We start from the raw sequence: 121,896 nt of genomic DNA, 5'->3' as shown, positions 1-121,896 counted from the left end.
TATTGTTTCCAGTCTCCTTTGGACATGTAGAGCATTATTTGCTGCAGGGGAAACTGTGGTTCTCCATATGTTGTTAGACAACATTTCCCAGGAAAAAAAGGTGCATTAGTTAGAGATAATGAGAATTTCAGTTCAAAACAGTTTGGCCATCCCTGATCTATTGGCTCAAATCTGATTGCAAACAGCAGACACAATTCTGGAATGCATGAAGGTTCAGCACAAACATTGGACTAGAAACTGTAATAAATTATATACTGAATACACATAAATGTGGAAAACAATGACATTATGTACCATACCATTTAAAAAAATGGTTGGCATCCTATTCAATATTTATGAGGTCAGACTTATGATCACATGAGTTTTGAGATTCATGAATTCTAAGGGCCCCCCAAAAGCCTACCTCATAAGTCAAGCAGAAGGACTGAAGGATTTCCAACGTGCTGAAGATTGGGGAGCTGGGAAATAATAACTGCAGTGCTCTTTTGACTGTAGAGTGCATTGAGACAAGGACCTAAGGTGTGTGTGTCTCAGCCTGTCTTAACAAGTCACTCTACTGGGGTGGTGGTTATAATTCCCCAGTTCCCCAATATGCAGAGCATCAGAAACCCTTTGGTCAAGGTGCTGTGTGGCTTGAGACATAGGTTTTTGACGGGGCAATATCAGCAACCGTAGCATGATGAAGAAACTTGATCATCATGACTCCATCTGACAATGCAGGATATTGGCTACTGTCCTTTACTGTCTTGTAATGTATGTTTGTTACATGAAAGTAATTGCAAACAATAAGTGGGGTTGCACTTGGCTGAAATGCAGACACATTTCCCCCTATAGAGTCCATAATTTCTTCTATTCAGTGGGAGGTGAAAGCACCCAGCTGCAGCTTTATTTGTTGTTTCCTACTCATCACCTGTGTCTTCAACCTTTCCTCAATGATCACCATGGCTCTTCCCCTTTGTTTCAACTCACATAAATTCTGTTTTCTAGGTTAATTTGAAGTATCTTGATTGTCCCATATTCACCCTTCCTAATTACCATGGACCTGAACATGGATTTTGCCAGCCATGGTCTACTGCTCTAACTACACATGGTAACTCTTTCAGCCTTGGTTAGAGATTTTTGAAAAAAAAAAAAAACAGTCAGATGTCCAAGCTGCTGTTGTCCTTGACTGGAGGAGATTTTTGTTATTTTGGTATTATATCATCTGGTGGATACTGTGTTTTGCAGGTGTGTGGGTTCCACAGTGATAGCAGGTGTTTTTTCCTTAATATAAAGCTACACCCATCTTCTGATCTGGATGATCATTCAGAGACAAAGGAAAAATGGGGAAGGTGCTACTATGGACTGGTGAGCAATTTTGGCATCTTTAGTCTTCTTGACTATTTATTTACGGAAGGCAGATTGAAACATCCCTCAAAAATGAAATATAGATTGCATTTTCCCTAATGAATTTTGCAATAATACATGATACTAATAACAGTATTACTGAACATTTCTGTTATGGGCAACTCAGGTTGATAGCCATTTCCATTATGATCAGGCCACATTTGATAGCTACATTTGGAATCAGAAAAGTATTGTTACTAGTTACATATTTTCCAAGTGGTAGCAAGTCTGGGGGGAAAAGATTCCATTTGCTTTGAATGAGAAAACACTTTTAAAAAATAATCTTTATTTTGTTTACAAATATATGTGCAGAGCATGATGGAAGCAAACTGACATTTTTACCAGGCAGTGCTGCATCAGAAATCCAGAAAGACCAGCTGTACCTCAGGGATTCTTCCAGCAACAGGAAGTAGACTTAAGTCTATGAAAGCTCACGCTGCTAACTTCTTTCTTTAGTTAGTCCCAAAGGTGCTACAAGATCTCTACATACTGATTCTACAGATTAACATGGCTATATCTTTGAATATCTTCAAACAATTTAGCTACCTCTTTAGTTCAAGGATAAGGAACCTGCCATCCTCCAGGTCATCAGCTTCACTCAGCCTCATTTCTAGTTAGAGATGTTTTCTGCGTTGTTTCTTTGTTTTCTGCTTCTGTAGTGTGCATTAAACATTAAGAGATCTATTAGTAGAAAGCTTATTCAGGGGTATCAGCTTAGACAGGATGCCCTGTTTGGTATATGCTTGTTATCTATTACTATGGCATAATTATACACAGAGATAGCTGTGGTGGCCATAGAGTGAAGTACAGTACCATGCCAAATCCACAAAACAGTGATACCTTTATTAGACCAACCAAAATGAACAAAATACATGTCACAAATTTTCAAAGCTCCACTGGCTCATCATCAGCCAAAGGTGTTCAAAATCATATAAGGAAAAGAAAATTATGACAGTGTTAGAGTCACAGGCCTACATTTTGTCAAAATGTTGTTCTCAGTTAAGATGGTAATGGGAGGGATATTCATGTAGCAAGGACACTCCTCCATCTGGCCACTTGGGTTCTGGGAGACAAAGAGTTGTAAAGTCCAAGAAATAAAATTTAAGCTCCATTTAAACTCTGAAGAAAGTACTAATCTTTGAAGAAATGTTTGTTATGGTTCCAAGATATGCTTTTTTAATTATTCTAAGTCTGTTCTTTTCTTGCTAGGTCTGGCAATTTTGCTGCACTTGCAGCTGGGTAAGTATCTTTCTTGTGCCTTGGAGACAGGAGAAAGAAAATGTTTTATTAATTTTAAAAATAATTTTAGTTGTAATTTTAATAATTTTAATATTTTAATTTTAATGTTGAATTGTAATTTTAATGTTTTGTTTTTAAAAAGCCCATCTGTAATGAGGTTTTTGTTTTTTCGTACTGCCTTCAATTTTCCTCAACATTATTTTATTTTCCAGTGGCTCATGCTTCTCAAGATATTGCTGAAAAATGGTAGCCTTCAGTTAGTCTCTCTCTTTTTACTTCTAAAGAGTGTCTAAAATATGATTGTCTGGATTTAGTCATCTTTGATTCTAGTGAGAATTCAGGTTTGATTTGTTCTAGGACCCATTTATTTGCCTTTTTTTCAGTTCATGGTACCCATAAAATTATTCTTCAATATCATATTTCAAAAAAGTTGATTCCCCACCCGACCCCTGGCTTGGCTTCTTTATTAGCCAGCTTTCACATCTATACACAGAAATTGGAAATATCATGGTGGATGATCCTGACTTTGGTGTTTAGTGATGCATCTTTACACTTGGAGATATTGTCTAGTTCTTTCATTAGTGCCATTCCAACTCTTAACCAGAATTCTTGATTGCAGTTTCCATTTTGATTGATGACTGAGCCAAGGTGTAGCAAATCTTTAATTTTAATGTCTTTATCACCAATCAACTCACAGTAATGATAAATGTGCATGGATTGTTACATGCACTCTTGCTCAAGACAGGTGAGCTTATACTCTGTGTAACTAGTATTAGCAATTTTGGAGACAGGCACAAAAAGAGCCAGGATTCTTAAATTTCTTAAGTTAAATTAACTTTGGTTTTCTCTTCCATCCAGGCTCTGCTTATAAACTTCTGTGCTATTTCACTAACTGGTCTCAATATAGGCCACCTCCTGCCCAGTATTTTCCAGAAAATATTGATCCACATCTTTGCACACATTTGGCTTATGCCTTTGTTACTATGAAAAACAATCAGATAGCACCTTATGAATGGAATGATGAAGAGCTCTTTGTTCCATTCCAAGCACTGAAAAAGAGGTAAGAATTATTAAATTGTGTAAGTGGAACTTATTCAAAGTCCACTTATAAAAGTGCTCTGTGTCTAGTAGCATTTTGCCTCTATTAACCATTGAATGAACTTTTTATGTCTGTCTGTCTGTCAGTATGAAAATGTAAGATGAGTCCAGCTGGATCAGGCAAAGAATAGATGTCTGACACTATCTAGTCCAGTATCCTGTTTCCACAGTGGAACCTGGAAAAATTGCTGTCTTGGACTACAGATCCCAAAATCCCTCAGCTTGCATTTCTTATCCTAATTCGTCCACTGTGCAGCTTCATTTGGTGACCCCAGTTTCTAATATTATGTAAGGTCCAATGCTAGATCTCATACAAATCTCATTTGCACTTTATATGTCAAAAAGGCAGACACATTGTTTCAAGAAACAATATTGATTGATAATTGCATTTATTTTTCAGCTCTCTGCAAACAATAGCATCCATGTTGCCTAACAATATCACTAAAAATAAACTGAAAATTGCGATCATTAGTTTTGTTTGTGTGAAAATGCTGAGGATGGAGGAAAAGGACAAGGGAGAGAGTGGGGTTGGGAGATTGACAGCTCCATCCTCTAACAATAGGGAACATTTTCCCCAAAGGACATCAATCACTGTTCTTGATACCAGGCAAACCTACAGTAGCTTCCACATTCCTTTATCTGCTTCATATATATCTCATTCGGTGGGCTTCACTATCACACGATCCACTACACCTATAGTTCTAAAGCTTTGTAGATTTGTAATGTAAATCTACCATTATCTGGAACCATAAGCCACAAGGAACATGGGTTGGTGGTGGGAAGAATAAGCACATCCTTTAAAAAAAAAATCCTCCAAATGGAAAATGCTACTTTCTACAAAAATCTATGAAAGTACTAATCTGTAATCTGATGTTTCTGTTCCCTTAGAAGCGGAAACTACGCTATATTTGCAGAATTCTTCCAATCTTGAGTAAAATATAAAAATGACTGGCAGTTCCCTTTTTAAATAATTTAAGGAGTTATAAATTAGTTTAATATTTTATAGAAACAAATCTATTTCAAGGGACTATGGTATCTCCTAATGTCCTCCATAAGTGCTCTTGTCAGACTGCCATGTGTACATCTTATAAAATCCTGGGCTTTGGTGAGAAATTAGAGCTCTCTGGTTGAGAATTTGAAATGTCTGTCTCTCAACTGCATGTCCTTGATTCCATAGTGTAGCAATGGCAGCTGAAGTGGGATCATAGCACTATATAATCATGGAGAGTGAAAAAGCTTAAGGAGCTTGGAAAAGTTATTTTGTTTTCTAGTGATATTCAGTGGGGGATAGACAGGCTATGAATTTTAGCTCAAATTGAGAATCCATGTCAAATTGAAGATTCCTCAAATCAGCCTGAGCTGAATTTGTCTGCTTTCTGAAATGTCAGATTGGGACTGGTCCAGATCTTGTGGTTGGTGCACACCTCTACTTTCAGGGAATTGTAATTGTGCTGTTTGTCCTGTTTTCTCACAGCAATCCCAAACTGGTTACATTGCTGTCAATTGGTGGATGGAACTTTGGCACTGAATTGTGAGTTTGCCCCTTATTCGTTTTATGCTAGTTTCATTGATGGTGAGAATAATTTGGTAACTAGATTGGGTTTGGATTCAGAGGACCATATCACACATGATGGGTGGGGGGGGTTGCAGCTCAGATCCGCAGTCACTCCTGTTCTAGCAATGCAAAGCATGATGTTTTTCCACACCAGATCCAGAGTCACTCCTCTCTAGCAATGCGAATTCACGTTAAAACGTGATGTTTTACCACACCTTGTTACCTTGCTGTTGTACTTCCGAAGTGAGGGAGAAGAGAAGTCAGTTTGATTCCAAGCAAGTCACGTGATGCGGATTCAAGCAAAGGGGAGTGAGTGAACATTGTATTACCACACCAGAGCATACTTTGATGGGTCATCGATTCAAATTGGCCCCCTTGCACATGCTCAGTGGGGCTCTGGACGCTGTCCTCCTTCCCTGCCCCCTCCTTAGCTGTCATCCTTCATCGGGGTGAAGAAGCAGTCAGGGCATGATGGGATAGCTCGCTGGGGGTCCCTAGGGCCAGGATCAGGATGCAGGAGCAGCAGGGATGCTGGGTTAGGTGGCAGAGGGGGCGAGATGGGGATGCAGGAGCAGTCAGGGGATGATGGGTTAGGTGGAGAGGGGGCGAGATGGGGATGCAGGAGCAGTCAGAGGATGATGGGTTAGGTGGAGAGGGGGCGAGTTGGGGATGCAGGAGCAGTCGGGATGATGGGTTAGGTGGAGAGGGGGTGAGATAGGGATGCAGGAGCAGTCAGGGGATGATGGGTTAGGTGGAGAGGGGATGAGATGGGGATGCAGGAACAGTCAAGGGATGATGGGTTAGGTGGAGAGGGGGTGAGATGGGGATGCAGGAGCAGTCAGGGGATGATGGGTTAGATGTCAGGGTGAAGGAGTGGAGCAGATCAGGGTCTAAGAGGACGCAGGGGACGCAGGGGATGATGGGATCAGCTAGTTGGCAGAGAGGAGATGGCATGAAGGAGGAGGAGGGGGATGATGGAGCAGGACGCAGGGACCAAGGGGGGTGGCATCGGAGTGCTTTTCCACACCAGACCAATTCGCAATGCAATCGAAGGGAGCCTGGAAGCGAATTCTCTGAAGTCACTTCTTTCCCGTTTTTACCAAAATGAGGGGTGACTTCAGAAACACTGCTGAAGCACTTCACAAGGGGCTCCCATAGAAATCAATGGCGTCTGATAAAACAGTCTCTTTATGATGTGAAACCACATCGTTGGAAGTGCAATCACTTCGGAAGTGAGCAGAGTAATTGGATTTGGTAACTATGACAGACAGAATCATAAAGTTGGAAAAGACAAAACATGCTGTATAGTCCAATCCCCTGCCATGCAGGAATGTACAAATAAATCACCCCCCCCCCCCCCAAGCACTAAAGCTGTAAAGTAGTACCTATAATTGTAACAGTTTGCATGAATGGGTCTTGAAGACTTCTTAACACTGACAGTAGTTAATGCATTAGTGTAATTAATACAACGGTGGAATAACTGGGAGATACTCAACCTTACAGAATTTATATGGTAACATTATTTATTGTAGCCAAGGACTGGCTGACTGTACATATCTTGTGGGTGATTTTAAAAATTCTCAGTTGTTAATTTTTAATTCCCTTTGGATTAATATGGATTATTTTTTACAGCAAATCCTAAAATGTAACCACTTTTGGCTAAATGCAGTAAAAATAGGCTAATACAATATAACACCAAAAACCAGGGATGATGTAAAAAAAAAAGAAAGGATTTTTGGAAAGGACCTCACTTACGTAGAATGTGAACATACAGCATTATTAAGCATTTAAAGCAAACAATCTCAAAAGGTATGGTCCAGGCAAAATGAAGCACTTTCTAGTCCAAATTATTTTAAAATGTTCCGTTCTCCCACTAAAGTATGAGATTTAGTCTTGGCTTGAATGTGTCCTAAAGTGTGCAGCTGTGTATACTGGCAGTAGAAACATATTTAAGAGTGAATTTCTCCATAGGTTCACCATTATGGTCTCCACACCCCAAAACCGTGAGACCTTCATCAATTCAGTGATTGCGTACCTCCGTAAATTTAAATTTGATGGGATTGACCTAGACTTTGAGTACCCAGGCTCTAGAGGAAGTCCCCCTGAGGACAAAGCTCGATTTACTACATTGATTCAGGTAATAACTGAGTACACAATCTACTTTATGTAAGCTATTTATCTTATCCACTTTTACCATCTGCAGATATTTTTATGGCTATTTTACCAGTTTATGTTTCTATATATATTTTTTTGCATGAATACAGAGGAGCAGGAAAAAGTGCTTTTATCCATGTATCCTATTACAGTGGCATCACTAAAGTTGATGTCACTCATGGTGTCACCCTACCATTGACCTCCTTGCATACCACACCATACAGAATCCTTAGTAATGTTTTTTGTACTAATGTTACTTGCAATGTAATTCCCATTGATCACTGAATGTAATGCTAATAATTGTGACACAAACAACTAGCAAAATTAAAATTATACTTTCAAATTACAATATCATATGCGCAACCTAAATGTATTTATATATACATAGTGAAGATTTAATAATAATAATAATAATAATAATAATAATAATAATAAGTTTATTTGTATTTTCCTGCTTCTCCCAACAGATCAAAGTGGGATTACAACCAAAAATCTCCATACAGGCAATCGTGTGTAAAATACATATCATAAAAACAGCACAAAGTATAAAAATTTCAATTTCAGTAATCACAGGGCAGCGGGCAGTTATGCTGTTATGACTGGAAGTGGGGTTTCCTAAAGTTCTTTATAGAAGGTCAGGTGGTTATGCCCGCTGGAAGAGATCCGTCTTTAGTGCCTTCTTAAAGGCATCTAGGGTCGTGATGAGACGGATCTCCTCCGGCAGATTGTTCCATAACCTGGGGGCCATAGCAGTATATGCTCTTTTGGAAGTAACTGTTAGTCTGACCTTTGGGTAGTCTAACAGATTCTTCCCTGTTGTCCTGAGGGTGCGAGGTGGATTTTGTAGGGAGAGGCGTTCCCTCAAGTAACTTGAGCCCAAGCCACGTAGGCCTTTAAAGGTAATAACCAACACTTTAAAAACATTCACATTGGTAAAATGTGATGTTTTTAAAGAAAACTTTAAAAGAATTTTAAAAAAATAAATTAAATATATATATTTTAAAAAATTACAAATTTTGAAATGTGAAATTTTAATTAAAGAAAATACTGGAGTCTCTCCTTCCTCCTCCCACTGATCTAACCCCACTCCCACCATTTCTTAAAACATTTTAAAGGGAAGCAGGCAAATGCCACAGCCTGTTTCTGCCCAAAGGCTGATGTTTGAGGAGCAGTGGTGTCACCCCCCCCCCCCTTAGGGTGTCACATGGTGCGGTCCACACACCCCGCACCCCCTAGTGATGCCACTGCCCCATTATGTAAGAAGGCTGAAGAAATGTGCATTTTGCTGTCCATCTACCCAGGAACTGAAATGAACTATGGGGTGGAACAGACAGCCCTAAAGGGACGGCATGACACTGCCCCTTTGATCATCAGATCAGGGCTGTGGCAATGATATGCCGTGGCCCCTTATAAACTGTTGCTGTTTTATGAATCATTTGTTGGTTAATTTTTCTTTGGCTTGTTATGTTAACGTTGTTCTTCTATAGTTATTGTTTTTGCAAACACTGTTTGATATCATGAGTTTACATATCTGCATATATTTATGATTTACTAAGAACATGTAGCCCACCTTGAATTCAGTTTTTTGGAACAAAGGGGGTGTGCTTATGAAAAATAAATAAATTAAATATTTTAAATTAACAATTAGTAATTGACCAGTTGGCATATTGATTAATCCATTTAATATTTGAAAGAGTGTTATTCACCATTTTTATTTTACTTTGTAGGAAATGAGAGATGCCTTTATAAAAGAAGGTGGACAGCCCAGACTACTGGTCACAGCTGCAGTGTCTGCTGGCATAGAAACTATTAATGCTGGATATGAAATTGCTAAGATAGGGCAGTAAGTAGAATTCTCCATCACTATTGGTCAAATTTACTGTGACTTTTAACAATAATTGTATAGAGAATGCATGGCCTCTCTCTGGTTCAGCAAAATTCTGAGACATTTATATCCTTATGAATACAGAAAGTATTTAAAATAATAATTTGCTAAACATGAAAAAGTTATTTACTTGAAAAAGTATTTAAAACCACCCTTTGTCTCTAAAAAAGACCCTTGGAGTAAGGGATTTCCAGGTACGCATTTTTATGAATTTGATGCTTGGAATCAAATAGCCCCTTACAGTCCTAAACATTTTGTTCTGGGATGGATATTTCGATGGGGAAAAGGCATCAGAGAAATTCAATATTTCCTAATTTTATTCAATACATTGTAGGAATGTGCATTGGAAATTGGTAGATTTTCAAATAAAAAGAATAATAATAATAATAATAATAATAATAATAATTTTATTTATATTTTCCCGCCTCTCCCAGATGGATCAAGGTGGCATTACAAACCAATAAAAACACATAGAAAACACATCAATAAAATACAATAACAATAATAATACCATTGAAAATTAACTCATTGTCAAATAACAATAGGAATAAAATTATGCAATGGTCAGAGTAGTGGAGCGATATCTTCTACACAAGGTCAGGTGGGTAAGCTCGCCGGAAGAGATCTGTCTTAAGTGCCTTCTTAAATGCCTCCAAGGAAGTAATAAGGCGGATCTCTTCTGGAAGACTTGGAGCAGCTACAGTAAAAGCTCTTTGAGAAGTCAATACAAGTCTGGTTGATTGATATTCTAGCAGATTCTTCCCAGTTGTTCTGAGAGTGTGGGGCAGATTATGTAGGGAGAGGCGTTCGCGCAAGTAACTCAGGCCCAAGCCATGTAGGGCTTTAAAGGTAATAACCAACAACTTGTACTGCACCCAGAAGCTAATAGGCAGCCAGTGGAGAGACTTCAAAACTGGGGTTATGTGGTCAGACCTGGAAGAACCAGTGACCAATCTAGCTGCCACATTTTGAACCAATTGGAGCTTCCAAACTTGATACAAGGCTAGCCCCATGTAGAGCTCATTACAGAAATCAAGACAAGAGATTACCAGTGCATGCACCACTGCTTTAAGGTCCCTTTGGTCCAGGTAGAGGTGCAGCTGGTGTATCAACCGAAGTTGGTACAAAGGACTCCTGGCCGTTGCATCCACTAGAGATGATAACAGTAGGGACGAGTCCAGGAGTACTCCCAAGCTGCAAACTCCATCCTTTAGGGGAAGTGTGACCCCATCCAGGACTGATTGACAAATCTTCTTCCCCGGACTTAAGGTACCTATTGTAAGTACCTCCATTTTCTCTGGATTCAATTTGAGTTTGTTTTCCCTCATCCAGCCCATTACCGACCCAAGGCAGGCATCCAGAGGAGAGATGCCATCCTTAGTCACTGCAACAGTCAGAGAGAGAGAGAACCATGTTGGGTGTCATCAGCGTATTGATAACACCACGCTCCATGTCTCCGGATGATCTCTCCCAGCGGCTTCATGTAAATGTTAAACAGCATGCGGGACAGAATGGCACCCTGAAAGATGCCAGATGTCAGCTCTCTTTTAGAAGAGCAGCTGTCCCCCAGCATCACTATCTGGACTTTGCCTGAGAGGTAGGAATGGAGCCACTGGAGTGCGGTGCCTCCAATTTCCAACTCCCCGAGGGGTTCCAGAAGGATACCGTGGTCAATGGTATCGAAAGCTGCTGAGATGTTCAAGAGCACCAACAGGGTCACACTTTCCCTGTTGATGCCCAGATGGAGATCATCAGCTAAGACAACCAAGGCAATCTCAACTTTGTATCCTGCCGTAAAGCCAGTTTGAAATGGGTCCAGATAATCGGCTTCCTCCAAGACAACACTAGAATGGGTTGGCATGCTGCAGTCCTATGCATACTTACATCTGATGCTAGTGTTGAACTGCATCTTTCAGCCAGGAGTGGGCAACATTTGGTTCTTCAGACATTTTTGGACTCTAGGTCCCATGATCCTCCAACACTGCCTATACTGACTGGGATGAATATAAGTTGAAGTCTGACAGAGCCTGAAGACCCATGTGTTTTCACATCCTCATTGTAAAATCTACAAAGTCAGAGGCCAGTCAGCATGTTAAGATTCAGGGGATATCTTCACTAACTGGAAAATCCAGTTTACCTTTGGGTTACTCCAATCCTCAGTGACCATGTGCTTATCTTCCTGATTATCCCACACTGAGGCAAGTTCAGGAGCATTGAACACACACAGTTCTCACTTTCAAACTTACTCTGGTCCAATAAATCACAGTATGTGAGGCCACACAGCCATAGCTGCTATGGGTTTTTCCCCTTCACTCCATGCATTCAAATGTATGTATTTCTGAACTTCCCTTTTGGCCCCATACTGATGTCTTTATGGACTGCAGTCTACACCACACACAACGATCCAGATTTTCCACTCAAAACCAAGATAAATCCCCACATTGTTTCCTCTGGATTTAAGCCCAGATGTAATTAAAAGGCCCAGATTTGGGCCCAATCATCCCATACGTCATTTGGACAGCTTGCAGTGAAAACTAAGTGAAACTGGTTTTTTGGGGTTTTTTTGGCTTGTGTAGATATGCCCTCAGATGGAGTAAGTATAAAGTGAAACCATATCTCATTGGTAGCAATTTAGTTTACTTTTCTACAATCAGACAATAAATGAGGTAGTTGGATTCAGTGTCTGATGAGCCATTGCTTCCTAACTGATTTTTCGTGATTTGCATCAGACTGTTGGATTTCATCAGTGTAATGACATATGACTTCCATGGTGACTGGGACTCTACCACCGGATGCAATAGTCCACTATATGCAGGCCCTGAGTGGTGTGATGTTGACATTTTCAACTGTGTGAGTAAAGAGTCTAATAGCCCTCCTTTTCCTTATTTTCCTTACACTTTTTAAAAGGCTGAGAATATATTTCAAACATCTTCTGCTGTGTTTTGACAGAAATATGCTATGGAGTACTGGAGGGACCAAGGCACTCCTGCTGAGAAACTGCTCATGGGGTTCCCCACCTATGGGCGCTCCTTTGGGCTTTGGAGTAGTGGTGAGGCAGGACTCTGTACTTCAGTCTCTGGGGCTGGCCCAGCTGGCCCATATACAGAAGAGGCTGGATACTGGGCTTACTTTGAGGTATGACTATATGAAGTCTATGAACCAGTGTGGCATAGCAATTTGAGTGTTAGACTAGGACTCCAGGAGACCATGGTTCAAATTCTTGCTTAGCCATGGAAACCACTAGATGATCTTGGGCAACTCATAATCTCTCAGCCTAAATAGAGAGGAAATGTCAAACCTCCCCTGAATAAATATTTCCAAGAAAGCCTTATGGAAGGGCCACAATAAACTGGAGATGACTTAAAAACACATGAAAGCCTGAAAGTTGAGAATATGATGTGTTAAATGGAAAATATCATATGTCCATCAGAGAGCTTGGAAAGTTTTAAAAGTAAATAGTTACAGTTATTGGTCAAAGTTTAGTTACAGTTGTTATACCATGGTTCAAAAGTAAAATGCTTGGGACTCCCACTCCCCCCCCCCCCCCAACAATATAATGCTACAAAGTGCTGGCTTGTGATAGAAAACATATCCTTCTGTGCATCTCATGATGATGAGTCAGAATTTGAACCATATTATATTCCTTCTCTGCTATTGCAACAATATTCAAAGTTGTGTAATATCTTTGTCAGGGCCAAAAAAGTGACACAGAGGTGTGTGAACTTTTGAACTTTGTGGAAAATTTCATCTGCCTGGATAGTGCAAAAATTAGGGGATGGGATTAGTTGTCATGGTCTTTAATAAATTCATAAACTGAGAAACATAAGATTAGTGCTCATTTGTTTCAAGCTACATCTTGACTCTAGTAGTCATGTCTTTTTTGATAGGTTTGCGATTTCATAAAGGATGCGGAAGTGCGATGGCTGGATGCCCAGAAAGTTCCATATGCCTTTAAAGATAATGTTTGGGTTACTTATGATGACATTTGTAGCTTCAGACACAAAGTAAGACTCTTGTAGTTTTAAAGCTTACCTTTTTATTTCTATCATTAATACTCTTATTTCCACTACTGTGTAGCATCTGATATGGGTTTGCTTGGATCACATGTCTCTGGAGATTATCATACAGGGGATGGGATGTCATTGTCCTGTTCCCATCCCGTGCTTCCCACATGATTGCGGGAAGGACTTTCTGACGACATTGCACTTATCTGGACATTATCACATGCAGAAAGTGTGAATGACAGCAATTATGTGAAAGCCTTTCATATGATGTTGCGCTGATCCTGTCATTGTCCCATCACTGGAAGTGGCATTGCCAGGCATTTTGCATTAATGGGAGTTCATGTTAAGGCAATGCCACTTCAATGGCATGATAATGACAGGATCAGCGCTACGTTATGAAAAGCTTTCATGTGATCACTGTCACGGACAGGATAAAGACACAGGAGCAATCTCATCCTCACCCCGTCTGTGTATGATCTGCAAACCCTTTGTCCATTTCTAGGAAATAAGGCCCTCTGGAGCAGGAATTGATGGCAAACAATCTACTTAAATATGCCCTAGGAACCAATCCCAGCTCTGTTTCACTTCACAACAGGTTATTCTCTGGGTGGTAGAGCTGGTCCAGAAACTAGTATTGTTCTGAATATACAGGAATATAACATGAGTAATTTGGGGTTGATGTCTGGGTGACAGAAGTATTCTTGTAAGATACTCAGGATCAATAGAGACAAGATCCAAAATGGAGGTAAATATAACAGTATGGAAGGTGAACAATTAACAGTTGAAGGCTGTCCAAGAGAGAGAAAAGGCTCTGCCAAACAGGTGATTTGTACCATTTGTGCTGTACCATTTCATATTATTTCTTGACAGTTGATGCTTTTTGTCACTTGCCACCCTGTTCAATGTGACAGTCACTTTCTAGGGTGCTTTGTGGGTCTGCTTATTGTGTGGGTGTGACAGTGGAAGTGGGTGTGCCTAATTTCCCCACCCCTCTCCTTTGCTATCTCAGCCACCATTCCCTGCAATGGCCCCTTACATTTTTAAATATTTAGTACCTCCTCCACATCACTTTCAGATAGGCTGAAGGTGGGACTATGTTGGCTGTGATATTCTCAAATACATCAAATAATCTTTTGCTCTTACCATATGGATAGCCCAGATGAGATACCGTGAGGTCTACAGCAAGTAAATAGCCGATTCCATGCTACTGGACAGCTAGCCATGTATTCCAGAAACTATGCTATATTGTATGCATTTACATTTGACAAATCAGGGGAAGATCTCAACTAAAATACCTTTAAAATTGTATTTTTAAGGCAAAGTACGTGAAAGAGAACAAGTTTGGAGGTGCGATGGTTTGGGCCATTGATTTGGATGACTTCCTAGGGACATTTTGTAATCAAGGAAAATACCCTTTGGTAAATGAACTGAAGAGATTGCTTGAAACAAATGGTAAGAGAGCACAGCAGAAAGCTGTATTTTAAATAATTTAGGAAAATGAAGGGACCATCCAATATTGATTTTACTTGGACTGTCTTCAGCTGAATTCAGTGCCCCCCCTCCCTTAATAGACAGCCACTCAACAGAATGACACTGTTTCAATGCAGCAGACTTTTGGTGCCACGAAAAGTTAGCAAATTGTTGGTGGATTTGTTCTCTTATTGGCACATACTTGGGGCAGAGCCACTGAAACCAAAATAACTAAAGTTACTCATAGTAGACCTATTGTCAGGGAAATACATGTGGTATATTTCCAGAGAGATACACCTGCTATAGTTCAGCCTCAGCTTGACAGGATGTGATATATAGACTCTAATCATTCCATCCTTACCTTTGTTTTGTTTTGTTTTGCTTTGTTAGGTGTTCCAAGAGAAGCAAGGAAACATAGTAGGCTGGGGGTGGAGGGAGAATGAAGTCATAGATGTTTGACCTCTCTGCTCTGCCATGCCTTCTGTGTCCCTAGACCAGTAAGGATGCACACAATAAGGTGCTAGACAGCTCGAAAGCAATATAGCCCAACTCTTGTAATATGGCATGGTACATACCGCTCCAAAACGGTGGGCTGGAGGCATCTGTTTTAACTCTGGAGGTACGCCGCAGCAGGCAAACTGTGTGGCGTCCCTCCACAGTAAAAAGAACCTGGAAAAAAAACAGGCTCTTTTTAAGGCACCAGACACACGTCACGAATGCACCATTGGCGCACTGGTGACGTAAGCGACATACAGCAACTTCTGTACACTACACTTCACTTATGTCATCATGGCGGCACCCATGTGGATGGACTGCCGCCATGATGCCACTGTCGTTACACACTAGGGTTCGGAAGCATGCAGTTACTGCACGCTCCTGAACTATAGGATCGGCAGTGGCACGCTGCTTTTGACCCATCTGTCCCGGGCCTATGATACATTTCACCTTTTCAAAAATTCTTTGATGATGGTATTTTCTGGTTGTTGTTTGGCAGAACTGTCATTTCATTATGGGAAATCAATACTACAGTACAAACAACTTTGTATTAGAGGCTTTAGGTTGAAAATACACTGCAGAAATAATCCAGTTTGAGACTGTTTGAACTGTCCTGGCTCAATGCTAGGGAATCCTGAGAACTGTAGTTTTGTGAGACATTTAGTCTTCTCTGTCAGAGAGCTCTGTTCTAGTAATAAGTGTTGGAAGTGTTCCAAAGAAAAAGGAACATTATTCCACATTTGGTGGACCTGTGACAAACAAAAAAAATTGGGCTGAGATATCAGATCATGAAGGAAATTTTGCAGATAAATATGCCTCTTAAGCCTGAAGTTTATATTAAATATGATAGACAATCAACTGGAACAAAAGCATGGCAGAGTAATATTTTATATGCTTTTGGCAGCAAAAATGGTCTATGCTAGATATTGGAAACAACAAAATGCACCCCCCAATAGAAGAAAGGTTACTGAAAATTATAAAGTTAATTGAAAAGGATAGGTTGATTAGAAATCTTCAAAATAAATTACCAGACCAATATTTAGAGGACTGGCAAATTGTACTAGATGACTCATTTCAGAATTGGGTAAAACTGGACGTTACAGTTAAAAATATAGAGTAAATGTGTAGATTGAGTTTATCAATCTGATGGAATTGATGGAACCTGAGAGGTTCCAAGAAGCCTTAGAGGGGCTCACGGTTGGGAATGACGGCGACTCTGTTGATGCCCTTACCGGTATCTGGAATACCGGTCTTTCGGGGGCTATACACAGAATCGCTCCCAAGCGCCCTCTCAGGCCCGCTTCCAAACGTAAGCCCTGGTATACGGAAGATCTCCGGGCCAGGAAGCGGGTCCTGCGACGGCTAGAGTACCGTTGGCGGAAACACCTTTGCTTCGACGACAAGACTCTCCTAGACCGACTATTAAAGGACTATGGAGAGGCAATACGAGCAACAAAGAATTCATTCTATGGTGCTCGTATTGCGTCCGCGGAGTCGCGTCCGGCAGAGTTGTTCAGGGTGGTCAGGGAGCTAACTCAGCTCCCTCCCACCCTGAACCAGATCCTTGAACCTTCTAAGGCCTGCTGTGACTTGTTTAACGACTTTTTCGTGGATAAAACTTCTCGTATAAGCGAAGGTCTGAACGCCGACGTTTTGGCAGAACCTAGGGTAGAAGTGTCCAGAGCCTCTGTGGACTATCTTACACTGGATCAGTTTGAGTTGGTGAGTACCGAGGATGTGGACAAGATCCTCGGAAGTGTCCGGAAGACGACCTGCTCCCTCGATCCCTGTCCCTCATGGTTAGCGGCCCAAGGGGGACCGGCGGTAACGTCCTTGCTACGCCGGATAATTAATACATCTCTCAGGGATGGGCGATTTCCATCGGATCTTAAATTGGCCATAGTAAGACCGATCCTAAAAAAGCCCTCCCTTGACCCCCTGGTTCATAATAATTATCGGCCTGTTTCGCTGCTACCATTTTTGGGAAAGGTGATCGAGAGGGCGGTTGCGATCCAGCTTCAGGCGGTCTTGGATGAAACGGATTATCTGGACCCATTTCAAACTGGCTTCCGGGCGGGTCACGGGGTTGAGACGGCCATGGTCGCCTTGGTCGATGATCTCCGTCTGAGCATTGACGGGGGAAGCGTGTCCCTGTTGGTGCTCTTGGACATCTCAGCGGCTTTCGATACCATAGACCATGGTATCCTTCTGGGGCGCCTGGCTGAGGTGGGAATCGGGGGCACTGCGCTCCAGTGGTTCCGCTCCTACCTCTCTGGGAGGTCCCAGATGGTGCAGCTGGGAGACGTGTGCTCCAGCGAGCGGGCCCTTAAAACCGGGGTCCCTCAAGGAGCCATTCTGTCTCCCATGCTATTTAACATTTACATGAAACCGCTGGGAGAGATCATCCGGAGACATGGGGCGCGGGGTTATCAGTACGCTGATGACACCCAAATTATTTTCTCTATGTCTCCGACTGATGCAGTGACCGGGGATGGAGTCTCTCCTCTCGTGGCCTGTCTAGAGTCAGTAATGGGCTGGATGAGGGAAAACCGACTCAAACTTAATCCAGAGAAAACGGAGGTACTGGTGATAGGTTCCCCTGGTCCAGGAATGGCGGTGGTTCCACCTGTCCTGAACGGGGTCACGCTCCCCGCGAAGGACTCCGTGCGCAGTCTGGGGGTGCTTCTTGACTCGTCCCTTCACCTGACTGCTCAGGTGAATGCGACGGTCAGGAGTACCTGTTATCAGCTCCGGCTGATTCGCCAGCTGCGCCCATACCTGGCCCAGAGGGACCTTGAAACTATCGTACATGCTCTGGTAACTTCGAGACTGGATTTCTGCAATGTACTCTACATGGGGCAACCCTTATACCAAACTCGGAAGCTGCAAATGGTGCAGAACATGGCAGCGCGGCTGGTCACTGGTGTCCCCAGGACCAGCCATATAACACCTGTGCTTAAAGATCTCCATTGGCTGCCCGTCCGCTTCCGAGCTCAATATAAGGCGTTGGTTATTACCTATAAAGCCCTAAATGGCTTGGGCCCAGGTTTCCTGAAGGACCGCCTCTCCCCGTACATTCCGCCTCGCACCCTCAGAACATCTGGGCAGCAACTCCTGAAGGTGCCTGGGGCCAGGTTGGCTGTTACTGCCAGAAGATCCTTTTCCACAGCTGCCCCAGCCCTCTGGAATACGCTGCCCATCGAGCTCCGCTCATCTACCACCCTGGCCCAATTCAGGAAGGGTCTTAAAACCTTCCTATTTAATCAGGCATTCCCCGACTAAATATCCTATGGGCCTCCCTCCTCTCTCGTGGCCGTGAGGTTGGGCTAAGGGGCTTTTTATTGTTTTTAAGGATTGTTATTATGTTTATGGTTTTGTCTGTTTTTAACCTTGTATGATGTTTGCACCTTGGTGCTCTTGTAAGCCGCCTTGATCGTTTGGAAGGGCGGGGTATAAATAAAATTTTTTTTTTTTTTATTTTATCTTCCAATTTAAATGCTTAAACATGATCCAAATGGTTTAAGAATTGTATTAAGAAAAACTTAAATAGATTCTAAGCAAAATGGTTAATAAAGGTAAACTTCAGTGCTTATGTGTGAGTTCAGACAAAGTATACTTATTCTATATGAGATTAAACGATGGTCATAAACATGTAATCTATAATCCTTTATGGAAATGATCAAGGAAATGATGATGTTATGTGTATGTCTCTTAGTGAAACTGGAAAATGGAAGGTAATGAGTGGAAGCATGATTCAGTGGAATGTATGTAAGATGTTATGTAAAAATATGTGTCTTTCATTTCTTTTTGTCTGTCAGAATATGTATTTGTTATTTGTTATTTAGAACATGTATTTTATAAATATGTTTTGTTGGCATTCAAATAAAAAAGAGTAAAAGAAGAGAGCTCTGTTGCCACAATAAATCTCTCTAAAGCATCACTTGGAATACCATTGTGCATTTAAATACCCCCAGTACCTCTCATATTATTTAATTAGTAAAAAAAAACCGGGATGAAAACTAAATGTGTAAGTAAAAACTGGAAGTGATACATTTAGCCTGCTATGTGCCTGTTTGTGTGCATGCATGTGTTCCTACTCCATTTGCTCACCCTGCCTTAAGAGAACAGAGAAAAATAATTACACATCTGTTAGCACAAGTTTGCATTTTAAAGCATTGCTTGATTTTGTTTCAGATACTATTGTGCCAGACTGCCCTCCAGTTAAACCTCCAGTTGATCCTCCAGTTACACCATCAGTTGATCCTCCAGTTGAACCTCCAGTTGATCCTCCAGTTACCCCTCCAGTTGAACCTCCAGTTGATCCTCCAGTTACCCCTCCAGTTGAACCTCCAGTTGATCCTCCAGTTACTCCTCCAGTTGAACCTCCAATTGATCCTCCAGTTACCCCTCCAGTTGAACCTCCAGTTGATCCTCCAGTTACTCCTCCAGTGGATTCAGGAGATCCAGCATTTTGTGTTGGGAAAGTCGACGGAATCCATCCAGATCCCAAAGACAAGACAAAATTCTACATATGTGTAGGAGACCGCACATTTCAGTTCAGTTGTGCAGCTGGCTTAGTGTTCAATGATAGCTGCAAGTGCTGCGACTACCCACATACCATTTAAAATGAAACATTACAATGAAACAGTGCTGAGGAATTCCCTTCTTTTCCTCCACAAAGCAATCATAGTGTTGGGTTTAGAAGGAAAACAAATGATTGCTCAGTATTCAGCCATTGTATAGAACCCAACTTTTGAGATGCTTTAAAAATAATAAAGATCATGAAATATTATTATAAACGTGCAATGTGCTTTTAAGCTGAATGTAAGATTTCATAATGCAGTGCACACAGAATTAGATTTTTTGTAGCTTTTGAAACATTGGGAGCACTGTATCTGCATAATTCATACAAGCATAGTTAACACATTTGTCTCTGCCACAGAGGAGGCACTAGGTGGGTTTTCACTTACTGTCTCTTTTTTATGAGCATTCAGTGTACTGTCAGATTTATTGTGGCATACAAGCAAATATCTAGGTACAGTCTACAAGACTGGGGACCTCTTATTCATGTTTTCCTCTGTTTGTGTGGACACATCTTTGGGATTTCTGAAGTTACACCAAATGTGCATAGGGAGTAGGTTCAGTACACTGAATGAGTGCTGTCCTGCTCTTCTAACGTTAGCACATATTTGGTTATTTAACCAGTATTACATAATAAATTGATGGTCATTTGCCAAAAAACAGAACAACAACAAAAAAAAGGCTGTCTAGATTTAGTAGTTGAAATGAAGTTTATGCCATTGCCAAGCAAAATCTGGCAGTTATTGACTAAGCTGGCAATGTTTCCTTTTTTTTAATCCTATATATTCCATTTCCATGGAAACAATGGCACAAGAAATAATAAGCAATAACTTGTATTATATTAAAGACCACCCCCAGCAAAATGAAGCAGTTAAGAACCATACAGACAAATGATATGTACAAATGCATGGAATTTATTGCACTACACTGGATGAGGATTTTCTATCCATTTTTTCAGGGCCAGTGGATATAGGTGACAGTGCATGTAGGTGGTGCTTTAATATTCACAAATTCCAGGCAGGAGGGGGCTAAAAAGGCTTCACTGTCACAACCTGAGCTCTCTCTCTCTCTCTTTAAATGACTTACCTGTTAGTAGAGTGTTAAATCATCTACTACTTACATGTACATTGGTTCTGACCTTCATAAAGGCCTCATATGGGTACAGAAGAGTAAAACAGAAAATGATCTTAAGCTACATATTATGTACTTAATGTTTGTTGCTTCAAGTTGTCTCTGATTTATGGCAATCCTATCATAAGCTTTTCTTGACCAGATTTATTCAGAGGAGCTTTGTCATTGTTTTACTTTTAGGCTGAGAGTGTGTGATGTGCCCCAATGCTGCGCAGTGGATTTCATGACTGTGTGGGGTTTTGGACCCTGGTTTCATGGAGTTGGTCCAGCACTCAAACCATTACATCACATTGGGTCACATGCATTTAATGTACTATGTCAGTTAGCCCCCTGGCAGAAGTTTTCTGAACTGTGGTAGTTTTATTGGCTTTCAAGTCATTTCACACTTAGGTTAACCTATCACAGGTAAGTTTCTTCAGAGGGGGTTTGCCATTGCCATTCTTTGAGGCTGAGAGACTGTGACTTGCCCAATGTCACCCAATGGGTTTCCATGGCCAAGCAGGGATTTGAATCATGGACCTGGTGCCTTACCCCTTTTTAAACTGGAAATCTACCCCATAGGTATACAAACCCTCATGCTTAACCACAGAACTATGCCCTTTCACAGCATCTAGGTCATTGCTCTTATTATATAATATGTTTATTAAAATTGTCTTCAGTCACCTGAAGATTGTCTTCAGTCTGGGAATAACATATTGGGAAGGACATCTTCCTTTGGTGTTTCACAACACAGAAGACAATAAATACCAGAATCATATCAGTTCCCAGAGATTGAATCCAGTCTTGAATACAATAGGTCATTTTGTGCTTTGCAGTAAGTCAAGCAAAATGAAGATGGGGAAAGAAGTTGTTCTACCTGCCACCTTTCATTTAGGGAGCCAGAAAGCTGAAAGGTCATCTTGACTGAGGCACTGAAGTGTGAACTTTCAGATACGTGTGATATGATTAGTTCACTACCAAGAATGATTTTTTGAGCACTCATTGCAAAGGGGATGCATATAGAATCTGCTTTATGAATAAGCTGGCTGCAACTGTTATTGCTGATGAAATGCATAATAAGCAAAAGATGTTTGCAGTGTTTAAACCCTTCCCTAAAAAGCTATTATTTACATCAGTGGTCCCCAAATATTTTTTGGTTACTGCCCCCTTTCCTTTTGGGTGACAACCCTAGCAGCCCCAACACCTATTTCTTGGTTACTATGTCTACCTTTGTGCAGCAGTCTGCTGGCCAGTGGCATCTACCTCAGTTGTGCCCAGGTCACCACTGCCGCAATCTCCTCGGTCTTTTAAGTGTGAATATAGAAGCAGTAGCAGCAGTGGGTCAGACCTGCTTCTCCCTCTCACCTACACAAATCTTACAGCAAAAGGAAGGCTGGCTGGCCAGCTGCTCAGTTGCTGCTCCTAGAGTGACTGGGAGCCAGTCAAGGAACCAGTCAAGCAGCAATTGGGCAGCCAGTTACCTTGGGAGCAGCAACCAAGCAGCTGGCTGAACAGTGGCAAAGAAGCCTCTTGCCCATGCTGGTCTGATAGCAAAGGCTGGTGCAGTTGAAAGGCTTTTCAGTTGCTGCTGGACTGACTGGTTGGTTGCTGCCCTCAAGATGACCAGTTGCAAAGGGAGAAACTTCTCCCCATCAAGGAAGGACTCTCAATCTGAGAGAAGTGAAGGACTCTTAAGAAGAGTCAATCCCAGATAGCCCACACTTTCCTTCCCCCAGAAGGGGGAGATGTGTGACTTCCCCACACAGCTTCATGTCACCCCCCCCAAAAAACCCATTACTTCCTCTTCTCTCAGTCTGTCTGACAAAAGAAAGCAGGAGCAGCAGTACAGTGCCAACCTACCAACCAAGCCCTGTTAATAATAAAAAAACATTAAGCAAATATGAACAATCCTTTTTGCAGCTTCCCCCTCCCCCCATTAAGCCAGTTGCTGTGGTCAAGTCTGTTGTTTGTTTAGGTTTAAACACAAACAGAAAATTCAAAGATGTCTTATACTTTAAATATATACACAAAAGAGGCAATTTCCAGCATGTATGGCTCTGCTGTCATGACAAACTGTATTAATCAAAATTCCCTCTTCTATCCAGGAACATGTATGGTTTCCAAATTAAAAGTGAATCCCATCTTTAAGATATGAAAGTTAAGGATGAGGCTAGAGCCCCTGATAGCTACTACTAGACTAGATAATGCTAGAATTTATTTGAAGAGCATTATCACATTGAACAATGTCACACCTTCACAGCTGAAGCTTAGCGTATTTTGCAAAAAACAAAAAACAAAAATTGTGGGGAAATGTCCAGATCTCTTCTGGACTGAAAGGAAGAGGTGTTTGCTAGATCTCGGGTTTGGCCTCTTTTCTAGTTCTGTGGGTGAGACAGAGGCAGGCATGTCACTAGGCAGGTGTGATCTGTGTGTGTGCAGGCCACAGAAGGTGACACCCTAAGGGTGTTTGTGACACCACTGCTTCCCAGACATCTGCCTTTTGGCATAAATGGGCTGTGTGGCATTCACCTGTTTCCCTTTAAAATGCTGGAACTGAGTCACAACTATTGCTATTACATTCAGTGATATATCAAAATTGCGATTGACAAGTAGCATTTGTACAGAAAACATTACTAAGGATTCTATATGGTGTGGTATGGGAGGAGATCAATGGTGACTTGTGACATGAGTTACTGCATTGGGTGGTGCCAACCCATGACACCACTGGACAGAGGAAACTGGACAGGGTGAAATATGTGTGAATACAGTTAGCTCTCCTTATCCACAGATTTTTTATCCATGGATTCAAGCATCTATGGCTTGACAATATTTTTTAAAACGTATACATTCCAAATAGCAAACCTTGATTTTCCATTTTATATAAGGGACATTATCCCTTAGGTTTTGGATTTGTGCCCCAAAATCTCAGGGCCCTGGGATAGTCCTGACCTGGCAACCCTAGCACATCAAGCTGTCTGCTGACAGGTCTTTCATAATCAGTTTCATCCCATACTTCCTGTCTTAACCTGCTCTTTCTTTCTTTTGTTGTCAGGCATTGCCACAGGATATAAACAGTTCCTTCTTGGAAGAGGAAAGTGCAGGGCGTGGACTGTGAGGAAGCACAATTTATACAGAGGTGGGGATGGACAAAGGCATTCTGGTTCATGTGAGAGAGGAACAGCACTTCAGAGAGAGCCTTGCTGTTTGAACTGTAGGATTTTGGCAGGTCTGTGATGACATTAAGAACTGTAGAAAAATAGTTTGATTTGAGTGTTTGAGTTTCGTTTTCTTTGGGTGAAAGTGGTGTTGATGAGAGTTCACAGATGATGTAGAATGGAACTAGAAACAGAATCTGCTGCCTAGAATGGGGATGGAATTGGTTATGAATCTTAGAAACATCAGATAAGATATTAACCTTTCTTCATGCAAACAAGTCAAAGACAAAGACACACACACACACACACACACACACACACACACACACACACACACACACACAAGATGGGATTCATAAGGAATATAAAACCAGAATCAGAATAAACAGACTATTCAGAGAAAGTTCCCTGCAGATTCATGTAGACATATTTAAATATATGAGTCATTCCACAAGAATCCTCCTTTTAATTTGCTAGGATGTTGTCTTCTAATGCAGGTGAAAACATGTTTCTATGGTGCAAACAGAACTAAACATGAATATTTACTCAATTCCTCCATCATTTGGGAATGCATTATTAATTTAGGAGGTTTGCACATGTTTTGTATCCACTGATATGTTTTCTCATCCTCCGCCCCATTTTGTCTAGGTGTAACTATGAGGAAGATACTGTGGGCAGGTGAGTAACCTGAATTATTATTTGAATTTCAGTATAATTAATACTAGTAGCATAGTGGTTTGAGTATTGGACTACAACAATGGAGACCAGGGTTCGATTCCCAGCTTAGCTATGAAACCCACTGGGTCAGATTCGGCAAGTCAAACTCTCTCAGCCTCAGAGGAAGGCAATGGCAAACCTCCTCTAAAATATCCCCAAGGAAACCCCATGATAGGTTCACTTTAGGGTCACCATAAGTCAGAAACAACTTGAAGGCACACAACAAGAAGAAAAAATAATTAATAAGCAAATAAAAACTGATGTTAAATTTATCATTAAAAAGAAAATTACATCAGCTGGGTGGCTGATAGTTAACAAGCTCAGAGCAGACATAATGAAACAATTTCATTTCCTGTTGCAGTCCTGAGGAAAACTCCTCTTTTCTATGTCAATGGAGGAGTTCCATTTCAGAGGGTAATAGCTTCACTACTGTTTGTTGTTGCTCTGTGCCTTCAAGTTGCTTCCATTTTATGTCAACCTTAAGTCAACTCTACTATGGGGTTTTCTTGACAAGATTTGTTCAGAGGAGTTTTTGCTTTGGCTTCTTCTGAAGCTGAGAGAGTGTGACTTGCCCATGACCATCCAGTGGCTTTCCATGGCTGAGTGAGGATTCAAACCCTGCTCTCCAGAGTCATAGTCCAACACTCAAATCACTACACCACACTGGTTCTCATTCACCATTGGTAGAGGAGAGGAAAGCATTACCTTTTCTTCCATAACTCACAAGTACTTTTTATAGCCTCACAGTCCTTCAGGCAGGGTGTCATCTCTCAGCATTTTAGATAGAACAGAAAATAGTTTAAACCCATCCTCTACTGAATATTTCTTTTCTTTTTTCTTTCCAGGGCTCACCATTTTGCTGAATCTGCAGCTTGGTATGAACATTTTCATTTCTATGGACAAGCCAGGAACTATCAGCTCAGTGTATAGGTTGGGTTTTGGTCATTTCTTCAAGCCCAGTTGAAACACATGTCCACTGTGGCTCTTTGGCACAATTCTGCTGTCACACAAATATAAGTCCACTGTTTTCCAGTAAGTTACGGCTAGAGAAGGCAGAAGTTGTAAGGAGGATTTCAAGAGTTTATCCATACTAAATGACCAAATGCGTCCCTACCTCAGGAGGAACCTGTCATTCTTAGCTCACAGTTGACATTTGATTGTGGTGTATGAGCATTGTTTTTGGTAATGTTGATTTTTTTTTAGGTATCCTTATTTTTATCTGTTTATATTTAAAGCATTAAATAGGACCAATGTTGGAAAGAAATGCTGTAATGACATCATAGCTCCAAATGTTATAACAATACAGGAACACTTTAATTTGGCATTACCACATATAACAGGAAGAGCAAATTCATGTTCATCATGTTCTTAGGTTGTTCTTTTTTAAAAAAATATAGCCTTTCAAAGGTTTTGGGCAATTTGTGTTATGTCATTTATATCACGTATTTTCCCAGTGCTCAAAATATGGCACTGCTATTTGTTGTCTCTGCACCCCTTACTCTGTATAAAGATGGTGTATCTGCCAGGGATGACAGCAACTCTAGTGATGAGGGTTGAAACAAAGCCAGTTTTGTCCTCTTGCATCTGCTTTCTCTTTCCAGTTTCTGCCTACAAAATTGTGTGTTATGTCACTAACTGGGATCAGTACAGGGAAAAACCAGCCAAATTCACACCAGAAAATATCGACCCATTCCTGTGTACCCATGTGATCTTTGCTTTTGCTGGGATGGACAACAACCAAATTATCACTAAAGAGTGGAATGATGAAACACTCTACAGACAGCTTAATGCTTTAAAGCACAGGCAAGTAACAATCTAAATAAGAATATTCTTATAATACTGACCCTGCCTACTTGAGTGACAATTGCATCAAATGCAGGAGCATTGCATATTTTAGCTATGCCATGAAGATTTCAAAATGTACACCTATAAATGCTTAATTGTGAATGTGGCAATCAGAAATTTGAAGACATGTGTTTTGTAGAGTACCTATCAGAACATTAGGTTTGGCTGTGGCTCCTAGGATTCTTTCAGATAGGTCCCAGTGGTGCTACCAGTTAAGAGGCACTGTACTCTGCTTTCTCTTCTTTAATGGATTTTTATAGTTAGAAAAATTTACAATGGGAAAACATATTATCAACTGGGCATCCCTTTTAAATGTCCATAAATAAGTTAGGACAATCGTACAATAAATGCCTTTCCTGAATGTACTTGTGGTGGCAAATATATACTTGTTGCTGCCCAAAGTGAGAGCTTGGTTAGACCAGACCAAAGTGAAAAAATCACATTGACCATAGACCAAAGTGGTTAGACCAGCCATGGCTGGTTTGGACTTAAGGTGCTACACTCCTGTGCCGATTACCACTAATGCATTGGCAATATGTATGGGCTCTGGTGGAGGTCTAAATATCCTGAGAACATCAGATCTGACTTGATCTTGGAAACTAAGCAAGGTCAGGCGCTTAGTATTCAGGTGCGGAACTGCCAAGCAATATTTTATAGGAAGGCAATAGCAAAACACCTCTGAGTATTCCTTGCCAAAGAAAACTCTATCAAAGTCATGGGGCTGCCATTAGTCAACAGGTGACACAACACATTCACACAAGCTATGGCAGGATCTTTAGATGTTGTCAGATTTTGGTCCCCTTTAGCTTCAGTTAGAATGGCAAATGGTCAGAAATGATGTGTGTTTTAGACCAACAACACTGAGGGCCATGTATGGGTTACATTTTTCCAGTGACTTGAAAGTGACATGCTACACATATTCTCCCTGCCCCCTTTTCTACTACAGTTCCTAGCCCTAAAGCTTTTGGAGGGCTTTGAAGCACTGTGAAAACCTTTGAATAATGCAAGAATTGTGCCCTAACATCCCAAAGTTTGATCAGTTATCCTTTGAAGACTATTGCATCCACAATCCCTTAGCATGGTCAGTAACAATGCAAGTCAGAGCTGTTCAACAGTGGAACACATTGCCTTGGAGTGTGGTGGACTCTCCTTCTTTGGAGATATTTAAACAGAGGCTGGGTGGCCATCTGTCAGGAGTGCTTTAATCCTGTGTTCCTGAGTGGCAGGGATTTGGACTGGATGGCCCTTGTGGTCTCTTCCAATTCTATGATTCTATGATTCTAAGTGGTTTGAGAAATGATTTCTTAATTTATACTTTCTTGGGTATTAGGCTTGATCCTGGAAAGAAATTATCAGATTAGAAAAAAGCAGCTATATGGTGTTAGAGAATGTCACGCAGTACAGTACTTTCATGACCTAAACCTTGTGCAGTGTTCGCCTTAGTTTAAAATAAGGGGTCGTGTTAATTTTTAGGCTATAAAAGGAATAGAAAATGCAATTCTGTTGGGAACATATGTATGTTTGTTTGTTCTCTTCTGAAGTTATCTGCGGTGGGTTACAGACTGCCGAAAAGCGGCGCTCTGCCGCCACCACCGTTTGCTGCATCCGGGAACCGCAGCAGCCAAACCGCGCGGTTCCTGGAAGCAGCAAAGAAGAAGTGCCAAAATGGCGCTTCTTCTTGAGCCCCGGATGGGACGCCGTGAGGCGCTACTCACGCACTTGCGGCGTCACATCCAGGGCACAACGTGTGGACGCTAAGCATCCAGCACATAAAGATGGCGGCGCCCGTGTGTTTGGGCGCCGCCATCTTTACGCCCTCGTCACGTGCTAGGGGCGAGGCCGGTGTGGACGCTAGGTCCTCGGCCAACCCCTAGCATGTGATGGGGGCGCCGGAAGGGCCCGTCTGTAACGGGCCTGCAAGACCAGCCTGTACAGGTAACTCTTTGCAGTGAAACATCTGTATAACCTTTACAAATATTGTTTGTACATGCTTTAAGATAACCTTTCCCCAATCTGGAGCCCTCCAGATGTTTTGGATCATGCCTTGCCAGCATTCCCAGCCACCATAGTTATTGACCTTGGTAGTTGGAGATGCTGGCAGTTGTCATCTAATACAGTGCTTCTCAAAGTGGTAGTTCCTGGATCAGTTCCAGTCCCTGGTGGGTTTTGATGAAAGAAATAATTGTAGCCAATAGGTACAAATGCAGTACTGACCCTTGGCATTCTGCAGAAAAAATAGTTGCCACTCACAATTCCCCACATCAGATAGTCTCACAAGACTCACATATTTAGTCTAACATATCAGAAGGTTAACTTATCTAACATATCTAGAGGGAACCAGATTGAGGAAAGCTTTCTTCTTCTTTAGTTTATATTCAGTAGCTCTCCCAGTGTGGGACCCAAGATAGTTTATAATGTAGAATAGATTAACAGAGAATATATCTTAAACCAGCCATAGTAGTAAAAAGAAACAAAATAAAATACAAATCAGTTATGTAAACCATCATACCAAAAAGCACTGCCTGAAGGTATGGGCTTTCAGATGCCTAGGCACAAACTAGTTACACAGGATAGTATGTGGACGTTATCAGACAAGGGAAATTGGAAGTATAATCCAATGGCAATCCAAACACAATCATGGGGTTTAATGTTATTGTGTGATAGACTACTACACGCAAATTTGGGCAATGGCATGCTATTTTTGGGCAATGGGAAGCCAGTTCGAATGCAATTCGCATTCACGTAAATTCGCTGAACTAGCAAATTCACGTAAATGCGCTCTGGCCCCACTTTCTTTTCATTCAAAATTAAGAGAAATTCCTCCTGTGTGATAAAGTCCTGTGAGAAATGAGAAAGGGAAGGATCCTTCTTTGTTCCAGTGTTGAAGAACTAGGAGGCCCAAGAACAGGGAAAAACCTTTTTGTTTCTGAATGCTGTGATTCCAGGCTAAATGCCTACTGCTTGAGTATTTCCCAAAGGCTGTTTGGTTCTGATAGCTGCAATGAATATTTACAAAGAGAAAGTGGTCATAGGATGGGTTTGTATGTCTTGTTTTTTAGGTATAGAAAATTTAATTCTGTTTTTATTTTCACAAGATATATATTTATATATATTAATTCCAATTCTCCCCCTCTTTTCTCATTTTCTAGAAACAGCAAGCTGTTGACATTGCTGGCTATTGGAGGGGGAACCTTTGAGAATCAGAAGTGAGAAATTTATCACTATTCTTTGAATAGAAAGAGTCTGTGTAAGGGCTATCTTTTTCTAAGTAGTTATAGAATAGTGCTAACCAGAGCTGGCCCTATGATTGGGTGAATGAGAAGAGCACCTGAGCCAGCAAAATTGGGGTATCACAGACAGTTAGTAAATTGTAGTTATTGTTTCTTCACTGCCAAAGATCAGAAGAGACACTTGTGATATTTTTTGCTTCATATGCCAAAATAAGTGAGAAACTATATGGGAAACAACTCACCTCGTAGTTAGAAGGTGGTAGCACAATTTCTCTTCAGCAATGTGAGTTTTTCAGAGCTTCATGCCTGAGCAATCACACTTGCAAATGAAACCTGTGTTCATGTTTCAATGATCACCAAATAAAGCAAGCTAAATTGCAAAACATGGAGGAGAACACTCATGCTAGAACTGACTGCCTTATGTAGTTTGATCTTAACATCCCTGGCTGATATTATTTTGTGCTTTGATGAATGAATGGGTATCTAGGTGTCTGCCATTTATTGCTCTTCTTCTAGCAGCAATACAGCATAATGGTCTAAGGCACACTGCAGAAATAATGCAGTTTCACACTGCTTTAACTGCCATGGCCCAATGCTATGGAATTCTGGGATTTGTAGTTGGTTGTGGCACCAGAACTCTCTGGTGGCTAAATATCTCAGCCACAAATCCCAGAATTCCATAGCACTGAGTCATGGCAGTTAAAGCAATGTGAAACTGCATTATTTCTGCAGTGCATACTAGACCAATGTCTCAGATAAGCCTGATTCTGAGTGTATTAGACAGCTACTAAACACGGACTCAGGCGCTTTTGTGGCATGCTTGCTCTCTAGCGGCCCATTTATACATAACAAAAACTTTTCAGGTATAGATTTTGTATTTTTTGGTGGTAGAAGGCCCCAGAATGGGGTTTTTTGGAAGTGGGGCAGAACTTACTCACTTCACTGTGGTCTTAATAGAAACCTATTTGGACTGCTCAACTATGCCAATTTAGAGCTGGCATAATTAATTTGCCTACCTTTGCCAGAGTGGGAGGCAGAAAGAAAGGTGCAGCTGAAATGCTTGGAAATAGTCCCCCTTCATCTCAAAAGCCCACAGGCCTTCACAAATACAACAGATCTGCTGCTTCACTCCCCACAGACGCTCATTACAGTTGCTGTGTTAGAAATTTCAAAGGTCCAGGTTAAGGCACTTGGGAGAAGCATAAGTTTGGTGTGGGGGATATGTCTCATTTCTAGAATGTAGTGCTACAAAGTGCTGCAAAGATTAATCATTTATGCTATGCTTCTTTTCAAAAATTATATTGTTTCTCAGTAGTAGCTTGTGTTCTTCCTAGGAGCACTCTGGACAGGATGCATGGTGTGGCCACCAGCCAAAACTCAGCTGCTGCTGCTGCAAGAGCTGAAACCTTTGGAAAAGTGGTGCATTTAGCAAGAAATTTTACAATGGGAGGGGGAAGTTAAGCAAATTAAAAGAAAGAAAGAAAAGTAGGGGTGAAGCCCCAAAGCAATAGCAAGTCTTCCTGTCCCCTCCCCAAACATTGCACTTCTTTCTTTTCATTTTAGCCTCCACTTTGTCTGAACCAGTAATAAATGTAATATTTATTTTATTTTTATTTTTATTAATTCTTAATAAGCAGAAGGATTGGGAGAGTACTGTGATACAAGTTGGCATCACCTCACTGATATCAGAGCTTTGCTGTTTCTGATGATCTCTAAAACTAAGAACAAAATGTGTGCTGATGAATTTTCCCCCATTTTAAAAAAATCTCAGTTCTGCCCTGAAGAATGTATTTCTTCTAGGTTCACCACCATGGTGTCATCTCCGACAAATCGCCAGGCATTCACCACATCAGCAATAACCTTCCTCCGCAAGCATGACTTTGATGGTCTAGATCTTGATTGGGAATATCCAGGTTCCAAAGGTAGCCCTCCAGAGGATAAGCATCACTTCACAATCTTGACTGAGGTGAGAAACTGGCAGCTGGCCAGTTTTCATCAAAGCTTCTGCAGTGGATTTTGAAATCCATGGATTTTGGAATTCCTGAATTGTTATTGTAGCAGAATGACTTTACTGAAAAATGAGGTGTTAGTCCTGCTGGAAGCAAATGGCATCTTTGTTCTCCCCACTCCTAATGTTCATTTGACACTTCAGGCAGAATATCTCACAAGCACCTCTCCCTGTCTTCCTGACAGTAAAAATACAATGCCTTTCTTTTCAAATGTGTTTTTTTCTTACACTACTTGATACTGCATAGAAGTAGGAATTTCAGCAGGTGTTGCTTGCATGACAAAAGCCCACTCCTGCAAAGATGTCCTTTTCTAATGATAACGGTCCAGGTGTTCTATCTTCCTTTGGCATCTGCCAACCTTGACTGGAGATGAAAACAGGACTGATATTTCTGCTCTTTCCCTCTGAAGGAATTGTCAGCAGCTTTTAAGGAAGAGGGGGAAAGAACCAGTCGTCCACGGCTGCTGCTTTCTGCAGCAGTATCTTCCAGCAAACACACCATGGATGCTGGATATGAAGTTGCAGCCCTTGGGAAGTAAGTTTGTCATGATTTCTAGCTGTGACCCATCATGCAGTAATTTCTCTGTTGAATTTGTTGTTGTCGTTGTTCTTAAGTGCCCTCATGTTGACCTGTGGATGAGACATCTCCAAGCACCCCTATTCTCCACTTCTCTGCTTAAGGGGTTGTTCCCACTTAAGATTTGAAACGATTTAAAATACAACGTTTTTAATAAAATCGATTCAAAATAACACTGTTCTTATCCCGCTATCCGAATCGCTTTGTTCATCGTTCCCATCTGGTTATTTAAATCGAAGTTTTTACCTGCAAGCGTTCCTACTTGGCATGAAATCGGTGTTTAAATAAAGCGATTCTTCTCCTCCATACCTTATTTGGAGCTGTCAATCAATAGTACGTCAGAATGACGTAACGTTAATCCGGAATATTTGGAAGCGATTTATCTTTTGGCATTGTTTCCATTTCATTGACAGCCAGGGAGAATCCCTTCAGAGAGCACAGAGATCAATGGGAGAGGCTTCTGGCAAAAAGCGAAGCTCTTTCCAGAGGAACTATGGGATAGGTTTTGGAGGGCAGCATCCTTTCTCCCAAGACAGCCAGGGAGAATCCCTTCAGAGAGCACAGAGATCAATGAAGAAGGAGGCTTCTGGCAAAAAGCGAAGCTCTTTCCAGAGGAACTATGGGATAGGTTTTGGAGGGCAGCATCCTTTCTCCCAAGACAGCCAGGGAGAATCCCTTCAGAGAGCACAGAGATCAATGAAGGAGGCTGCTGGAAAAGCAGGGAGGGAGCACTCTTCCCAAAGATTCTCTTTCCAGGGTTGGAGGAGAAGGCAGATTCCGTTTGAGAAATGGAGGGAGAAAGGCTCTATTCCCCCCCCCCCATTGATCAGAGCCCTTCCTTGCCTGGGCGAGATCAGTGCCCAAGTGGGCAGGGAATGCCTCTTTGAGAGGAGCCTTCCCTTTCTGCCTCTCCTCCGTTAGAAATGGGCTCTCCCCACACAGAGGGGAGGTTGCAATCCACTGGGGGAAGCCTTGAGCAGCCGGGACTTCAGGCGCTTAAAGCGCTGAAGAGATTAAGCGCCTGTAAACCATTAAAATAAAAAATAAAAATAATCCTTATCTCTTATTGAAAGACCACAGCGGACAAAGGGGTGAGGGAAGCAAAAATGGCGACAGCCAGACGGATGGGGACAGAAAGGGCAACTCCCCCAAGGACAGCCCCATCGCACTCCGCTCTTCCCATTCATCTAACGCAATTTCAAAGGCTGTCGTTCCTATTTAAATGCTCTGGTTCCTAAATCGAATAAATGGAAAAACGTAGGTCAGGCCCTAGTGTTTTTTTAACACGTGTTAAATGAGGAAAACTCGAATCAAAATTTTATTCCGCTCTACAATTCGATTTGTAGTGGAGACGATTGCGGGTTGCTCTAGAACCGTTCTAGGTTTAAATCGGATCCTAATAGGAACGCCACTCCTTGGATTCGATTCAGAACGCGGGGTTTCACCTAGTGAGAACAACCCCTAAGTCCTGTAGATTCAGGCCTGTGACCTCCCTAATGGAGTCTAGCCATCTTCCTCTCTTTCTACTGCCTTCCTCCTTTCCAAAAAACCTGACTGGAGGTACTGTAGGGTGTTAATATTACATTAGAAAAACCTTTGATATTTTTGACACTTGAGTAGCTTTAAGTGCAGACTCTTAAACGATAGTCAGTGTCTTCGGCTCCTACATGTCTTTATTATACCAAAAAGGGTTATATTCCAAGGCTGATACTAAACATTTAGTATTCATCATTCAGTAGAGACTGTTATAGCTTTAGCTACATATGAATGTGTACTTTATATCCCCAATGGATTTCAAGCTGTTTTTCCCCCCTGGATTCATGGTGATTGAATATTAGTACACATACTTAGTGATTATATCTTAAGAATCTTGTGTATTTTTCCACTTTCTCTATTTTTTCTTTTTTTCTATTTATAATTTTTTAAAAATCATTTTTTTTAAAATGCCAAATGTATGAAGAATTTTGCAGATTTATGAAAGTTCTTACAACCCCCCAACAACCAGGCAGTTCAAAAGATCCTTCAAGTGGTTATGTGCTGATAATGTGTTTGGTTTTCAGAGACGTACTGTGCTAAAGAGGTCTGAAGATTCTAAACTGCTTTGCTAATTTTGAAGAGGAATCCAGTGAGGCTTTAATACTTTTTTTTTGGTAGCTCCTCCCAGGTGTGTAATTTTATGGTAGCATTTGTTTACCATTATGCCTATGGACCTGCACTGCACTAAAAGCCTTAATTAGATAATTCCATTTAAACTAAATTTAAACTACGGTATTTTAAAGTGGAACAGCAATTACAGTGAAAATAATTCTCAAACATGTCTATAACAAAAATTAAGAACAATAAAAAGGACTTTTTTGGGTATGTTTACAGCAAAAGGAGGAAGAAGGAAATGATAGGACCACTGCACAGAGAAGATGGCAAAATGCTAACAGGGGACAGAGAAAAGGCAGAATTACTCAACACTTTCTTTGCTTCAGTCTTCTCAGAAAAGGAAAAGGGTGCTCAGCCTGAGGAAAAAGGAGCAGAGGACAGAATAGGGGAAATTCAGCACAGAATGAGTAAAGTGATAGTATACCTAGTTAATCTAAACAAATATAAGTCTCCAGGACCAGATGAACTACATCCAAGGGTATTAAAAGAACTGGCAAATGTAATATCGGAGCCATTGGCAATAATCTTTGAGAACTCCCAAAGAACAGGAGAAATCCCAGCAGACTGGAGGAGGGCAAACGTTGTCCCCATCAACAATTATCGTCCAGTTAGTCTGACATTAATACCAGGAAAGATTCTGGAGCAGATCATTAAACAGAGAGTCTGTGAACATCTAGAAGGCAATGCCATAATCACAAAAAGTCAACATGGGTTTCAGAGAAACAAGTCATGCCAGACAAATCTAATCTCCTTTTTTTTTTTTTTGATAAAATTACCAGCTTGGTAGATGAAGGGAATGCTGTGGATATATTATATCTTGATTTCAGTAAGGCCTTTGACAAAGTTTCCCATGACATTCTTGCAAACAAGCTAGTAAAATGTGGGCTAGACAAGGTAACTGTTACATGGATTTGTAATTGGTTGACCGGCCGAAACCAAAGGGTGCTCAACAATGGCTTCTTTTCACCCTGGAGAGAAGTGACCAGTGGAGTCCTACAGGGGTCTGTCCTGGGCCCAGTGCTATTCAACATCTTTATGAATGACTTGGATGACAGAATTGGGGGCATACTTATGAAATTTGCAGATGACATCAAATTAGGAGGAGTAGATAATACCCTAGAGGACAGGATCAAGATTCAAAATGACCCGAATAGACTAGATAGTTGGGCCAAAGCTAACAAAATGAAATTGAACACGGAGAAATGTAAGGTAATGCACTTAGGGCCGAAAAATGAAATACACAGATATAGGAAGGAGGACACCTGGCTTAACAAGACTACGTGTGAAAGGGATCTTGGAGTCCAAGTAGACCACAAGTTGAACATGACTCAACAGTGTGATGCGACAGCTAAAAAGGCAAATGCGATTTTAGGCTGCATCAATAGAAGTATAGTGTCTAGGGAGCTTATCCCATGGCTTACTAAACTGATTTATCTTTATCCATTGTAAAGCTTAATTTGGGTGGCATCCCAATGTTATCAGAAGGTTTTTGCCACCAAATTTACCACTTGAATACAGCCTGGATCCATTCCTGCTTCCAAGAGAGCTCTTTGCAGCTCTTTTTGGATCCAGGAGTTTTCCGAGTTAAGAAAATGGCTGCCAGAGTGCTCCTGGAAGCTGGAATGCACCCAGGCTGTATTCGGGTGGCAAATTCGATGGCAAAAACCTTCTGATAACTGAAGCTACAGGAAAAGAGATTCCACATCAACATTAGGAGGAACTTCCTGACAGTAAGGGCTGTTTGACAGTGGAACTTACTACTTCGGAGTGTGGTGGAGTCTCTTTCCTTGGAGATCTTTTAACAAAAGTTGGATGGCCATCTGTCAAGGATGCACTTTGACTGAGAGTTCGTGCATGGCAGAGGGCTGGACTGGATGGCCCTTGTGGTATCTTCCAACTCTATGATTCTATGGCCCTGTACAGATGGGCCCTTTAGCACGTCCTGGTAACGTGCTAGGGTTGCTTCGGGGCGCTGTTTCCAGACGCCCCACAACCCTAGGACGTCACCAGGATGTCATCGATGGGCGTGTGCAGCAGTGACATGCTCACAGCGCCGCAGGCAGTTTGTGGCAGCGCTAAAAGGAGCCGCTTTTCAGCGCTCCTTTGCTTTTCGTGTAGCCGTGCCATGCAATTTGGTTGCTGCGGCGCAGCTACGCGGAAAAGAGAGGCAGCTTCCAGTCGCCTCTTTCTGGCGGTCTGTGCCCCGCCTATGAGTCTATGTCTATGAACCAACATAATTCTTATTATTACCAATGTGTCTGCTAGATTATAGGATTCATAATGTTAGAAGAAATTGTTTCTTGCTCATGCCATTTATTTATTTTTTTCATTTAGGAGTCTTGATTTTATCAATGTGATGACCTATGATTTCCATGGAAGTTGGGCACCTGTAACGGGACACAACAGCCCCCTCCATAAGGGCTCCCAAAGCTATGACCCAGTTCCTTTCTACAACTGTGTAAGAAGAAATAACAACATGAAATCATATCCTAAAGTCATATGTAAATTATAGTGTTAACTTTTCTATAGGATTAAGTGTAAACCAGATTAAGCCCAACCATGGGAAGGACACAAAACGTCTTATTGTAGACTTTCATTAATCTATCTTCCGTATTTTTAATAGTGAAACCAGCCTGAGTGGGCAGTGCCCACTTTATGGGTAGGGATGCTATGTTCCCATCTCCAAAATGTTTTAGCCACAATTCCCATTAATCTCACTCAATATGGCCAGTGGTAAAGGATTGTCAGAGCTGTAGTCCTGTGAGAGGCCAAACTTTCTCTGTTCCTAGTCTAAGTGGAAGAAGAGAGGGTATTTAGGGGCTGTTGTGCTCTTTTCACACCAGCCCAATTGCAGTAGAAAAATCTACCAATCCGCTTTTCTTTGCCCACAGGTCCAAAGAGTTGTGAAAGATGTAGAGATCCCATAGCACCCTACCAATCAGAAAAGAGTTAAGAAGCCAGCTTCCTTCTACCTGACTTTCTTCTGCTTTCATTTACAGCTTGCCCAGGCGATATTAAGTTTAACACTTCCCCTAACACACATGCCGCAAAGAGGAAAGATGCATAATAAAAATAATGTCTATTTTTCTGTGCTGCAGGAATATGCCATGAAATATTGGAAGGACAATGGAGCCCCACCTGAAAAACTCATGATGGGATTTCCAACATATGGCCGAACTTTCAAACTATCTGGTTCAAATACTGGAATTGGTGCTCCAGCCTCTGGTGGGGGCTCTCCTGGTGTCTACACTAAAGAATCTGGTATCTTGGCATATTATGAGGTAAACGTTTCTACAGAAAATTATGGCAAATATTTAGTAAAATACTGGAGTCAAAGAGCTAGTAGAAAAAATGTGTAGCTGTGGGTTGGGCGAGACAGTGGTTCATATTCCAACAGTTACGGAGATTGGGAAAATATTTTTGTTGTTGTTGTGTACCTTCAGGTCATTTCCAATTTATGGCTACCCTCAGGCAAACCTGTAATGGGGTTTTTATGGGCCTGAGAGTGTGTGACTCACCTAAGGTCATTCAGTGGATTTCCATCACTGAATGGGGAACAGAACTCTGATCTCCAAAAGCATAGTCCAACACACAATCCACTACACCATGCTGGCTCTCAAATCATCTTTACTCAACCAAATTATAATCTGGGACCAGATTATACAGTTGCAATCCTGAGCACTATAATTTTGGGAGCATCATTGAACTCAGTAGGATTTACTTCTGAGGAAACATTGGCTCACACTGTTCACAACAACCCAGGGAGCTGCCATTATGACTATAAAAGGCAGAGGAAGATATACTGCAGGGAGACATGGTGTTATCATGGTTAGAAGGGAAAGCCTGGTTACCTCTAAAATGTCTCCAACTAAATAGCCTCGGCAACAGACCTTGAGCTGAAAATGCTGCTGCTCAATGTCAGGTTGGCGAATAGAACAACATCCTTGATCCAAGCCTTGATCCTGGGTGAGCATGCTGACCTGGCCTGTATTACATGGACTTGGCTAGATGAAATGGGGGATGCGGGGGAGAGATTTAACCTCTCCCAGCTTTGTTCACTTCAGTTCTTTGTGTAGTTGTAGGCAAAGTCTGGGGGATAGAGAGGTAGAGCTGCAGTGGTCTTTTGGGATTCCATCTCCCTCACCAGGTCCCACTGTTTACCAGGTTTTAGTGTCTGTTTCTGACTGCGGGTGGCTGGGATACAATAGAGGTTGTTGATGTTCCACCCACCCCATTGCAAAACAGTCTCCTTTTCTGAGCTGGCTGAGCTGGTCTCAGAGGTGGCGTTGGAGTCCTCTCAGTTTGTTGTACTGGAGGACTTCAACATCTGTGCAGAGACTGCTTGGTCAGGAGCAGCTCAGGACTTCATGTCTACCATTACAACCATGGGTCTGTCCCTCCCAGGTAGTATCTGACACCACCTGAACTGCAAGACATATGCTAGGCAGGATGAAAATGATCTGGGAATGGAGGAATTTTCTGTAGTTCAATTGTCATGGACTGATCATTACTTGATGGGGTTTAGACTCACTGGGACTTAGAACATCTGTAGGAGTTGGGGGACAATTAAGATTGTCCACCCCAGGAGGCTTATGGATCCAAATGGCTTCCTGATGGCTCCTGGAGAGTTCCCTGTTGCCTTGGCAGGCGATCCTATCAGAATATTGGTTGATCTCTGGAAAGGGGAAATGGCCAGGGCAGTGGGCACAATTGCACCTAAGCACCCCCCCGATGCTAATGATGGAACAAGTGAGATAGAACCTAGAATGATGATGGCAAAACATTGGAATGAATCTGACTGAACATGAGCTAGCTATTAAAGTTGGGAAACTTTGAATGAAATATTTTTTGTTTTTGTTCTCCAGTTTCTGTTTTGTTCTCCAATCATTTTGACAGGTGTGTACATTTTTATCAGGAGCTACCAAAGGGTGGATTGAAGAACAGAAAGTTCCTTATGCTTTCAAAAATGGAGAATGGGCTGGATATGATGATGAAAAGAGCTTTCAGTTAAAAGTATGTTCTCATCATTTTCATGCTATGGTTTTTGGACTGGGTCCAGTCAATGGGAATTAAGTTACACATGTCTAAAAGTGACTACATCTGGATCCAAATTTCATATTCTGTGAGTTAGAAAATCACTTAGATTTTAAGTCTTAGAAGAAAAGATGGATGTATCGACTAAGGCTGATGGAAGCTTCCAGCCCAAAAACATTTGGACAGTCACAGTTGCCTACTCTGCTTTAGTACTTAGATGCTTCTGGCTACTAACTAAACCTACTGAATCAATTATTTTTGACCCTTGATCCTCCAGATGTTTCAGACTTCAGCTTCTAGACTGCCTTATCCTGTATAGCCAAAGGTAAAGGATTCTGGGAGGTGAAGTCAAAAGCATCTGGAGCACCAAAAGCTGAGAACTGCAGTACTAAATTATGCTTTTCAGATGCATATATGGATGCAGCAAGCCAGATGTATCACCTGTGGCTCAAAACACTTACTTTTGCAAGCTGCCTGTTCAGAAATAGAAGCACTGGGACTTGCAGCAAAATGCTGCATTGAGGAGTGCCTCCTCTTCAGAATTCAGAATTATCACACTCTAGAATTGTATCACTGTTAATACTATGTTTATATCCTATGGAATCTTGGGATTTGTAGTTTAGAGAAGAGCATTTAGAATTCTCAGCCAGAAAGCTTCTCTTCTGCCTCCCCAAACTACAAACCTCAAGGGCCAATTAGGTTATAACCATAGCAGTTAATGTGAAAGAACCTCAGTCAACTAATCATGCTGTCTTCCAGGATTTTCTATTTCCTTTTCCAATTCCCATCTCAGCTTTCTTGTTGTCATTTCAGTAAAGTCTGTATTTTTGTTTTTTCTGTACTTCTACAAAAGTTGGGAGTTCCCTGGAGTGTGTCAGTACCTCCCCATTGTTTCTCACTGGCCTTGTTTTGAGTACAGGCTTGTTGGCATTCACCAGCTGAATTGACTAAGAAAGAGTGCTCCTCATACAGTACAGAAGACTAAAAGAGAATTGCTTATTTTATTTCATCTGGAGTAGGACAAAGTGGAAAGAAAGATTAAGTTGTTTCAATATAATATTATGCAGTTAGCAGTTTTGAGTGACCTTTGATCAGCCATTGAGGTCCCCAAGCAGGAAAGAGAGAGGATCTTATTTACTGTACTAGGAAGTAGTGCATTGTAGATACACAGAAAATACATTAATGAAGGAGTGTACAGTGATCAGTTTCTTTACATTTTATTCTTAAGTTTATGGCTATTGTGAATGTGCTGCATAACAGTCAGTGTCTGCAAGAAATATGTAATTTATTTTCACTAGCAAAAGGAAGAAAACAAACAACCCACTCTCCCAAACAAGAGACATATTATACAAGAACCGTTAGGTAAATGTTGGCTTATTGACTGCTTAGAGTTTTTTCTTTTTTTCTCTCTTTTTTCTTTTAAAAAACCTGCTTGCAGGCTGAATTCTTGAAACGGGAACATTATGGAGGTGCTATGGTTTGGACTCTTGGCATGGATGATTTCTCAGGCACTTTCTGTGGTCAAGGAGCCAATGTCCTTGTTAATAAACTAAAGGAAGTCCTAGGAAACTGAGGTACTAACAAATTAGGGTTGCAAATAAGTCATGTGTACCATGAAGTCATCAATCCAATGTCTAGTGAAAGACTAACTGCATTAAAGTTTAATCTCCTGCCGTAGTTAAGAATGTTGAACAAGATCTTGTAAACTGAGTTCAAGTCCCCATTGAGCCTAGGTGTTCCTGGGCTAGTCTTACTCATCAAGGTTGCTGTAAGAAGAAAGCAGAGAGGAGGATAGCCATGGATGCTCCCTTGAATTCGCTGGAAGAAAGATGAAATATAACAAAGGACATGCCCAAACTGATTGAAACATACCTAATTTTGTTTGTGTTCTTTCAGATTTTATACTGGCTTAAAATAAGACAACATGGGTAGCAGGGATAAAAATTTTTTGATCGTACTGTGGCTGAAAGAAAATGTTCTGTGATAAACAAAATATCTCCAAAATAAAATCAGAAAGAACAGGAACAAAATCAGGGACTTTCTAGCCTTTTTAATCAGTATGGATGCAAAGAAAGAAAGAAAGATCTCTTTTAATCTCTGGGATTAGTATCAGGTGTATTTATATAACAAACTAAGTAAGACAAAAGCATTTAAAGTGCTTTTTAAAATATCTGCATCCTGTCTCTTAGTTACGGTTACCAAAATTGGCTCTCAACCCAAATAATAATAATAATAATAATAATATGAGTAAATGCTGAAATAAAATTGAAACTGAAGTAAGATTGCAGCAGAAACTAGTTTAAAATGGCAACAATAAAATAATGCAAAAATACCAACTTATTTGTAAGTACAGTGAGCGCTTGATATCTGTTGGGGTTTGGTTCCAATCCATGGGTGTTCAAGGCCCATTAAATACAATAGTGTAGTAAAATGGTGTCCTTTATATAAAATAACAAAATCGAGATTTGCTTTTTGGAATACACACACACATACACACACACACACACACAAATATTTTCAAGTTGTGGATGCTTGAATCCATGGATAAAGAATCCATGGATATGAAGAGATGACTGTACCATGTCCAGCCAATGTTTAATCAGGATTGATCTCAGTATGGCCTCCTTCCAGTCACTTTGGGTTCTAGATTTTAAATAAATGGGACTGTTTTTACTTTTTTGTCCGTCAAAAAATATATTTTCACCCAAATTTATTTGACAAATCAATGTAGGCCAGAAAACTAATTGCTAATCCTAACTAGTATAGAGCTACTGAATCAATAGGATTTACATAAATATTGGACTTTATCGCACTGCCGCTGGTGCCCAACTTACCTCTTCTGAATTGGGCTCAAATTCGGAAGTTACGCTGATTTTATTGCATGGACATTTACCTCAAAATCGAAAGCTTCAGAATTGGAAAAAATGGCTGCTGAAGTGACTTACGAGGCCCAAATTCAACACTGGAGGGAACGAGAAGCCATTTTGAGAAAAATGTCAGTGCAATAAAATCAGCGTAATTTCTGAATTTGAGCCCAATTGGGAAGAGGTAAGCCTGGCACCGGAGGCAGTGCAATAAAGTCCTATTTGCTCTCCAGCAAATGTTTCAGGATTAATTTAGTTGAGGGTAGCAATTGGATTTAGGTCATAACATTTTTTTTAACTGACCATTAGCCAGGCTCCCAAGCTTATGAAACAGAACATTAAAATGTTAAAGAAAGAGATAAAGAAGTGGAAAAGGGAGAAACAAAGAACAACAGTGATTAGCTCAGTTGTCCTGATTTGGGATGAAGGGACAAAGAGCAGATGTATAAGGAGAAGCAAGTCCAGTGGTAGTGGCAAAAGATGAAATCCCATACTGTGACCAAATCCAGATCACATTCTTGCTCATATAGATGATGTATATGTGGTGTGGAGTGGGGTGAGGCATTCATGGGCCAATAACATCCAACAAGTCATATTTGATGGATCATTTGAGGAAGTGTAATACATAGTTGAATTAATTAATAAAGACCATGTTGTTTTGTTGTAGTGTCAAGTAGTCCATAAAAATCTAACTCAAAATGAATTTGCTGATCTTGAAGTTGTCACAGGACTTTCTTGGGCTAAATGATTGTTTAGTAGTTTTTGTCATTGTTTTGGTTGCTTGCTGTATAATCTATAAACATGAAGTCTAGACCAGCACATACCTGACATGTACTTGATCTGCTTGTTCTCCACTCACAGTTCATGAAGAATCCTGACAAGCAACCTGACGAACTGAGTGAATCTTGAGCTGATTCAAACATCTAGCATTTGGGGATTTTGCATGCATTTTAAGTACTATAAAATCTGAAACCAAGACCCGTTCATCTCTGTTGCACCACATATTACCTGTTACTATCAAGGAATGGCTAGATGAGGACACTAGCATGGCCTATGGGGATATAGTAATTTAGGTCTGAGGTCTCCAGCATATGACCTTCTCTACATACAATGTTCCTCTGCTTGAGTTAGCTGCATATTCTGTTTTTATTCTTTTACTTCTAGTCAGATTATCAAGACTATGAGTCTGTAGAACTTGAAAAGTACATGGTTTCATGTGACTGTTTTGATTATGAACTTTGCTCTGAAAAATATAAAGGAATCTATTTTAATGGACTGGATTTATCAATACTGTATTCATTTCCACAATAAATTATTTTCAAATATTAGCACAAAAATATTGCTAGTTATTTCTTTTCTGCATCTAATATTTTTGACTTGAACAAAAGACTGACAAAACATAAACAGCAAAAACAGCTGTTTTGACCAGGGAGAAATTATGAAATCCATGTTAGGGCAATACTTTTATTAGGCCAACCCAAGATCACAAAAATGTGCAAACCTTTGAGATCACTAGATCTCTTCAGACAGTAATATGTTATAAATTATGGGTATTTCCATGTGATATAGGGTGAGTTAATGTGATGCTAAAGTCTGCAGTTTCAAAATCTTGTGATGTTATGGGGAATTAACATTAAAATTAGTTTCTATCAAATAATATGATTAATTCAGTTTACATCTGGAACTTGCTCGAGGAATGCAGAAAAACAATGCTTGACCTTCTATTTATAAACATGTAAAATTCAATTGCTGCTTGGAATTGATAGATTTCTTATTTTGAAAATATAATCCTGCCCAACAATATGTCATGAAAGGGAAATGTTTGACTAGGAACATCTCATGCTTTCTGGATAGGATCAATCCTATGATGACAGCATGGGCATAAAACCATCACACTTTAGCATCATATGAACTGCCTATCAAAATCCTGCTATTTGAGTGACGCATCTTATTGTTTTTGTTCTGTGTCTTCAAGTCAAATCTGACTTCTAGTGGTCCTAAAATGAATTTATCATGGGATTTTCAGGGCAAGATTGAGAGTGAGAGACTTACCCATTGTCACACAGTGGGTTTCCATGGTGGAGTAGGGATTTGGACTCTGGTCCCTAGAGTCAAACCACTATATCACACTGACTTTCTGATATTTATTATAGTTTGAAAATGAAAACAATGAGAGGCTGGTGACAGAATCACCTTTATTATATTTTAGTGAAGCAAGACAAAGAAATTGGTCATTAACAGTTAATGAATAATTACAATAATAAGAAGGGACGTGAATGAATAAAATAGGGAGACATAGGCTTTATGCTGTAAAGTCTGAAATTATTTGACTTTAAGGTTGTTGTTTTTTGCTAACTGACAAAATATGTTTACTTTCTTGAGGCAGATGATTCTATGGGCTGTCTAATCTGAATCCACTGTTTTGCAAGATGTACAAGGCAACATATAAGAAAAATGGGAATGTGGCCCCTCTGGAATAACAAAGCCTTTGTGAGAAATGTTTCAAGTGAAAACCAATTATTTCAAAGCATCAAGAATATTTAAGGAAACCTGTAAGAGCCATTTATAGGGTGGTTTTGGAGAGATTCTTTAATGTGGAAGTATTTCTAGCTAACATACTGAAGTATTCTAAGCATCAAACAGTGTGGTATGATGATAGTGTATTAGCACAAGGTACAAATTGTATGGGTAGGTTTGCAGGTGTTCATATTACAATCCTCTTATGCTGTATAGTTTCTGGGGCAAGAGGGGGGATTGCAAACTTATGCTCCTAGTACCGTACTTTTGGCTCAAGTCAGGTATAACATAAACCATGTGTTCCTCATGTGAAAACAAGCCATGGAGAGTCTTGGCCTTTTATGCTCAATCATATACTTTCCAATTCCCCTTTCCCCCTCTGTTGTGTTACAAGAAGACTGAAAGCTCTGTTTTTGACTTTAAATGAATTGTGATGTCACAGTTGGGGTAACTATGCTTTCTTTGAACTGTGGCTAATCACAGTAAGGTAGGATCAAACCATGGTTTCCTGGCTTGTTTGTAATTTATGTTTTGACATCATCAGAAACTGATTACTTTCAAGTCAAAAGAGCCTCTTCATGAGTGGGAAAGGAGAAGGAGGAAACAGCAGCAGCCCTCTTGCAGTGGGAAACAATGGTTTATTTTTTAGATATGAAACCATCCCATGTCATTTTGGCAACAAAGGAAGAAACAATCTCTCTGTGTGTGTTTGTGAGTGTAACTGATATTATATTGCCAGAAAATAACTGAACACAATGGAACTAGGCTTTAGTTCTGCCCTCAGCCACATTGAGGACAGACAAGGTAGACTACTTCTCTGTGCTCAAAGGAGCATTGGGAGGTGCAGCAGGAGAGTAGTGAAAGAGATTCTGGATCCTGGTATTTTACCAGGTTGTGTTGTTTCAGTAAGAACTCTGTCACATAATTTATGGGCACTGTGACCTCAATTTCTAGCTTCAAAGTGTTGGCAAGGTATTTTAAAACTGGCACACAGAGTAAGAACGAGAAAGTGCATACAGTATCTGAGTATTGATTAGTGTTTATGTACCCTGACTGCAAATAGGAGGATTGACTCATGTGGCTTGGGGAAGAGAAACTGAAGGTCTGGCATGGCAACTGCAAATCACCAGTACCCTGGCTTTTGAAGCCTCTTTACAAGCTTCACAGCTGTGAATATTTTGTATAAAATCAATTACAGTTAGCTCTTTCTATCAATGAGGGGTTCTGTTCTGGAGCCCCAGCAGATAGCAATATTCATAGATCCTAAAGTCCTGTTTATTTCAACGGCATGTGCTGTGCACACAACCATGTTGGTGTGGCAGTGTGCACGCACCACCATTGGGAACAACCAGGCGGTGCCATCCATAGATGCTTCAATCTGTGGAAGAGGAGAGCTGACGTAATACTTTTTACCAGATAATCAAATTAGGAAGATATGAAGCATTTAGAAGAGTAACAAACCAGCTGTTTATGAAGCAGCCTAGTTATTAAATGAAATTAAGAACAAAAGTAGTCATTGCTCCAGATTTGTCTAACAGTATACAGAACAGGAAAGACTCCAGTCAGAAGAATCAGTCACTGTAATATATGCTCAGGTATGCCACTAGGTTCCGATGCTTCTTGAATTCTTTGTCTGTAAGCAGCTAAAATAAATACAAACATTAATGTATTTAGTATTTAAAAACCTACTTCCTATTAAGGAAACAAATATTTTGGGGCTAGGTTTGACATTTTTAACCCAAGCAAAGTCACAACAATGGCCATTAGGCACTGTACTTGAATTTCTTACCTCAGCTTTGAAGGTTCTTTTTTCTGGCATTGGTACTAAATCCCAGTCTGGAGACCCAAATCTCCCTGGCCAAGTGACATGCCTGTGTGGCATCTTGTTTGGATCATAAGTTCCAGGTCTATAGAGAGAGGGAGGGAGGTCCTTCAAATTATTTATCACATTGACAATGAAGTAATATAAATGCAGTCATTTGGGATCTGATATACTGGGTAGAGTACTGGACTAGGATCAGAATTTAACTATTTAACAAATGACTTCAGGCACATCAAACTCTTGCCTACTAAGAGGAAGGCAAACCTCCTCTGAATAAATCTTGCCAAGAAAACCTAGGATAGTCTTGCTATAAGTTGGAGTTGATTTAAAGGCACAAGTTGGAGACGTCTCATTCACAGGGTTAAATCGAGATTGACTTGAAGGCAGCTAACAAGAAGGAGGAGGAGGAGAACAGTCTCTTAAGATACATTTGTTTATAAAAGCCTGAAACCAGTGTCACATTAATATCTGACTCCTAGCCTGAGGCACTTCACCCTCTATTCCACTGACCTCCAAGTCAGGGTTTTGTTAATGTGGAAGCCAGAAAAAGTTACTTGGGGTGCATGCTAATGATGAGTATGGCTCCACACAGCCTTGACTATAAGTTGAGAAATTTATGCCCCAAAAGTTGCCCCTAAAATGTTGGGTAGACTTATATAAGGGTCAATACACCAGTAGTGCTTAGAAGGGTCCTATAGCCAGCAAGCCTGACACCCCAATCGCCATTGAACACCAATTATTTCCCCCTCCAGTCCATTTTGCAAGCCTTTGCTTCCTATCAGAAAAACTCCCCATTTAAAAACACTTGCTTCTTTCTCAATCTGATGTTAAAACCTCTCCTTCAGCATCTGGGAATCGGTTGGGAGAGGTCCAGAGAAGGAGAGACGGAAGTGGCATTTCCCCCTTTCTATCCTTCCTAATAGTCCCCTAAGTTTTACCCTAGACTTATCCACAGGTCATTTCAAAATCCAGGGTTTTGACCCTGAAACCTTCCCTCGACTTATACGAGGTCAACTTTGTACACGAGTATATACAGTAAGCCCTCTTGTTCCCCTCACCCTGCATAGGCCCTAAATTATGTCAGTGCTATTATTATTATTATCATTATGCTTTATTTATATAGCGCTGTAGATTTGCACAGCGCTGTACATACAGTGCTATACCTGGTGTTGTTATTTCCCCATTGATTTCAATGGGAAAGAAGAAAGAAACACCAACTTCACAACCTCTTGTCTTGACCATGGAGAGCAAGACTTTAAAATGTGACTGTTGTCCTGTCAACACATCTCCCAACCACTCCATAGCATTTACCTTCATGCTCAGTAATATTAGAATTGTGTAAAGACCTCTGTGTATTTTTTAGGTTCCTAGTCCTAGTGGGCAACTTTCTAATTGAATATATGAAAAATGATACCCGGGGAAAAAGTCTTTATCCAGAAGCTTATCTGAAAATCGTGGTGAGTGGCTGCTAAATGGAGCAAATGCAGGCCTGTGCTTGTGCTGTTTGATCCATGCTGCCTGGTACTCTGCAGGGTCAGGAACCACAGGCTACAAATTGAGCATATAAAATGAAATGACGAGATAAATCATTTATAGAAATCATTAAATCCCACAACAACCCTATAATTTTAACATAAGCAAGCAAATCCCTGTCTCTTACTAAACATTATCAGTTATTGATATTCTTGAAGTAACTAGCAATGATGCTGCCAAAAGCCACTGATCAGAGATGGTGGCCACTGCATTTCAATTATCTTTGAAAGACCATAGATTCCTCATCCCTGCCCTAGTTAGCAGCCTTAATTTTCTTTGCTGAACTAAAGAAGCATGTTGGGATAATATTAAATTTAAAGGGTTAGAACTAAAAGCAGAGGATATGATGAACACATGAAACTGCCTTATCTTCAGACAGGGAAGAGATTCTCTATGCTAACTGGCAGTAAGTCTCTAAGGTCTGAGCTAGGGATCTGTTACCACTCCTAGTATATGCTCTACTTATCTATCTAAAAACCCCTTTATAGATTCTGAAGGACTGCACCTCTACCCATATAAGATTATGCATGCAGGTGTCATAGGAAGCATTGCCTTAGCAATAAATGTTCATTCATAACTTTTTGATGCATGTGTGGAGAATTCTGCATTAATATAGATTAATGCTATGTATTAGATTGTCTGTATTACAGTCCATTTTTATAATCTGTGAGATAAGTACAGTACATGTAAAAGAGAAGAAAACTGCTTTTACCTTTTTAATGAGTCCAAAACGTGGGGCTGTTCTTGCTCCCATGGTGTAACCTTTAGTACTCTCTGGTTTGTTAACCAGATGATATAGAAGGGTGTTTCTCTGTGTTAAAAACACCACACAGATTATTTCAACATACAGTAATAGATTTTTTAAAAATACTCCTACAGGTTCTAGGGGTCAAATCAATCTACATGGCACATTCTCAGGCTGTATGTTCCATGATTAAAGCAAGAAGTGCGTGGTCTCACTGTAGTTGGTTCTAACAAAGGCAAAAGGTAATCTGAGCATGCACAAAGCAACTGCCTTTGGGGCTTTTCTGGAGTTACAAAACAGCCACAACTGAATGCAATGAATAATGTTTACTTGTTAAATTCTAAATTTGTTGCTTCTGAGAAGTCATTTGGATCAATTTAATTTTTCTTACAATAATCACAGAAAAGGGGAAGTACTGTATTAATAACATGCCATTAGTCCATTACTTGACAAATAAAAAGTAACAATTTAGCTTCTTACAAAGAGAAGTGTCTAATGCTAACATGTTTTTTTTAAAAATTGCAGTTGCAGGGTTGCAGTTTGAACTTTGGTCTCTCGGGTCCTCGTCTAGCATTCCCTACACCAATACCACACCAGCTATTTTAAAACAAAAGCAGGGCCAATCGCTTTTAATTAGAGTACATGAAATGCAACTGGGGATGGAAGAGATCATTTTTGGAATGCTTCCAACTGATAATATGAATACCCAGTTCTCTTCCCTTATTTCAAAAAGAAAGCTCCAGAGAGAAAATACAGCTATGGTAGATCAAAGAAAGTATAACTCACCTCTGCATGGTTATAAGCTCCAGGTCCACGATCAGGATCACCTTTAATTGGTACATACTCATTGCCTAAGCGGTCTGCAGCATGAAAACAGGGGAATATTTTCTTTTCTTGACATGATCCAAATGAGTTTCGTATCTGTGCAGCTGCAAAGCCCAAAGAATACCAATTAGTATTAAACAGACATTAAAGGAGAGGGAAGAGATATTGGGGGGGGATATGTTCCTTTCACCATTTTAAAACGTCTTCCAATTCCCAGAATTTTCATTCCCATGTAGAAGAGAGAAACCGGAAGATTATCTGACTCTAGGTAAAGTGACTCAAGTCTGTTAACCACATCCTTGGACTTGTACACAGTTATAGCGCTCCGATTCCATTTTAATTGCCATGGCAACATCCTATGGAAGTCTGGGATTTGCTCAGTAGAGAGGCTTTGGAAATCTCAGTCAGAATTAAGCCCTGGTGTCTCACTAAACTGCAAACCTCAGGACTCCACAGGATACAGCTATGGTAGTTAAAGTGGGATCATCGTGCTATAATTGTGCAGATAGGTGCTATCTGGGGTAACCCAAAAAGTGAAGGAAAAGGAATCTGTGTAGGCCCAGAGGTAGCCATTACTTTATGTCAGTTGTGACAACCATGCAGTCCTCCAGATGTTGCTGGTCTGTGACTCCCAGCAGCAATAGCCAGCATAGCTAATGGAAAGAATGCTAGGAGTTGTAGTTCAATATCTGGAGGGGTCCTACCCCTGCTCAATGCTTTTTTAAAAAAAATCATGTTATTACTGATCCTAAAAACAGTAAAAAAAAGGACAAACACAAGCAAAGGCTAAATCACATATACACTCATTTCAATTTCAATTTAACTAAATTAACATTCACCCAAAAACCAAAATATTGTTTTGAGATGTATAAACATTCATATGACTTTAAATTTTTTGTATTATAACTATCATTCATAATAAAACACATCCTTAACTTTCTCATTTACAACCTCCTGGTGTTACCCTGAATTTAAGTATTTTGTGCTATCTGTCACTGAAAAAAAAAATTGCAATTCTTTTGTTTTAATACAGTTTATTGAATTAAAAACATGCATACACATTAAAACGTACATACAAAAAAACCCCAGACATCAGCTAATCAAACATACAGTGCTGAAACATTACTTCAAGAATAATATCCCATTTCTTATTTCTATATCATTCTTGACTTCATTCTTCTTCCCATCTACCTATCTTTAACCTTCCTTGTCAATATCTTCTTCCTACCTTATTCCTTCAACCACTCAATTGTTCTCTTCCTCCTTCCTTCTCTATACTTCTATCTTCCCTCTCCATTCTATAATATACCACCTTCTATCCTTCACACATAATCAAACTTTCTTCCACTTACTCTAACCATCTGCAACATTCTTAAAGTTCCTTACATTCACCCAAGCAACTTCCACCTCCTTTAAGCACTGATTGCTTTGCTTCTTTTTAGATCTGACTTTCTTCCACTAGTTCTACCTACCTTCATTTACGTTTCTGCATTCTTTGACTATGTATAATTATCCCAGTTCTTGACGGTGAAACTTAATTAAATCAACTTTTCCTTTAACGCTTCCGGATATATGTTCAATCCATTATATATTTACATTCATTTCTCCTTATATTGTATTATGTGCACCAGATCTTTTCTAAATAATCTGTCACTTTTTTCCATGTTTGGTTAACCTCATTTGTTGTATCTCCCCTTAGTATTAATGTTAACTTATCCATCTCTATAGCCTTGTATAATTTTATTAATCATTATTTCTTGTCGGGAATGTCTCCTGTTTTCCAATTTTACACTAAGGTTATTCTTGCCAAAGTGGTCGCATAAAAAAGGGTTTTACCGTATTCTTTCTCAAACGCATCATTAAACATATTCAGTAAATACATCTCAGGTGGTTTCTGCAATGTAATGCCTAGCATTTCTGAAAAACATTTGCTATTCTATGCATTTTCTATTCAGACTGAGCCCTGATGTTAAACCACTCTGTAGCCATATCCTAAAAAGCCCTGGTTGTGTGTGTCCTTTGCTTTATATATTGTTCTGAAATAATGCCTTATTTTCCATTAATGAAAATAGTTTCCATGTGTTGAAAGAGGCCTCATAAAATTATATAAAGCTCCATAGAGCTATAAGGGATTTTCTTGGCCAGATTTGTGTTGTGTGTGTTAGTTGGTCCATTAAAGGCAGCACTGTTTGTGGATTTTGGATTCTATTCAGAGGATGTTTCCCATCGCCATCCTCTGAGGTTGAGAGAGTATGACTTGCCCAGTGAGTTTCCATGGTCAAGGTGGGATTCAAACCTTGCTTTCTTAGGCTGCATCCACACGAGAAAAACAATCCGGTTTGACACTACTTTGACAACCATGGCTCAGTGCTATGGAATCCTGGGAAGTGTTGTTTGTTGTGGCACCAGAGCGAAGCTTGTGACACCAGAGCAAACAATCCGGTTTGACACCATTTTAACTGTCATGGCTCCAGGCTATGGAATTCTGGGAAGTGTAGTTTGTTGTGGCACCTCTGGTGCCACAACAAACTACACATCCCAGAATCCCATAGCCTGGAGCCATGACAGTTAAAATGGTGTCAAATTACTGCTGCGATGTGCATGCAGCCAGAAAGGGTTAAAGGGCCACACTCACTACTCTCTATCCCCCTCAGAGCAAGGCCTTACCAGTGAGCTCCCAGGCCAGCTGGCGCTGGGCGGAAATCATGGCGCTCTTCATGGGAGTTGTTGGGTCTTGGAGTTGCCATGGAAACACAGCGCCCAAGGCCTGGTGGCTAGTCTCCTGGGGCCTGGGCAGAGAAGGATGCCCATGGGAGCTGCTTGAGAGATGGCGCCCTGCGGAAGGGAGAGAGAAAAGCAGACCCTGATTTAATCCTCAGAAAGGAACGGGGGCTTCCCCTGCCTCCTCCTCCTCCTCCTCCTCCTCGCCCTGATTTCCAGCACAGACTGTTGTTATTCTTGTGGTGGTGGTGTGCCTTCCTTCAAGTCATTTGTAACATATGGCCACCTAAGGCAAACCTATCATAGGGTTTTCTTGGCAAGATTTGTTCAGAGGAGGTTTGCCATGGCTTGAGGCTGAGAGAGTGTGGCTTGCCCCAGCTGGGCTTACATGGCCTAGCAGGGACTCAAACCCTGGCCTCTAGAATCTTAGATCTGAAACACACTGCAGAAATAATCCAGTGCTTTAACTGCCCTGCCTCAATGCTAGGGAATTCTGAGAACTAGTTTAATTGTGTGACATTTAGCCTTCTCTGGGAGAGAGAGCTCTGGTGCCACAATGAACTACAATTCCCAGGATTCCCCAGCACTGAGCCAGGGCAGTTAAAGCGGTCTCAGACTGGATGGTTGTTGCAGTGTGTTTTGGACCTTAGTCTAACACGCAAACTACTACACCCAACACCTTTGAAACTGCTTGTCGTTAAATACATCAAGCCCCTGCAGCCTGCAGATACATGACTACAGGTGGTGCGTTTACACTTGTAGAAAGAATGCCTTTTGACACCCCTTTAGTTTGTTTTTCGATGGATGGATTCCATTGCTCCCAGAAAGGGACCCACAAATAAAACCATTTAAAAAATGTAATGATTAAAAAAATAACAAGTAAACAGCAATTAAGCGATGCAGCTCCATCATAGGGAATCTTGGGATTTCTAGTTTTGTGAGAGGCCACATGCCACCTCTGCCTTGGCCCCGCCCTACGTAATCCTGGGATTTGTGGTTGTGTCAAGCACTGGCACACTTTGGCAGAGAAGGCTAACAACTGTGTGAAACTACAAATCCCAAGGTTCCATTGGTTGGAGCGACAGCACTTAAAGTACTGTCAAACTATTATTTTTACAATGTAGATGCTGCACCATAGACTGTGGTAAACAGCCTCCCTGTATTTGTTGTGTGTCTTCAAGTACACATTTGGCCCTAGTGTACTTATCACAAGGTGAACTTGGCAAGATTTGTTCAGAGGAGGTTTGCCATTGCCTTCCTCTGAGGCTGAGAGAGTGTGACTTGCCCAAGGCCACCCAGTGGGTTTGCATGGCTTAGCTGGGAACTGAACCCTGATCTCCAGAGTTGCGGTCTAATACCGAAACCACACTGGCTCTCAGACACATCTGTCCATTTTTCTCTTGTACTTGAATAAGGGTGAATCTGAAGTGTTTTGTTTCTTTATTTATCTAATTTATATCTGCCAAGGGATCCACCAAGGCAGCCTATGAGAATTTAAAATAGGTGTAGGTGGAAATGTTATATTACAAATCAAAACACAAACACAATTAAGTACTAATAATATCAAAAGCAGATGGTTAAAAGGGAGTTTTTATTTCCCTTATTTTCTAGTATTGAGGGTTTATTTGTAGTTGTAGTGTTACCTCACTCAGTGCTGTTTGTATTACCCGTCAAAGTGGCTAATAAGAATTTAAAATAGGAGTTGGTGAAAATGTTATATTAGAAGCAAACAACCCAAACCCCACACAAATAGCAATAATGTTAAAAGACCGCTTTAACTTCCTTGACTCAGTGCTAGGGAATCCTGGGAACTGTAGTTTTGTGAGACATGTATCGTTCTCTATCAGAGAGCTCTGATGCCACAAGTTCAAACTACAGTACCCAGGATTCCTTAGCACTGAGCCAGGGCAATTAAAGAAGTCTCAGACTGGATTATTTCTGCAGTGTGTTTTAGACCAAAGTCTACAGGCTTACCTGGTTTTTGGCGATTTGTCATAGTAGAAAATGTGTTTCAGATTATCTGCAGCTGAACACTATTTAAGGACAGATCAGAATAGTGACCGCTCCAATCCTCTTTCTGCCTCAAATAGTCATTCTCCAGAAGATGATCTTACAGCCTCTTGACATCATAGAAGTTGTAGAGCTGTCATTCTGGGATTGCTTTGGTCTGATTGTGACACACAGTTGACATCATATTTATAAAACAGCACAGCCTTTGTTAAACTCTTTTATCAGTTTTCAAAACTCACTCATCAATTTTATATTATGTTTATGGTGGGCTGTCCTAAGAATTATGCTGTCTGATGGCAGAACAGCAAATATTGCTTCCTTTGTCAAGGTGCATAGTATTCAAAGCCATTCTTCTTCTTCTTATTAATCATATTCCTTTGCCATCGGAGGCAGAAAATCTCAGATTCAGTGGGCTCTTACTGACCACTAGAATTTGGTTCCAGGAACCCCCGTGGATACAGTGGATTTTCAAGTCCCATGAAATACAGTGGCATAGTAAAATGGTGTCCCTTATATAAAATGGTAAAATGAAAGTTTGCTTTTAGGAATACAGCATATGTTTTTTAAAAATCTTTTCAAGCTACGGATGGTTAAATCTAGGGATGCCGAATGTGTGGCTATGGAGGGCTGACTGCATATACTGGCAGTAAAATACAATGGAAAGAAAGTAAACAAGCAACATTTCTTGCTACTTTTTGCTACATTTTAGGACAAGCCAACCCAATTTGCTCTTTTGACTGCCCACACCTAATGTTTGGTCTGGCTTTTTGACTGCCCACCCTATATAGCAATAAGATTTAGCTGTCAGGATAAATGGCTGCTATATACAGAAGATTAGATTCCATCGTGTCCTTGCTTTAAGGTGTCAAAACACCTTTGACTGGTTCTGCTACCTACCTCCATTTATCTACTACAAGATGAGTGGTATATATGTTGTTATTGTGTGCTTCAAGTTATACTCCCTGGGCATCTGCCAGCAAAGGTGGCTACCTCACACTGCCCAATGGTAGGACCAGCCTAATCATCCATCTTGAACCTGGAACAATGAGTCTCAAGGTGTGAGGTGAGCTCCCTTGGGTGGCACAGGGAATCCGGAGGGAGAGCTTGGAGGTCCCAGGAAAAGATAAGATTCTGGGGCTGGATGATCCCATAACAAGAGGATCCAAGGGAACTCAGATGGAGCTGCTGTCTTCATTTTGTTATTATAATTTTGGTTCCCACATTTTCTCTTATGAGGTGGCACACACAGCTCCCCATTTCATTCTCACAACAGTCTTTGGAAAAGGTCTGGAAAATAGAAGATGAGTGGACCAAGGTCATCCAATGAATTTCTTGGCTCAGTATACACCTGATTTTAGATCTCCTAAATCCCAGTACAACATCACACAAAAGGCTCCATCTAAGGAAGGTATCTTCAAAAAAGAAAACTGGAAATTACTTTTTCATCATTGCTTTATCTGTTTTTTCAACCAAAATTATTCTCCCAAGTGGGAGGTGCACCATTCCTAGAGGCACTGCAATGCCAGGCTGATGCAGGGAGTGGATAGAGCAAGCTCTTGTTCCATCTCCTATTTCCAAAAATCCACTTAATATAGAGTTCTCAACTAGAGAACATATCAGATATTAAACTGATAAGAACAGATACTACACTTGATCTTAGCCGAAAGGCCGAGAAGCGATACCAAATGCATTTGAAGACATGCTAGGGAGATTCTCCAGTGACATCTGAGGCGACCATGAGTAAAACTGGTGTTTCAAAGTGCTCAGTGCCACATCAGAATCAGCCGTTTGTAATTCCACAAGATGTACTCTGAAAATGTTGATGTTTGAACCGTGTGGGAAAACAGTCTCTGACAGACACTAATCTGGAAAAAAAAAAAACCCTGTGGGTTCCCTCAGTCTTGCTTATTTCTCAGTTGTCACTCTGATTGTTCAGAGGGCTATTGGTGGGATATTTGCATAAGCTTACCTAGTCTCCACCCCCATCATGTGCTATGTGCAGCAACTGTTAATTCACTGCCCACCAGCAGAGGTCTCTGACATTTCATTTCCTATGGGAAAAAACATCTCTACAAATCTTTTCTGGGACTTCCAAGATCTCCCTCCAGAAGTCCAGTTCATGGGGACCTGGAATGTGATTCCATATTGCTGACATTCACCTTCCTGCTAAACCAACCCTCAGGTAGCAATTTTATGTTTGTAAGGGATATAATGCAATAGATAACATACTGCTGTCTGCTATCTAGATTCTACATAGTTGTCAAATTGAAAATATGAGCAGATGACAACTGTGTATACCTCCATTGCTCCTGAAGTAATATATTATTAATAATTAAATGTATTTTTCATCAAAACATTGTTTGAAATGAATTGCAATATATACCAGTGACTAGAATCCAGTTGGGAGTGTGTGTTGCATTGACATGACTTCTAGTTACACCAGAATTGTTCCATTTAGACATTTGCGTGAGAAGATATACAGTACCAGTGCTTCAAGTTATTCTCCTTTCACCCACAGTGTAACAGCATACGGGCACAGTTCCATCCCTCCATAATTGAATATCTACCAGAACATCCCTGGGATATTCTCCAGAATGGGTAGGATGCACCCGGCCACACCATCTCCCCTCCCATTGCTGTTACCATCATTGCTCCCTTCCACAAAGAGGGTCTTAGCCTATGTAATGCTGAACTATTGTAATGAAGTAGACCAACACATTAGAGGTTATTTTGCATACTTTCTTTAATACTTGCTGTCATGGGTTTGGCCTGAAAAAAGAATTTTCATTGGGACTGTACACAAGTAACATATGATTTTAGGCCCAGTTGCAACAGCTGCAGCTTGTGTCAAAGACTAGGCCAGACTGGCAATACTGCTCATAAGTGGTTCCATCCAGGCAGTGCCAGAAAGCATTCTTGTTGCTGGCCACAGGGTATAGACCATTGGCTTTGCCAGCACAGAAACCACTGCCACCACTGGAGCTGCCACCACCGCCAGAACTGCCACTTCCACTTCCTCCACTACTGGGAGCAGCTGTGATTGGAGGGTTGGGCTGGGCAGGAGCAGTGCAGCCTGAAACAGAAAAGAGCATCACACATCTAGATCAGTCTATGTCCCAATATGATCAGCATGTGTTCATTCTTTGAGCCTAACTCTTTGTTCCTTATTTAGGTCACAACCCTATGAAACTATAAAAACCTGCCCATCATTAAATGTTAAATTCTAAAAACCAAAATTCTCACTAAAATCTCACTAAATAAACCAAAAAGTATAGGTCAGAATCCTGTGTTAGCTTACACTTGACTTCATATGGTTCAACCTCTGTATCCATGGATTCAACCACTCATGACTTGAATATATATATATATATATATATATATATATATATAATCCAAAAGGCAAAACTTGATTTTGCCATTTTATATATGGGACACTATTTTATTATGCCCTTGTATATAATGGAAATTGAGCTTCCATGGATTTTGGTATCCATGGGTTCCTGGAATCAAGCTTTAGCAGATTTAGCCTACTATGCTTACAGAGACATAGCTATGTGATATAAGCCCATCTCCTGATGCAGGATTCCAGCCAGAGTGTTTTAATATTTCTTGGTACTTTTATCTCTTCATTAATTAGGTATGAAAAATTATATAGGGAAATACTTACTATCCCAAATCAATCGGTAACTTTTATAACTAAGCATAGGCTTCTGTACAGAGTTTGAAGAAGTTACTTTTTTGCATTACTGATCCCAGACCTTCCCTCCATCCAGTCTGGGGGATTTGGGGAATTTAAAGCCAAACTTAAATTTTCTGCATCTATAGCCAGACTCAACATTCAAGCTACTGTGATTCAGAGGATGTCAGCAATGTACTGATAAATGAGAAAATGCCACGGGAAGAATGCAACCCATGATGTATTTGACACTGTTTGCATGCTTGAGTTATTTGTACATGATCAAGTTTTGAAATGTTCATGCTGTACTGTCATAGCATATACACATGTTAAACTACAATTGGATGATGGCAGTTTGCTTAAGCAAACTCTTTGTTGTTGCTACTTACTGGTACTTTCTAGTCCAAGAGCATTCTTGAGGGTGGTGATCAAGGGGTATTTGCCTTGGTTGCAGAATGTTCCAGTGAAGTCATCCAAGTCAAGGGCCCAGACCATAGCACCTCCAAAGTTGTTCTGTTTCAGCCATTCAGCCTTTGAAGGAAGAAACAATAATATCAGTCTCCAAGAAACAGGAAAAGAATTTCTGGTGCACCAAAATTAATCGTTGTATATATACAGTAGCCCCTCCCAATTTGCAGGGGATCTGTTCCAGCCCCCTCCCCCTCCCCCTGCAAAAACGGTGACCCGCAGATATCTAAGTCCCATTGAAAATAATGGGGTGCACCCTTGTGGTGTGCACCCCATTTTATCCTCTTTTGTTTGCCGTCCACAAATGGGTGTGGGACGCAGACTCCAAGTCCGCAAAAACAGAGGCAAGCATACTTGAGTTTGTATCTATGTTCTTCATACCTTGATCTGGAAGCTCTTGATGTTGTCATAGCCAAGCCACTCATTCCCTTGGTAAGCATAAGGGACATCTTGAGGACCATCCCAAGCCTGGGTGGCTCCATTCTTCAGGAAGGTGCAGATCTAGAATAGGAAGGGCATACAGTTATTCTTATGGTAACTAAGATACATCATGTGGCTAGGCAAGCCGACACAGAGATAGGGCAAAAATGGCATGAAATTGCATTCTTTTGAATTTATATATTCATCTTAAACCTTTAAATGTGAAAACTGCTCAGTTTTCAGTTAAACTGCTCACATCTATCAAAAGATTCCAGTAATGTTCCATGATTTGTTGTTTGAACCTGTAATTGGCTATGCAGAAATGACTGCATCAGAAATATGTAGTGAGATTGGTTTTATTTTACAGGGAGGAATTTTAAAACTTTTCACTATGGATTTAGATTTCATATGATGCCTCTAAATAGAAAAAATATGGACTTTTCTAAGATTTATACGGTCCACAGTTCTTACACCTAATACTGCACCATAGTAAAAGTTAATAATAGTTAACCTATTACAATGTACACTATAAGCCAGAGACAGATAATAATTGTTGCAATTCCTTATTTTGTTTATAATTTTTCTAATTTAGTACACATTATGATAATATCTATATAACACATACCTCATAATAAGCCCAGAATCCAGACTGTCTTGTGTAAGGTCCAGCAGGCCCAGGGCCAGATGTTGGAGCACCAACAGCAGTATTGGATGGGTTACTGAGAATGAAAGTGTGTCCATATGTTGGGAATCCAACAATGAGTTTTTCAGCTGGAGCGCCATTATTTTTCCAGTAGTTCATGGCATAGTCCTATAAGGAAAATGAAAGAGTGTGACAAGGATTTTTCCAAGGACCTATGGATGGAAGATATCTGGTTGACCACTTGGGAAACTGGATGCTGGACTGGAGAGATATTTGGTCTAATCCAGCAAGACTCTTATGTTCTTACACTTTTCTGAGGCATGTTCATTCATCTATAAGTGATCAAGTATCAAAAATATACTTACAACATTGAAGTAGATGTTGCCACCAGTGTCAGCAGGACCCTTGTATAGGGGGCTGTTCTCTCCTGTGTATCCCTCCCAAGAACCATGGAAATCATAGGTCATCACATGGAAATAGTCCAGATACCTGTGGATAATAGGGGGATACCATGGGATTTAGTGTTTGCTTCATATATGCCAGGTTTGCTAATTTGACAAGCACACAGTTTTGAACAAGAGTTTCTGTTGTAATCTCTGAAGCAGTTCTTTTAAATACAATGGTGAAATGAGATACTGACCCCCTCCCCATTCTTTGCTTACTCATTACATACATATAATATGTTCTTTTTTCATATTTATTGATAAACAGTTGTGAATGAAATAATATATTTAGCAAGGTATTCAGAGGAGTATCACATGTTAAGGAACAGTGCAATCAACTGGTAATGTTATTGGCATGTTTGTTCCAACCCTACATAAAGAATTGCACAATAAAGGAGTCTGTACTTGCTTTAAAGAAGGGATGATCAATTGCATAGTTTATGCAATTTTAAAACAGCTTGTCAAGCCCTGGTGAAGATTTCCTTTTTTATTTTGTCAATATATCTGTGCAATTCAGAAGGCAATAGGCCTTCTATTAGTGTCATGTCTCCTAGGGAAAGATTAAGTAGAACTCTTCAGTGCTCCTGGGAACAGTTGCCCTCCACTTCTACAGGGAATAGTTTTAAATGTCTCTTCTCCCTCTGTCTCATACTTCTGAGCAATTTGTTCTCTGAAATGCCTGGAACACTGAGGGTCTAGTACAGCATTTCTCCAATCTGGCACCCTTCAGATATGTTGGATGACAGTTCACATCACCATGTGGCCACACTGTCTAGGTTGATGGTTGTCAAACTCCAACTCAAATCAAGAATGTCAGTCTGGAAAAGGCTGGTCTTGCTGACTGGACGGATATTTCCAGAAGGACAGCTCCTGCCAGTTCAGAATACATTATGCAGATATCCTATCTTTCCATCCTTAATGAATTTTTTTGGAGCAAGACCCCCCCCCCCCCTTACCCACAAAGCAGTGCTAAGAAGAGAGAGTTATCATTAGAACAAAGTAAATTTCTGGGCCACTAGTAAAATTCTGTGTTGTGCAATATAGCCTGTCAGGAAGTGTTTTGGAAGGGTCGTAATAGCAACGATAAAAATAATAGCACATCTTAGAACTCCTTTTCATCTTAGTTCTGTGGATATGTTGGCTATAGCTGTTTTAGGACTGTCCTCATGCCAAATTCTGTCTCATAGGTCATCTCTCCTATGCTACGCTTGGGGAAAAAAACTTTTTTGGATTACAACTCTCAAAAGTGGTGATCATGGCTATGGTTTCTGGGAGTTTTAGCAACACTGTTATGGAGACCTCCTAGGAAGTTAGAAAACCACAAAAACATAAGTAGGCAGAAAGGCAGAAGTAAAGCCTGCTATTATAGCACCTCCTTCCTTCTCAGTAAACACTATTTTCAGATCTCCTTCAAAGTGGTTTGTTTCTTTCTGACCAGCAGCGGTGTAGGCAAGAAAGGCAGTCCCATTTCATTTTTGTTACAGCAAAACCATTTCCCCCTATGATGCAGGGGAAAGGAGCTCTAAGCAACTGATAAAAACCAAGTCTGTCTGATGTCACAGTACTCACTGGCCAAGCTGTGGAATCTGATAGCCTGATTCAATGTTGGACAGTCCAGCAGCCACAGCAGCAGTGACCATCAACCTGGGTCTGTTAGTTTGTTGGGCTTCCTGTTCAAAGGCTTCCCGCATTTCCTATGAAAGAGAAGTAGTGAAGGATAAAATATCTCAGTACCACCATATACCATCTTCCTGCTCTCAGTTTAGAGAGTGGAAACCCCTGTTTATGTATGATACAGCAAATCTCATAGCAGCAGAACAGATGAAGATTGTGTATTACCTGAATACACATTCAATCGTGAATGTTGGTAGGGGTTTACATTTTATGATTTTATATGTTAAGATCATGGGGACCATGAAAGTTGCAGTACAAATTCTGGAGGGCCACATATTCTTCATCCTTACTATTCTGCCTGAGAAGAACTGAGTCTTTCCAGGAAAACTTGGAATCCATTGATCTAAATATCTGTTGATGCATTTTGTCATATGTATGCATTGTACTTAATAATGCTGCTGGAAGTAAATTAATGTGGTGCAAGTAACAAGCATTTATTTGCACTTGGTTAGTCTAAAACCTTTCTGCTATTAAGTTTATGGTAATGCTATATAAAATTATGATGTCAGATTAACCAGTTTACCTTAACGAGAACAGTAAAGAGATCCCTATCCTGAGCAGTGCTGCCTCGAGAACCAGGATACTCCCAGTCAAAATCCAGACCATCAAATTCATACTCGCGAAGGAATTTGATGACTGAGGTGATAAAAGTCTGGCGGGTTGCAGAAGTGGCAACCATTGCGTTGAATCTAGGCAAAACAACAGAGAGAATTGGAAAATTAGAAGAAACAGTTATAAACAGCATTCATGCCACTCTGCTCTGCAACAGTAAAATATCACACCAAGAAAAAATGATGCATCACTCAATAGGTTGCAAAGGACCATCAGATTCAGCCCCCCTGTCCCAAAGTGAGACTTCACTATCTTAAAAATGGTAATTATGCATACAAGTTTCCACATGCATATAATAATAATAATAATAATAATAATAATTTGTTTTATTTATATACCGCTATTCCAAAGATCATAGCGGTGAACAGCAAGTAAGCTAATTAGCAAGTAAGCTAATTTGCCCCCAACAGTCTGGGTACTCATTTTAGCGACCTTGGAAGGATGCAAGCCTGAGTCGAGCTTGGGCCCTTTTGCTGGTCTTGATCAAAGAGCTAATAGCTCTACAAGTTTCAAGGAAGTGAGCCAAACCACAAATTCAGGACCTGAAAACCATCCTTTTCTATGATTGAACTGGCTTTTGAGAACATTCCTTTCAAATCCCAAACATCAGTGATGATTATTCAGATCCAGAGTTTGAGTCAAAGCCCTCTATGATGGCTTCCCAAGAAAAATGTTATGAGGCTTACGGTGCTGTTCCAAAATTCCATCCTCCGATAGCCAGGAGAGTCTTTAGTTGTCCATTCCTGTGAATATTAAATTACAAGAGATTCAGTTCAGTTTTGAATTCTTGATTTAGCATCCTCATAATGATGTCTCCTTGATTTGGAAGGAAAAAAGGTTCTTAAATGTTGATTCTGCCATTTTTCACACACTGGCCAATTATCTCATTGATACTGGCAGAGCATAAAGCTCTACCAGTGTACTTATGCTGATCGTCTTGGTCTGGACAGTAATGGTCTGGAAGGGCAAGAGCTACCAGGAGGATGACAAATGTGGAGGGAGTTTTTCCAATGCCACAAAGTGTCTGTTTGAGGCAGAAGGGTGAGAGGCACACTTGAGCCATCAGGCTTCTGTTGTGTAATTGGAAACAACCCACTGTTGCAAGGAGGTACTGTATACCTTCTTGTGCAGTGGTACAAAAAGGACTTAGATATATAACCCCTGTAACACAAACATTTGCCACCCCATATGCAATTACTGATTAGGCAAACTTAAGTCATCAAGAGAATTGCAGCACATATATTCTATAAGGATATCTCTAGCAAGGTTTTATTCACAGTGACCTATCCATCACCTCCATTTTGAATTTCTTAATAAGAAATTCAAAGCATTTCTATCTCAGGCACTGGCAATTTACAATGTATTTTGTCCCCCCCCCTTTTGGGGTCAGTTTAAACATAGGTACAACAGCAAGGATAGTTGGGAATTGCAGTCCAAAATGTTTCAAGGCGCAATGCCTCTTCAGTCTTGGCGTATATGAACAACCTTTTTTGCTCCCTCATGCATTCCAGATTTGTTTGTATAGTTGCCTGCCTTGCTATATAATCTACAGTCCTTAGTTACTAACTGTAAAGGAGTTTTAAAAGACTCTGGTTAGCTGACCTGCAGATATTGCTGTAAGAATTCTAAACCAGAAACTAATTGTCATTAAACATCATATGCATCTGAGGAAGTAGACTTAAGTCTATGAAAGCTCATGCTGCCAACTTCTTTCTTTAGGTAGTCTCAAAGGTGCTACAAGATCTCTCTACATACTATTCTACAGACTAACATGGCTAATTCAATGTCACCAAAGTACTTACTGATTTTTCAGTCCATTGAAAGATTGGTAAAGGGTCACATCATTCCATTCAATGGTGGCAATCTGATTATTCTTCATGCCAGCAAATGCATAGATTAGTTGTGTACACAGGCATGGGTCAATATTATCAGGCTTGAAGCGTCCAAGGCCTGGTCTATATTGGGCCCAGTTGGTAAAGTAGCATGTCAGCTGATAGGCAGAGCCTATGATCAACAGAAAAGTGAAGATAATAGTAAGATTCTAGTTTCTACAGTGAACCAGAGTGATTAAGCAAAATGGCTTCAGATACATAGGACATGGCCATGCTCAGTAAGTAAAATGTGGGTGCCGAAATGTGGATCTATGGATTCTCTGGATCTATAGAAAGGAGTAGTAATTATCATGCATTCGATTCTCAATCAAGTTCATATTTTCATTACTTCTGCAAAACTATCAAAAGCATATTAACAAAAGCTTCTTCCATCAAAGTTGATTGAATTGTGTAGTGAAGCAATCACACAACTACTTTAGCATTATATGTGAAATCACTGAGCTGTTGTCAATTATCCTCAGACTGGAGATTGTATGATTGGATGACTAAATTCTATAATAATATAATCTAGCTATAGAAGACCAAGCTTTGTTAATGAAACAATATATTTTGATATAGCTTTTATTCAGACAGAAAGAGCTAACTGAATTTAGTACATGATACAACTAACTAGTCAGTAGTCTCATAAGGAACAGCAGGATTGTTGTTGTGTGCATTCAAATCATTTCTGATTTATGGTGACCCTTAGGTGAACCTATCATAGGGTGTGTTGGCAAGTTTCTTTGGGGGGGGGGGGGGTTTGTCATTGCCATCTTCTGAGGCTGAGAGAGTGTGACTTACTCAAGGTCATCCAGTTGGTTTCCATGGCTGAGCTGACATAATCTATGTACTATATTTCTAGTAATCAGTACAGAATTATTTTACCAATTATCATCATTTTTTGGGGGGGGGGGGTGAGGACTTCTGGTTTACTTCCCAGCAACAAAGCTCTATTAAAGTTATGAGGGCCTGATACAGACAGGCCAAAATAAAGCTGCTTCGGGTCTCTTTGGAGGTATGCTGTTTAAGTGATGCATGGGTCCTAAGAGTCCGGAAGCTGCGCCAAAGCTGCGCTCCAGAGCTTAGGATTGGAGTGTGGCTTTGGCGCGACTTCCGGACTCTTAGGACCCATGCATCATTTAAACAGCATACCTCCAAAGAGACCCGAAGCAGCTTTATTTTGGCCTGTCTGTATTGGGCCATAGAAGCTTTAAAGTTATATAGGAGGGGCTCAACCCTCCCTTATCAGCCAGTTGCTTTGCTTATAATCTATCCAATCATTACTTACCCAGCTGAGCATTCAGCAAAAGCACCAGACCTATGAAATGAAATGAAAGAAAGAAAGAAAGATAAATAAATAAGGAGATGACCCTTTGAATAAATGGGAAAGAGTATACATGTTCTGTTGGCTTAAGTGGGAAAGACATACAAACACATTTGGAAACCAAGTATGTTTTATGCTAACAAGGTTCAGACAACTTCCGACATTACAGAAAGCCAGGGCTCTACAGTGATTCCAAGCAGTGTGTTGGTATGCACTACTTGATTGTTTCCATCAGCAGTGGGAATGGTGAAGGAAATTATGGATCTTTGACATATATTACTACACAAACATCTGTCAGAAGCTCCTTTTGTGGTATGCTTGTCTCTGACAACCTGGAGAAATAACCCTAGAACTCTAGATGTGATTGGACTACAACTTCTAGCATGCCTCACCATTGAGTTAGGAGGTTAAGCCCAATAGCACCTGGAAGGCCATGTGTTGCTCATTTCTGTCCTAGAAGGAATTATAGGTTATAGATAGATCTGCAATTGGTAGTACAACTAGTAAGAATTGGCCCACATGCATGAGCAAAATGGCTTACATTTAATAGTTAGCATTGTCTTGAATTATTATGATATTCAAAGACATCATCTATGAAAGATTGTAATACATTCCTGAGATTTTTACACAAGAAAAATAATATGTTCCAAATGTGTTACTGTGTACATTCAAGTTGTTTCTGACTTATGGTGATCTGCTTTTCTTGGCAAGATTTGTTTACAGAGAGAATTTCCTTTGCCTACCTCTGAGGCTGAGAGACTGTGACTTGCCCAAGGTCATTCAGTGGGTTTCCATGACTGAGTGAATATTTTGGCTTTGTACTCCAGAGTTCAGTGCTCAAACCACTACACTACTCTGGCTGCCACACATTCCCAATACAGACAGTGGCCTCTTGATATCCACTGGGGTTTAGTATTCATAGACCGTCTGAAACCCAAAACTCTTTCTGTTCCAAGCATTTCAGATACGTGAGACTCAACATGTACTATGTGTAGCTTTTTTTGTACCACCCAAAAGCTGATGTTCTCTGGGCTGCTCATAGAATAAAACAGTGCAATATAAAAATCCAATAAAACATAATGTAAACACTTTAAAAGTTTTAAAGAACAAGAAAATAAAACCAGTGTAAACTAAGGCCTGAAACATATGGGCAAAAAGTGCTGCTTTGGGGCTGATTTGAGGCCATGGCATGAAGATTACACATGCCCATGAAACAGCTGGAAACTGTGCTGAGTCCGGCTAACATGGCTCCAACCCTGCTGCAAAAGGAATGGAAAAGAAACCACTCCTTGCCAGCAGTCCATTCTGGACTGCAGCAGTGGCTGGCCTCAGGACTGCGACATCTGTTTGCTGTGATCCTGTGCCAATCGGGGTCCGCTCACGGCTGGAGCGGCCAGAGGCTGCTCAAAGCCACTCATCTGCTTGAGCCCAATGTAAATCAGCAGAAGCACAGAATCTAAGAAGTACTATATATTACAATACACAAACACAGGCACTTAAAAAATAGATTGACTGAGGGGTGAAATGCACAGGCAGCATAAAATGGCTTCCTGACAATTTGAGGGCAGGAGGTTTAGAGGATGCACAAGGCAAAAGAGGTTGGGAAACAAAATGAAGCCAGACTCCAGGGCTAAAAACTGAAGCAAAAAGAATCCAGCATCCAGCACTAGTGTGGAAATGCGGTGAAGCAAAAATGTGCTTGCCAATAATGCAATGGATATAATTACAACAGACACAAAACAGACAGTCCAACTGGGGGTGTGTGGCAAGGATTGAAGGGGGGCATGTCTGGGGGGCCTCCATGATTGTGCTTTGCCAGTGGGCACACTGATGCACTGTAGAGGTGGTGCATAGCAGGTGCAACTGTATGATCATACAGGTGGGCATCCAACGAAATGGCATCTGGGTCGGAAGTGGGAAGTAATTGGAAGTTGCTAGTGGTGTGTTTGTGCAATGGTGAGCACGCATGGTGGGGAAGCAACAAAAAATTTCATGGCATGGCTTGACACTGCGTGGTGCAGAGAGCCTTGGGTGTTCAGACCACCTTCAGTGTGGGCGGTACAGACAGTGGGGTTTTGATCTACTGTCAGATAATGCAGGATGGAGCTGCTTTTTCTTGTTCCAGCCCTGAGAAGGCTGGAAAAAAGTCTTCATCTAGCACCATAAGACTTCAGTGGAGGCACAAAACAAGGTTGGGGAGAGCATTCCTCAGTTGAGGTGCCACCCTGAAAAGGCCCTCTTTTAAGTAGCTATCTCCTTCATCTCATTTGAAGGGGGAACTCAGGCAATAAGACCATTGCCTAAGATTTTTAGGATGTGTATGGGAGGAGGCTGTGTTTATGCACAACTGTCCATAAACCTACCGTATATACTCGACTATAAGTCAGGAAATTTATGTCCCAAAATGGACTCCAAAATCAAGGATCGACTTATGTTCGGGGCAATAGGTTACTACTGCTGATAAGGTTCATAAAAAAAGTGCCCACCTTCCTCTGTAGCCAGGTAAACAGCCCCCGTTTGAGTCCCGGTGCCGGCAGCCTCTCCTCTCTCCGCGAGTGTGTGTGAGATACTTCAGCCTTCCCTCGCAGCTGGAGCTAACAAGCAGCTGCTGAGGGAAGGGATGCAGAGAGAGGGAGCATGACCAGGCTTGGACCCCGTTTTGCAAGCCACGAGCCTGGAAATGCTGGGGCTAAAGGCAGGGAGAAAGCAAGGTTGGTGCCCCTTTTTTTGCAAGCCACGGGTCTGGAAATGCTGGGGTTAAAGGCAGGGAGAAAGAAAGGTTGGTGCTCCTTTTTTGCAAGCCATGGGTCTGGAAATGCTGGGGTTAGAGGCAGGGAGAAAGCAAGGCTGGTGTCCTCTTTTTTTTTTTTTTTTTTTTGCAAGCCATGAGTCTGGAAATGCTGGGGCTAAAGGCAGGGAAAAAGCAAGGTTGGTGCCCCTTTTTTTGCAAGCCATGGGTCTGGAAATGCTGATGCAAAGAGGTGTGTGTGTGTATGTATGCACCCAGACTTGTTTCCCGATGCTGATACTGTGACCCTTGAGAGAGGTTCAAAGAGGGAGATGTAGAGAGGGAAGTGGTGCTTTGTTTCCCCCTTTAGATCTTTTGTAACATGCCCTCGATTTATCCATGGGTCATATCAAAATCCATGATTTTGGCCTCAAAAATTGCCCTTGACTTATACATGAGGTTGACTTATACATGTATATATGGTAATATATCGTCTAAAGTAGCAGAACTTAGGAAACATTTACTTGTTCTGAAACCAGGTATAATTGTATTTTTTAATGTATAATCATGGGGTGGCTTGGCTATTTGCTATATAGGATGGGTATCATGGTTTTAGTGTGGTTTTAATGTTTGTAATTCTATATTGTTTTTAGATGAGATTTTAACTGTTTTATTGTATGTAATATATTTTTAGAATTTTATTTGTGAGCTGCCTTGGGTCCTCTCTGGGGAGATAAAATAAAAGAAAGGAAAGTTTCAGTTATTTGAAGTGCTTCCCTAACTAACATCCACTTTAGTAGGTAAATGTTTCTGACATACTGGTGCTTCCTAGTTTAGTACTTGTTCCCAGCCCAATCTGTGTGTGTTTACTCAGAAGTAAGTCTCCACTGTAGTTACTGGTGCTCCATATTTTAAACAATTGATGGTTACCCAGGAACATAATACCACACAATGGATTTTCTTATTTTAGATAATAGAACTTGACCTGACCCTCCGACTTCTGGAATTTTGATCTGGAAACACTAAAATAGAGCAAGATCCCATGATAAACCCTTCAGAATCAAGTTCTAGACCCTTCATTTGTTGATAGTCCTTTTGTCAAGTTGCATTCTCTAAACCAGCTTCAGATATATTGAACAAAAGTTCAGGAACATCACCAGTCAGCATGAACAATGTTGGTGCTACCTGGAGATGAATGGAGTATTCTGGCACCTTTAGAGGGCACCAAGTTGGAAAGACTGCATCAATTATTTGTCTCAGTGGAACCTTCTTGGGAATCTAGGAAACCCTTTTATATTTACTCACATCAGAATTCTGTGCACGTTTCACTGGGACTTATTTAAAGGTTGTAGACTGTGGCCTCAGTCTCAGACAATTTTCAGGGCTCATCCTGATGGACTGTAAAAACTAGAAGTCTCTGTTTTTGTTGTTATCCTTTTCATTTCATTTTTATTTTTTCTGATAAAATGCACAATGTTTTTGCCATCCTGAAGTATCCCCAGGGAACTCCCAGCATCTACAAGGATTTGTTATTCCCACTCCCCATGTCAGTTTAAATTAACCCAATATTTCTGAAAATGAAATGTGCCTCTCCATGTCTGCCTTCCAGAACTAGCTAAGATGGCTGCCACCAAGAAACATAGTGACTGTTTTGAGGATACCAACAGAGGTCAAGCTAGGGAAAGAGGAATGCTTGCAATACCAAATAATAAATAAATAAATAAATGGGGAAAAAAAGATCCTAATGCTTAACTAGTGTAATATTGCTAAAGCACTTTAACACTCTCACCATGACTCTTGAATAATAATTAAGAAGGTCTCAATGGAAATTGTTAAAAGTCAGATTCTGAAACATTGCCAGAGTCTAGATGAGACATGTTATTGGGAAAGGGAGGAATATGAGGGAGTGGAGGTGAAGCATACCCAGGATATTTCAAGAAAGTATTTAGATGCAAAGCCATGAATATGCAGGTAAAATGAAAACAAAAAGAACTGGGAAGCCTTGATACTTTCAGGGACTTTTTTCCTTTTTGGATAAATCCAAAGCCATGCATATTCATTGCAGCACTTAATGAAAAACATGAATTAGAACATTATTAACAAATAATATCAAGTATTATAGACTTACCTGTAAGGAGAATGAGCTTGGCCATGGTTAATCTGTGTACCGTTCTTCCTCAGTCATCTGCTGCCTTTTATAGAATGAATGTCCTTCTTTAACCACATGGTTCCATATCTCAAAAGATAAGCAGATAAGACATTAAAAGAAAAGCAAATGTAGTTAATGGATTAATAGATAGATATTTCCACCTTGCTTTTGTACATACCATTTTTTTCTTTCTCATACTGTATAAGCTTTCCACCATGGAAAATAATACAGCTCAAATGATATCTTCATAAATATAAAATTTGTTTTAGGAATGTACGTGTTCCTTCTGAAGCTGATAATGTCTATTGTGCTTCTTATTATTTTAACAGTATTTGTACTGCTATATAAATAGCTTTTCAAAGAATATGAATTAGGTATGTTAGTGGAGAAAAGTGCTTCCGATAAAGTTATTTGAACAGTCCTAAAAACACAAGTCTGGCATATTGGGACAAGTCATGAATATGTAATGTATGCCCCTTTACTCTCGCCCTGTACTCAAATATCCTAAAAACTTTCATAGTTTTAGCATGAAGATCTGCAAAGGATTTTGCAAGCACATTCAGCAGACAATGTTCCTGCAGTTGTCTTCTCTTCACTTTTACCCAATTCATGTTGCAGGTAAATGCATGGGATTAATGAGAATTGTAAATATAACAACATTTCCCTGGAATGTTCTTGAAAAGAGATATTTTTGCTAATTTTAGGAAATCCAGTTTTCTACGCTAATCTGATCATGTTGAATCTAATGATCACTGTCTCCATGTCCATGTCTCAAACACAAGGCAGAAGATATTGTATGAGCTGGTACTTGAACGGATACATCTTGTTTTTGCTTTTTTGATTGCAGAGGGATGTGAGAGAAACAATCAATAGCTGAACTGTGTGTGGTGGTCTTGAGTACCTACATAATTCATACAAAGGGATGCTGGCATCTGAATAATAAAGACAAAGAAAGGAGAGAAGTATAGGCAAGAAGTATATACACGATCAATTATGAGATTATTAAATTTGTGAATCTAAAGAATCTGCTAAGAGAGATATAGGAAAAAGATTTTCAAGGAATAACATTATTTTATTACTTGGTATAATATTCAACTATTAGTTAAGGTAGCTTTCCCCCCACAATAGTTTGACTGTGTGCCAAGCATGGTTTGGATTCTAAACAATGTAATTCCATGGTTCATTCCCATCTGCTAGAGGATGTTCTTCTGGAGCTGTAGTCGCATGGTTTTATGTGAAAAGTCAAGAAAATACTTGGGCTACCACTGGCATTTGGGCATCACGGTATACTGTATCACAGAATGTCCTGTGCTCAAATAACATGTGATTCAGTGCTATCCCGTGGTGGTGGGTGATTTTCTTACCAGTGGAACAGTGAATTTGCTGTGTTTTTTTAGCCAGATTTTAAAATGAGCTATGAAGGGCTCTGAACCATTTCAGCACTTTGGATAGTTGCTCTCAGTTCAGATGTTCTGAGACAGACACATTTTTACAACACCCTAAATAAGATGTCCACGTGTATGTTATAAAATGGATCTTCTTTGATTCTCTGGCTTAAGAAAACAAGTATTATCTGAAAAGTACTCTAGTCACATCCTATAGGTAGCACCCATATTGAACTTTGCAGATCTTTATGCTAAAACTATGACATTTGGGAACAATTTAAGTTTACTGATTAAGATCTGTGCCATACTCATGTGCATATAAACATACTGAAATAAGGTAATTCCTTTAAAATCCCTTTCCTGTGTCTCCTTTACAAAAGAGCTGGATTTCCAAGGTACAAAACTAATCCAGTTTGAAACCACTTTAACTGCCCTGGCTCAATGCTAGGGAATTCTGGGAACTGTAGTTTTATGAGGCATTTAGCCTTCTCTGTCAGAGAGCTCTGGTGTCACAATACACCATATTTCCCAGAATTCCCTGGCACTAAACCAGAGCAGTTAGCGTGGCCTCAAACTGGATTATTTCTGTGGTGTGTTTTGGACCTAAATCTACCAAAGAAATTAGTCAAATAAAAATATATTCCTAGCAAAAGATCAGAGAAGGGAAATTTGATCCAGATCTGTATGTATCCCAAGTTATTGTAATTAGATTTCTTAACCTGGTAATACAATTTTGTCTCTTTTTCTAATTCAAGTTTATTAAACTAAGGTGGCTAATTTAAAGGAAAATAAATTAATCCCTAAATTAAACTTTTGGTTTATCAATCAAGCCATTTCATATTAAAAATAAAATAAAATAAAAGAGATAACCTTTTGTTCTCTGATCTTTTAATGCCATGAGGTGGCACTGCTTCAGAGTAAGGCTCTTAGTTGTCCTGCTATTTATTGAAATAGCAGAATGTCAATACAATTAAGAGATGGAGAACAGATTCATATTGCCATACCCACCCCATACTCTGTTGTAATAAATTCTCAGATTACCAGCACCTACATCGAGTGGTCTGATGAACTCCTACAACTTTTTTGGTCATTATTGTGTAGGAAGATAAAACATATACAAAAGACAGACCTTTGTATACAGGGAACTCACTTATTTTACTATGGTTGTATGTGATGGGAAAACTACTGTGTGAGGAAGCTATGAGAGTCATGTACATCTTGAAAATATTTTTTAGAAGTATACATTCCAAATAGCAAATTCCTTAATTTTGCCATTTTATGTAATGGACACAATTTTACTATCCCATTGTTTTAATGGGACTTGGCAATGGCAAACCACCTCTGAAAAAAACCTCATAACAGGTTTGCCTTAAGGTCGCCATAAATTGTAAAAGACTTCAAGGCACACAATAATAGAAACAAATATGATTTCCTTATCTGCAGCTATCCAAAATAATAAAGTTTCAGGTGACAATATCATGTGCTCTTGTCTTTCTGTACACTTGGACTGGTTGTAAAAGCCTTTAATATGAAGGTTGTAAGATTGTGCAGGAACAGGAGATTTCTGGACTCCTCTACCCAGAAGTATACATTTATGTTGGAAAACTGGTGAAGAAATATGGGCACTCTATCCTGATACTAGCTATTCCCATCTCTCTCTACCAAATAGTTCATTGTGAACAAGAAGCATCTGCTTTTCAAGGCTCCATAAATTTCAACATAGACCTCTGCTGTGCTTGCAGTTTTCAAGATCATGGTTTGTATACACACCCATTAAGATAAGGTAAGGCTGAAATGCCAACATTTACATAGTGTGTTACTGTAAACCAGATATTGGTTCTCAGTCCTTTTTCTCTTTGTTTCCAGCTATTGGCCTTTCACCTCTGAGTAGCACTAGTCTCTTGCTAGGGAACTGGTCATAGGAGCACAGTGACATTTTTGTGTGGTAGAGGTCTCTGGAGAAATAGCTGTAGGGTGTCATTGCTGTCCTCCAGTGTGAGGCAGCTGCTTCACTCACTCTAATGGCAGGACTTACAGTGGGTAGTAAAAACACAACCTGATACAACCACTGATGCTGTGCAGCCTGTCAATCATTGACAGGAATCTTATAGCACCTTTGAGACTAAATGAAAGGTTGAAGCTGGTAGCATGAGCTTTCATAGGCTTGGGTCTACTTCCTCAGATGCATGGGGCAGAGTGGAGAGTTTTTAACTGACACTGGAGGAATAGTTAAAAAGATATAATTTATTCATCTCTTTCTTTCAGCAAACAACATCTAGAATTATAAGGGCTGAAAGAAATACAAGTTTTGTCTTTCAGTATATAGGAAGCCAGCAAGGTATTGTTCAAAAGTAAAAAATGACGAGTAATGTCCATCTTTTGGTATGCTCAGAGCCTTGCCAGCTAGATTTGAAGTGAAAAGAAAGCAACTAAACCATTTGTGTGCAAGAATAACACAAGCATTCATTCAATACAATGGCAGATTATGATGGGTTGAATAAATAAAAAGAATAAGGGAGAGCAAGCTTATGACATCTCTTATTTTGTAGGGGCTCCCAAGCTATGTCAGCTGTACTCCAATGGGATAGTAGTCTCTAGACATGTGTGCTCTTTATCTTGGAGTGAATGCCAGAGAAGTGCTGCCTAGCTGTATGCTTTATCTATTTCCCTTAATACTTTTAGAAAGTACCAGAAAATTCTGTGTGTATATGCGGGGGTGGGGTAGGGGTGGGGATGATTTATCCAACCGTTGATTTAGTGGTAGAAGTGGAGAGAAGGCCAATTATTTTCCTAGGTTCCTTTGAGTTCTCTTATCTTGGGAATGTAACAAGTGGGGTGAATAATTCAGCATGGCCTGGTCCCTATGTTGTGCTTGCTATTTCCAAATTATTCTAAAAGCAGGAATATGATTGTGTCTTCACTCCAGCTATTTGTAACATGACTCTCACAAACAGTTCATAACACTTCATGACACTGTCCATATCAATATCTTACAGAATTTTAAAAAGGGGGAAGCTTTAGTAAGTGGAGATAAGAGTACCAGCAAGAACTACATTATCAGTGGCCAAGCTCATGCAATTGGCTGATCACTCACTTGATGTAGGTATAGCTTGCTTCATTTTCCTTTCCAATCATTTTCTGTTTCTTTATAGTATGTGTTTCTTGTACACATGCATTGGATCAAGATATCAATTTCACTGAAGCTGAAGTACTAAAAGGAAGTTTACACATGATGATTTTCTGTGTTCCTGACTATTGTGCACAACATTTTAATTTTTATTATTCATTTCTGTATTTATCTACCACTACTCCTAGGAAGCTCCCATATGTGCAACAGGGGTGTGTGGTACTTGGGAATTGCTCCAGGGCCCCAGCTGTCTTAATCTGACTTTGGGGTCAGCTTTTCTGTTGGGCCATAGAAGGGGAACACTGCCATTTTTGGATGTCCTAGTCATCTGCAAACCGAACCAATGTTTGGGTTACACAGTATACCAAAAACCCACACATACAGACAGATACCTGCACAAGAACTCCAACCATCACCCAGGACAAAAAAGAATCACAATCAAAACACTGGTAGACTGAGCAAAATGCATCTGTGAACCCCACTTCTTAGAAGATGAACTGAAGCACCTGGACTGGAGTGCAGCTTTGGTGCAGCTTCCAGACTCTTAGGGCACATGCATCATTGAAACACCATACCTCCAAAGTGACTCTAAGCAGCTTTATTTTGGCTGTCTGTACAGGGCCTATGTATCCAGAAAGAAATGTCCTCTAGTTAAGTGTCTATTGAATCAAAACACAATGTTACAGAGAAGTGGTTTGGCCTGTGAGGTTGTGCAGGGAGCTTGTCATTTCTGTATGAGTTGTCATCTTTGAGGGCTGAGTGGAAAACCCAAGACATTATGAAGCCACCGCCAAGACTTCCAAACCAAGTAGAAAGATATAGGAGGCCTCTTAAAAACTTTTTAGCAGAAGCCTGATTTTTATGGCTTTCTCTCTGGGGTCAGTGTGTGTAGTGGCAAGAAATACAAACAGGCACAGAGAGTTAACTTGGGGGTGGTGGGCAGACATAGTGGTAGCAGCTTTGTACTCTCCCAGGTATGGAAGAAAGTACAAGGGAATACTGCAATGATAGCTGTGACATTCTAACACTCCCTGCCTGCCACCAAAAGAAGAGGCAGCACATTGTTTGAATGCTAACTAGAGGTCATAGTAATGGCGAGTAAGATAGATGGCTCTCAACTGGTAGCTGAGGGGAAATGCCCTCTCCAAATCATTGCTCCTCATTCTAAATTCAGCCTTGAAACCCAGCTGAAGTGGCTCCTTTGTCCCTAATGAAAATCAAGATTCTCTTTGATCTTCCCATCATTGCTGCAAGGAGTAAAAGATGAAACGCCCAGCAGAACCATCTGGATAACATCTTTTGGGCTGCTTCTTGGTAATTGATCTTCAGTAGTACCTAATTGTTTTGAGATTATCTCCCCATTTATTAGAACTAAAGTTGTGAAATCTGAGGTTATCCACTGCTTCCAACATTTATCTAACTGTTTGTAACCAATCAGGAAGTGTTGTCCTTCGGGTTCTTCTTATTCTGAAGCCAGGTAATTATAACAGCAAGCCCTTAACTTACCCAATTTCATCTTTCTTTATCTTCATGTTCAGCCTGTTAGAACTAGTGTTCTGATCCATGTCTGGCATACAAACCAAACTGTTTTTCTCTTTTGTAATATTTTTTGCATATGTGTGTTTGTGTGTGTATCAACAACAAAGTCAGTAAAAATAAAGCCTATAGTTTTTGATGAGTATTTAAAGTAGTTTCCCTGCTTCAAAGCACATTTGACAAAAGTCCTTTTACCTTCTATGTTACCCTACTCTCCAACATTTTGCACATGCAAACCAGGATATGTTTGGCCAAGCAACATCAGAGTGTGGTTAAGATGGCTAAATATATTAATCAGGAAGAACTCACAAGCTAGGAGAGGCTGCAGGAGTTTGCTTTTGCTGAGCCTACTGGGAAGGGCAAGATTCTGCTCCTTTCTCTTCTCTACTTTCTAGTGATTTAATTAAGTTAAAATTACTTTTGCATTTTTAATTCAGTTTGCTGCAGTTGGAGTAAGCTGAGGACAAAGAGAGAAAGTGGGAGGAGGAGAGAGAAACTGGGGCGTTTTAAAATCTGTTGAAAAAGTTGGATGGCAGAGAATTAATGAGGATTGGACAAGGCAAACTGGGGCAGTTGGAAGGTATGTGTTACATCTCTCTTGGTGTGTATGTACCTTTAAATTGTTGACTTACAATGACCCCATGAATTTCATAGGGTTTTCTTAGGCAAGGAATACTCAGTGGTTTGCTAGTTCCTTCCTCTGAAATATAGCCTACAGAACCTGGCATTCTTTGATAGTCTCCCATCCAAGTACTGACCAGGTTTGAACCTGCTTAGCTTCCAAGATCAGACAGGATCAGGTGCCTTTAGGATATTTAAGCCTATAGCTGTATATATTTGTATCTGTATATGTGTGTTAATAAAGATGTGGTAGTGCTGAAAACAAAATGGCAACAGGTATAAGATGTCTCATTAAAACACATTAAATCTAGATGATATAGTGCAGACTTGCACTGAGGTCCTAAAGCTAAAGACCATGTTATCTTAGTGGTCCTCTAGAAAAACGAAAATTACTACAGGGCTGGTTTAACCTTGCACAGGATGGTGTATTCTCTTTTTTTGACTGCTTCTGGAAGCTGTAGGTGCAGGGCAATATTGTAGGACAGCCGTCTTGTCATCAGATGTCCAGCCACATCATAAATACCTATTGGAGCAATGGGTAAGGAAGGCAGACAAGAAGCCTTCAGTCTATCTAAGTACATGAACATGGAGGAAACAAATGTAGGGTTGGTTTTTTTTTTTGCTTAATTTTATTTCATTTTGTTATCTTGAGTCAGATTAGGAAGGAGTAGGTAGTGAATTTAACCCTGATCTCTTCATGCCCAGTTGCAACAATCACAGCTAGGGTCAAAGACAAGACCGGTCTGGCAATGCTGCAGGAAGGTCCTTCCGTTCACACAGTGGTAGAAGCTGTTCTTGTTGGTTGGATCTGGATAAAGGCCTCCAGCTCTTCCAGCGCAGAATCCACTCCCACCAGAGCTGCTTGGGCTTCCACCGGAGCTGCTTGGGCTACCTCCGGAGCTGCTTGGGCTACCTCCAGAACTTCCACTGCCAGTTCCAGAGGATGGTGGAGAAAAAGGCTGGGAAGGAGCTTTGCAACCTGGCGGAGAAGCAGAAAAGTATGATTCCTCTCTCAAATAACCACTGTTGCACTTGACCTTTCTTTTCTTTTAAAATAAGGATTTTATGCCATTTTGGGCTTGACATGGATAATTCTAAGTGCTTGTATTTGGACCATGCTATAAAGAAGGTCAACCATGATTATCTTAATTTTGCTTTCCTCCTTTTCATAAAGTACAATCCACCTTAATTCACCTCTATGCAGATAGACGAAGGTCTCAGCTGCGACTCAGTTGAAATGCATACACATACAGAATGGGGAATTTCTAACTTTGTTCATTACAAAGACTTATGGTTTGTCATTCTATTCCATCTTTGCACAGCCAAACATAGCTCATCTGTAGCCATAATAGTTCAGGGTTTAGTTTAAACTTTAAAGGATCTATCCAAAGTGCTGAACTCTAGCTCTGCAATAGGTTCAACTTCTTCAATAGTTATTTTAAAGTTCAGTTTCAAACATACCACATTAGCTTCAAACATATCACATTGGCATGGATATATTCTAAATAGGCTAAACATCAGCTGACCTTTTTCCTTGAGCTGAAATATGTATTTTAAAATAAGCAATAGAGGTGGCCTAAGCTTATGCTGATGTCTATCCAGCCACAAACTTATCTCTAAAATATTAGTCTTTATACTCATTTTGTGGGCTTCTGCTGCTGAGACTACCACCACTACCACCACCACTACCACCATCACTACCACTGCTACTTACTTGCACTCTGCAGTCCAAGAGCATTCTTCAAGGTGGTGATCAGGGGGTATTTGCCCTGGTTGCAGAAAGTGCCAGTGAAGTCATCCAAGTCAAGGGACCAAACCATGGCACCTGCAAAGTTGTTCTTCTTCAGCCACTCAGCCTAGCAGAGGCAAAGAAAGAAGCTCAGTTCAGTCCATATTGCACTGAAGAATGGGAAAAGTACTTCATGTTGTTAGTTCACCAACCATTTCTCTCATACCTTGATGTTGAAACTCTTGATGTTGTCATACCCAAGCCACTCATTCCCTTTGTAGGCATAGGGCACATCTTGAGGACCATCCCAGGCTTGTGTAGCTCCATTTTTCAGGAAGGTGCAGATCTGAAAGAGGCAAAAACAAAATGAAAAGATGATCTTCTAAGTCATTTAAGGTCTCCTGTCAGTTAGTATTTCATAATGCAATTTGTGTAGTGCAATGAGGTGAATTGAAAAATATTCCTGCACAAGTCTATATGGTTATATGGCTGGGCCTTATAATCAAGCAAGTCCTTGCTAACTGTGTAGTGATCTTCAGTTATTCTAAATTCCTCATTACTCCAAACCGTCATGCATTAGCAATATTAAAGGTAAAAGGTAAAGGTTTTCCCTTGCCAAGATTGTCCAGTCATGTCCAGATGTAGGGCCTGTGCTCATCTCCATTACTAAGCTGAAGAGCCAGCATTGTCAAAGACAACTCTGTCATCATGTGGCTAGTATGACTTCACAGAACGCTGTTACCTTCCTACCAAAGTGGTACCTATTTATCTACTTGCACTTTTACATGCTTTCAAACTGCTAGGTTGGCAGAAGCTGGGACTAGTGATGGGAGCTCACTCTGTCTCACAGTGCCTGGGTCTTGAACTGCTGACCTGCTGATCTTGGAATCATCAGATATTCCCTTGTACTGCATCTTTTCTGAACTGTGCAAAGGACTGCCTTCATGCTGTCATGTGTACAGGAAACTGATGCATGCTATTTCTACCATGCCATGTATGATCCTCAGATGACATAGATGGCTAATTTTCAATCAAAAACTCTTTATCAAGTTATCTTCTGTGGCAAAGCAATTTTATCTTCTTTAACAATGCTGAGGAATTCATTAGTGATTTATATACTAATAAATAATCACTCAAAAATAAACAATGTTTCTGAAGGATCATCAATAAAATACTTTGATTGCTAGTTGTCTCAATAGATATGATTCTGTATTATTAATAAACATGTACTAACCTCATAGTAAGCCCAGAATCCAGATTGTCTTGTGTAAGGTCCAGCAGGCCCAGGCCCAGATGTGGGGGCACCGATGGCAGTATTGGATGGATTGCTGAGGATGAAGGTGTGCCCATAAGTTGGGAATCCAACAATGAGTTTCTCAGCTGGGGCACCATGGTTTTTCCAGTAGTTCATGGCATACTCCTATAAAAGCCATACTTGTGTTATACTCATTTCCTATGTGGAATATTTATTTTTGAATGCCTTCAGTTTTTCAAGTGTTACATCATTACAGGCTTTGAAGAATCCTGTTGCATACTTTCACCTCATACTTACAATGTTGAAGTAGATGTTGCCACCAGTATCAGCAGGACCTCTGTACAGAGGGCTGTTCTCTCCAGTGTAACCTTCCCAGGATCCATGGAAGTCATAAGTCATCACATGGAAATAGTCCAGATACCTGTGGGTCAATTAAATGCATCTGTGTCCTACATACTGTTTGATTGCTAGCATGAAGACCCAGTTGTTTAGACCCCACATTACAAAAGGTGGTTCCAGATGAGGCCTGATCATGCAGTAAATATATTGCAATCACCCTGTCTCATACATGGAATTGTTTAGCAGATACAGGGATCAGAAACAAACTTCAGTGGGTAATCCTTCTCGGTTTTTCCACTATTTTTACCAAACCCCTGAAATTTGTTAAAAAAAAAAAAAAGAACCACCATACATTCTCTTTTGAGTCTGGCAATACATACTGTATTATCATTTAGACTGATATTCACTAAGCATGTTGGTCAAGTCTCTGCCAGTTTATTTATGCTTTTGTCTAGGGTAAGGAGATCCCTTCATTTTCTCCACATCCTCCCCATGTGTCGAATAGCAGCTGATGAACTGAAAGGGTGCAGTGCTGTCTCCCAGGTTGCTAGGTGTGCAGTGTGCCTAGGCATTTTCTGGCTGTTCCTGTATACTGATGAGGGAGGAACAATCTTTGCCCCTAGTATAAGGCTGCTCCTTCTTCCTCATGTGCAGAAGCACAGCTGGAATATGTCTAGTGCACTCCTGTAGCCAATCAGTGGTGGTGGTGGGGATGCAGCTGCATCCTTTCAGTTCTCCAGCTGCTATTTTGCATTCAGGATGAGGAGACAACATGTGCAGGTACAGAATTTCCTCTTCTGCAATGTCCCCCCAAAACATATCCTGCCATGACCTGGTTTCTAGACTTACTGTATAGTTAGACCCATAAATACATGCTTCACGCTGCAAACCTTTCACAGGCGCAGCTTATTAATCAAAACAGAGATGATTGTTGTGACTATAGTTGGTTATGGGATCACTACAGTTTTTACTCTACATCTTTAGAGTTAATGTCCATAGCACTGTCAATTTTTCTCTGTGTTTTAAAACTAGTGAATATGGGAGATAGTAGTTGTGCCTGTATCCTCTCCTGCAGTGTCCCTGGACATCGGCACAGGTTGCAAAGCACACTATAACCTTAATTATACTCTTAAGAAAAGCTTAGTGCTAGTACTATTTCTGACTCCATGCAAATGCTGACTTAATATTTCACCAAGACATTGATCAGATTTACCAGACTGGCTTTACATTGTTGCTCATACACTGTACAAATGGCAACCATTATGGCGTACATTATGTGGTCTTATAGTACATTAATCCCCAGAGTCTTTGGATCTTCATCCATGCAGATAACAAAAGGCAAGTGTTACATTTAAAAGGCAGAGCATTTAAAATTTGAAATCACTGTACTTACTGGCCAAGCTCAGGAATTTGGTAGCCAGACTCAATATTGGAAAGTCCAGCAGCAACAGCAGCAGTGACCATTAGCCTGGGTTGGTTTGTTTTCTGGGCTTCCTGCTCAAAGGCTTCCAACATTTCCTACAAGATAATAAGGGAGAACTCAGAACTCTTGTTAATGCTGATATTCTGAGCAAGTTGGTTTTACTGCTCTAGGATCCTTTACTGATGATCTCCCTATCAGTTGTAGGCAAAATAAAAGTGCCACCGTACTCAGAATATTCCTGTTTATTTGAGAAATACAGTGATATTTGATCATTGTATGGTAAAATAAAAACAACACTAAGGTATTTTAAAATTATTTCTGTTTAACATAGATCTGTACTTACTTAAGTTTAAGTAAAAGGTTTATGTACTGTTTTCATTGCCCCGAATTCAATGTTCTGATAGTGTCTGACTACTAATGCAATGAGACTTTCTCCCCACACCCCAGCGGCCCTCCATGTCACTTCCTCCAGAGGATTACCCAGCCCTCCAGAACAAGGTTTGAGAGTGCAGAAGGGACTGCAAGGAAAGGGGGGGGGGTTTGTGGGGTTTTCAGGCTATGTGGCCATGTTCTAGAAGAGTTTATTCCTGACATTTTGCCAGCATCTCTGGCTGTCGTCTTCAGAGAATGCTTGCCTGGAAAGGAGTTGAGTGTGTGTGTGTGTGTGTGCGCGCACACACACACACACACACACACAGTGTGAACCTGGGAAGGCAGGATTACTCCCTCCACAATTCCACTGGTGGAAGTAATTCTGTTAGTGGGATCCATGTTGGATCCTGCCTTTGTTTCTCTCTCCTTTACAGAACAAGCAAAGGAAACAAGCAAAGTTCTTTGTGACAGCAAAACTCTAACCTAAACCATAAGTTCCAAAATAATGTTTAGGGCTGTCACCTGTTCACAGAAGTTTTTTTTGGGGGGAAAACAAAAACTGCAGTGGCAATTCAAGTCTCAGTGAGCATCTCAAGATGCTGAATGAGTTAATGAGTAAATCCCTACTGAGATTCAGCTTATGGATATTTTACGGCCTTGTTCAAGGGGCTGTACAAAGAATATGCATACATATGTAAATACATGCAGTTCCTCCAACTCCAGGGCCTGGATGAGTAGCTCTTCCAATTCTTTACTAACTCGTATGTCTCCGGCTGCCCAAATAGGTCTATCAAGGGGTACCAGACATGGAAGGGGGCAACTTTTGATTGTGGGTCAACAATTGACATGTTTGGGGGAAGGTGTTGGTTGTGGGTACCAGCTGCCAGGACATTTGTTTTTCAAACAGGGCCTGAGCTCATTCTCAGTGGCTCTGGAGCCCAGGCCCTGGGGGAAATAAGAAATAGACAGTTACTTTACCTTAACCAGGACTGTAAAGAGGGACTTATCTTGAGGAGTGCTGCCTCTAGAGCCAGGGTACTCCCAGTCAAAGTCCAGTCCATCAAAACCATATTGACGCAAGAATGTGATGACAGAATTGATGAAGGTCTGGCGGTTCTCAGGAGTGGAAACCATTGCGGTGAATCTGAAATATGGTTATAATGGGTAGATTTAAGAGCGTGGCCTACTTTTTGCCTGCATTTTTGCTAGTAATGATGGGATGGGGGACTAAGGGAATGCTTCAAACTTACGGTGCTGTTCCAAAGTTCCAGCCTCCAATTGCCAGAAGAGTCTTCAGTTCTCCGTTCCTATAATGGAAGAGATTACACAGATGAATTCTAGTCTCTATGGCACATGAAATTGCAAATCAAATTATGACTGCTTTCATAATCTTGAAGCATATTCCTATGGCAATTTATTAATTATTCAAGAATGAATTATTTCCTGTTCCTGGTTTTCAAGGCCAACAGATAATCTGTCTTGAGCAGCTAATGTTCAAGTTGCACAGATACGAAGAAATTCTTATTCCTTTGGTCAAAATGGTATCAGATTTGAGTGACTTCAGTTCTCATTAACAACTTCTGGCTCGCTATGGACAGCCACCTGTATCTCATTTTTGAAAATCTGCTATCTCTTTACTTTGTACATATGTCATGAGTCCTAAACCTTCAAGTTCTGACTAGTATGAAATCTATTTTCCTAGCAAAGCACATTGAAAATATGGATTAAAGTAACACAACAACCCATACTATAAAATTCTGGAATAGTCATCATGGGAATTCAAGAGCAATTTTACCCAGCTTCTGTCCAGAGAGCAATATTGTTCCTGTTCCCATTAATTTGGCTGAGCATAGATTTAACTGAACACTTGCTTTGAAAAGTGACTTACTAGCATGTTAGAAGAAATAGAATGGAGAAAGGGGTGTCTCTTATTCATAGACACTTACTGGTTTTTCAAGCCATTGAAAGATTTGTAGAGGGTGACATCATTCCACTCAATGGTTGCAATCTCATTGTTGCGCATCCCAGCAAAGGCATAGATCAGGTGAGTACACAGGCAAGGGTCAATATTGTCAGGCTTATAGCGCCCAAGGCCTGGTCTGTATTGGCCCCAGTTGGTGAAGTAGCATGATAGCACATAGGCAGAACCTATAAAAATTAAAAAAAGAAAAAGAAAGCAAAAAAGAAAAAAAGACAATGGAGACTTTATAATGAATCTTGAAATATAATTAGGCCAGGAAGAAGGGCTGGTAGAAGATCTTGGAATATACTGTATTTTATTTAGTTATTTGAAGAGTGTGAATGTGTAAACCAGGTCTTAGCAAACATGGTAGAAGAAATGTTTTGAGAAATTCAATGTTCTTCTCCAAAGAAGAGGATGGGTAGCCTAGCACAGGACAGAGACAACCTGGATCTCAAAGGAGGCTCCTTTTTGTGTTGTTAATGTCGTTTAAATTTTATTTCCTGGACCTTACAACTCTTTGTCTCCCAGAGCCCACATGGCCAAAAAAGAGGAATGACCTCTGCCTACATGGATATCCCTCTGTATCATCTTAACAGAGAACAGCTATAACAAGAGCTTGACAAAATGTAGGCCTGTGGCTCCAAAATTGTAATTTTTTAAAATCCTGTTTGATTTTTAACACCTTTGCCTGATGAAAACCCAGTGGAGCTTCAAAAGCTTGCATCATGTACTTTGTGTATTTTGGGTGGCCCAATAAAGATGTCACTGTTTTGTTTTGTTGTATGGCTAGTACAGTTACCCCTATATGTGTACTGCAGATTTTGTAAGGCATTACAGTAGGCAGAGAAGCAGAGCCATCTCTGGCATATATGGAAGGAAGAGTAACCATTTCAGATTGGGGTGGACAGTTTCAGAAGGTCCAAGGGCCATTTTTTGCCTTAGAAGCACTGTGAACTGCAGTAGCCCCTGAAATGTACCAAAATGATGAATAGTGAAATCCTGAAGTAGTTGGAAATTTACTCCCAGATTTTATAAGAGTTTGGGAGATGATGCCTTATATTACAAAATCACAATTCTTGGAAGCTTCCAAGGCAGAAAAAAGACCCTAACTCCAGAGGGACGCCGCAGCCGCTAGACCACGCAACGTCCCTCTGGAGTTAAAAGAACCCGGTTTTCCCAGGTTCTTTTACCACATCCAGGTTATGTCATGAGTGCGCCAAAGACATCAAATGGTTGTGACATTCACCTAAAATTAGCAGCAAATGGTTCACTCGTGACATAATGGACGCGCTATGACGTGCAGACACTATGCGTCTGTTACGTAAAAATGGCAGTGGCTGTGTGGACGGGATGCCCACCATCAGGCCGTCGCTATTACATACTAGGGTTCTGGACCGTGCGGTTGCTGTGTGGTCCGGAACCCTAGTATTGCCACCGCCATGCCCCTTTCAGCCCATCTGTCTCGGGCCTTTGATATTTTTTTTAAAAAAATCAGGGCATGTTTGGTAGGGTGGAGGTAGAGGCTACAAAAATAATGAAGGTAGCTGTGGCCCATAAGCAACAGAATGCTTGAAAAATATCATTACTTCTGTATCTTTCAGTGTTCTTATTTATGCAGCCCTGACATCAGACAGAGGGATGGAAGAGCCTCAGGCAGTGGTTTTGGGATATCATGAAAAAAACAAGGTTGTATTTTTGACTGCCAAGGAGGTAAAATTGTGCTTGCAAGATTTTCTGCCTCAACTACCCAAATAATTTGGGGAGAGCTAAACCTTTATTTTACTGTTTTGAGTGAGGCTATGTTGCAATATTGAAAGAAATGACTACACTTGATTTTATAAATATGTTTACTAATATTCCCAATATTTTTACACACATACCACTTTAACTATTTTGTTGATTTCCTGTTTAGATGCTTATTAAAATTTGAAATCAATTTAAGAGTTGTGTTTTATCAAGAATAGTTAGGCATTTTGAATTGCAAAAAGAGGAATAACAGCTACACTTATGCCTGTTATAACCATTACTTTACAATTTATTATTACAGGCCCACAGAATGCTACTGTTAGCTTTCTAATCCACCATTAACTACACTGCTCTGACCACCATTACCACTCTACTCTGACTGGCAGTGGCTTTCCTAGCTTCAAGTAGGTACCATTCTCATCAGTGGCTGCTACCTGAATTTTTAAAACCAGGGATTAAGTTAGATGAAGACCTTCTGCATACAAAATATCTGCTCTACCACTATGACTCCACCCCTTCTTACAAAGAAAAGGCAATAATACCTAGTATATTTGACTGCTATATCACCCCCGCCCAAAACATGGCCACAGAGTTACATATATTTTAAGAACTGAACTTCATACCTATTTGTGCATTGAGCAGGAGTACCAGACCTATAAAGAAAAAGAATGTTATTAGTAAATTGTGCTAATAATGTTCCCACCCCTGACAATATAGAATAGGCCTAATTCCAATTGCTAGTCTGAAATAAAATAAATCTATTTCTGTCATGGAATTTAAGTGTAAACTTAAAACATTCAGCAATTGATTCAGTATGTCCACTCTTGCTTGAAGTAAGCCCACTGAATTTAATCTGTTATGTGTACATTAATCTATATAGGCATATTAATAATAACACAAACCTACATCTGTTGTTCTGACTGGAGTAGATCTATTCAACCGGTGGGATTAACCTATGTGTTTACTTACCATTCAACAACTGATTGTTAGGTTTTCTCTAATTGGGAACTAAGGCGCGGTACACATGGCGCTAAAGTGCCATGCTAGGGTTATAGGACCGTGTGGCAACCGCACAGTCACTAACCTTAGCACATACTGGTAGCGCAATAATGGCGGTGCCCTGTGTACACGGGCGCCGCCATTATGATGTAATGGACGCATAGCGTCCACACGTTGCACCTTGCCAGCTATGTCATGAGTATGCCATTGGCTCACTAGCGACGTAACTGGTGCAGGGGAAGAAGAACATGCTTTTTGTGGGTTCTTTTTCCTCTGCAGGGTAGCCGTGTGGTTTGGCGGCTGCAGCTTCCCTGCGGAGGAAAAACAGGTGCCAGCAGACCACTGTTTTTTGGCAGTCTGTACTGTGCCATTCTGACAGGATGCCAGACATAGGCTACTGCTACACTGCAGATACCGCTTTAACTGTAATGGAATTGTGAGATTTGTAGTTTGTTGTAGCATCAGAACTCTCTGATGGTGAAGGCTAAATATCTCACAAAGCTACAAACCCCAGAATTCGATAGCATTGAGTCATGACAATTAAAGCAGTGTCAAACTGCCTTAATTCTGCAGTGTAGATGCAGCCCTGATATATGGGCTCTAAGTTAAAGCAAAGTGAAGTGTAAAGAAATTCACTTAAAATTGGCTCATTAAATTATCTGGTTCATTTCAATCATGGGTCTACATTCAATCTCACATGACAAACAGTAGCACTGGGAACCCTGTAGTGTTGACAATCTCTTCTGGAGGATTTCCTAGCCTGTTGGAACAAGTTTTTCATATGTGCAGGTGGCTGCAGGATGGAGTGGGGAGAGGCATTGCTCCCTGCCATGACCATTGGCAAAAATGTACCATGGTTTACTGCTCATGATTTTGGATGAAAGCATTTTGAATGAACATCTAGAATAGGAATTTTTTAAAAAAGAAATTGAGAAGTAGCTTGTGGATTCTATTTGGAACAGGAATAATTATTTGATTCTACAGTGCTATGGCTAAAGATAGCCATAGATCACACTGGCTTTTTTTTTTTTTGCTAAGAATTATTAATGGATTAAAAAAAAACCCCAACAGTCTTGAAATTCATTGAGCAGAGAGCTGAAGAGAAAAGGTTCAGTACAGTGAGATGCAAATCTAAAAGATTTTAAGTTTTCAAAGTACTGGAAATAATCTTTCCTTTGAAAGAATTTAAAGAACAAACATTTTCTTACTGCAATACAAAACAAGAGGAAAGAAGCAAGGTTACTAGTTTTATAAGATTATGGAATCAGCAAAAACCATAAAAGAGTGAGGATAAATTTCATTGTCCTATTCTGATTTATAGAGAACATTGCCAGCCAATGTGGTTGATTGTACGGTAAAGCAGATTTCGCCCTCTTTTTTTGGTGGGGGAGATTATTCCATTGAGTTAATTAGGACTAATTCTCTTTTAAATACTAAAGCATTTATGAAATACTAGTGACCCTACATTGCAGAATGAACCAACAGAAGAAACATAGTCAATTACATGAGAATCATATTGATACTTACCGGTAAGCAAGATCAACTTGGCCATCTTTGCCTCTGTACTGATTCTACACTATTCCTAAGTTACTTTTATACCCCACATTTGCCCTTTTACCATTTTGGTGCCTTGTGACCAAAGTCATCTGATAGTTGTGACATTCACCTAAAATTAGCAGCACACAACGAATTCCAGTACAGGTACAGAGCCATGGAAAACCTGAACTTAAGAAAACATTCTTATCAATACTTTTGTTTTACCAGTGGAGTTAGACTCCTGGTAGACTAGATTGTGAATATAGATTATAATTCTATTGCTCTTTTAATTCTGTGCTGACATATAGAAGTCAGGGCAGTGTGTTTGCCATACCAATTCACATTTTTATCATGCTTACAGATGGAGAATAAATAATTTGTTATATAACCCATCTAGCTAGGTTGTCAGTTATTTTTCCCAACAATCTGTGCTTTCTGAAAGACTAGAATCTTTCAGAAAGAAGTGAGGATATATGTTCTTCTGGCTTTGACATGAAGGGACAGTAAAAGATCTGGGGAACTTGTTGGACACCCTTAGCCAGAAGAGCCAGTGGTGAAGAATGAAGGGAACCACAATTCAGCAGCATCTGGAAGCTCATAAGTTGCTGACACTTGTTCCCAATGGACAACTAAGGTCCAAAACACATTGCATAAATAATCCAGTTGGAGACCACTTTAACTGCCCTGGCTCAGTGCTAGGGAATCCTGGAAAATGTTGTTCATTGTGGCACCAGAACACTCTGACAGAAAATGTCTCACAGAACTACAATTCTCAGGATTCCCTAACCACTGAGCCAGGGCAGTTAAAGCAGTTTCCAGCTGGATGATTTATGTGGTGCGTTCTGGACCTAAGTCCTATTCTGATTTATAGAGAACAAAACACGAATTTGGAATGAATATTTACTTGATTTCTAAAAAAATAAAAATAAATCCTGCATCTTTTGTCTGGAATACAGGGTGCCTCTCTGGACTAGCCTTACTAAATAGCATTTAGATATCTGTTCTTCAATCATTTGTCTTCAGGTTCTTATAATTAAAGCACTGACCTATCCATTGCAATGTTCAAGGCTCAGCAAAAAGTAAATAATTGATCTGCATTTGGGATGTGCTGAGTCAAAATGTATAAATTATAACCTAGACACACAGTTTAATTTCCCATTGAAATTCTCATTAAATATTTGCCTCAACTTTTGAAATTTTAATTTCTTAGGTATATTAGCATGCCTTTATTTTGATTTTTAAAAGGTATCAAATTTGAAATCTCATAAACTGGCAGCTTCCAAGTGCCAACTACCATTCTATCAGTTCTCAAATATATGTTTTTGTATAGCAGATGTAGTGCCAGCCACTGGGTTGTGATGGAGCAAGAAAGACAACAGGGCTGGATAAGATAAGGACATATAGGGGGCACCTACTATTACCATGGTGAATGTGCCTGGTAGTGAATTGGAAGCTTGTACATGTGCTTAGTGGCTGGCACTGAGAGTTCACGGGAAAAGAAAAAAGGCAGAAGGAGAGGTACATATTCCTATCCTTGCTAGGCCATATGGGCACTTCCCCATCTGTCCCTCCCAATCTAAAAAAAACAAAAAACAGGTAAAAAGATTATAATATAAAAGGTGAAGAAATGTGAGATATTTGACACAGCAACATTAATTCCACTTGCCTGAATCCTGCTATTATTTCTGACTAGAGTAAATCCATTGAATCAATGGATTTTTGTTGTTGTGTACCTTCAAATTGTTTCCGGCATATGTCGCCCCTAAGGCGAACCTATCATGGGGCTTTCTTGGCAAGATTTATTTAGAAGAGGTTTGCCATTGCTTTCCCCTGGGGCTGAGAGCATGTGACTTGCCCAAGGTCACCCAGTAAGTTTCATGGATTTACCTATGTGTTATTAACTTACCTTTGCTTTCCTCTCAGGCTGAGAGTGTGACTTGCCAAGGTCACCCAGTGGATTTCCATGGCCATGCAGAGATTCAAACTCTGGTCTCCCAGTGTCCTAGTCAGACACTCAGATACACCAACACTCACTGGAGAGCCAGTGTGGTTTCAGCAGTGGCCAGGTGTGCATTTGCACAGTTAAAACTAATATGCCAGATGCGCTCATCTCTTGAGATGTCATATTTGGCTACAGTGATACATGCCTTGATTGCATCTTGTTTGGACTACTGTAATACACTCTGTGTACAACTGCCTTTGGAAACTGTTTGGAAACTTTAATGGGGCCAAAATGTTGCAGCCAGAATGCTGACCAATGCCAATTATAGGGAGCATATAACTCTCTTGTTGAAACAGCTTTACTGGCTACCGGTTTGTTTCTGGGCACAATTCGAAATTTTGGTTATGACCTATAAAGCCCTATATGTCTTAGGTTCAGATTATTTGAAGAACAGTATCTTTCCATATGAACCTGCCAAGACACTAAGAACTTTGAGGGAAGGCTTTCTTTCAGTCCTGCCAAGATCACAGGCTCCCTTGGTAAGGACATGAGAGAGAGCCTTCTTGGTGGCTGCTCCCACCCTCCGGAATCCTCTTCCACAGGAGGCTAGGTGGGCCCCCTTCCTGCTTGCTTTTTGTTGGTAAGCTAAGTTATTTTTATTTAAGCAGGCATTTATATGTCATTATGCCAGGATGGCTTTTGTGGGGGTGGCTTTTATGGTTATGCCTTTTAGCTTATGTATATTTTATGTGGTTTAATGCTCTTTTTAGATGATTGTAACTGTTTTGAATTTTGAAACTTGCCATGAAATCCCTATGATAGGTTCATCTTAGGGTTGCCATAAATCAGAAATTACTTGAAGGCACACAACAAACAAACAAACAAACAAAAATAAACAAATAAGAAAGTTGTTATTTACTTGAAAACAGTGATTCAGTATTGGATTTTCAAGGTTTTTGTAGGTTTTATACACTTCCTCTTCTTCTTCCTTTTCTTCCTGCTCAGCCCCTCCATCTGTTATTATTTCTCCTTGGTTTGTTGTTTCTTTTTATCCATTTCCCACTTCACACAAGAATAGTCATTAACACTTGTTATCAATGTTGTCATTAACACTTATTGTCCTGGGTAGCCTCACCCAGGACAGAAACAGTATGGATCTTAAGGGAAGTTACTTTTCCTTTTGCTAATAGAGTTGAAATTTTACAACTCTTTTCTCCCAGATACCACATGGCCCAAGAGAGGAGTTGTCTCTGCCTGCATTGATACCCCACCAGACCATCTTAACTGACAACAGTAAAAGTGACATTTTGACAAAATGTAGGCCTGTGACCCTAATATTTTCATTTTTTTCTTCTTCTGTATTATTTTACACCTTTGCCTTATGAAGAAGCTGGTGGAGCCTCAAAAGCTTGCATAATGTATTTTGTGCATTTTTGATTGGTCCAATAAAGCTATCTCTGTTTTGTGGCTTTTTGATGCTATCACAACTTGTTGGCCTTGTTGCTGTCATGTCCTGTCAAGTTGGCTTTGAGTTAAGCTGATCCTATTAACAGAGGTCCAAAACGCACTGCAGAAATAATCCATCTTGAGACCACTTTAACTGCCTTGGCTCAATGCTAGCGAATTCTGGAAACTGTAGTTTTGCAAGACATTTAGCCTTCTTTGTCAGAGAGGTTTGGTGCCACAATAAACTACAATTCCCAGGATTCCCTAGGACTGAGCTAGGACAGATAAAATGGTCTCAGACTGGATTATTTCTCCAAGATATCCTATTGTTAACAGCACTGCTCAGACCCTGAAAACTCAGGGTAGTGGCTTCTTCTTTCCCTTCTCCCTTTTTACTTCCCATTGGTCAGCATCCTGTTTGTGACATACACTGGCATATATTGTGCTGTACATGTAGAGTGATTGTTTTGGGACAGTGCACAACAGTTATATCCTTCTGATGGTGATGTATGCAGAGCATGCTTTTGCATGTGAGCATTACTAAAGTACATTGGGCAGTGTGTGAATGTGCATTGCCTCTATGCCTTTGCACATTGGGCACTGTGATTACACAATGGATTGTCAGGCATGCACACTGATGATTGAGCCACATATTTTTGTTACCTTGGTATTCAGTATCAGAGTGGCATAATATAACTCCACTAGCAGATATGTACACTATGTTGAAGCAATATAAGATATTAGCCATTATCAAATGTTGTCTCATGCAATATATGAAGTACAATAGCCTCAGTGGAGTTATATTAGCTTCTAGTGTGTTTTTAGGCTGGTTTTGCTCTTGGAGATATTTGTCTTTTTGGTGGGAGAACTGTATGTGTATTGTGTGCACAGAGGTTAGGTTCTGAAACTGTATTTATACCTTAAAACTAGCCTAGGTGATGGTCTATCTGGCCAGGTAACAAAGACTGAATGACCTGTCCAGGAATTAGCAATGAGATTCTGGACTGGTTGATGGTTTTAACAATGACAGTGATTAGATCTGGATATCCCTGAGATGGGTGGATGGAGACCTGTGTGGTTTTTATATTATAGCCAGAAAAGGTGACTGAGAAATTCAATTTAATATGAAAGATACTGAACAGAATTTCTTGAGATAGATACACTCATCCCTCCACATTTGCGGCTTTGACTTTTGCGGATTCAATTATTCATGGATTTTATTCATATGTTCTCTCTAGGAATATTTAGGTTCTCCAGCGCAACTCTATGGTAAACTTTAACTAAAAGTCCCACTGAAGGACCCAGTGATTCCTAGAGAGAACACACCACTTGGCATTTGTAGCTCTTCCAGCGCAATTCTGTGGTCAATATCTGGCAGTTGTTGACCACAGAGTTGCACTGGAGGACCTAGAGATTCCCAGAGAGGTGTTCTCTCAAGTAAAAACATAGTGTTTTTGTTATTTGTGTTTTTCCACATTCACGGGGGACCTGTGCCCCTAATCCCAGCAAATGTGGAGGGACGAATGTAGATAGATAGATAGACAGACAGATAGATAGGGGGAAAAAACCCATACAGAGACTTGGGTTGAATGCAGCACAACTTTATTTATGATGCTGAAAACTTGCTTTCTCCTTTACTCCAGTGGAGTGCATGCATGTGTACTTGGTGGCTGTTTTCTTCATGCCCAATTGCAGCAGGAACAGCTTGAGTCGAATACAAGGCCACTCTGACAGTATTGGAGGTAGGTCTGTCCATTCACACAGTGGTAGAAAGCATTCTTATTGGTAGGATCTGAGTAGAGGCCACTGGATTTGCCATTGCAGAAGTTGCCACCACTGCTGCCACCACTGCCACCTGAGCTCCCACTGCCACCAGAAGATGGGGCTGCAGTTGGAGCCTGGGCAGGCTGACCATTAGCATTGGTCCCAAGGGTTGTTGTTGGCACCTTGCAGTCTGGAAGAAAGAAGAAAATATAGTTAGAACATTTCCTTTCTCATAAGGATTATGCTTTCCTGAGAGGACCCAAGGCTCACCACTTGGTACAAGACTGTGGTTGTATCTGCATTGAGCCATGGTAGTTAAAGTTATGTCAACCAGGATTATTTCTGCAGTGTGGATGCAGCTCCAGAAATGGCAAAGACTGGTGACCCTCATGTCAGAAAGTCAGTGGATTCACTTTGGTATTTGGGATGTATCCACACTACACAATTGTAGCAGTCTGACATCACTTACCTCACATGGCTGCATCATATGGAATTGCTATGCTCTGGTGCCACAATAAACTACAATTACCAGAATTCCATAGCATTGGGCCATGGTGTCAAAGTGGATTGTAAAGTAGTGTCAAACTGGATTGTTTCTGCAGGATGGATGCACCTCTAGAAATCAGTGCTTGAAGTAGTAGTTTGTTGGAATATTCTGCAGGGAGGCTCACAGTAATGAGAATGTAAGAAAATGAGAAAATGGATAGTGGGGGTTATCATTCTTGGCAAAGCAGAAGGTGCAAACCCAGAGAAAAATGAATTGCAGCAAAGAATTAAGTGGCAAGAGACAAGTATTAATTACATCTATGGTTGAGCTGAATTTAAAATTAGTGGGATTTATGGAAAACTAATAACATTCTGACATGTGCTGAGTGGTTAGAGACGATTGGCTCATTTAGACAAGTTAACAAATTTAATAAAAAGGAACCCAATGGAATACTTTCTGAAAATATGGAAACCTTTCATGGAGTCTATAAAATAAACAAGGGGAGTCATCAGTACTATGGAGTTTGATAGTAAGTAGAGCCAACCCAAGTTAAACTAAACTTAGATATATATATAAGAAATATAAATTATTGGTAGTGATTAACTTTGATTAGTAAGAGAATGTAATGAAGATTCAAGGAGAAGATAAGAGATAGTTGTAAGTCACATTTAGAGAGAAGTGGGAAGTCTTTTCAATAGGAGAGAGGGAGACAGTAGGGGAGTTTGTTGTCCCAAACTAAATTTTGTGTGTGTGTTGTGTATATTTTGATGTATTTGTGTCCGTTTGTGTGTGTACATTTGACTCCCCCCTTTTTTTCTTTTACATGCCAAATAAAAATGTATTTAATTAAACTGTTGGGATTTCTCATACTAATGCTTAGGACCAATCTGAATGGGATATTTAGTGCATATTTAACATACAGGTTTATAAAAAAAAAATCAAATATCACTAGCAGGGGTGTGTGAGAAAATTAGTAGGATTGTAGCAGGTAGTTGTGAGGAAATGAACTCCTGATGAAAGTCTCCCATCTGAAACTAGTGTTTGTATTGGGATAAATTACCCCTTGATACAAAATTATCACAAAAGAAGTGCATCTGAAAGAGTAAAAATGTGCACAAGCTAGGAGGCTGGATATATTTCATTTATGTCATGAAGAGTCAGATATACCATCTTTGTCAGATACTGTACTTTGCTTCATCTGGCCACCTGCAATGTGTTACTTACTTGGTGTGGTAATTCCCAGTGCAGATTTCAAGGAATTCATTAGAGGATATTTGCCTTCCCCACAGAATGCGCCAGTGAAGTCATCCAAATCAATAGCCCATACCATGGCTCCACCAAAGTTGTTCTCCAGCAGCCACTGAGCCTGAAAGTTAAATAATAGAATATTGTGAAAGATTCCAGAAAAAAATATCGGAGCTGTTGTTCTTCATACTAAGACAATGTGTTTCCCACCATCTAATCATAGCTGCAATTCCACCTGATCAGGAATCCAATCCAGAAATTAAATAGACAGAAGGATGGTTTCAAGTAGTCAATTGATGTTTACTGTATGTTGATACTATTGAAGTCAAACAAAGTCTGTTAAAAATGGCAAACACTAGTGGTTTTATTTATGATCAATTAGCACACAGACACATATACATACCCCGGCATGTGTGTGTATGTGGTTAGAGAGGGAGGATGATGTGAATATATAGTTTTTGCCTTTGAAATTTTAAAATTGTTTTGATTATTATAAAGATTTAAAGTGAGTGGCTTTGTTTTTCAAGTTGTGTAATGAAGTTGTGTCATGATACTCACAAATATTATTGTTCCAGAGACAAAATAATGTTTTGGCACACTGAGACCCCCAACCAAAAAATAAATCAGGCAATTTTTCTCATTTCTAGAATGTTTGTGTGTGTGCAAAAGACATTTACAAAAAAGTAAGGGTATTTTTGCACAAAAAGTGCTGGGACGTCTGTACAATGCATATGATTTCCCCCTCCACAATATGTTTTTTGCTCAGACTCCACAACATTTTTTTGCAAATAAAAGAACCTCATGTAATCTCACCCATGTGGGGAACATTTTAAACATGAAATTCTTCCCTCTTGCATGCAAGAACTCAATAAATGGATATTATCTCTGCTACTTGAGTACCATTTGATAGTGGAAAGATGGACAAAAGAAGTAATAAATAAATAAATAAATAAATAAATAAATAAATAAACACACACACACACACACACACACACACACACACCATGGGAGATCCCCCTCCCCAACATGTATCTGTGTATTCCCTTGTTGGCCCTACTGTAAATGTACACAAAAAACAGTGAATACAAATACCAGATGCTGTAGGCTACATTTTGGAGAAAGGAACTGGCAAAACTATCTCTAAGTAATCCTTGCCTAAGAAAAACATATGGAATTCATGGAGTCACCATGTGACCTGAAGGCATGTATACACACACTATTAGTTCAGTCTTAAAAATAACCCTTCCTTCATGGGAAGCAACCAATATTGGATGTTTTCATCTATGGCAGCATGCTTAAATGGAAGTGAGAGGTGGGAGATCTATTCTTTCAGATCTTCCATGTACACCAAAAAGCCTGTTTAGGAGGGCTGAGAAATAGCCTGCAACAGATTTTGGGGCAGCTCCAAGAACTGCATGGAAGAGCGAAGGAGAAGATGGGGAAGTTCTGTTGTGCTGGTGCTATAATCCCTGGTGCTGGTGCTGTAGCCATGAGTAAAGACACAAAAGGGAGGCAAGAAAAAAGCTTACCTTGATGGCAAAACTCTTAGGGTTGTCATAGCCTATCCATTGATTTCCTTTATAGGCATAAGGCACTTTTTGGGGAGCATTCCATACTACAGTGGCACCATCCTTCAAGAAGGTACAGACCTATGGGGGGGGGGGAATATACCTTGTTAAATCAATGAAAGAACACATATAAGATCTGGCTACATAAGGCTTGATAAACCTAATTGGATTATTGGTTTGTTGATCTTACCTCCCATGTTAAAAATGGCAGGATGACCCTACTGTGGATGGCAAAGAACCATCAAACCACAAAGAATTTAAGAAGTGTATTAGAGGGGGGAAAGACATTCACAAACACACAAATCCTATCCAGCCATCAGCTAAAAGCAGCAACTTATATCAACATATCAGAAGTGGCTATTTTTCCTTCCTACCAGAGAATGCAAATAAGTATATTTTTAATTGAAAAATAAATACCCACCTTAAAAAAACCCCTCAAACAATAGAGAAGAATTTAGAATTATAATGATAATTTCTAGGAGAAAACAGTATATAGAAAGTTAGTTAGAAAATACCAGAGGTTCAATATATTGCAACTATATATCTATATGGTCAGGATCTCAATATGAACAGGCATATGTTTAGGATCTTATTGACAAGAAAACCAGTTTTACCTCAAAATATGCCAGTGTTCCAGCTGCTTGAGTGTAGGCACCAGCTTGACCTGGTCCAGAAGTTGGGGCATCCAGACCATGGTTCGAAGGGTTGCTGAGGGTGAAAGTGCGGGCATAGGCTCCAAATCCCACCATCAGTTTTTCGGCTGGTGCACCATTCTTTTTCCAGTAGTTCATAGCATAGTCCTGGAGGAAGGAACATGAGTGGAATGGTCAGAAAAATGCTCTAAACTACCTATTCACCAATTGAACAAATGTGTATGGCTGAAGGTCAAAAGAACCCCCAAATCTTTTGCTTCTGTATAGTCACTTACCACATTGAAATAAATATAGGAGCCCTGGTCTTCAGGCCCTGCATACAGAGGACTGTTTTCACCAGTGAAACCTTCCCAGGATCCTCTGAGATCATAGGTCATCACATTAATCAGGTCCATGTACCTGAGGAAGTCATGAACCAAAACAATCAAATATATTATCCTGGCAAATTCTTTTCTTATTCAATAGAAGAACTTTGAGTTTCATTCTAATATTTAAGCATTTAGTATGTTGACTTAACATTGCTACTTCTCTCAGAGGAGAATCAGGTTTTTTCTCTTCTATTCCTCATTTGTATATAGTAATTAATTTAAATTTATATGCTGTACAACTCACACTGACAAAACTAAGGAACTCTCAGTTTATTTCATATCAGAGAGAGGAGAGCTGTGGCAAAAGTACCATGTTATAAAGTGCAATTGCTATAATAAGCCATCTTGTCCTAGTGTCTTTTTATATGTGAATAACCTCTTATCATTTCCAAAAGGCTAAAGTGCTGATGTACAACTTACTTCGACATCTGTGGGATCTGGTATGCAGTTTCAATGGTGCCCACACCAGCAGACACAGCTGCAGAGATCAACAGTCTGGGCTTGTTGGTTTGAGAAGCCTCCTGTTCAAAAGCTTCATACATCTCCTGTTATTGGAAGCAGTGAATTGTCACAAGAAGAAAAAACAGTGCCATCAAAACAATGGATGGATGGAATCCTGCTAATAATTATATTATTCTGCAGCTTTCACTATCATTTCTCCAAACCATGAACCTCTCCATTTTTATGGCATTTCTAGTAGGGGAGATTAAGGTTATTGGAATTGGGGAGAAATGAAAAAAAGACATATCTTTAAAGACACAGGGTATTTATTTTACTTGTGCTGTTGATTCTGTTGCCTCAAGTCAACATGGCTTACGGCCAGTGCTAGCTGGGAAATGCTGTAAATTGTTCTTCCTCAAATGGAAGTTTTATAAACCCTAGAAGTAATCTGGTGCACAACTCACTCCATTGCTTGGAGACTATACCAGTCATCTAGAGAGCATATTATCAAAGCCAACCTGGAGCAAGACAGTGAAAAGTTGTTGGGTATCAGCAGGGCTGCCACGGTTGCCAGGGTACTCCCAGTCAATATCCAACCCATCAAAGCCATATTTGCGTAAGAAGGAGATGGCAGACTGAATAAAGGTCTGGCGGTTCTGAGCACTGGAAACCATGTTAGAAAACCTATGTGGTAAAGCAAAGTGGAGACTCAGAAATGATGAAATGAGTGGTTTACAGATTTTCTACTACTTCGTGACCCACTCTAGGGTTGCAGCCCTCCAGATGTTGTTGGACCGCAACTCCCCAAATTCCCCATAACTGGCTATGTTGTCTAGGGCTGATGGAAGCCAAAGTCTGACAACATCTGGAGAGCCATATATATGACATATGTGAAATATATCTATCTCCTGTTTATATATAGAGAGATAAATAGAAAGATAAATATAGATATAGATATAGTTATATTTTGAAGCATGATCCATTCAAGGTTGTAAAAGAGATTGAAACATGCTTTGGTTGATGCATAAATTATAGGACATGGAAAGATGACAAGTTTGGAGAGTATGCTAAATGGGAAGGCATTTAGAATGCTTGTAAAAGAAAATCTTACTTTTGGGTTCCAAAGTTCCAGCCTCCAACAGAGAGCAAGGTTTTCAGATCAGGATTGCTGTGGGGAAAAATTTTGATATGTCATTAAAAACTCTGAGTCATCTATAAACTGCCATGTGTGACTGATCTATTTTTATGAAATAATGAAAATGTCTGTCTTAAAAATATTTTTAGGCTTTTAGCTAAAAGTGACAAATACTAAAGGAGGTCTGATATAATTTCAGAGTTGCACAATAGGGCAGAAATGAGAGGAACAACCATACCTCTTGCAAATTTTTTAGAATATTTTAAAAAGGTGTCCTCTCAAGAATGAAACTATGTATATAAGCCTACCTGAAAGTGACTTTGATTTCATATACTTCTTGTATCACATATGTTTCAATGCTCTTAATGTGTGATGAAAACCAAAGTATATTAAAACAGAATGGAAAATCCATAAGAAAATCAGATGGGCCTAAGTCGCAATCAGATGAGAATTTTTACTATTAATTTTATTATTGTATTGTGGGAGGGTTAGGGTTTTTGTTTGAATTATTATTGTTGATTATAATTGTATTGCTTATTGGTATTGATGACTGTATTTTATCTGGTTGTAATCCTGCCTCGATCTACAGGGAGAGGTGGGAAATATAAATAATAATAATAATAATAATAATAATAATAATAATAATAATTATGTCTCATGAAAATCATTTGGATTTTAACATACAGTTAAAACAACACCCATTGTTTTCAGGGCTACTTAAGAGATGCCCAGTGTTCTCTGGACTTTAGCATTGTTTTCAATATCCCATCTAAATGCACAGAATATTCTTACTAGCTTTTGAGTCCATTGATGCCATCATAGAGAGCCACATCATTCGGTTCAATGGTCTGGATCTGGTTGTTAGTCATGCCAGCAAATGCATAGATAACGTGAGTACATAGGCATGGGTCAAGATCTTCAGGCATGTAACGCGCAATTCCAGGTCTGTACTGGCACCAGTTGGTGAAATAACAGACAATATTGGTAGATGCACCTGCATATGAGGAGGTATAACGTCAGTCAACACAAGCTTGTAATGAACTAGTATTGAGAAAAAAAGCTGTTGGGTGTTATTTTTTTTCTTTTGGAATATAATAAAAAGGGGGATTAGGCTAGAACTTACCCAGCTGCAGGTGCAGCAGGAAAGCCAGACCTGTGGGGGGGAAAAACCATTATGAGTCATAAATAAATAAATAAACAAATGTCTTCATTCTGCAGTCATCCAAACTAGAAACAATGGATTGACTTTGTCACAGAAGTAAACTGTTCTTTTGGAGAAAAGAATTTTTAGTAATCCAGTTCAGGTGTATAATGTTTTGCTATAGATCCCTTCAGTGTTGGAAATTATCCATGGATTGCCTTAATTTATCATAATAGTTATTGCTGTGATTAACAGATTGCTTGGTAGAAGTTGCCTGGCAGAATCTATCATCTCATCTCTTCCATTGGCCTAAATTAAAATGTGTACACTGTAATAAGCCCAAACTATTATCTTTGCTATGTAAGAGCAATGTGTGGCTATTCCATTTGTTGAAGGACTGTCAATTAAGAGACATTTTGCAGCAATTCCACATTGATGTGGAAAGAAGAGCAGAGGAAACAGTGAGAAGGCATCATTTGAACAAAGTAAGGAGTTTATCAGACAAGGGAAATTGGAGGTATAATCCAATGGCAATCTGAACGCAATCATGGGGTTTAACATTATTGCGTGATAACCCACTACATTCAAATTCAGGCAATGGGAAGTCAGTCCGAACGCAATCATGTGGTTTCATGTTATTGTGTGATAGACTGCCACACGCAAATTCAGGCCATGGCATGCTATTTTCTGGCAATGGGAAGCCGGTTCGAATGCAATGCGCATTCACGTAATTGCACTAAACTAGCGACTTTAAGTGAATGCGTTCTGGCCCCACTTTCTTTTCATTCGAATTTAAGAGAAATTCCTCCTGTTTGATAAACTCCTAGGACAACGTGATGAAAACCTTGTCTGGAATGACACACAGATTTTAGAGACATTATCATTGGAGACCCATTGTAGTCAAGTAACATTTAGAATTATTTTTAGAATAAAAATATTTAGAATTTTTTTTTTAAATGAGAGAATCTGAGATCCACCTAGCTTATAATAGAAGTGACAGGACAACATATGGACAGAGGGAAGTCCAAGAATTTCTTGTCACAGCATAGATGAACCCTTCATACTCACCAGTCAGAAGGAGTAGTTTGCCCATTTTGGTACCTGTGTACTACTTTGATTCACTCTTTATTTCCCTTTTATAAGTTTCCTTCTAAGCCCACCTCCTGCTTAAGAAGTGTGACTTCAAATGCCCTCATCCCAAAAGTTAAACAGAAAGTTAATATGTAGACAAAATTAAAATAGATATCTCCTCTGGCAGCCATCTTCACCTTGAAATATGATCTTCATACCTTCCTAGTCTTCTGAAGTTTGGGACTAACAGGCACATGTAGACCCCCTCCCCCATGATTTAGGCACCCCAGCTCCTAAATCAATGTTATACTCTCCCACTTGAAATTTACCAGAGATATTGGGCATTAGATAAGGAAGACAAACATAAGGTGTTTAATTATGTAATTACAGGGGTGGAACTGTATCTTATAATGACAGGGAAAAAATGACATTGGAAGCAAATGTATGGATATGTGAGCCAAAACTGGGAAATGAGAGATAACAGCTATTTAGAAAAGATATTAATAATCTGTTCAAGTCAATTTGCTTTCTCATTCTCCTTCTTGATATACTATTTAAGTTTGTGACAACCAATTTAAGGAATTAATAGAATGATTTTGAAGCAATGATGGATGCTGAACTCCCACTGTGAATTAGGGGTGACCTCCCATAGACACATACTGCTTTATCACACTAGCAGGCAAACAGGATTTAAATGAGACTTAAACTAGAGAAAACCAGGAAATGTCGTATGATAAACTTCAGGCATTTCCTGGTTTTCTCTGCTGGTGGGATAAAGCAGATAGAATCATAGAGTTGGAAGGGGCCTCAAAGGCCATATAGTCCAACCCCCTGCTCAATACAGGATCTTCAGCTAAAGTATCCTCAGCAGATCGCTGTCCAGCCTCTTTTTGAAGACATCCAGAGGAGACTTCACCACCTTTGTAGTCAACTGATTCCATTGCTGAACCACTTTTACTGTCAAGAAGTTCCTTCTAATGTTCAATCAAAATCTGCTCTCCTATAACTTCAAACCATTAGAGCTGGTCCTCCAGGGCAGCAGAGGACAGGCCTCCCACCTCTTCTCTGGAGTGCCATCATGTCAGCCTTCCGTCTTCTCTTTACCAAACTAAACATAACTCCTTCAACCTTTCTTTATATATTTTCTTCTCCGTACCTCTTTTTATCTTTGTTGCCCTTTTCTGAACCTGCTCCAGCTTGTTCATATCCATTTTTGAAACCCAGACCTGAATGCAGTACTCCAGATGAGGCCTAACTAGTGCAGAATATAGTGCAGGGGTCGGCAACCTACGGCCCGCGGGCTGCATGCGGCCTACTGAGCCGTTGGGACCGGCCCCTGCTCGGTCCTGCTGCCGATTTGCCGCTGCCAAAGGCCCTGCCAACCTGGCCCCCGGCTCAAAAAGATTGCCTACCCCTGATATAGTGGGACTATTATTTCTCTTGACTTGGAAACTATGCTTCTATTAATGCAAGCTAAAATAGCATTCACCTTTTCTGCTGCAGCTCATGTTCAATTTATATTCAACAATAATCCCAAGGTCCTTTTAGCTGATCCTGGCCCCATCCAATACCAGTGGATTTGGTTTTTGTAGTTTTGTGGTCTAAATGCAGAATTTTGAAGTTGTTTCTATTGCATTTTCATTTCAATAATTTCTACCCAAGTTTCTTGTTTATCACTCAAAACCACAAGGTTGCGAGTTCAAGACCAGCAAAAGGGCCCAAGCTCGACTCAGGCTTGCATCCTTCTGAGGTCACTAAAATGAGTACCCAGACTATTGGGGGCAAATTAGTATACTTGCTAATTAGCTTACTTGCTGTTCACCACTGTGATCTTTGGAATAGCGGTATATAAATAAAACAAATTAATTAATTAATTAATTAATCTAGGTCCTTCTGAATTCTGTTCCTTTCTTTAAGTGTGCTAGATTCCTTCCAGCCTGACATCAAAGTCATTGACTATGGCTCTAGTATAGAATGTGAGGCACTCCACTCTAGACCTCCTTGAAATTTGAAGTGCAGCCTTTGATGATGATTCATTGCGTATGGTTTTCTAACCAGTTATGGATCCATCTGACAGAATTCCCATCTATTCCACATTAATCAGCTTGCAAATCAAAACATTATGGGGGACGTTGTCAAATGCTTTGCTGAAATTCAGATAAATTACATCTATGGCATCCCCACCAACTACTAAACTAGTGACCCATTTGAAAGATTAGTTTAGCAGGATTTGTTCTTGACTAACCCATGTTGTCTCCTACTGATCCCTACATTTTCATCAAGATACTTGCAGGGAGACTTTTGTATAATCTCTTCTAACATTTTTCCTGATATTGAGGTTGGGCTGACTAGTCTGTAGTTTCTTTATTTTTTGCCTACTGTGAAATTTAGCCGTATCAGCCCAATTATTCCAGGGCTGCCTCAGCATCACCTCTGGGCTAGGCAAGCACCTGTGCTCCCTGGCAGTCACCATTGCCACTCTGTACATGTACACACATTGTAATTACTTTGAGTGAATCTATTTCTTGGTATCATTTTTTCTAGATCCTAAGCAGAATTTGAATTAAAAAAATGTGAGTAAAACTCACATAGAATGTAGGTAAAATACAAATAAAGGAAAAAATTGTACAATTTCTGAATGTTTTATGACAAATATATACTACTTTTAATTAAAAGATTTAATACTGTTTTTCTATTTTTTTAAAAAAGCCTGAAAATAGTTTCCAATAATCGGTTTTCAAGTGGAGCTCTGGTTTGTGAAAGCTTTAAAACGACTGCAGTTATCATATTCTTTAGCCTAATCCTATTTTCTCTTCTCTCCCAAAGAAAAGTGATACATTTTATCATGTACCCAGGATTCCAAAGGTCAAATTGTATTTTTTTTGTTAGGTTTTATTGTAGGTTACTGCAGTTTTTCCTCTGTATATGCCTTCTTTGTTGGAATCTCCCATCATCTTTGTCATTCCTTGATAGATGCTATGATTGTCCAGAATATATAAAGCAAGTTATTTTTAAACTGAGATCTCTCTTAAAACCACACTCTGTTATGGCTGACATCACACACTGAGGAGGTGAAGTATAACTTTATCCTCACAGAGTTAGTAAGCAGTTTTTAGTTCTCCTTAAGAAATGGAAATGTTGCACAACTGAATATATAATTAGATAGGCATGTACAACACATACCCATGCTTAATGTGCTTGCACAAATATTGCACATCAATGTGCAAGGTGCATGCACAGCTACACTCAATTCACAGCCATGTGCAACTCTGCTTTGGAAACCGAATATGGCCACAATGGACAAAAATATCCAGCCACTTCTGTAAAGGAACTTACAAATTCTTCTCACATCTGTACACAGTGATGGGGAATCCTGCTTGGAGAATTCTAACTTTGTGTTCAGCTGTATTTCTTTGCATTTTAGGATCTTGTCTAGTTCTTTCATAGCTGTCCTTCACATTCCTAGTCTTCTTCTGATTTCTTGACTGTAGTCTCTGTTTTGATCAATGTTTGATCCAAGGTATGGGAAATCTTTAACTACATTTTTAAACAAAATATTCCTTTTTACCACATCAAATAGCACTAGCCCTGTGGGGCTTTCCAGTTAGGAAAACTGGCTTTGTATCACTCAGAGCAAAGACCTTGGTTTTATATCTCATATGTATGGTGCCTGATTAGTTGGCATTATGTGATGATTCTGCTGTTTAAGCATTTTGTTAGAACCGCTTTCTTACCTCTTTCCAGTGTCTGTCTGTTTTGATTTTGTTATATGAACTTCCTCTGAGTATTTAAGATCATCAACATGGGTTTGCTCTGTACCCAACAGGTTGGCTGAACTACACATTATCTTGTTACCATTTTTGTTGGATTTATCTTGGGGTTAAATGTAAAACTCTCACTGTGGAGCTTTTTTAAAAAGCATTTGTAGGGTAAGTTTTAGGTGTTGCTGTTAACTGCCTTCAAGTCGATTTCAACTCATGGTGACTCCATGAGTGAGACATCTCCAGGCCTCACTATCTTCATCTGCTCTGTTTAGGCCCTGCACGCTCAGAGCTGTGGCCTCCTTGAGGATGTTCCCACTTAAGATTTGAAACGATTTAAAATACTACGTTTTTAATAAAATCGATTCAAAATAACACTGTTCTTATCCCGCTATCCGAATCGCTTTGTTCATCGTTCCCATCTGGTTATTTAAATCGAAGTTTTTACCTGCAAGCGTTCCTACTTGGCATGAAATCGGTGTTTAAATAAAGCGATTCTTCTCCTCCATACCTTATTTGGAGCTGTCAATCAATAGTACGTCAGAATGACGTAACGTTAATCCGGAATATTTGGAAGCGATTTATCTTTTGGCATCGTTTCCATTTCATTGACAGCCAGGGAGAATCCCTTCAGAGAGCACAGAGATCAATGGGAGAGGCTTCTGGCAAAGCGAAGCTCTTTCCAGAGGAACTATGGGATAGGTTTTGGAGGGCAGCATCCTGTCTCCCAAGACAGCCAGGGAGAATCCCTTCAGAGAGCACAGAGATCAATGAAGGAGGCTGCTGGAAAAGCAGGGAGGGAGCACTCTTCCCAAAGATTCTCTTTCCAGGGTTGGAGGAGAAGGCAGATTCCATTTGAGAAAGGGAGGGAGAAAGGCTCTATCCCCCCCCCCCCATTGATCAGAGCCCTTCCCTGCCTGGGCGAGATCAGATGCCTCCTCGCGAGGAGCTTTCCCTTCCCTGCCTGGGCGAGATCAGATGCCTCCTCGCGAGGAGCTTTCCCTTCCTTGCCTGGGTGAGATCAGATGCCTCCTCGCGAGGAGCCTTCCCTTCTCTGCCTGGGCAAGATCAGTGCCCAAGCGGGCAGGGAATGCCTCTTTGAGAGGAGCCATCCCTTCCCTGCCTCTCCTCCGTTAGAAATGGGCTCTCCCCACACAGAGGGGAGGTTGCAATCCACCGGGGGAAGCCTTGAGCAGCCGGGACTTCAGGCACTTAAAGCGCTGAAGAGATTAAGCGCCTGTAAACCATTAAAATAAAAAATAAAAATAACCCTTATCTCTTATTGAAAGACCACAGCGAACAAAGGGGTGAGGGAAGCAAAAATGGCGACAGCCAGACGGATGGGGACAGAAAGGGCAACTCCCCCAAGGACAGCCCCATCGCACTCCGCTCCTCCCATTCATCTAACGCAATTTCAAAGGCTGTCGTTCCTATTTAAATGCTCTGGTTCCTAAATCGAATAAATGGAAAAACGTAGGTCAGACCCTAGTGTTTTTTTAACACGTGTTAAATGAGGAAAACTCGAATCAAAATTTTATTCCGCTCTACAATTCGATTTGTAGTGGAGATGATTGCGGGTTGCTCTAGAACCGTTCTAGGTTTAAATCGGATCCTAATAGGAACGCCACTCCTTGGATTCGATTAATAACGCGGGGTTTCACCTAGTGAGAACAACCTCCTTGATTGTCTAACCATCTAGTATGCAACCTTCTTTCTGCTGTCCTCCACCTCTCCTTGCATTATTGACTTTTCCAGTGAGTTGTGTCTTCTCATTATGTCACCAAAGTATGACAGGATAATGGCATGTAGGAAATCTAACTATTTGATCTAGAACTGCACCGACATCCTCCTCTCTAGAAGTTCTTTTCATATAAAAACTTGCTATGATCTACATAGGGAAATAATTAGGGCTTTATCACACCAGCTTGTTGTCTTGCAGCAATCACATCATTTAAGCATGTGGAATCATACCAGCATGGAAACAATTACTAACACACCTTCACTGCAGTAATGCTATGAGGCCAATTTGGTGATGCATGCTTCTGCAATCATTCTTCTCCACTTCCCTGCTCAGTCCCTCACCACAAAACATACATGCATAAATGTAATTTCCCAGTCAAGGAAACAAAACCCATTTCAAAAAGGCATTGAAACCATTAGGTATATATTTAAAAACCAATACATGCAGCCTAATATCTAGCATGTGATCACAATGAAACATCTTCAATAATAATAATAATAATAATAATAATAATAATAATAATAAACCAACCCCAGAAACCCAGACAAAAGAATGCAGCAGCACAGGAAGTGGTAGGAGGAATTAATGCCTTCAGTCCATTACATTGAATCAGTAAGGATAGAACCATATTAATCACAGAATCACACAAAATTAACCATAGTTGTCTGTTTTATAGCATTTAAGAAACATGGAACCATCATCATGCTTCCAATATGGCAATTTGGTCGTTTCTATTCATTTCCTACAATACAAACATAAAGATTCCTTGTATCCTCAAGGTTCTCTTGATATTCAAGATTATTATTTTGCAGAAATGGGCTCTTCTTTATCCAGCTCTTTTTTTACAGCTCCAAGAAGAGGGTATTTTCCCTCATTGCAGAAAGAACCTGAAAAATCATCTAGGTCAAGTGCCCAAATCATAATGCCTCCCAAATGGTTATTTTTCATGTACTGAACCTGAAAGAGAGAGAAAGGAATTAAGAAAAACTAGAAGCACAACAGTTCGTAATAGATAAGATATTGCACAAAGCTTGTGCTGTCACTAACAGAGCTTTAAAATATTATCAATGGTGGCTATGGGCCACCATGGAAGGGGACTCAAAGCAGCTCACAGACAGAAGATTCATTTTAGGGTTACCATAAGTCAGAAGTGACTTGAAGGCACACAATAACAAAAAGAGTTACATCAGTAACCCTCTACAAAGTCCTACTCTGCCACCTAATTGTGGTGTGGATATGAGATGACCCTGGCCTTTTGAAGGCTATGCAGGCAGACTCAACCTTTGGCAGATCAAGCTTCAAGTATGAACCTGGTGTTGGACTAATGCCCGCCTTCTGAAGACCGGTCTAGCTAAGTACAGAGAGGTTTGCCACCAGAATGTGACAAACTGGCCACAGCAACTGTGATCGGAATGAATGTGTATTTTTCATCAGTGGACAGATTATTTGTGCTGATGAAAACACATATCTTTAAGGTATATATAAATAATGTACTAGGTGCAGACCAAATAAGAGACTTTGGCGCGTTACAGACCGCCCCTTTCCCCGCCGGATTGGGGCCTCAGCGTTCAGAGCGGCAGCCGCTGAGGCCCCGATCCGCCGCTTTCCGGGCTGCGGGGAAGCGGCAAAAGGCCACTTCCCCGAGGCCTGGAAAGGGGTGTCCTTGGGGCTTCAAGCCCCAAGGACACCCCGTGGTGGCGGGGAGAAGGAGAAAGGGGCCGTTTAGCCCCTTCCTCCTTTGGTCCGCTGGGCGCAGCTGTCTGAAGGCTGCGCCCAGCGGACCAAACCAGGAAGGAGCTCCGAAACAGAGCTCCTTCCGGGGTCACGGAAAGGGCACCCTAGGCACCCTGCCGCGACCCCAATACATCACAACTGCGCCGCCTCATTTGGAGGCGGCGCGGTCGTCACATATCGATGGTGGCAGCCGTCTGGAATGGTCGCCACCATTTTGTGTGCGCAGAGTGCACACTAGGGTTAGGGCGGTGCAGAAGCACCGCCCCGTCTTAACCCTAGTACACGCTCTGCGTGTACTTTTTAGCCCATCTGTAATGGGCCTTAGATGCCAAGATCTTTTCTTAAGTTTTGCCACCAGGGACCAGCCAGTGCTGTGCACTGGTGCAGTGTAGAGGGGATAAATTAGCTCATCCAGGCAATGTTCTGATCACCACTGATGGTGCTATATAGTACAGGGTCCTTTTCTAGTTTGCATATTCTCTCATTGGTGCAAACTGACATGCAAGATTAGTGGCCAGTGGTGCTTTTCACATAATGATGCAGTATGTCTATATTCACTTGAAAGAATTAATAAATGATGTCACCACTCTATATAATTCAATAGTGTCAATTTGTATGCTATTTGCAGCTGTAGAAACAGTTCTGCTGAGATGTTAACAAATGCCATTTCCTGGCAATTCTCAAAAGGCAACTTGCTAAATGGACAAAATTATGAACAAACTTGCAAATGTCTTGCAGTGCAATCCCATACATCTCTACTTGGAGACAGGCTGCATTGAGTTCAATGCCAGTTAATCCCATGTAAATGGGCATACGATTAAAAAATTACCATACACTCCTGATTCAAAAGATGTGTGGATTGGGGAGTGCTCTAGGAATAGGCAAAATCTTCTTCTGCCAGCTGAAAAGCCCCTTTTCCTGGCAAACCCCTCTTCTGTTGGCTGATCTCAGAGATCAGCCAACAGAGGGATCTGTCAAGAGAACTGCTCTCCTGTCTGACAGAAGAACCAAATGAGGGTGGGGGGTTGGTGAAGAAAAGAGTGATGTGAAGAAAAAGTTGATTTATGAAGATCCAAATCTTGTCCCACTCAGAAACAAAGTCACAGTGGTGGCTCAACATTAAGCCATGGCCAGGGTAGTCCTAAATAATTTTTAATATCCCTAAACTGAGAGGGGTTTGGATTTAGTAGAACTTCATCTGGCGTAGTGTTGGCTCAACTACCTCTCAGCCATCAAAGACCAACAAGGAGTGTATGCTTAATCACTTAGTAATCCACAGTAAATCCTCACAACTCTTCAACAGCAGTTTAATGTGATCCGGTGAAATAAAGTAAAATAAATAATTAGACTGGGTGCAGAATGACTAGCAAATCTTTCTAAAAACCTCAACTGGTAGCCACAGTTTTTATTCTGTTTGCAGTTAGCTGCTAGTTCTCTGGCAAGTGTTCTGTACAGAGCAGAGGTAGACAATGTGAATCCCATCCCGAGTGTATAAACGGGTCTTCCTTCCAATACTTACCCTAGACTTTGGCAGAAAATAATTAGGTCTCAAAATTGCTATAATGCCTGATGGGGGTGACATCTCTTTTATTCTGTTCAGCAGTGATACACTGGAGACAGGATTCATAGGGTTAAAGACTTGGGATCTTTTTATTAGCAGAGACTATGACATGATTGGCTCACCCATTATAATATCCTCATAATTTCCCCTGAATTCAGCTGCAGTCTTCAGAGTAGCTGGAGGGAAAATGGATTTTACCAGCTGCAGTGTATTGTGTTGAGCTATGCCATCCAAAGTATTTTGGACTTCCTTGGTCTTAAGTGGAAAACTTTACAAAATATCTGCTCCTGATGAAAATGAAAACTGCTAGAAATATTGACTGGCATCCTGTTCAGTAGTTATGATATCACAAGCTGGACTTATAATATCCTGAGTGCTGTGGGTTTATGGTCATGATTGACTGAATCTGCCACCCTCCCCCCCCAAAAAAAACCAAACCAATTTTCCATAACCTGGTAGCACCTTGGCTGAAATGTTTCTGAGGCATTTGAGATCAGAGCACTGGGAAATGATGTCTGTAATGTGCTTCCAGTTGCCTTAGGATAAGTACTTGTGGTAGGAATTCAATTTCCAGCTGCCTTTTCTCAAGGCACTCTGCAACCAGGAGACTGCTGTAGATATCATTTCCCAGCATTTTGGTCTTCAGTGCCTCAGAAATGCTTCAGAGAGCTACCAGGAACTTAGGATTTCAGCTGTTCTTTGTGTGTGTGTGTGTGTGTGTGTGTGTGTGTGTGTGTATATATATATATATACACAGAGAGAGAGAGAGAGAGAGAGAGATATCAACATCAACACAGTGTCTTGAATTAGTGGACTCTTCTGTGTGGCATAAAAGGGACTGTCATGTTGATGACCTTACAATCTGCCATTACACCAGTAGGGCTCTCACATTATTACATAACCTTTGTAAGTTGCTCACTAGCATCCATAGATGACATTATATACTACTACTACTACTACTAATAATAATAATAATAATATCCCACTTTCCCCCAAACATTGGGACTCAAAGTGGCTCACAGTTTAAAAGAATGATACAATTAAAAACATACAAAATGTCAGCATTAAAATAAAATTAAGCTGTTACAGCATTAAAACACATCACATATTCAAAGAATAAAATGCAATTAAAGAAGAAATGAAAACAAGAAATGGACCTTAATCTGAACACTTGCCACATCTTCATATCCTACCCACTGGTTTCCTTTGTAAGAATAAGGAACTGCTTGCTCATCGATCCATACTTTCTTGGCACCATGATTAAAACTGCAGATCTAGTAGGAATAAATTGCAAGAGATAAAAAGTATATAAATACATAAATAAATAGCACTTCCAGAATTCAATTAAAGGTTCTGGTTTTTACTTTTAAAGCTCTAGATGACTTGTGCTCCAAATATTGGCTGCTTAGTGTTTCATCTTTATGTGAAATATGGTATACATGTACAAAAAGCAAGGTCCTGTGGTCCCTTGTGCAGTGACAAGATGAGGCACACCTGCTCCCCAAATCATGGGCCACCAGCATTCAAAAGATAGGGCTTTTTCTGTATCAGTAAGTTGTTGGTCTTTGATACTAGACACCTTGCATGAGATGATTTTTGTTGCTTTGCTGCAAGCAGCAAAATGTCTTTCACCAGCCGTGCCTAACTGTGCACTAGTCTCTCCACCAAAACACTCTGCATTTCTGCTTGGCAGATGCCCTCCTACAAAGTATGGGAAAGTTATTTTTTGGACTATAGGTTCCAGTATACTTGTGGACAACAGCCAATGTCTATGTTGGCTGTTGGGATTCTGAGAGCTATAATCCAAACAACCATCCAAGTTCTGAGATGGGAACATATCTTCCCTTGATTGGATTTATTCATTGCTGAGGATTCCTCCCTGAATTTCTCTCAGTAGATTAAGGATAAACATGCCTCCTTTCCTTTTTTAATTCCTATTCCTTTCCCTTTCTGTTTTCTCCCCCCACCCCCAATATCATTCCTTCATTTTTCTTTTTCGTCCTACCTTTTATTTTTGGGATAGCCTTCAAATTCCTTCTTTGTAGCAAAGTGTTCATACATTTCTTTTGTCTTTTTCTTAACAAAACTCCCTTGGTAAATTCAGAGTTCTAAATTGCATGCAGAGCCTGCACAAATACCAAAGACTCTCAGTCTCCACAGAAAAGTGAGAGACCACATCCCAGATGGATAGACTCACTCTAGGAAGCCATGGCCCTGAGTCTGCAAGACCTGACCAGGGCTGTTGGTGATAGTGTGGGCTGGAGGGCTCTCATTCAACTTGAGGGCAATTAACACAACAACAAATGTCTGTTGCATGTGGACTACATTTTTACATTTTTACTTTTTTGAACAATCACCCTGAGAACATGTGGCAGTTGTCATGTTGGCTGGGAACTGGGCTTCTAAGTGTAATCATTTTTAAAAGGCAACATTTCCATGCAATGACATATGTTATGGTGGATGTTGCTATGTGCCAACAAGTCAACTCCAATTTATGGCAAACCTATACTAGGCTTTTCTTGGCAAGATGTATTCAGAGGAGGTGTGCCACCACTGCCTTTCTCCAAGAGTGAGAGAATATGACTTGGTCATCCAATTTCCTTGACAGTGGTCCAGAAGACAGAGAGAGACTGTGATTTCCATGGGCTAAATGGGAAGACAAACATGAATGAAATCCTTGCTACCTCATAATATGCCTGAATTCCTTCTGTTTTTGTGAAAGCACCAGGTGTCCCTGGACCAGATGCCACAGCACCGACCACAGTTTGTGTGGAAGAAAGAGTGAAAGTCTGCCCATATGTGGGGATTCCCATGATGATCTTCTCAGCTGGAGCACCCTTACTTATTAAATATTTTATTGCATAATCCTGCAAAAAAGAGGGGAGGAAAGAAAGAGGGATAGATTAATCACTATGCATATTTGCTGCTACACTCTGCATATTCCAGTTCTAATGTGCTGCATTATGGGTTACATATACCTTCAATTATGATCCTGTCAAAACCAATTTTAAAAGAAATGTAATAACTGTAAGTTATTAATGAAAATATATTTTATTAATAATATTTATTAATTAGTTGTTAATAATATTAAAGCTGGGGGGGCAGGACAACTATATGACATACAAAAAGTGCCTTTTGACACACAAAGTTTAAAATGACTCTTTCCAGGATGCAAGCTCATATTACAAATGCCTCTCTCCTGTTTTCTGTTTCTAAAGAGCAACAAATGAGGTCTGTACATAACATAAACAGTGAAAAGTATGAGAATGTCTGATTTCTTTTGCACTTGATTTTCCTCAGTTGCATATATTGCATTAAGCATCCTTTGTTTGGCCATTGACTATTTGAAAGTAAAAAAAGATTTAATTTGCAAGTGATTGCCAAGGCTCATAGCTCTGAAGAAGAGAAAAGGGTTAACTGGGTGAAAAGCACATTCCTCTTAATGTCTATATTTGAATCTGAGCACAAATATGGGACCTTGGTTCAAAGATGAGGCTGAGAGAAAGAAAGGTTTGCTGAGAGGGACAGGTGGAATGACTCATGACTTGTGAATAACTTGTGCAGATACAGATAACTAGATCCAACTCATGGCCAGGGTTGCTTGATTTTCCTCATGATCAAGGGAGAACATGTCATCCAGGGTCCTATCTGGAAAAGTTTTCACAACAGTTTACATAGTCTTTGGACTGACAACTTACCACATTATAAGACGATGCAGTTCCACTGTCAGCATTCCCCTTCTGAAGGGGACTTGTATGCCCTGTGTACTTGTGACTGCCATCTTTCCAGTAACCATGGAAATCAAAGGTCAAGAAATTAAGGAAATCTGCAGAACTGGAGAATAAATAGTAAAGCAAACCATGCTGTGTAAGTGTGGTCATGCTTACATTTCAAATCTGTAAGGTTCAAACAAAGTACCTATTTAACTACCTGCACTAGATTTCCTCTCAGCATATCTGAAGATATGACACTTATGTTAAATCCTATTCTTAATCTCAACTAGAGTAGAGCCATTGAAGCATGGAATCTGTTGGGTTTACCTACATGGTTGGATGGGTCTACTCTAGTTGGGACTAGAACCTCAATTCTTTTTAAAGAAGAGGATGAGGATGGGAAGCTGTACAAGGCTGAACTCTTATTTAAAACCAGAGATTCATTAATGAGCACAAATCCCCATAGCATTTATTTGCTCATCTGCACTATTTAAACCACAGCCAATACGAAATGCCCTTGTATGCTGCAGTTTCCCCGGATAGTATGTTTTCCATTCAAGGTACTTCTCACTAATATACATTAGCCATTTCTTTGTGTGTAACAGATACAGCTGAAAGGATTTACCTTGAGATCTTCATAATATCATAGCCTTTATTAATGGCTTCCTTTCCAGCTGGAACTGCAACACTCAGTAGGAGTTTTTCCATACCTGGATTGTTCTGAGCTTCTGTTACAAATGCGTAATATAGGTCCTAAAGGATAAGATATTGTTGTGATTTATGGAACAGGTCACTTTCTGTGCAGCATATTAATAATAATTTGTACTTCGGAGTCCTTTGGCCATCTTCAGTTCTTTTTCTAACACTGTGGCTGCTCTAGATAATTATGGAGTTTGGAAAAGTTACTTTGTCAGACTATAATACCCAGGTAGCCATGCTAGCAGATAAATTCTGGAAGCTGACTCCACAAGCTTCCAAGTTTTGGTAACTTCTACCATTCAGTGCCATGTCTTAAAGGTTCTGGATGTTTCTAAAGAAGAGTGACATTTCTTTTTGGAGATACACTGAGCAGAAACCCAGAGACATTATTTTTAAATTGGCTCATTTGTCTCTTAAATCCATATCTTGCTAAATCCTGCTTACACAGAAATGATTTATATTTAATGTACCTTAACCAGGTTAGCCAAACGTCTTCTATCACTCTGTTCTGGGTATTGCCAAGAAAGATCCAAGCCATTAAAACTGTTTTCCCGAAGAAACTGCACCACTGATGCCACAAATTCTGAGCGTGTGGCAGGAGATTTTGTTACATTTCTAAAGCTGTAACAGATGGAAAATGCAGAATTAGAGGATTTTTTATTTTTGCATTTTTCATAGAAATATCACTGAGGTTTTTTTTTTTGTACCAAGTAAAACCTACAGTGGCATCTGTTTTGTTTCTGATGCATTGCTATGGGCACATATTAATCAATAATGCCGTATTCACTGTATTTATAATATGGTCAAATGCTATACACCAACACACAATATTATAATTGAAGAGGGGAAAGGCTGAAAGGCTCTCTCTCTCTCTCTCTCTCTCTCTCTCTCTCTCTCTCTCTATATATATATATATATATATAGAGAGAGAGAGAGAGAGAGAGAGGAAAAATAAGATCATTTGAAATGTTTTGCTGGAGGAGCGCTCTACAAATACATGGACTGCCATAATGATAAATAAATATGCCTAAAAACAAATCAAACCTGAATTTTCACTAGAAACTAAAATGGTTAAACTGAAGCTATCATACTTTGGATATATCATAAGACAGCATGACTCATTGTGGTAGTCTGTAGGCAAAGAAGAAGACTGCATTACAAGTGGACTGACTCCTTCACGGAAGCCATGGCTCTAGGTATACAAGATTTCAGCAGGATGGGTAATAACAGAAAGAGCATCTGTACTGCAGAAATAATTCAGTTTGACACCACTTTAACTGCCATGCCTCAGTGCTATGGAATTCTGGGATATTTAGCCTTCTCTGTCATATAGCTCTGGTGCCACAACCAACTACCATTCCCAGAATTCCATAGCATTGAACTATGGCAGTTAAAATGGTGTCAAGCTGGACTATTTCTGCTGTGCTGATGCAGCCAGAGTCTCTTGAAGATTTATAGAATCGTCTTTATAGAGTCATCTTAAATCAAAGCCAATGATATGGTATATTACAACATATTAGAGATTAACAAACAGGAATTAATAAATGAATTAGCAAAACTTTTCCACTTCTGCTTTCTTCAGTTGCCCCAAATCAAAGTTATATCCAAGGTGGCAGCTTAGAATACTCCATTGTCAACATTCTTAAGGGGATGATGATGTTAAATATTATCCTCTAGTTTGAGATCATGTAGTGTATAGTTAAGTCTGTGGGTTCACAAATTTTTTAAGTCAAAATAACTTGAAAGAACTTGCAGGCTTTCCTAGCTTGTGTATTCTTTTCATTAATAGCTTTTGCCATCCAAGCCACATTGTGATCTTGCTTGGCCACAAATGTCCCAGTTTTCCTCTGTGAAATATTGGAGGGCATGGTGACACAATGCTTGCAATCACATAGGTGTGATCCAGGATTACTGACTGGTGTTTTAAGGACAGCTGTACCCATAATCCGTAGTTAGCTGAAAGTTATAATGGGTGACTTGCTGATGGCTCTAACAAGATGTTTTCATATATACAGTATGTTCACAACTAGAAGAAAAAGGCAATGGAGTGTAGGAAAGGACTGCCATGAGGGCCTCCATGTGAATGTTCAGTTTATATAATTTCTCCAAAATTCACATTATTTTCTGCAAAAGATAAATTGTACAAACAATGAGGGGCATTGGCTCACATAAGTAGTTATTTACCTGGTGGAGGAAAGAAGCTACTCTGCTAGGGGACAGAGAGGGGTTAGTGGAGAAGGAGCTTGCATTTTCAAAGTTCTTTTCATTGCTGGATTTTAAACACAGGATAGGGTTTTAAAAATTAAGGTATCTTATTTAAATGATATATAAACATATGTTAAATATGTGCTTTGCTATGCCTGATCAATGCTAATGCTGGGGAGCATCAGGAGGGGAGAGCCTAACTCTTTCCTCCAGTAGTGTGGCTTCAGTGACTATTATTCCTATGAAGCTTGATACTGATTTTGTTACCACAGTTCTAACTGTTGGTTTACATCTCAGGATTACAGACTAGCTGTTTGACAAACCTATACCATCTCACACAACTCTCTGATGATTTATGACCCTGCTCGCAATGTGCATGTTTGTGTATCCTATTACATTATAACCTTCCAATATGCCTGTGGCTGTGCTTCTAACTACAATAGTGCACTGAAGAAGTGGATTGATAGCCACAAAATCCATGTTAAAATAAACATTCTCATAAAAGGTGCTGCTCAGTTCCTTCCTTTCCTTTCCCTTTCCATGTCATGCTTTGAAGCTGTAACCAGCCTTGTGTGTGAGGTTTGTTTGCATCAGTGGCTTTTCTGACATTTAATCTTGGCTACCAAAAGCAGAAATTGAATAAATTGATAATTTTGGACTTACGACTTGGATCCCAAATATCCTCCAATAGAGAGAAGAGTTTTCAGTCTGGGATTTCTAAATAAATCAATGAATAAGAGAAAAGGAAGTAAAAATTAAGTGTATAATTTTTACTCAGAATCTATCAAAGGCTGATTGAAATAAACACTGGTATCCTGGGGCAGAATGACAAGTCCCCCCCTCCCAAAGAAAAGGGGCTGGCTTACCATCTTTGAAAGTAAGTTAAAATAAGTGAAGTACACATTCCCATCTAAAGAAACTCATCTTGAAAGACTACCAGAGATTACCCAACTATAACACTGAGTTTATGAACATGGAACATCATTCAGTTAAAAATGGTTATGAGTTCAATTTCAGTTGGATCAGGGCTTGCACATTAGGACTGCACATTAGATGCATCTACAGTTCTTAAGAATACTGCCTGAGGACTTGCACATTAGGGCTCTTATTAGATGCATCTTGGGAACTACTGTCCAAAAAGTAATTTACCACACCTCAGCATGAGCCATTATGTATCAGTATGAGGCAGCTATAGATGCTACTTCACTTTTGTGTTGCAAAGTTTGTACGTGTCTTGCTACTGTACCTACCTGCTTTTAAGACTGTTGATACTCTCATACGTGCTCATGTCATTCCACTCAGTGGTGACAATCTGATTGTCTTTTATGTTGGCAAAAGCATAAATGATATGGGTGCAGAGATCTGGATCAATGTCATCTGGGACAAAGCGTCCTGCGGTTTCCCGGTACTGAGACCAGTTGGTGAAATAGCAAACCAGCTTAAAGGTAGAAACTGTTATGGCGATTCAGAAAGATAAAATGAAAAGAGAGTTAATGAACATGCAACAAAATGGAGTTAGGTGTGAGCAAGGAGGCCACCAGTTTCACAGAAGACAACAAAAATAGTTTAGGGGTGTCACAGAAAAACTGGATAGCAAAGAGAGCCAGGCTGTATTTGCACTGAAGAAATAATCCAAATTGGCATCACTTGAAGTGCCATGGCTTATTGCTATGTAATTCTGAGAACTGTAGTTTTTTTTGTGAAATATTTAGGCTTCTCTGTCAAATAGCTCTGGTACCACAACAAACTACAATTCCCAGAATTCCATAACATTGAGACATTGCAGTTAAAGTCATGTCAGTCTGGATTATTTCTGCAGTGTGGGTGCAGCTCCAGAAATGGCAAAGACTGATGACCCTCATGTCAGAAAGCCAGTAAATCCATTCTTGTATTCAATATGTATCCACACTACACAATTATAGCTGTTTGGTATCACTTTCCTGACATGGCTACATCATATGGAATTGTGGCATTTGTAGTTTGCTGAAGTACTTAGGATTCTCTAACATATTTCCTCTGGGAGAGAATTCTAAGATCTCTTGAAATTACATACACCATGATTCTAAAGGCATGACAGTTAAAGTGATATCAAACTGCAATAATTGTGTAGTGTGGACACAAACTTTGAAGGAGCTGTCAGTGATGCCAAACCTATTTGGTCTTAGCATTCAACTTATTGGATAAATGCAGTAATACAACTTGGAGCGGATTCAGTCTCCTACTGATGTGGGAGTCACCAGCCACCGCTGTTCAGAAAGATCTCTTCAAACTGGGTGAATGAACATCAAAATGGCAAAATCAGTTCCATCATGTAAGCAAATATAAAGCGAAATATGTCTGGGGAAAAGCAAACCCTACACTAATGGGAACTGAACTGGCAGAGAATGATAAGGAAAGGAATTAAGAGCTGGAAGACATTTGGGTTACATTGTATAGTTCTGGTTGTTGCAAGATATTGCACGGCTGGAAAAAGAACAGAGAAAGCAGCCAAGATAATAAAAAAACAACAAGAGGAGCAGTTCTCACAAGAGGTAAAGATGTAATATTGGAACTTCTTAGCATAGAAAAACATGCGTAACGGAAAACATAATAGAAGTATTTTTGGATCAGAAACATGTTGAGTATCCCTTATCCAGAATCCAAAATCTGAAGTACTCAAAATGCAGATAGTATAGTAGATATCTGTACTGTATTTGTGAGGCTGGAAACATACATGGGAGGAAAGAGACGTGAATATCTGTGAAATGGCAGGAAACCATACCTCCCGGGGGCACTCTTTAAATGTTTGACCTATGGAACAAGGAAGTTCTAAATGAAGAGCTCTAAATGAAGAAGGAAACAATGACGTACCATGTTGTAGACATATCAGTGCAACTACACCTAATGCAAAAAGAGAGAGAGAGAGAGAGAGAGAAGGAAATTATGGTATACCACGACAAATTTAACTTTGCAATAAACACCAAACAATCAAAATCCTATTCATTTCACTTTCAAGATTATTCTTTAGATCAATAAAGGGATCCGAATGGATGCAGTGCATATTCTTAAATGAGTCAGAAAGCACACCTGCTTACTGGTCAGTTATATGGGATTTTCTCATGCATGGATATTGGATTTTCTGGAGGCCCCCTGGAATGTAAAGATTTCTAACTGCAAACTTCAGAATATTATTTACCTGTCCTCCTCATATGTTGTTCATAGAAAGCAACACTCCCTGTTCATAGAAAACAACACTTTCTGTGATCCTAAGCTGACTTGCCTGAACACTACTCCAGGGATGTAGCTAGGATTTTAGGAAGGGGGGGGGGGTCCAGACTAAGTGCCACCATTATAATGGGGCTTGAGTGTGGCGGCACAGCAGCACACACCATTCATTTTTCTAATGGAAGGGGGGGGGTCCAGACCCCAAGACCCCCCGCCCCCGGCTACGTCCCTGACTACTTGCAAAAGAGTTCCCAAGTCTGAGTATAAATTTCATCAAAAGGCTTACCGGTCCATATGACTGCTCGACTCATCCTGGTGTGTTCCAATCTACTAGACCACAACAAGAACCCTGCTTCCTTTACTGTGATGTGCCTGTGCTGTTGCTCTGAATCAGCTTTATAGGAACCCAGCAGACTGGAAGTGAAAGAATATACACAACTCTAGAATTGCTTTTCTTTGGTGATTGCGTTGCTTCCTGGAATGATTGTGCAATTGTCTAGGAGAAAAATGTTGCAATTGGTATTGTGGGTGTGGGATTTATTTATTGCAGCCAGTCGTTTGAATGCCAAAAATGCAGGAGGGATGGGGTGAGGAAATATCCACCAAAACAAGGTTCATATTTCTGCCTATCTCTTTGATACTTTCCTCTATTATTTGATTTTGACTTGGGTACTGAACCTATTTTAGCCCCAATACATAAGCCCTGGTTGTTGATCAGGGTTCACCTCTTCAGTAAACATAGGATTGGAAAGCAGGGTGGGATCAGTTACTCCCACCCCCTTATCCCCCCTCCCCAGTTCACTGCATTAGCCTGGTCTCCAATACTCATAGGTTCACAGGTGGGTCACCTGGAAATGGGAACTCTCTGGATGGAGGAAGGCTTCCATTTCATTTAGGCACCCAGCCATGTGATTGTCACTGAGTGCCTCATTCTGACCTCAGAAGTGAGTGATCTGCAGTGGTGGTAGATGCACTGGGCAGTTCAGTGAGACACCTATGGAGACGGCCACAGTGGTGTGTGAATGGAAGGCTAGGTAACAGGGAGAAGTCAGGGCAGTTGTGGGGCAAAGATATTCTGGGCTGCCCACAGAATATCTGCCCTGTGCAGACAGGGCCTCAGTATGGACTACATTTTAGAAACTGCCGGTTGCAGCGCGGAGGAGTCGCAGCAGCCAAACCGCGCGACTCCTCCGCGCTGCAAATAAGAAGCGCCGAAATGGGGCTTCTTCTTGTGCCCCAGATGTGAT

The 121,896-nt window shown here is 40.3% G+C and overlaps 7 protein-coding genes and 1 non-coding gene across 11 annotated transcripts; 2 read left to right on the top strand and 6 right to left on the bottom strand.

Annotated features, from left to right (window-relative positions):
• The first annotated feature begins 1,322 nt into the window (after nt 1–1,322).
• Nucleotides 1,323–19,911, top strand: LOC149316017 (acidic mammalian chitinase-like). The gene is made up of 11 exons (XM_089518287.1): nt 1,323–1,347; nt 2,596–2,625; nt 3,484–3,685; nt 5,198–5,254; nt 7,250–7,415; nt 9,160–9,275; nt 12,047–12,167; nt 12,267–12,452; nt 13,205–13,321; nt 14,638–14,773; nt 19,481–19,911. The coding sequence occupies exons 1-11, from the start codon at nt 1,323–1,325 to the stop codon at nt 19,909–19,911; spliced, it is 1,587 nt and encodes a 528-aa protein (XP_089374413.1).
• A 4,238-nt stretch (nt 19,912–24,149) lies between these two features.
• On the top strand, nt 24,150–43,876 carry LOC149316016 (acidic mammalian chitinase-like). 2 transcript variants are annotated; one of them, XM_089514615.1, is made up of 12 exons: nt 24,150–24,203; nt 24,781–24,810; nt 25,695–25,724; nt 26,451–26,652; nt 29,844–29,900; nt 31,725–31,890; nt 32,343–32,467; nt 36,995–37,118; nt 37,759–37,941; nt 39,557–39,673; nt 41,133–41,268; nt 43,420–43,876. In XM_089514615.1, the coding sequence occupies exons 2-11, from the start codon at nt 24,789–24,791 to the stop codon at nt 41,265–41,267; spliced, it is 1,161 nt and encodes a 386-aa protein (XP_089370741.1). In that variant the 5' UTR covers nt 24,150–24,203; nt 24,781–24,788; the 3' UTR covers nt 41,268; nt 43,420–43,876. The 2 variants fall into 2 exon arrangements, with proteins under 2 accessions (XP_089370741.1, XP_089370742.1); XM_089514616.1 differs by lacking the exon at nt 43,420–43,876 and having other exon boundaries at nt 39,576–39,673; nt 41,133–41,221.
• An 883-nt stretch (nt 43,877–44,759) lies between these two features.
• CIMAP3 (ciliary microtubule associated protein 3) lies at nt 44,760–54,713 on the bottom strand. Of its 2 annotated transcripts, none has more exons than XM_089514617.1 (7): nt 54,696–54,713; nt 52,668–52,835; nt 49,962–50,104; nt 49,143–49,241; nt 48,312–48,445; nt 46,865–46,982; nt 44,760–46,718 (listed from the first exon to the last, which is right to left on the bottom strand). In XM_089514617.1, the coding sequence occupies exons 2-7, from the start codon at nt 52,717–52,719 to the stop codon at nt 46,647–46,649; spliced, it is 618 nt and encodes a 205-aa protein (XP_089370743.1). In that variant the 5' UTR covers nt 52,720–52,835; nt 54,696–54,713; the 3' UTR covers nt 44,760–46,646. The 2 variants fall into 2 exon arrangements, with proteins under 2 accessions (XP_089370743.1, XP_089370744.1); XM_089514618.1 differs by lacking the exon at nt 54,696–54,713 and adding an exon at nt 53,401–53,415.
• A 1,507-nt stretch (nt 54,714–56,220) lies between these two features.
• On the bottom strand, nt 56,221–56,411 carry LOC149316014 (U2 spliceosomal RNA). The gene has a single exon (XR_016280763.1). It is a non-coding gene; the product is annotated as a U2 spliceosomal RNA (small nuclear RNA).
• Nucleotides 56,412–57,547: 1,136 nt separating this feature from the next.
• On the bottom strand, nt 57,548–70,743 carry LOC149316013 (acidic mammalian chitinase-like). The gene is made up of 11 exons (XM_089518586.1): nt 70,719–70,743; nt 65,827–65,856; nt 64,470–64,671; nt 63,354–63,410; nt 62,579–62,744; nt 61,951–62,075; nt 60,304–60,427; nt 59,921–60,106; nt 59,257–59,376; nt 58,797–58,938; nt 57,548–57,804 (listed from the first exon to the last, which is right to left on the bottom strand). The coding sequence occupies exons 1-11, from the start codon at nt 70,741–70,743 to the stop codon at nt 57,548–57,550; spliced, it is 1,434 nt and encodes a 477-aa protein (XP_089374712.1).
• Nucleotides 70,744–78,103: 7,360 nt separating this feature from the next.
• Nucleotides 78,104–88,786, bottom strand: LOC149316012 (acidic mammalian chitinase-like). Its single transcript, XM_089518585.1, has 11 exons — nt 88,762–88,786; nt 86,859–86,888; nt 84,473–84,674; nt 83,777–83,833; nt 83,505–83,670; nt 82,125–82,249; nt 80,690–80,813; nt 80,372–80,557; nt 79,364–79,483; nt 79,123–79,264; nt 78,104–78,387 (listed from the first exon to the last, which is right to left on the bottom strand). Exons 1-11 carry the CDS (start codon nt 88,784–88,786, stop codon nt 78,104–78,106), a joined length of 1,461 nt encoding a protein of 486 aa, XP_089374711.1.
• Nucleotides 88,787–93,759: 4,973 nt separating this feature from the next.
• LOC149316011 (acidic mammalian chitinase-like) lies at nt 93,760–101,093 on the bottom strand. Of its 2 annotated transcripts, XM_089514612.1 has the most exons (10): nt 100,943–101,091; nt 100,612–100,813; nt 99,796–99,852; nt 99,203–99,368; nt 98,664–98,788; nt 98,151–98,274; nt 97,837–98,022; nt 97,184–97,303; nt 95,634–95,775; nt 93,760–94,112 (listed from the first exon to the last, which is right to left on the bottom strand). In XM_089514612.1, the coding sequence occupies exons 2-10, from the start codon at nt 100,743–100,745 to the stop codon at nt 93,838–93,840; spliced, it is 1,329 nt and encodes a 442-aa protein (XP_089370738.1). In that variant the 5' UTR covers nt 100,746–100,813; nt 100,943–101,091; the 3' UTR covers nt 93,760–93,837. The 2 variants fall into 2 exon arrangements, with proteins under 2 accessions (XP_089370738.1, XP_089370739.1); XM_089514613.1 differs by lacking the exon at nt 97,184–97,303 and having other exon boundaries at nt 100,943–101,093.
• Nucleotides 101,094–107,939: 6,846 nt separating this feature from the next.
• Nucleotides 107,940–121,072, bottom strand: CHI3L2 (chitinase 3 like 2). The gene is made up of 10 exons (XM_089514614.1): nt 120,936–121,072; nt 120,296–120,325; nt 118,696–118,897; nt 118,109–118,162; nt 115,711–115,861; nt 115,167–115,294; nt 114,527–114,662; nt 113,513–113,695; nt 111,986–112,102; nt 107,940–108,490 (listed from the first exon to the last, which is right to left on the bottom strand). Exons 1-10 carry the CDS (start codon nt 120,958–120,960, stop codon nt 108,335–108,337), a joined length of 1,182 nt encoding a protein of 393 aa, XP_089370740.1. The 5' UTR covers nt 120,961–121,072; the 3' UTR covers nt 107,940–108,334.
• Between the last annotated feature and the right edge of the window lie 824 nt (nt 121,073–121,896).

Source organism: Sceloporus occidentalis, unplaced genomic scaffold (assembly GCF_023333645.1).
Source record: "Sceloporus occidentalis isolate IW3139 unplaced genomic scaffold, rSceOcc1.0.p SCAF_3, whole genome shotgun sequence".
In the NCBI taxonomy this organism is placed as follows: domain Eukaryota; kingdom Metazoa; phylum Chordata; class Lepidosauria; order Squamata; family Phrynosomatidae; genus Sceloporus; species Sceloporus occidentalis.
The sequence above is the reverse complement of the archived record's forward strand: the minus strand, read 5'-3'. Positions and strand labels throughout refer to the sequence as shown.

What these genes read in the sequence shown, in the direction of transcription:
- LOC149316017 (XM_089518287.1), top strand. Translation starts at nt 1,323, where the DNA reads ATGGGGAAGGTGCTACTATGGACTG. An exon ending in GATTTACTACATTGATTCAG is followed by an intron (nt 7,416 to 9,159) that starts GTAATAACTGAG and finishes TTTACTTTGTAG; the next exon opens with GAAATGAGAGATGCCTTTAT. An exon ending in GATACTGGGCTTACTTTGAG is followed by an intron (nt 12,453 to 13,204) that starts GTATGACTATAT and finishes CTTTTTTGATAG; the next exon opens with GTTTGCGATTTCATAAAGGA.
- LOC149316016 (XM_089514615.1), top strand. Translation starts at nt 24,789, where the DNA reads ATGAGGAAGATACTGTGGGCAG. An exon ending in CTTAATGCTTTAAAGCACAG is followed by an intron (nt 26,653 to 29,843) that starts GCAAGTAACAAT and finishes CTCATTTTCTAG; the next exon opens with AAACAGCAAGCTGTTGACAT. An exon ending in AAAAGAGCTTTCAGTTAAAA is followed by an intron (nt 39,674 to 41,132) that starts GTATGTTCTCAT and finishes ACCTGCTTGCAG; the next exon opens with GCTGAATTCTTGAAACGGGA.
- CIMAP3 (XM_089514617.1), bottom strand. Translation starts at nt 52,719, where the DNA reads ATGAAGAGCGCCATGATTTCCGCCCAGCGCCAGCTGGCCTGGGAGCTC. An exon ending in GTTTTGGACTCATTAAAAAG is followed by an intron (nt 48,446 to 49,142) that starts GTAAAAGCAGTT and finishes CTCAATTTGTAG; the next exon opens with CCTGTGGTTCCTGACCCTGC. An exon ending in AAAGAACCTTCAAAGCTGAG is followed by an intron (nt 46,719 to 46,864) that starts GTAAGAAATTCA and finishes TATTTATTTTAG; the next exon opens with CTGCTTACAGACAAAGAATT.
- LOC149316013 (XM_089518586.1), bottom strand. Translation starts at nt 70,743, where the DNA reads ATGGCCAAGCTCATTCTCCTTACAG. An exon ending in TCAAGAGCTTCCAGATCAAG is followed by an intron (nt 58,939 to 59,256) that starts GTATGAAGAACA and finishes CTTCCTTCAAAG; the next exon opens with GCTGAATGGCTGAAACAGAA. An exon ending in TCTTGGACTAGAAAGTACCA is followed by an intron (nt 57,805 to 58,796) that starts GTAAGTAGCAAC and finishes TTTCTGTTTCAG; the next exon opens with GCTGCACTGCTCCTGCCCAG.
- LOC149316012 (XM_089518585.1), bottom strand. Translation starts at nt 88,786, where the DNA reads ATGGCCAAGTTGATCTTGCTTACCG. An exon ending in TTCAATGGCTTGAAAAACCA is followed by an intron (nt 83,834 to 84,472) that starts GTAAGTGTCTAT and finishes CTTCCATTATAG; the next exon opens with GAACGGAGAACTGAAGACTC. An exon ending in TCTTTACAGTCCTGGTTAAG is followed by an intron (nt 82,250 to 83,504) that starts GTAAAGTAACTG and finishes ATTATCTTGTAG; the next exon opens with GAAATGTTGGAAGCCTTTGA.
- LOC149316011 (XM_089514612.1), bottom strand. Translation starts at nt 100,745, where the DNA reads ATGCCTGAAGATCTTGACCCATGCCTATGTACTCACGTTATCTATGCA. An exon ending in ATCAATGGACTCAAAAGCTA is followed by an intron (nt 99,853 to 100,611) that starts GTAAGAATATTC and finishes TTTTCCCCACAG; the next exon opens with CAATCCTGATCTGAAAACCT. An exon ending in CAGATCCCACAGATGTCGAA is followed by an intron (nt 98,275 to 98,663) that starts GTAAGTTGTACA and finishes TGACTTCCTCAG; the next exon opens with GTACATGGACCTGATTAATG.
- CHI3L2 (XM_089514614.1), bottom strand. Translation starts at nt 120,960, where the DNA reads ATGAGTCGAGCAGTCATATGGACCG. An exon ending in TCGAGCAGTCATATGGACCG is followed by an intron (nt 120,326 to 120,935) that starts GTAAGCCTTTTG and finishes TTTTTGCATTAG; the next exon opens with GTGTAGTTGCACTGATATGT. An exon ending in GATATTATGAAGATCTCAAG is followed by an intron (nt 114,663 to 115,166) that starts GTAAATCCTTTC and finishes TTTATTCTCCAG; the next exon opens with TTCTGCAGATTTCCTTAATT.